The 144,089-nt window shown below is 40.6% G+C and overlaps 3 protein-coding genes across 6 annotated transcripts; 2 read left to right on the top strand and 1 right to left on the bottom strand.

The window, feature by feature from the left end:
• The first annotated feature begins 47,766 nt into the window (after positions 1-47,766).
• On the top strand, positions 47,767-48,558 carry LOC148369744 (uncharacterized). The gene has a single exon (XM_088329827.1). It carries the CDS (start codon positions 47,767-47,769, stop codon positions 48,556-48,558), a length of 792 nt encoding a protein of 263 aa, XP_088185953.1.
• A 36,351-nt stretch (positions 48,559-84,909) lies between these two features.
• On the top strand, positions 84,910-118,757 carry LOC148369743 (hyaluronidase-2). 3 transcript variants are annotated; one of them, XM_088330005.1, is made up of 7 exons: positions 84,910-85,277; positions 104,633-105,284; positions 106,361-106,609; positions 111,306-111,452; positions 114,039-114,125; positions 116,176-116,346; positions 118,106-118,757. In XM_088330005.1, the coding sequence occupies exons 2-7, from the start codon at positions 104,694-104,696 to the stop codon at positions 118,436-118,438; spliced, it is 1,578 nt and encodes a 525-aa protein (XP_088186131.1). In that variant the 5' UTR covers positions 84,910-85,277; positions 104,633-104,693; the 3' UTR covers positions 118,439-118,757. The 3 variants fall into 3 exon arrangements, with proteins under 3 accessions (XP_088186131.1, XP_088186128.1, XP_088186127.1); XM_088330002.1 differs by having other exon boundaries at positions 116,176-116,358; XM_088330001.1 differs by having other exon boundaries at positions 116,176-116,370.
• A 4,461-nt stretch (positions 118,758-123,218) lies between these two features.
• On the bottom strand, positions 123,219-142,959 carry borcs6 (BLOC-1 related complex subunit 6). Of its 2 annotated transcripts, none has more exons than XM_088331905.1 (8): positions 142,850-142,959; positions 142,354-142,416; positions 140,485-141,017; positions 139,909-140,092; positions 139,650-139,832; positions 131,109-131,272; positions 126,762-126,845; positions 123,219-125,069 (listed from the first exon to the last, which is right to left on the bottom strand). In XM_088331905.1, exons 3-8 carry the CDS (start codon positions 141,004-141,006, stop codon positions 124,944-124,946), a joined length of 1,263 nt encoding a protein of 420 aa, XP_088188031.1. In that variant the 5' UTR covers positions 141,007-141,017; positions 142,354-142,416; positions 142,850-142,959; the 3' UTR covers positions 123,219-124,943. The 2 variants fall into 2 exon arrangements, with proteins under 2 accessions (XP_088188031.1, XP_088188032.1); XM_088331906.1 differs by having other exon boundaries at positions 140,485-141,014.
• Between the last annotated feature and the right edge of the window lie 1,130 nt (positions 142,960-144,089).

Here is a 144,089-nt window from a genome sequence, read left to right as displayed (position 1 = left end):
TACCGCCATAATATTAAAGTTTTAATAATTAACGAATGGACTGTCTGTGTTTTTCGTATCAATATTGTGAAACATTGTGTGCAACAAAATTAGACCAGGGCTTACGTTCCAAAAAGAACCCGTGATAGGCTAAATCTGTGATATAGAAACCTTTTTTTTTGCAATCCTTATACAAGTAAAATGATCTATTATAGATTAAACCTAAAATCAAACCCTTTTTAAACGTCCAACAAATAAAGGTGTCAGGCACCAGAAACGTAGACAGAACCCAATTGCGTTTGTTTTTCAGTTTTATTTAGAATGAGGCGAAGGCTGGCACCCACAATCCAGTGATTGTTGGTTGCAGGGAGCAGATCGCTCGGAACGCGGAAGTGGCACTTCTGTGGCGAGCGATAGCGGTGTCGAAGACGGGAAAGCAGGTTGGGTTGTCGGGGCATAAGAGCACCGATGTGGTCGAACAGAAACAGGTTGAAGCCGGGAAACGTACAAGAGCCAAAAACAGGAGGGAGTCAGGGTCGGAAGGCTTGCCTTAGTGGGAGCTGAAGGTTCGCAGACGGTCTGACGCTGGCAACCGGGGACCGGGGGGTTTAAACAGTGGCAGGGATTCAATCAGCGCCCAGGGCTGTTGGCGCCAAGGAGCGGTCACAGGTGCCCTGAATTAGCAATCATGTCAAAAAGTACTGCACGCAGTACCTGTAAACACACTCTTTACCAAGAGTAGGGACTGTTTAGCCTGGGGGGTCAGTGTAGGGCTGTTCTGCGCTCCTTCGTGCTTTAAAAAAATGAAAAATAAATATATATATATATATATATATATATATATACAGGGTTGCTTTCTTTTGGATTACTCCAATACCAAATATTGACGTGTCCATCCGTGTAATTGAAAGTAATCAAGTTAAAATAACCCTACCCAACCCTGTAAATATACATGAGTGGCCTTCCTTCTAAGGCTTATATAAAGCTTTAGATTTTTTTGCAGCCTATCTATCTATCTACCTTGGTCAGATCCCTCAAGAGGGGTGACCGACAACAAGTCAAACATACAAAAACAAAGAAAATAAAGGGTAAAATAGCAAAAAAAAAATACACGCAAACATTTTTGGACCATGGCCAACCCAAATGCCCGAACACCCAAACAAGTTTAGCACCTCGGCACCCAAGTTGGTGATGCTTTCGTCCCTCCAGATGATACGGGACACAAGAAAGCGGCCGTGCCACTCGGGTCAGGGTGACACAACACACTCTTCTGTTCAACAGCAGGGCCCAAAAGCTTTCACTGGTTTACCCCTGCCGCATCTTAAGGGTGCCCAGCCCATCCTTTAGAACGGGTCCACAATCCCACTATCCTTTCACAACACCTCTCCACTCATTCATATCATCAACAAGAGCTCTAACTTCCATTATATTAAGACCTCTTTCCTGCAGTGCACTCAAAACACTATCCATCCACGATCCACGTCAATTGCGGCCTTCCTCTTGGTCTCCTTCCATTTCCTTCAGCTCTGTAGATCCTCTTCAACATTTGCTCGTCATCCATCCTGTCCATGTGTCCAAACCAACCGAGTACTCTCTTATCCACATGCTTGCTCAGTTCCACTACTATTCCAGTTTTGCAGCCTAAAGACGTTTTTGTTTGTGTGTGTGTGTGTGTGTCTCTCAACATTTTGGGTTCATACAGCTATTACATCTCTTTTACTGTGTATCTAAAGCAGAGGACTGTAAGGAAACCAATTGAAGGCCTTGGGAGAGAGTTATGTAGCATATCACTAAAAGAGTGACACTTAAAAACAGAAATATCATTAAGCTTCTGCCACGACCCACAAAGGAGCCAAAAGGATTGTGATTATTAACAACATTGAAAAAAATTAGTCCTGTGTTGACTATTATGTGTTTTAATTAAAATCATCCATCTTTTACTCACAGGACATCTTAAATCTATGCTAGCTTATCTCCTCTGCGTTCTTCTCATGCACTGATTTAAACAGCATTACCAGAGAATCTGCTAATTCGAAAAACATCATTGTTAGGAATTTGAGGGTGTAGCATAATGCAAGGAAGGATACTACGGAAGGGGTCCTCAAAATAAGGATGGTATTTGATAACAAAACCAGGAAAAAATGACAAACAAGGGTCACAAAACAAAACACATCTGCAAACAAAATCAAACCTGACAATGTTCGAACCAGAAACAAAGACCGAAAGGCAAAAGCAGGAACAAAGTAACAAACAAACAACGAGTCACAAAAATAACAAATTCTCCAAACAAGAAACCAGAGGGCAAAAAAACCTGGAGCGTTAGAGGAAATGCATTGACCAAAATAACAAGTCGCCAATAAGGGCCCGGTCACACAGCCGTTTGCGTCTGAATCACGGCCAGAAATTTCTGCCTGTGAAGCAGACGCTGTTGGACGCTTTGAGATCGGCATACAGACGAGATACAGCAGTGCTTTACACGCGGTCGGAAATTCACACGCGGTTGGCAGCGCGAAAAAGTTTTGCGCTGCTCAAAACTTTAGGGCCCGGTCATCAAGCCTTTCACGGTCGTATCGAGGCTGAATCACGGCCAGAAATTTCTGCCCGTGAGGCAAACGATGTTGGACGCTTTGAGATCGCCATATAGACGAGATACAGCAGTGCTTTACACGCGGTCGGAAATTCACACGCGGTTGGCCGCGCAAAAAAGTTTTGCGCTGCTCAAAACTTTAGACCACGTGTTAACCGCGGGCGGCACACAAAGTAATGACGTGAAAATGACGCGGAACGACGTGGTTACACATGGGTAGGACGCGAAATTTCAGCGGGTAATCGTGGGTGGAGCACGGTCATAGCATGTTCTGCGCCTGTATCGCGGTGTTATTACGTGAAATTAGCGTGTTACGCGTGTGACGGTCAAACGCCTTTCTCCGCGTATATACAGCGCGATTTGCCAAGCACACGTCAGTTGTACTCGAAACGTCAAGTGGTGGACATGGATCCCCGTCACCGTAGTGACCTCGTCTTAATCCATTTTTATTTCTTGACATTTATTTTCATTTTATAACAAGATAATAAAATAAAAATGAAAACTATTACAATAATAACATATTGGCTTCTTCGGTGCCATAGCTTGAAATCTTGATCTTCACGGGCCTGTGTCTTGAGCGGTTATGATTTCTACAGCCTGGTGTTATGCCGAGAAATGCATCCCTGCCGAGATTTGCACCCCCTCGCTACTACAACCACTTTAACCTCGTTTTATCTTACTTTTGGGGAATGTAATGGCGAACATATAACCAAATCCACTTCGTCTTGCATTTGTTGGGAATGTAATACAACATAAATCATTCCGTCTTTGTTTTTGTTGTGAACGTAATCGAACGGTAATGCACACCGTATATAAATCACTTTTGAGAACTGTTATACACTCTATCGTAAAGCTTATTATGCAGAAATAAGCTTTATGGTAGAGTACATAAGCTTTATGGTAGAGCGATTTGAATAGAAAAAGGCAAAATAAACATGTTACCTGCTCAGAAGTGATTTGTATATGGCGTGCATTACCGTTCGTTTACATTCACAACAAATACAAAGACGGAATAGTTTAAGTTGTATTACATTCCCAACAAATGCAAGACGAAGTGGTTTTGGTTACATATTCGCCATTAAATTCCCTAAAAGTGATATAAAAGTCAGATAAAACGAGGTAAAAGTGGTTGTAGTAGCGAGGGGATGCAAATCTCGGCAAGGATGCATTTCTCGGCATAACGCCGGCTCGGCAGCTTTTATACCCGTGGTCCACACGAGAAAATGACGTGGAAATGATGCGATGAGGAAGCGGAACAGTCGCCGGCGTCTGTTTTGCGGGCATACCACCGATGAACAGCGGGTTGGCCAATTTTGCGCATTTTCCATCGCGGGCAACCCGGGCAAAAAAAAAAAAACGCAAAATTTTACCCGCGATACAGACGCAAACGGCTGTGTGACCGGGCCCTAAGCTACCAACAAAATGTACAAACAAGAAACAAAGAAAAACAAATCAGGCATGGCAATGGTAATGAAAAAGACCCTAAATTGGTGCTGTCCAAAATGTCCTTATAAGAGGTCAAGATATTTAGGGACACATGTATGTTGATTGAACACACCTGTGCCTAGTTCCAAACCCGGTTGGCGCCCTCTGTGGAAAGTTATTGGACCAGATCCTAACATTCATTTTACTAACGTTGCGTGTTCTTGCTGTCCTGGAATTCCTATAGAGTTTAGAAATGTCTCTGATGTGACATGTAACACATATCAATCACTGCCATCACGTAATCGGACATTAACATTGCAGTCACTGCCCAACAACAAAGAGAATAGCGTTCTTCTGAAATTTGGACATGGTCGTGGCTTGAATGAATGGATATAAAAGGGTATGGTGCAGCACCTGTGTTGTGAGGCAGACGGAAGTAAAGCTGTTGGACTATTTCTCCATTACATTCTTCTTCTTCAATGCATTATTATTGTTGCCAGCACTATCTTGTAAAACATTTTATCGTTTTTCTCTTCAAAGTCTTTAGATTACATGTTTTACCCTGGAGTGCATGCAATGTTTCAAAACGTTCATATCAATGACAATAAAGACAATTCTAATTCTAAGGTATTGCCGCGGGGCTACACTTTAAAGCTTCCTGTTCCCATGTCTATCAAAGGCTAGCCGCTAGAGCATAATGTTTAGTTCCTTCCCTCGTCTACAATCATTAGCTCACCAATCTTTTTCCTTATACTTATCAGTTTGCTTCTATGCTTTTGATCTCCCTTTTACTTTATACAATCAGCTTTAGTCGTAGTTCTCCCCTCCATTGAATATCAATGACATCAATGACTATCTCTGCATCTCTCTTGCGGCCCTCTGGTTTGCATGTCTTGGTCATTTCACGTCTCCTTGCCTTCAAACCCTTCTGCACACATGCATACGCACAAACTTTCATCCCCCTTCATTCATTTTCTACCTGTGTCGATATCTGGACTCGCTCTAGGTTTGATGAGTGGTAAAATTAATAGAGGAAACAACAGAGTCAAAATGCATTTGAACAAAAGTGCCAATTTAATAAATACTAGAGAATATGTTCTGGGGTTTAGTGGACAACAATTAAAACAAAACAAAAACAAATTATCATGAAAGAACCTTATTTGGCTTAAGTTGTTGAATGTGAAGTTCTAAGTTTGGTCAATCTTGTTTTAGTAACACTGTTTAATGACTGGTTATCTAATTCTGGTCGATAAACCTATTATTGGGCTTTTTAACTCAACCTTAAGCTCTTTTCATGTCAGAATTAAAGTTGCACACCTTGTTGGATTCCTGCTGTGGCGTAGCTAGCCACCTGGATCACTGTCATTTCTATTTATCCAAGGAATCCAGGCACTTTTCCAGGAAGGGAAAAAGCTCGTCTTTAAAAAAGGCCAACAAAACAAATACATTTTGTTTTTTATTTTTTAAAGAATAAACCTTAACAACGTTGAGCTGTCTACGGTTATGTGTCAAGGAACATAAGAGGGAAGACTGCTTGTAGCCCGAGCCTTTTGCAACAACTTGTAAATGTACACAGAAAAAATGCAAGTCAAATAAGAATAAAAAATGTAATCAAGATCTTATATTGAAAAGGAGATTCAAATTCTATTGAAATGTTATCATCTGTTATTTTACCTAACCTGCATGGGCTCCCTGTTAGCTTAAAATGTTATTTTAAGGTTCTGTTGGTATTATACAAAATCATGCATGGACTTGCTCCCTCATATCATTCATATTTAATTTCCCCCTAAGTTTAGGTCCAGAGCCTCCGCTCTGAAAATGCTGGTCTACTAGAGATCCCAAGAAGAGATCCGCAGGTTCGAGAAAGTACTCCATTCGGGCCCCGGTGCTGTGGAATGCTCTTCCCCCTGAGATTCAATCTGTAACCTCAGTGGAACTGTTTAAATCTAGGCTTAAAACACACTTCTATTCTATAGCTTAAGAATGACCTATATTTCCCGTTGACAATATCTGTGTATTGTTTGGTATTGCAACACCCATTGCAGCTGGCCATCCTGGAAGGGGAATTACCTCATGTGTGGTCCCTTCTCAAAGTTTCTTCATTTTCCAAATGTTTAGGTTTTTAAGTTTTTCCTTGCCCTCATGTAGCTTTTAGATAAGGGGATGATGTAATAATAATCAGTATTTTGCAAGAATATGTGGTCTGTGGAGCCCTTGTGATTAAGGGCTACACAAATGAACATGACTTGACTTGACTTCATGCATCAAGGCAACCTTATAAAACTACAAAGAGAAACAGAAACAATACTCACCAAAGCTCATCTAAATCATCTTTTTTTCTCTTTTGAATCACATTGTCACCGGTTGAAGTCGAAAGGAAGAAATGGGGAAATTTGTTTTCCAATTTCAAGCAATGTCTTGCTATGATAATCTTAGGTATTGTCTGTCGTCTACACTGGCGTGCAAGTTCTCCCCCGACTGAGCAATGACAAAAGACTAGCTTTCAGCACTGGACATGATTTATTTTATTTTTATTCTTATTTATTCTTTTAACAGATGTTAAAATGGAAATTTATTCAAAACGCAGCAAAAAAAAAACCCTGACATTCTTTATTTCTCACATGTCGTGTATGACTGTGTAGCAATATAATAAAAGAACAACATGTTTACAAACATACCTTAGCTGTTGTAAAACATTTTTTTCAGAATACAGCTTTAATTTCACTTGCAGGGAAAAAAAGGGTAATTCTTTAAAGCAAAAGTAAATGTCCCCTAGTATAAAGAGAACAAAAATTTACCTCTGCATTGGTTTTCCGGGGGCTTTATACTCGGCTGAAAATGTAAACATTATTTAATTTTTTTTCTTTTATTATTTTGGATGAATGCACAGAAACATCTTAAGGCGACGACAGGGGCGAAGCGGGCGAAACAAATTAGTCACGTACAGTAGCTTGTTTCCTCATTTCGTTCTCAAGGGTAAACATCTAAGAAGACAATATGAGCGGCAAAATGACTTCTTTCTAGGGCAACGTGGAACGGGACCGAAAAGGATCTCATTTCACGTGTACTCGGACAACAAGCATTGTTCAAAGTAATTTCTTGAGACAAATGTGTCAGATTATCCTTTGTTGAAAGCATCATTATCTCGTATTTCCTCATTTGATTTCCTCATTGCAATTAAATCTCAGCTGGATGCAACTAGAGGTGACCGGAGACATACAATTTTTCCTGGAAAATAATACGACCTTGTACATGACCACTAAAAGAGTATTCATCCTCCGCTTTTAACATTTCAAACTCAAAAATGCTAAAGCCTAATGAGAGAACATTTGCAACATTTTAATTGGTTGTGTTGTAAAATAGAGATAAAGAGACCCCTCGCTACTTTGCGCTTCTGGTTAGCTGCTTCGCACATTTTGAAGGGAATTATCTTTAGGGTGGGGAGCACGACGGCAAAGTGCTTATCGCGTGTGCGGCACAGTTCTGATGTCATGAGATCGAACTTTGCATGTTTGCATGTTCTCCGCGTGCTTGCGTGGGTTTCCTCCGGGCACTCGGGTTTCCTCCCACGTTCCAAAAACATGCATATCAGTTTAATTGGCCGGTTCAAATTGTCCCTAGGTGTGAATGAGCGATTGAGTTGTTTATCTGTTTGTGCTGGCAACCAGTTCAGGGTGTCCCCTGCCCACTGCCCGAAGATAGCTGGGATGGGCTCCACTTCCCCTGCGACCCTAATGAGGATAAGCGATGCAGATAATGGATGGATGGATGTTTTTTTTGGTCATTGATTTCAACGTATTGTGCATTGTGTTCTGAAGCAGACAGCACACCCAAAAAAAACTATTACAAGGGCCGTTAAGGGTGGGCTTTGTGAGTTGGGTGGGTGTGACTGTGTGCGTGTGCAACTGTGATAGGCTGGTGTATGCTGTCCGTCAAACAGCCAGGGTGGGTGGGTGCAAAAGTCAATGTGTCCACCAAAAACAACTGTCAAGTCAAGTCAAGTCATGTTTATACAAATGTTATTTCTGATCCTGATGCAGTTATATTTGAGAACATTTGGGAGAAAGATAAAAAATGAAAGAAAGAAAAAGATAAAAAGAAAGACAGACACAGTGAGAAAGAGAGACACAGTGAGAAAGCGAGACAGAAGGAGAAAGAGACACAGTGAGAAAACGAGAAAGAAGGAGGAAGAGAAACAGAGCATGAACGAAAGACAAAAAGAGAAAATGAGGGGAAAAATAATGGAAAGAGAGAGTAGAAAAGAAAAACAGAAATAGAGATAAAAAGGAAGAGAGGGGAAGAGAGAGAAAGAAATAAGAAGAGAGGAAAAATGTGAAATAAAATAAAAGAGAAGAAAATAAACAGCTCCAGTTGTTTTGGGAGTGGCGCCAGGCTTTGGTGACATCAAGTGGACATATTTAAAACAGAAGCTCGATTTTTGAATTTTCCGCAGGTGGTTTAAATCTATCACGTGGGCTGTATGTTTGACACCTCTGTTTGAAAATAATGCCAACTTCTCACCATAGAAATTTTTGACCACCATAACATCACATAATGGCTGACACTCCCTTTTTACGTGTTAACAGTGGTGGGCCTCATCAGGGATGACAACGACCTGGCCTACAGAGAGGAGGTGGAGCAGTTGGTGGGCTGGTGCAGGGACAACAGCCTGGTCCTGAATGTCGACAAAACTAAAGAGATCATTGTCGACTTTAGGAAAAACCAGCCCAACCATGCCCCACTTTGCATCAACAACAAGGCTGTGGAGGTTGTCAGCAGTATCAAGTTCCTAGGGGTGCACATTACAAACAAACTCACCTGGTCCGTGAACACTGCATCACTGGTTAAGAGGGCACAGCAGCGCCTGTACTTCCTGCGGAGGATGAGGAGAGCCCACCTGCCCCCACCCTCCCTCATTACATTCTACAGGGGCACCATAGAGAGTATCCTGACCAGCTGTATCTCTGTGTGGTGTGGAGGCTGCAGCGCTACCGACTGGGGTAGTGTGAGGAGGATAACGAGGACAGCAGAGAAAATTATCGGGACTACACTTCCCTCCATTCAGGACATTGGCCAGAAGCACTGCCTATCCCATGCTAAAAACATTACCGGGGACCCCTCTCACCCCCATCATGGACTGTTCACTCTGCTAGCCTCTGGGAAGAGGTACTGCAGTGTGCGGTGCAGGACCACCAGGCTCCGCAATAGTCTAGTCCCCCTGGCCATTAGACTGTTAAATGGTCAATCTAACATATAGTTAACTTAAATCTAAACGGCTGCTAATCTGACTTTTTGCACTACTGGCAGCTTTTTTTATAGCTTGCCACTCCTTGCACATTGCTCTCTGCACTATTGTAATTACAGCGTTATTGTTACAGTGTTAATGTTACTGTGTACCTGACTTGTTAACCTGACTGCCCATTTTGCACATCTGGTTAGCTACTCTTCTTGCACTATCGGCACTATGGTAAAATACTATACGTAGCCAAAATACAATACAACATTATTTATATCTGTACATTCAAGGAAACTGGGGGTCAGATGCATCGACATTTCGTTCTGTATACACGTGTACTAGAATGACAATAAAGTAGATCTGAATCTGAATCTGAATCTTTAATCTTTTTAATCCAAATATCTAAAGCACAGGTGTCAAATTCATGGCTCACAGACCAAATGTGGCCTGCTGCGTCATTTTATGTGGCCCGCGAGAGCTTAAAATATCCTTGCGTGGAGAACTATACGGGTCGAAAAAATGCTTTGGCCAAAGATTACATTTCCCACAATGCATTTCGACTATGATCTCTGCCAAGTGACTCTCAGCGCTATTGCATAACAGAATATCTGTATCAATGGTGCAGAGGTTCAAATCAAGCTACAGCAGCCTCCCTGTGTGGAGTTTGCATGTTCTCCCTGTGCCTGAGTTGTCTGTCTATGTGTGCCCTGCGACCGGCTGGCAACCAGCTCGAGGGTGTCCCCAGCCCACTGGGTGCTGGGATGGCTTCCAGCACCCCGTGACCCTACTGAGGATAAGCGGTGCAGTAAACGGATGATGGATGGATGGTTGAATGAAACTGAGAAGTAAATAATCTGAAAAATTTTACTCTTATACGTTACATCCGGCCCTCTGAGAACGGCCATTATCCTTATGTGGCCCTCGGTGAGAATGAGTTTGACACCCTGTCGCTGGCGGGGATTGTGGCGCCCTGCCCTTAGTCCGACAGGGAGGTACCTAATGATGAAGCCTCTTCCTTACTCAATAGTTTGCACTCACACTTTGTACAGAGGGTTCCATTTGGCAGTCCACACACTCTGTTTTAATCGACTACACTCACACTCACTTCTGGGGACTTTGGAGGAGGGGTGGTTACGAGTGGATTGCTGGATCGGGAAGTAACCCACCCCCAACTCCCAATGACAACCCTTTCAACCCCCTCTTTTTAAATACATTACACATATTAAGGCACACATTTTGGGATGGGTTACTTCGTGTGCAGGGTAGGGCTCGCTAGCCTGGGAAGTGGTGAGGCTAGGAACAGGGTTAGTTTTTGGCCACGAGTTGTTGGCATGGCTAATGGATCTCTTCAGGTCGGGTTTGAGGTGCCTAAGGAGCTGCAGTCTCCCCAGTGTGTCTTTCTCCCCACCCTTTTCCTTCCCTCCTCTCCTGAGAGGGTAAACACCTCCGACAAGGCCAGAGGTGGGGCCCGGGTGTCTCTGGATCTCCCCGCTGGGCCAGGCTCTGTTGTGAATGGGGGTGGTGCGAGGTGTTGCGGGCAAATTGGAAGGGGGCATGGGTGGGGGACCGCGTGCCGGGTGCATGGGAGGGGTTGGGGTAGTGGTGGGTGGCCTGGGGTGAGATGGGACTGGGGCCGGAGGAGTAGCAGAAGAGGCGGTTGCTCTGAGGCCTGGGCCGGTTCTTCAGAAGGTGCTCCTGTCAAGGGTTGAGATTGGCATGGCCAGGAGCTACCGGTGCCTCAGGGAGTTAGTTGGGTAGGAGGAAGGGAGGGGATGCTGCCCTGTAACTACACTCTTTTTCATTATTTTTTTGCATGTCCAGCTCCACCCCACACAAGCATCTACCATAATTGGGAGAATAATCACGTTTAAGATCATTCAGATGATGAGTGCTGGTGTTTGTGGCTAACAGTCTGCCTTTGCAGGGCACTGGTCTCAGTGAAACTACATCTGGTGAAGGAAATTGAACTAGCAATGGAAAGCTCACATGATGGTCAAACCCATTACGTCCCCCCTCCACCCCCAACTCTAACAAAATACAATAATAATTATTTTGCGCTTTTAGTTTTGGAATGCTGAGTTGTTGCGGGTGAAGTCAGGTATCACACTGCTACATTTACTATTCTCCTCTGTGGGGTTCACTGTCTACTTGAATCAACTAGGAGTCAGGGATGCGCGAGATTGGCTGGCGTATATTGAGTAAATATACTGTATAGCACAAATACACACACACGCAGTGTGACACACTTGATAACTGATTAATGTACGAGGGTTTGAAACCTCCTCAAATTTTGTTTACTCATTCTATTTTGAAGGTTTGAATCCTGCAGAGTTCTGTGATTGTAGCACACTATGGGGCAGCAGCATTCTTTTTTCACTCGCTTAGACCTGAACGTTTGTCTTAAATTGGTGCCAGCTATTTCTTTGCCATTTTTGACTCATTTTTGAAGGCCTGCGGCAGATTGATTTCTGTAGCTATATAGATGACAGGCGGCATTAGCTCGAGAGGTAGAGCACTCGTCTTGGGATCAAGAGATCGCAGGTTCGATTCCTGGCCCCTTCGTGCTATGTCGAAGTGTCCTCGGGCAAGACACTGAATCCCTAATGTCCAAAATAAGCAGGTCGGCACCTTGCATGGTGAGTGAGTGTGTGTGTGAATGTGTAAGTGTGAAACACATTGTTAAGCCCTTTGGGAGGTCTTCATTGACTTGAAAAGCACTATATGAATGCAGACCACTTACCATTTACCATGACATATCAAAAGAAAGCTGGAACCATCATCTTCCATTAGAAAAAAAGTATGTTTCAAGCCTTTACTGTTGTTATTAAACAACAGTTGAACATTGTTAAGTTTCTTGGAAATACTTGTTTCGTTGAAAAAACGCTTTTTATGAACAGATAGATTTCAAGAAGAACGTTCACTGTTTGTTGTTGTTGTTTATTTTCCATTAGGTATACAACCAACATCAACAAGGGTCTCCAACCTTTTACAAACTAAGGGCTTTTTTTGTTACCAAATAGCGAAAAAGGCACCCAGTTTTAACATCTATGTTGTTACTCTGTTATTACAAGGTTAATTTTTGTAAGTCGGGTTAAATAGTCTCAGTCAACCACAGAAACCGTAATTTTACTAGAAAATCACAATGACCCAGCACTAGTGTGCTATTTGCTGAACAGGTCTGGAGGCATCTCAACTGTCCTTAGGAAGCACTTAGGTGCCAGCGGACACCACGTTTGAAACCCCTGATCCAAACAATGCTTTTCATAAGCACAAGGGGCCTTTTTTTCACTAACAACATTTTATTGCAAGAACACTGAAATGATCCATGAACTATGCATGAATGTTTCGTGAACTTTCGGTCACCATCGCGTTCCCTCGGGGGACCAAGAAACGTCATCCCTCTCTGACCAGACAATGAAGATAGGACTTCATCATCTTTTTTGAAAGGAATAATCTCTGTTGAGGGGTTAACTGCCTGTTACTATTTGTAAGTATTTCGCGACTTTCGCCACACTGCTTCTCTATGCCTACCCACCATATGGGGCTGCCTACACACACTTAGTGGCCAGATACAGGAAGCAACACTAGGTTGTTGGGCTTCCTCAATGTTTGGACAAAGAACTGATCAAAGCCCCTCCTGCCATCTAATTGTGATTTATCATTCTGAAATTATTCCCAGCAGCATCAAGCCCTGTATAATTTTTTTTTCAAAAGCTAACCAAGAAAAACAATGCTTCTAAAAACGTATTTATACGTCATAGCACTGAATGAGTTAAATATTAATGAATTTCCTTGGGATTAAGGTAAACTTTCTGGCCCTCTTGCCTGACATTCCTTAAGAAAAAAACTTTACAATTCACTTTTTTTTTTCTTAATTTGATATTTTGTGGCGGCAGTGGTTAAGAGGTGGGGGGAGGTGTATTTTACAGCTACAGCAGGTTTTGTACCCCTGGGTCCCCAGAATCCATTCGCTAACTTTAATGAGATTTCATAGATCCACGGCCATCAATCTTAAAACGAGCTTGCCTTTCTCCATTTCAGAAAAATTGACTTTTTGAAAGCACAGTGAACAGCAGGTGAGGAGAGAAGGTGTCCTCCTTTGCAGACACAAAGGAATAGCTCATCACTCTTCTCAACAATTCAATTTAGAAGACAGCTGATGAAAGATATCTCTTAGTGCCCAAGCATTTAACATTGGTGAGGCCTGTTAACTGTATGGCCGCATTCTTGATCACATGAGTTTCGCAGAGTTGTCCAATTTTCACTGTTATCCACCTTATGGACAATAATCTTGAAACCCATACTGAGACAAAAGCATGCTACAGGGCAGATAAGAGGCAGGACAGGAAAGTTCGGGAGCTGTAGCCTATTGCAAACATGGCTGAGGATTGACTACAGCAGGGGTGGGGAACCTTTTTGACTTAAAGAGCCATAAAAGCAAAATATTTAGATCTTTTGGGAGGGGAAAGAGCCACACCATATATTTTGAGACAGATTTCAACCAAACCGCTAATCCCGCTCCCCAGACAAAACTAATTCTTCACATTTTATTTCACTGTGTAGCCCGGTTGTTTAATATATTTGCAGTCATCACATTTCTGTAATCTAATCAAGTCAAGTCATATTTATCCTGACTAAGGACACACTTGTTCTGGAGCCTATCATGGCAAAGGTTGGAACAAGAAGCAATGTATATATATCCTGATCTGGTTGCAAGCCATAAACCAGAACTTGAACTTTCAACTTAATTGTAAAATATGCTAAATGCAAAACATACAGCACTGATGAAATTACTTCCTGTTCCTTGCATGCAAAGATGCAATAAATAAGAAAACAATACAAATTACAACCATACAAATGACAACTAGTAACAAGAACAAAAAAAGTATGCATATACAACATAGTAAAAAGTATAGCCAAAATCTAAATAGAGCCGTTTTGCATTAGTTTGGCAGAAAGGTGGAAGAGAGTAGGGCAGGGCGAGCGTTGAAAGTCCTGACAGCCTGTCCTTGAGCCTGCTGGTCCTGGCTCTGACACTATGCAGTCTTTTCCCTGATGGCTGCAAGTTGAGGAGGCTGTAAGATGGATAAGTGGGGTCACCTGCAATTCTTGTGGCCTTGCTCCTGAGGCAAGATTTGTAGATGTCCGTGAGGGGGACACCATGACCTATTCCATTGTTTCCACGATGAGTCTTTTGGTAGGACCTGAAAAATAAGACACACAAAGACAAATTAAATCCACATTCACTGCCTACGTTTAGAATTTTGCTTAAATACGTTTGTGGTTAGTAGAGAACTTTGACTATAAATAGAGCATTTGTCATCTTTCCCCCAAAAGATCTAAAATTAATGTCGCTGATTACCTGTCAGAAAAATTAAACCTTGGAATCAGTTTTCCCAAAGACAAAATTCATCAGCTCCATAAATCGAGAGCCGCGACACCATCCCGCTGATTAAAACACTTTGCAGTCACCTGCTTTCTCTGAGCTAGCAGAGAAACTTGTAGACTTACAAAACAAAGTTGTCGTTTCACTGGATTATTTTTAGGTAGATCAGTATTGCTGAGTTCAATGTTGATTTTAAGGTGCCTCGGGTAACAAAAATATGCAAATCATCCATATATATCTTTTCCATAACTCTGGAGTTATGCTTTAAATTAAGTACAATGATTTTACTTGTACAAGTGCTGTACGGAATTAGACATTTTTTGACTCTGTTGTGACATCTCTTGGCTTATACAGGGTGCCTGAAGCTTAAGGTAAGTTTAATTTAAGATGTTTTAAGACGTTTTTAAATGCCTTTTAACAACAAATTTAAGTCAACAAACAAACAAATGCCACATCAATTTGAGGCAAATTTTAACATTTTTTTTTTTTCAAATCACATTTTGGTCCAGTTGAAAACTTTCCATCTAAAAAACACGAAACACTTTAAATTTTTAGACATGGAAAACAATAAATAAAAGGGATGTTTACAGAACTTTATGGATGCTGAGTCAAAACTGGCAGATAACTATTATTATCAGAGAACTCTGCTGCTGCATTCATCGATAATTTTTACTGTGATGCATGAAAAAATTGCTTTTTGGTCAGTGTAAAACATTTTTAAAAAACATATTATTCACTATATTCGCTAAATTCATGGCCATTTTTGAGTATAGCATCATCAAAACACATGCTTGGAAAAAACACCAACCTTGTACTACCCAGATGTGTCCAATTGATAAATAATACTGAAACCCTTAACCCTAAATCTTTGTTTTCACATTTTTAAGACATTTGAAAAGTGGATTTAAGACATTTTAATGCCAATTAGGTCCTTATTTTTAGCCTTTTAAAACTTTTCAAGAATCCGCGAGAACCCTTCTTATAGTCATCATCACAGCCTCATTCAGCTCATTCATCAAGTATGTGTAATTCGCTAGACACGCTCGAATTCTCTTGTTTTTTATCTTTTTGGGGTTTGGGTGGGCGTTTGGACTATATCCGAAACAAGCGTTTTCTTACTTTTACCATGTTTCTGCTACACGAACAAAAACCTGCAACGATGAGCTTAAATCTATTTATCTATCTATCTATCTATCTATCTATCTATCTATCTATCTATCTATCTGTCTGTCTATCTATCTATCTATCTATCTATCTATCTATCTATCTATCTATCTATCTATCTATCTATCTATCTATCTATCTATCTATCTATCTATCTATCTATCTATCTGTCTGTCTGTCTGTCTGTCTGTCTGTCTGTCTGTCTGTCTGTCTGTCTGTCTGTCTGTCTGTCTGTCTATCTGTCTGTCTGTCTGTCTGTCTGTCTGTCTGTCACCTCCTCCACCTCATTCTCCTTGTTCTCAGAGTTGGCGGGTGGGCGCTCCTCGGTTTCATGGTTCTCTTCTGTGACGTTTGATTGGTCGAGTTCATTGAGTTCATCCTTGACGGTTCCCCAGTTGTGTGATCCGCTTCCACCTCGCTTGTCTTCACCTTTCAAACCAGATTGGTCGCTGCCACTGTGTCGGGATCTCGCCGGGGTGCAGGTCTGGCGAGGAACTGATGGAGTAGTATCAGGGCTGCAGCAGAGGCAGCTGGGTTAGAAGCAGCGTGGATGGAATCTGCACCGACGGGAACTCCTCCAGAACCTCACGACCAAATAAGATCATCGAGTGCTGGTGGAAAACATCGAAGCGCACAGGGAGCGCAGTTGCTGTGTTTTGTGGAAACGTGGCTCACGTTTAGCATTCCGGACGCTAACGTGTAGCCACCTGGAGCTACCCGGAGCTATCCGGCTTCAACGCCGCTAAACAGAGACACGAAAGCCGGGGGGAATCGGAGAGGAGGCGGACTTGCTAACACGAGGTGGTGTATCCCTGGATTTTCACAAAGTTTTCCATCTGCCGCAGAGATGTCGAACTTTTGGACTGGCGTGACGTCATCCACTCCGCTACAAGCACCCCTAGAGCATCATGTTAATCTGTTAATAAACAACGGGGTAGACTGCTGAAAGTGTGAATTTCCCTACGGGGATGAATAAAGTATCTATCTTTCTATCTATCTATCTATCTATCTATCTATCTATCTATCTATCTATCTATCTATCTATCTATCTATCTATCTATCTATCTATCTATCTATCTATCTATCTATCTATCTATCTATCTATCTATCTATCTATCTATCTATCTATCTATCTATCTATCTATCTATCTATCTATCTATCTATCTATCTATCTATCTATCTATCTATCTATCTATCTATCTATCTATCTATCTATCTATCTATCTATCTATCTATCTATCTATCTATCTATCTATCTATCTATCTATCTATATCTATCTATCTATCTATCTATCTGTAGCCTAGATGGTAAGGCGCCCGCTTTGAGACTGGGAGGTCGGTGGTTCGCGCCCCGGCCGAGTCATTCCTAAGACTTAAAAAGTGGTCGGCGGCGCCCTCTGTTGGCTGCGGCTGCATCGGCTCGCTACAACGGGTCAGGTGCAATCGACATTTCGTTCTGTGTACATTGTTACACAGAATGACAATACAAGGAAATTATTATTATTATTATATTATTATCTATCTATCTATCTATCTATCTATCTATCTATCTATCTATATCAAAATAGCAGGGTGTTCAAATACTTATTTTCTTTTGGCAAACATCTGAAAGTGAAGATGAGCATTATGACCAAAATAAAGCAAGATGTCGATTTCAAGATTTTTCCTAAAATGCATCCATAACATCCTCCATTTTGATCCCCATCAGCCCATGAATCAAATTGAAACGTAAATGTACCTAAATATATGTATCGTGAACAGTGCCTCTTTGACAACCCCATACCTGTCAACATGTACGGTTTTGCCGTACAAAGCACGTGTTTTTATGCATTTTAAGACGAGTACAATGTACAAGGAAATCTGTACGGAAAAACGCAAATTTGTCAATGATGGGTATCATCCGGTATACACCAACTATCACGAAACGGCAAATCAATGAAGTCAAAGGAGTTCGCCGCGGAAGCCTCCATCTCGGTATCGTTTTTTTCGTTGCAAACGAAGCGAGCGGTTTGATGCGACTGTGCGCATGCGTCTGCCGCCTGGGGATTTCCCATCATGCATCGTTCCGAAAAAATAAATAAATATGGTGAACGATTATTTTGTATTTTGTACAGGAAAATACAACAGTTTGTACGGGCATGGAGCCGTGGAGGTTGACAGGTATGCCAACCCTCATTTGGCAAAACTTAAAGAGCATGAATTCCCACAAAAGAGCATTCAAATTGCTCTATGCACATTTTTTGATGTGTAAAACTGTTTTTAAGGGCTATTATGTGAAGTGATATATCCCTGTAAAGGAATCAGAGTTGATCCCATTTACATGTACCAATAAACTGTCCACTGTTGATTAACCTGCAATCTAAATCAGGCTGACTGATTATGTGATTACATGGTGGAGATTTTAGACTTTGTAAGCAGCTGTGACCATGCTAACTGGCTCAGCAGCAAGCCAATCAGTGTCCATTTTTTTCTTCTGTGGAGTGTTACCTCTACATAAGAGCTTAATTAATTCCAGGATGGCATTCATAGCTCGAATTGCTTGTGTAAAGAGCGAAATATCTCCATATGAAGTAATTAAGAAGGAATTCCCCACATCCACAAAGGATCAACGTGAAACCTAAATAGTTTCAAAACACATCTTCCTGATCACTAAAAAAACGTTTTAATCAGTAATTAAACAATTATTAAAAAAAAAAAAAAAAACATAAATAAGATTATATTAACAAAATGTGAGTTTATTATGATTGGCCATAATGAAGGTGTGTGCATAAAGGCACCCTACTTTTGCTGGTATGTAAGTAAATGTAGACTTAAAATTAAAGGTACTGTAACTTTAGATGAACGGGCACCATTTTTTATTTTCCCGTACTCGCAACACTATCACTTTCCAAAGGTCTTTTAAAGAAAAACGTATCCAAGGGAATTTGTCTACCTCCACTTCAAAATATTACGGAAATGCGTAAGGCAATTGTCATCAAAGGAAGCTGTCAGAATACCAGCTGCCACTTTTTCCAGATGTCCTTTTCAACAAAAGCAGCAACTCCCTTCTACTTAGCCAGTACTTCACATCTCCTTTGTAAAAAAATGGGTTCTCTTGTTTGTCCTCCTCTTTGCTGTGGAGCACTGTCGCATGGACTGTAGTTCTTTTAATTCCTGTTGTCAGTTCCTGGGGTGGCGAACATGGCTCTTGGCCGATACGAATGCGGCTCTTGGCCGATACGAATGCGGCTCTTTGCCTCGTCATATTTTCTATATACTGTGGCTCTTTGCCTTGTTTCATGTTTAGTTTTTTTTGTGTGTGTTAAGGGTGGAAACTTTCCTTGAAATCAACACAAATACAATACTTGTTGTATTGTAAGGAGAGGAGTGTGTTATGGGAAATAATATGTTCTTAAATGTGTATGTTTGTGTGTGTCTGTCATGGCAGCGCGTCGTGTGGCTCTTTGACTCTCCCAGTTAAAAATTTCGGATCTTTGTGTCAAACTTGTTCGCCACCCCTGCTCTATGTGGTCCTGCGGGGCGGCAGTAGCTCAGGAGGTAGAGCGATTGTTTTTGGATGAAGGGATCCCAGTTCGAATCCTGGCTTGTCCGTGTTACATGTCGAAGTGTCCTTGGGTAAGACACTGAACCCCCAACACCCCTAATGAGCAGGTTAGCGCCTTACATGGCTGCACAGATCACGGCCGCTATTGGAAAAATGTGAGACACAATGTAAAGCGCTTTGGGAAGTCATTGACTTGAAAAGCGCTATATAAATGCAGATCATTTCATTTACAACAACACGTCAGACTTGTGTTGGCAATCGAACCCTTCCAAGTTACACGAACACTACACTCATGTTTTTCAATTATGTCTTGCTTCATTTCAGTTGGCATCATTCTCCTTTTTTTCTAAGACACCTCAATGTTCCCCTTTCCGGAACTTATGTTGAAGTCAGAAAAAGGAGATGCAATAAAATGTGATTAAAGAGATTCAATCAAAACAAACTTGCTGCCGAATACAGGTACTTAACAGTTTAAACCAAGGGCCTCGAATCAGGTGCCTGATGGCAGAAGGCACATGAGCAAACCGAAATGATCGGATGGCGGTGAAAAACTCATATATGGAATTTCTCATGTGTAGAGGTGCTCTTATAAAGAGGTACCAGTATGCTTCGGTTTGAACGGAAAGTTATACACAGTTTGCAAACAATTGTGATACCATGAGCTACATAACTAATATTGGGGCAAAAAAAACAGGAAAGACTGTTGAAGCCTGTGCGTAAATAGTAGGTAAATACGCACAAAAACCTACATAAACACTCACACAACAAAGTACTTACGAAAACATATGTAAAGAAAACGTACCACATTTGAACATCAGTAACGATAATGGTAAATCATGAGATTACCTTGCACTGGAAAAAATAACGCCATATAGGTAACAGCATTATTTAAAATGGCGTAATCTAGCTATCTATCTACTCTGGTCATATCCCTCGAGAGGGGTGACCGACAGCAAGACAAACCCATACCAAAAACAAAGACAATTTTAAAAAAAGGGAAAACGTTGCAAAAAACACACACAATTTTTTTCTTTTTTTGACCATGTCCAACCCAAATGCCGAAATACCCAAACATGTTAAGCACCTCGGCACCCAAATTGGTCATGCTCTCGTCCCTCCAGATGAAACGGGACACAAGAAAGCGACCATGTCACTCGGGTCAGGGTGACACAGGACATTCTTCTGTTCAACAGCAGGGCCCGACTGCTTTCACTGGTTGACCCCTGCCGCATCATACAGGTGCCCTGCCCGTCCCTTAGAACGCGTCCAAACATCCCGCTATCCAAAACACCTCTCCGCTCATTCCTGTCACCAACAAGAGCTCTAGCTTCCACTCTATTTGGACCTCTTTCCTGCAGAGCACTCATAACACCATCCATCCATGTAAATCGCGGCCTTCCTCTTGGTCTCCTTCCATTTACTTCTGCTCTGTAGATCCTCTTCAACATTGGCTCCTCATCCATCCTCTCCATGTGTCCAAACCAACCGAGCACAGAGGACACAGTGGAACCTCGGGTCTCGACCATAATCCGTTCAAGAACCCTGTTCGAAAACCGATTTGTTCGATCACCGAAATCATTTTTCCCATTAAAAATAATGTAAATCGTTTTAATCCGTTCCAACACCCTGATTGTTTAACGTAAACATGAAACTAACCCAGGCTAATCGTTTGTTCACGTTATTGTAATCTTCCGTACGAAAGATTAGGCTAACGTGAACGTGTAAAAATAAAAAAATCAGGTCGTTTACAAGTCATTTAGCACCCGGGTCTCCACAACAAGTGGTGAGCGGTTGATTGGAAAGGGGGCTCCGTTCCAACACCCCGAATGTTTAACGTAAACATGAAGCTAACCCAGGCTAATCGTCGGTTCGCGTTATCGTAATCTTCCTTACGAAAGATTACGCTAACATGAACGTGTAAAAATTTAAAAAAAGATAAAGAAAATAATTATGAATAGGATTTCTTACCTTTGTAGTGGTCAGCAGAAGGCGCAGGTGGACGGTGGAGCTATTATTTCTATCTTAATCGCAATAGTTGTACGCACTACCTTTCTTTTTTCACCTGTAGAAACTTTGCTGCTTACTCTGACTTTCTTCGGAGGCATAATTAGGGGCTAAAACACTTCGTACACCTACAGTATATGAAAAGCAAAACGAAGCACTTCCGCATGCGATAACAATTGGTCACGAAAGGAGCGATCTACACCTGTACGCCGCTCAGCAACGCACTCTAGCGTACGCACTAACGCATTACCGGCGTTCGAACTCCGATTTTTTTGACCGAACAAACGAAGCAAGAATTTCTCGAAATTTTTGGTCGGACTCCGATTTGTTCGAACTGAGAGGCGTTCGAAAACCGAGGTTCCACTGTACTCTCTTATCCACTTATCATTAATTCGCAAAAAGAAACAAACTATTTATACACAAACAGATGTGCAAGACAATAGTAAAATACCTTAGATGTGTTTGTTCTCGAGAATGCTTAGTCGCATAACGCAGTGGTTGGTACCCACTGGGCCACAGAACCAGGCCGCAGGGAACTAAATAAAAGTTGATTTATTTTAGAGGAAAATATTAATGCCTTATTTTGTGCTTATACCATATAGACCACTTTCCATGTTTGTTAACAACTGTGACATAGAAAAGCCTGCATACACACTGTTGAGGCAGAACGGTGGAATTATTTTGGTTTGTTTGTTTTTCTCTTTTTTTTTTAAACTTATTTCTTCTCCTATTTGCTTCCTTTCCTTTCACACATTATTTTGATCAGCACTACACGTAGATGGTGCAAACAGCTTTGTGGAACTTTTGCGCCTGGGACTACCACCAACGCTAAAACTTTGAATTATTGCAAACAGAACATTCACTGATTATATGAAAACAGGGGCTTGTTTCAAATAAAATATTTTATGTAATATAACAATTTCTTTAAGCAGATGCTCCCCTACTTACGAAAGAGATACATTCCGGACGATCGTTTGTAAGTTGAATTTGTTTTCGTAAGTTGCTTCAGTGTGGTATTTTGTATGGAATGTATGTATGAGGTTTTAAGGCTTGTATAAGTAACCTGTATTGTTTTGGACTAAAAAACAATCATTTAATAAAATAATATGTTCTATACAGATAAATAAAGTTGAGTTTAACTTACTTTGGAAGATAAGCTTCAAGAGGTCGAGAGTGGGTGAAAAAAAGGGAACCCATCACTTTCTCAACCGCATCAAGCTTCCTTATTTCACTTTCATTTTAAATGAAATGGCTCACCTCTTCTTGCACCTTACACCAACCAAATTGAATAGATGTTCGTAAGTATGTGTCTGTCTCAAATAACTGAAACTGAGCCTAAAAAATGAAATCAGTACAGTAATCTAACAATTTAATACTCATTTAAAGGATGACACAATGCTCTTAAATTGCTTTTGTCCACAAGCGATACACACTAAGGCTACAACTAACGACTATTTTAATAGTTGACTGCTCACAGACTATTGAAATGATTAGTCGAATGTTCAGATAATCATTCTTTTTTTTAATTTAGCATGCAGTCGATTTAATTATGTGGAAATTGAAATGACCGCCCACGGATTGCCTCAGACCATAAATTTAACAAGGTACTGTATCTTTACCAGATATTTAGCGAGTGCAGCAAAATCAAGCTTTCTGCCCACCCACGACATGCCATGAGGATGGTATTTTTTATGAGTTACCACAAGGAAAAGCTACCTTTGTGACGCAGACACTCATTGGAGAATTCCATCACATGAAACTGGTCGGTCTATATTGAGAGGTAAACATGCACCAACCTAAGAACGACCCAGGATTGCCGACAAATATGCACCTATATATCACTTTTCCAACCTGGCGTAACTCATTTGCGAGCCGACAGTCTCTTCTACCTGGCCAGTCCGCATGTGAGAGAAGCACCGTCCGAAGCCAATGGCTACCAAATATCAAAAAAATAACGCCCCGCCTCACCAGCGATCACTATTAATGACATTGTCTATTCTTGCACTGTCTACGTCAAATGACACATTGTAATGTGTTCCGACAAACTGCGGCCACAACAACCTCGCCTAAGTAGAATGCCCGCCCATAATTATCCATTACGTTGGTATTTATTGCGAGTGCCTTGACACGAAACCTACCTAAAGACACACGTGGAGGCCTAAATTTTGACGTAGTAATTTTTTACGAAAATCGGTTCAGCCGTTTTGAAGCCTATTAGTCACATACAAAGACACACACACACACATACCTACAGATAGGGATTTATAAAGTAGTTTAGCTTAGATTAGATAGAAGTAGTTAAGATAAATAGATACATTTATATAATCTAATAAATGTATAAATAGATACAGTAAATACCTACAAATGTATGCAATATAAATGAACGCATGAATAAATAAAGAAATTCATAAATGTAAAAGAATGTATTGTGTCATTTTTTTCATTTGTGTACTAATTTTTTCTTTCTTTCTATTTTGTAATGTATTTTGTTGTGTATTTTTTACATTTATTTTATTCAAACAAGAGGGCCGGTTAAACTGGCTGAACTTTTTGCCAAATGGTTGGAAATATCAAAATAAATGAATTACAAAATAAAAGACTCAAACCATAAATACAATAATACATTGTGTTTATGTCATAAATTTAGGTATTACGTAACATATGTATGTGTTCATTTATATATATATGACATATATTTTTATGTATTCCTTTATTTTTTCATTAACTTATCTCTTCATACGGCAGGATTCGTCCTCAATACTGTACCAACCATTTAGCTAAACGTATATATATATATATATATATATATATATATATATATACGAATATACCATTTTGCTAAACGTGTATATATATATATATATATATATATATATATATATATATATATATATCCCACCGTTATTGCGGTTAATGGGGACCAAGACCACCCGCAAAAAGAAAACTGAAAATCCGCGAAGTAGCGGCGCCCCTTCAAATATTCAAAAAACGTATACAGGTATACAGTATACCCCCCTGTATACAGTACACCTTATAGAATATGGGTAGAGAGAGAGAGAGTGAAATTCATGTTGTAACAAAAAAAACTGTAAAATATGTTGTATGTACATGGAATAGGACTGTAGCGAAACCACTACGAACCATTCAGTATGATTGTCTTAACCGCTCTCAACCACATGCAGCAATCGCAGTTTATTTCGCTTGTTAACACTACCGGTTACATATTGAAAATGAAAACAGTGAAGATGTGATATTTGATGAGTGTTTGTGAAGCGTTTTGGGAAACAACAGTTAAAAAAATCGTCTGTGTTCATTTTAATGAAAGTGAAAGAGCTACCTTCTGACGACAACATACTTTAGCTAGCGGCATCGAACGGCTTTTACAACAAATACACGAAACCACACACAATTAGCCGTGTTTGGGTAGTACAAACAACCGCTCGCTTTAGGTATAATAAAGTCAAACTTGGGATGAAACGTGACAGAAGAGAATATAAGAATGGGGTGAGGTGGGAGGAGTTAAAAGAGGGAGGGCTGAGCGAAGTGGTAACTCACCATGACTAAGCTTTGTGTCAGGGCCTGCCCCTCCCCTTCACAATAAGAGTGTCCACACCGTGTCCTCAGTTGACATATGCTCGCGCTCAGTGGCGTCAAGTCAATAAATGCTTTTATTGAGAAGCTAAAGTATATTTTTTAGACCCGCGAATCTCTGAACCCGCCAAAGTGGAACCGCGAACTAGCGAAGTTTCACTGTATATAGGTGAGAAAAAACACCAATTCCAATCCCTAATGCTAAATGCCAAGCAGGGAGGCAATGGGTACCAATGTTGCAAGTCTTTGCTATGACCCAGCTCATGCTTGAACAAGCAACCTCCCAGTCTCGGGGGTGCCGCCCTACCCCCAAGGCCACCGAGCTACTCTTGTTTTGTCTCGGGAATGCCCAATTCCTCCGCTTTAACTTCTGTTAATAACTGGAGTTAAATGAGTGCTCCCACATAACTACGGACTACTAGCAACACCATGGCAACAGCCCTTGACCATGCCTTCGGGACTGACATGCCACACTCTAAATAGGCTGTTCTTTTTAAGGCATGGTGCCTTAAAAAGGGTTAATGCTTGAAATTAAAATTGAGAAAATTGTTCACGTTCATTTCTTACACTTTCAGTTCTGAGAAAAAATGCAACTTTAAGTTACTTTATGTAATATTTGACCCCTAGGTGCCACTCTATCGTATAGTGCAACCGGAAACGAGTCCTACTAAACAAGAGGAAGAAGAACAAACCACAGATAGTCCAATGACCAAACTGTAGCCTTTTTCTTTAGTTTACCAGTCCGTTGTTAGCATAGCCTGGCCGGGATGCTCTTTAGTACGCTATCTTAATGTCATGGCACACGACTTCCAGTATTCCCCCAAGTATTGAAGTAAGTCAATCATATTTGTTAAACATGATGAAATGAAATGAAATGAAATGATCTGCATTTATATAGCGCTTTTCAAGTCAATGACTTCCCAAAGCGCTTTACAATGTGCTCCACATTTCCCAATAGCGGCCTTGCAGCCATGTAAGGCGCTAACCTGCTTATTGGGGGTATTAGGGGTTCAGTGTCTTACCCAAGGACACTTCGACAAGTAACACGGACAAGCTGGGATTCGAACTGGGATCCCTTGATCCCAAGACGAGCGCTCTACCTCCTGAGCTACTGCCATTCATTTAGTACTCATTTATTCCAAGAGAAAGTCAGTAATATACGACTAAATCAGTTAGATTTTTTTTTTTTTAAAGAAAAATGCTATCATTGTTAGCGACTACTTCCAGACAGTGGTGTAATTGTCCATCTATACATTCGAAAGCCTTTACTCTGATGAACTTGCCATCCTATTGAAGAATTTTATTTTCAGTGACCTCCAAATTAAAACACCAAGTTTACAACATTGTCAAATTTATCAGCAAATTTACAGTTTGGTTGAATGTGCAAAATCTTTACTCGGACATATTATATATCCCCCTAGTGGGAGGTGGCCAGAGTCCAGATCAAACTCACATTCTTGACTCTTTTTGGGATATTGAAACAGGGGGGGGGGATTCCAAGCCCCTTCGTTAAACTCAGACAATGTGTCACCACACCTGCCCTAATGCCAAGGGCCAAGCAGGTCAGCAACAGGTACCAATGTTGTAAGTCTTAGGTGTGACTCGGCAGAGGCTCGAACCAGCGACCTTCCAGTCTAAGGAGCCCTACCCTCAAGGCCATCAAACTGGTTTATTTGTGATTTATTTTATAGTGTTTATATATGGCTATTAAATATTTTGTTGTTCACCTCGTTAGAGGATTGGGTTTGTTTGCTTAATCTCCATACCTTAACCTCTTGGAAGACTCACCATGGAAATAACATCGATTGAAAACAAGACCAGCTCATCATGGAACCTGCGCGTTACTCCAAGCTGCTGTGTTGGATAAAATATACACTTATACAGTTTCCATTTTACCTGGGATTTAATTCCAAAGCAACAAGTAAATATCATAGTATTATTATGTATTCAGAATAAGCACTACTTTTGGGTCAACATTCAAGTGTGTCACTCAATGCCCTAACACAGATTTACTTGACTAGGTATTTAACATTGCAACATTTGTCTATCTCAACAGATTGAATTGAATGATTTAATAATGGTCTTTTAATGCCATTATACAAGTACAGCAAAGTGCAATAAAACAAATCAAAAAGGTACAAGTGTAAAAGAATTAAAAAAAACAAACTTAAAAACACAATATATTAAGGAAAATTATAATAATATGTGTATATTAAGAGTGGCAGTTATATAGTACATTAGAGTTAGAATGGTCTTTATTATCATTTAGATCAACGTTGTGAAACATTGTATGCAACAAAATTGGACATGGCACTCAAGGGTAAAACAGATGTATAACTGGTGGGTGGGTGGATCCCTTAAACACTAGAGTCATAGGGACACTACTTTCTTTGGTGTGTCTTGGGCAAGTACAGCCTGGTGGCGTCCATCCCTCTTCAGGCCAACAAATGTTACCTTTGTAGATTTATATGTACTCTAATTGATGTTTCATGTGTTTTTCATTGTTAACAGTGTTAATTTATCTTTTATGTTACCCCTTTTTAAATCATTCATAATAATAGCTGATAATGCTGTATATATGGATTAAACAACAACAACAAAACTAAAGAGACATTTGGGAGCTGGCTCTTTTAAGTAAGCCAAGCTGAAAAAGCGGGTTCTATAAAAAGAGTCGGAATTTCCGTCCCTTCAACGGACCATTCGAGTGAGAATAATGTGATTAAACTCTACATTGTTTACTGTTTATTTTTGTTGCACTTCAAGTGTAGAATAAATATGTTGCTGGTGGGGGGCAAAAAATATTTCATGGTTCAATCACTCAACGACCTGTCTGCTCAGAACATTTTAAAATTTCGACATAGAACAAATTGTTTTCAAAGTAACGGAAATAATTACCTTCCCTAGTAACTAGTAACTTTTACAATAGTCATTCAGTTACTAACTCCTCTTTGGAAGAAGTAGTGAGTAACTATAACTAATTATTGTTTTCAAGTAACGTGCATGCCCGTTCAGCTGATCCTGTGTACGACAAGTAATATTTGTTCATGTGTACATATCGAATATACTGGGTTTCCCACGTAATTTTGATCAATATCGTTAACAAACAAATTGTTCACAAAAGGTTATAGAGAAGAGCCGCAGTCTCGTTGATGGGTTTTTTTCTTCAAGTGTTGTGATGTACTTGTTTGATTTACATTCTTTTAACACATACTGAGTGTATATCCTAGCTAAAACTTAGAAGACAGTCCATTTCATCAATTGTACCCCTATCTCTCACATACAAAGTTAAATATGACTGGATTACATTGTCCAAGGTAAAATATTTATGTAAAGCAATATCAAGATCAAACGCCTTGGGTAAAGCCTACAATCAGCTCGAATAGTTTAGCTTTGGGAACAACAACTACAAAGAAAGAAAAAAAATTGACTAAATTGAATAAAATGGTATAATCTTTTCTTCCAAAACGCAAACAAAATATTTCTACCATTTGAGTTAAAATATCTGTCTATTGTTTATCAATGCAACATTTGTGCAGCCTGGTCATCATGGAAGGGGGATTACCTCATGTGCGGTCCCTTCACAAGGTTTCTACATTTTCTTCATGTTGAGGTTTTTGAGTTTTTCCTTGCCCTCATGTAGGTTTTAGATCAGGGGATGGTGTAATAATGGTCCGTACTATCCAATAGTCTGTTGTCTCCTTGTGATCAAGGGCTATACAAATAAACATGACTTGACTTAACTTAAACATATAAGTGTGGCTGTGGCTCCTATTTATCGGAAAGCACAAAGATAATAACATGGCTAGCAGTAGCAGTCGAAAAACAATGATTGAAACAAAGTGGCATCAGCTTTTCTCCAAAACAAACACACCATGCTTTGTTTGGCGACACAATGTTTTGAGTAAGGAACCCAAATATTTCTTGGTAGTAGTATTTCCATGTTGCAGACGAAACAGGAGCTTCGCCAAACATGTAGCAGTTTCTGTTGCTTGGGTGCCTGTAGACAACCATGGTGGCCACGTCTAGCGATTGATTCCACAAAGTAAAAGAAATACAAATTCTTTGATTTTTTTTTTAATGAAAATTAACATTGGTATGATAGCGTGTGTATTTTTTCTTAGAATTCAAATCATTTTTTTAAATTAATGAATTAAAGCTTTTCAGTATCACTAGAAGGCACTAAATATTACATAGCGTCCCTTAAAGTCAAGTTACATTTTTTGTATAGCCCTTTATCACGTTGAAATTCAAAGAGCTGTACGAACAACCACACAAAATCCAATGAGGACAAGAAAAAAAACATCACTCGAGGGATGGCCAGGCTGCAATAGATGTTGTATTTGGTAACAAAACACAAAACGTTGACAACATAAACTGTAAGTATAAGTATCAGGTGTCAGGTTGGAAAGAGCAAAGTGGAATGCATGTTTGGTGAATTCGAGAGTGTTCTTTAGCCTAGGAAGATATGGCATTGATAGATTGACAGACAGACAGACAGACCGATAGATGTAAATTGTCTGCATTTATATAGCGCTTTTCAAGTCAATAAAGACCTCCCAAAGCGCTTTACAATGTGCTTCACACTTTCATTTTTACACACACCAACTAACCGTTGGCAGCGTCAGCCATGCAAGGCAACTACCTGGTATCGGGGGCATTAGGGATTCAGTGTCTTGCCCAAGGACACTACAACATGTAACAGGGTTCCGGGAATCGAACCTTAATCCCAAGACGAACGCTTTACCTCTTGAGCAACTGCCGCCCCAATAGATAGATAAGGGTTTTTTTTCAATGTTCTCATGTTGATTAATGGTCCTCACCAAAGAAATGCAAGTCATTGTGTGACACTCAGCATTTCTTCGCTGTCCACAGGAAATAATGTGGCGCCACATTTGTCCTGCGGGCCATGAGTTTGAAACATGTAGATCAGTGTTTCTCAACTGGTGGATTGAGACCCACAATTTTGTTAAAAAACTGTTTTCAATGCGTCACAGGCCTTTACTTTGATATAATAATTTTAAGAATAGGGTCAATTATGATCCTTAACATTAGATGATGATAATACCCTGCTCCATCACTTCTGCCGGTTCAATCAGCGCGTTTGAGAGGGAGCGCATCTCATTTTCTCAGATTTTGTTGGTTATATTTCCTTTAACAGCCCATGACAGTGGCACCCATGAAAAATGGTAATAAGGAAAGGAAAAGCGTAAACAGTGACAAAAACGATTGAGTAGAAGAGGAAACAATTGGAAAACACGGACAATCCTACCAATGAAGAATTCCCAGAAGGCACGGTATTGGTTTGAAAATGTTATATTTTTAGCTTTTTCTCAGTTTTTTAATTAACTACGTAACTAAATAACTATTTGTCATGATTGCTGATTCGGGGCACCTGCGACTGCCCCGTTGGCGCCAACAGCCACGGGACCTGATTGGCTGTTGGACTCTTTTCAAACGCCCGTCTCTCAAAAATAACTTGTCAGACCGTCTGCGAACCTATGCTCTCAGCTAGGCAAGTTTTTATACTCTGCAAAATTATCCTGCCCTGTTTTACTGCCTGATACCTGTTGCCGACCTTTTTCCGGACCCGTTTCTGCTTGTGCTCCTCTGTCCCGGCCGTCGACCTGTTTTGCCCTGTTTCTTGCCTGATACCTGTTGCCGACCTCTTTTCTGGACCCGTTTCGGTTTTGCTCCCCCGTCCTGGCCATCAACCTGTTTTCTTGCTGTCAACAACTACCCTCACTCGACATGGAAGTGCGACTTCCACATTCCTGCCATCAGCTACCCGTGACCGACGAGCATCGGATCGTGGATGCAAACACTGCTCTCTTTCTTAATAAAAACTGAGTAAAACGGACGCGTCTCCAATCCTGGCTTGTGACACTATTGACATTTAGGTACACGCTTTATAAATATTTTGAATTTCTTTTAGTGTGTGGCTATTTTAAAGCAATTTTAGGGGGTCACTTTATTTAATTTAAGCTTAAATGCACGTATACTCGTTACTTGAATTGTTTTTATTTTTGAGGTCTTTTTTTATTTTTATTTTTTAAAGTTGACTATATTAAACTATCTCTGGTTTAGAATGCACTCTCTTTTTGTCAGATCCATTTGAGAAGTGGACATTTTTTCTTGACTTGGGCCCAGCTTGTAATTAGGGTGATGTCCAACCAGTTGAGAACCAGTGCTCGAGATGATGGCATGCATCAAGTCCAGGTACTGGTCTTTAAAAAGGAAGCAAACTACCACTTTATTATGTGTTCAGTATTTTGGAAAGCTTTCTCCCTTTTGATTTTAAATATTCACAGGATGTCCACACAAACAAACTCAACATTTTTTGCATAAAACAATAAAATGAAGGCATGTATTTGCCATAGTTTTACATTAGTACGTGAAGGGAAATGGACTACAGGAAAATGTGTGTATACGTCCACATATGTGTATGCGTGTAAGCGTTTAGGGGAGTGTTAAGGAGTAGGAGTGGGACCCCGGTAACCATGGTGAAGAAACAGTTGTCATGGTAACGCAGAGCCCGGGTCAATGGCTTAAGGAATGTGCATGTAGTTTGCGTGTGCACACACGCACACAAAAGTACACGCCATAGAGCGTACACGCACACGCACGACTTGATCATTATTTTCTATTCCTGTGTTGCGATTGCTCGGTGACAGATGAGTCCTGTTGCGAGTCACAGAGGGGATGGAGGGTCTGCACTTCAGGAGGTAAAATGCGTGTGTGTCACAAGGACCGTAGCTTCTTAAAGGCAGGGCCGTTGCCGGACATGAGTCTCAAGGGGAGGCGAGGATATCAAATGCATGGGGTGGCACGACTGCTATTACACCTCAAACGTTTTTGCACAGCACTGTTTGGAGTGTTTTTCAGGGATGTGTTTCACTATTAGCTTTGTTTTAAACGTATAGTTTATTCTTGTCTTTTGTAGTTTATTTGTTGTTGCACTGAAAAGTTGTTATTTTTAAGATGTATTTTGTAGGCTCATGCATGGATTCCAGTTTAAAGTTGCTTAGTATATTAAAAAAATGTTCAGGGCACTTTGAAAAAAATACATGTTTTTTTCATATAGTAGAGCGGCACAGCAGCTGGGTAGTTAGCGTGCAGCCCCACGGTGCTGGGGATCAGGGTTCAAGTCCAGTTACCACAGCCTCCCAGTGCGGAGTTTGCATGACCTCCCCGTGCCTGCGTGCATTTCCTCCGAGTGAGTTGTATGTCTCTATGTGCCCTGCGACTGGCTGGCAACCGGTTCAGGGTTCCCCTGCCCACTGCCCAAAGATAGCTGGGACGGGCTCCAGCACCCCGTGACCCTACTGTGGATAAGCGGTGCAGATAATGGATGGATGAATGAACCTCTCTTTTTCCTGCTTCTCTCCTTCTTCTTCTTTTCCTTTTTCTTTTGTTTCCCCCACAAGCTTTTTATTTTTTCTTGTTTTCTTCTTAATGTTACTGAATGTTTTATCTTATTGTTTTATTTGTTTTTTTCTCAAAGCTTTTAAATGATTTTTTTTTGCATTTGCCTCTTTGTTATTTTTGCAGCTTGTTTTCTTCCTTTTTGTTCTCTTCTTCATGTTAGTTTTTTTGCTCATGTTTCCTTTTTCCCTAGCTTTTTACTTTTTTTCTTGCTGTATAATGCTTTCTTTTTTCCTCTCTCTTTTTTTCCTTTTTCTTTGTTGTTGTTGCTTTTTCTTCCTTTTCTTCCTTTTCCTTTTATTATTTTGTTTCATTTTTCTCTATTTTACTTTTTTGTATTATTTATTATTTTGTTAGTATTTGTTCTCATGTTTAAGACTGCCCTCACCACAAAATCCAGTTTTCTTTGGGTGGGCAGAGTGTGTTGGTGGGTGGGCACTGCACCCCTGATAACACCCCTTCTTAAAAGGTATCCCCAAACAGATTTTTTTTTTGTTTCAACTAGGCACAGAACATGTAGTGTTCCTTCCCACAATAATGCAAACATGTTGCAAAATATTCCATGCATAGGACTTGAGAAATTTAGTCTTAATGTTGACCAATCTGGCTTGTTTGCTGTCGCGCTGTGGTGTCATAGAAGGAACAAAACACTTTCAAAACAGTGAATCCCATTAAGACAAACATGTGAGGCCAGCTCCGAAAGAGATGGCGATTGCATACTGCTCATTTCTGCTTGGTGGTAGGCGATTGTCGCTTTTCAATTGAGTTTAATGCCGCAAGTGTCGCAGTTGGTTTATTTTTGGCCGGTTAGCTCCCCGCTAGCGTCAGAGCCGCCAAGGGCATTCCTGTATTGTTTGCCCTCGGTTGACGCTCTTTGGCTGCCCACCGTGTGTTGTTTGGCTGTCTAGCCTGGCGTCAGAGCTGGTTTTGCCCTGTCCGTTTGTTTAATCTCGGCTGGCTCGGCGTTGGTCACTGTAGCTGTTGACACTTTTTGTTGTTGGTTCCAAGTTAGCCTGGCCACAATCGCCTACCACCAAGCAGAAATGCGTGTTTCGTTTTTGGCTACCCTGGCGTTAACGCCAGTTTTGCCATGTTCCTCGGCTTGCTTATTCTTGGCTGGTTTTGCATTTATTGCCATCTACGCTTGTCTTTATTGGTTTTCGGTTAGTCAGGCTGTTTACTGCGTGTTTTTCAAAAGGTTAGCCTGGCCTTACCGCCCGTTTTACCGTGTCTCTTAGTTTATTTATTCCCGACTGGCTTTGCGTTTAACGACTTTGTTGCTTTTTGCTGTTAGCCAGGCCGCTCACCGCGTGATTTTGATCAGTTTGCCTGACGTTAGCGCTGGTTTCGTCAAGTTCTTTGATTCATTTATACCCGGCCGGCTTCCTGTTTGTTGCCATAGCTGTTATACGTTGTTGGTTCCTCTTAAGCCTGGCTGCTCACTGCATGTTTTTGATCGGCCTGCCTGGCGTTTGCGCCGGTTCTGCTGTGTTCCTTGGTTTGTTTATTTCGCGTTTGTCTAGTTTTGCCTGGCTGCTAACCATGTGTTTTTAGATCATTTAGCCTGGCATTAGCTCTAGTTTTGCAGTGTTTATCGAGGTAGCCATTGACGCTTTCTGTTGTTTATTCCCAGTTAACCTTGCCGCTCACCCCATGTTTTTTATCAACTAGCCTGGTATTTGTGCCAGTTTTGCCGTGTTCCTATTTTTTTTTATTTCCGCCCGGCTTCACATGTTTCGCCTTTGCCGTGGCCGCTTTTCCTTGTTGGTTCCCAGTTAGCCGGGCTGCTCTCCGCGTGTTTTTTAGTTGGCCGCCTTTCATTGATCGGTCCCTGTTGGCAGATCTCCATGTGTTACCTTTTCCAGTTAGCCCCTTTTTGGCAGTCTGCCCTTTAGTAACATTACTGCATCCACCTGCAACACAATGCCTCGGTATTCTGTACAAAAAACGACCAAAATTTCACTTAAAGCACTTGTAACCTCTTTGACAAATTAAGACCTAAACAAATTAAATAACAGACTGGCTTGCAAGCGTGCTGTTGTTACTCTCATGATGTAACAGCTCACAATCTCTTCAAAATGCAGTTTCTCAGAAAATAATTGGAATTTGACAGATCAATAGATTTGATGATAAAACCATGTAGCGTTTTCTCTCATTTTGTTTGTTCAAGAATTTGGGATAACGTTTACCTGTTGTTGTTTTTTTTTTATTTAAACACATGTTAGCATGTGATATGTGACAATTTTCTTGTTTTATGTGACAGCGTGTGTTGCTGAGCCAAATAGCTACATATAAAGCAAGGAGGGGGTGACAAAGGCGTGACGAAACTGAAGTGGGAAACTGGATGCGCACTTGCGTGCATGTGCATACGAATGTGAGTTGATCACAGCTGCTCAGCATGGAGCACAAGTTACCAAACATCCACCGCTGTGCTGCCATTTCTTTCCCAAAGATCAACCGGATTTTCATGGAACTCTATATTAAAGTATTTTAGGGGGGTCTGTGTGTCTGCACATGTTCAAATGAGCACAAGAATCATTTGAAGATAGAAATTCCTGTGCAAAATCCTACTAAGGAGCTGTACTCCTTTTGGCAAAGTTGGGTGAATAAATACAATTCCAATAAACTGGTTATAGTATTGATGCATGGTAATCATTGGGCCAATGGTTCATATCTCTCAGCCAATTGCTCCCCTTTGATTAATTCCCTTTCCATCCATCTATCCATTATCTGCACTGCTTATCCTCAGTAGGGTCGCGGGGGTGGTAGAGCCCATCCCAGCTATCTTCAGGCAGTGGGCAGGGGACAGCCTGACCTGGTTGATTAATTCCCCTTATTAAGCGATAAAAACCTTTCAAACACTACACAACACCTATTGACCCACTTCCAGACTGACTATTTAGAATAAAAACATGGACAATTTGTGTTATCAAAATTATTTTATAGGGGCAACATGGCGGCACAGTGGTTAGCAAGTGTGCGGCACAGTTCTGAGGTCATGAGATCACACCCTTGGAGTTTGCATGTTCTCCCCTACTTGCGTGGATTTCCTCCGGGCACTCCAGTTTCCTCCCACATTCCAAAAACATGCATGTCAGGTTAATTGGCCGGTCAAAAAAAAATTGTCCCTACGTGTGAATGAGCGAGTGAGTTGTCTGTCTCTATGTGCCCTGCAACAGGCTGGTAACCAGTTCAGGGTGTCCCCTTCCCGCTGCCCGGAGATAGCTGTGATGGGCTCCAGCACCCCCGCGACCCTACTGAGGATAAGCGGTGCGGATAATGGATGGATGGATGGAAAATTATTTTATTTACCAGTGAAATGCTTTAACATTAAACATTTTGATAAAAAAATGTGTTCACAAAATAATATTACATTAACCTTGACCTTTAATTAAATCGTCTTGTTAAACTCCAGTTGAATTAATTCATGGATAATACAAACCTTGCAATGTTTATATTCTGAAGACCTTTCTTAGTCCCTCAGTAGCAAAAATTGCATTAACGTCTAAACTAACCAAGGAGCCAAGACCTTACTATAAAGCAGGGGTAGGGAACCTATGGCTCGGGAGACATATATGGCTCTTTTCATGAGTACTTATGGCTCCGACTATCTAACTATTGCACATCTCTCTGTGGCGTTCCAAAGTGAAGTGATTTCATCCCGATTTTGGTCCACATAGAGCCGAATCAACTTAATGCAGAAGTTCGATGAAAAACCATTTAAACTGATAAATGAAAACACTGGCAAACGACTTTTATTGGGTGAGTACAGGTGGGCGGATCCCTGCACACAGCGCAAGGCACTTCCTTCTCTCTTTCTCGCTTAGTGCAGTCTACACCGAAAGTGAATATGACAATATGCTTATCGTTTGCAATGATTTGTGACATTTTTACAAGCACATTGTTTTGAAAGCGTTATTAAGGACAAATTTCATGGAAGAAAATTGCCTCAACACTCTTAACTGAAGGTGGAAGAAAAATTGTAAAAAGCATATTTACATTGGGACACAGGATTTGGCATTATTATCATTTCATACATTTAATTAAATCATCAAATGACACACACTGAAATAAAATATGCTGAAGAATTAGCATTTGTCTAGAGAGTGTGTTTGGCATTTTTTTCAATTTTGTCTGAAAATATATGATGTGGCTCTTTCAATTTCTTTTTAAAAATGTTTTTGCTTTTATGGCTCATTGGGTCAAAAAGGTTCCTGACCCCTGCTATAAACTGACAAGGCTGTAATGGTCTCACAATACGAATATTGAATGTGTATGTAAGGGTTGCTTTACACAGCCAATGTTCGCATGGTAAATGGTCTGCATTTTTATGGCGCTTTTCAAGTCAATGAAGACCTCCCAAAATGTGCCCCACACTTACCCATTCACACACACACTCACACACCAATAGGGAGTCAGTCAGTCCGACCTGCTTATTGGGGGCATTAGGGATTCAGTGTCCAAGGACACTTCAATATATAACACGGAGAAGCCGAGAATCGAACCTGCGACTTCTTGATCCCAAGACTAGCGTTCTACCTCCTGAGCTAATGCCGAATTTATTGTGTCTTAACTGTTAGTTTAGAAGCTTTTAAGATTGCATAAGACAAGTAATATGAAGGCTCCATCATTCCACAGATTCAGCCACATATTTTTTGTACTATATATGGTAATCTGCAACCAGGCTGTTACTTTCAGAGTAACGCGCTACTCTAGAGTGTCAGTAATCTAGGGTGTAACATAATTACTTTTTAAAGAAAGTAATTAGTAACTGTTACTTAAGCCTGTTTTTACATCATTGCAACCAACACTGATAATGAGAACCCCATATTCCAGTTTTTTTTTTGTGCTTGTGTTTTATCAGAATTGGTCCTCCTAAGATATTGTTGTCTAATCTGAAGTTACTGAATGACATTTTAATCAATTTATTTTTGAATCATAGTCATTCCATAAAAGAAAAACTCATTTTTAATATTCACACAGCAGCAATAATCATCATGATAAATGTTCTCACGCTGTAATATCCCACTCAACAATTTGCAGCCGATTCAGCAGAGCGGCAAAAAGAAGATATGCTAATTCATGCAGATTTGCTAATGTCAGTTACCTTGGGTCTTTAGCAACACGAGGAAATTTGCATTTTAACCTTATACTAGTTTTCGCAGTTTAGTTGTGCTAACCCTCAAAGAAACATGAGACGTATTTTAATTCTAATATACAGCAATGTTGCAGATATCACATGATATTTAGTTGACCAGCAAAAATCCAGCTGTGTTTCAAAGGGTTAATCCAATGATTTGATGAATATTGAATGTGTATGTAAGGGTTGCTTACAATCATCTAAATGAATATTGAATGTTTATGTAAGTGTTGCTAACACAGAAACTGTACCAGGGCCGAAACTGCGCACAGCACCGGTGTTTCCAAGAGCTTTGAGTGGGTCATCAAAAAGTATGATCTCAAAAGGTTTGTAGCTTGTCAGTAAATTTTGTGAGACCCTTTCAACCTTGTCACTTTATAGTAAGGTCATAGCTCTTTGGTTGGTTTAGACGTTATTGTAGTTTTTGCTACTGAGGGACTAAGAAAGGTCTTCAGAATATAAACATTGCAAGGTTTGTATTATCCATGAATTAATTCAACTGGAGTTTAACAAGACGATTTAATTAAAGGTCAAGGTTAATGTAATATTATTTTGTGAACACATTTTTTAATAAAAACGTGTACTTAAAGCAAATAATTATATTTCTATACTCTTCATTAGATTTCAATTACTTTAATTGTTTTTGAGTATTTCTTTTTCTACCTTTAACTCTTGCTTCAAATAAATAGTATTTGTACAGCACTTTTCAAGCAAATACAATGTAATTCAAAGTGATATATATATATATAAACATGGATCTTAAACCTCTTCTCAAAAATATCAAGGGTCTCTGCAGTCCCGATGTCCTCCAGCAGACCGTTCCATAGGGGAGGACTGAGGACCAAAGTGGCTGAATGCTGCTTCACTTTAGGAAGTCAACAAACTGCTGCCTGAGGACTGATAATAAAAGCATATCAGACTGATTAGATGGCCCAAGACCGCTACTACATTTACATTTGGTAAAAGCACCTTAAAATTAATCTGGAAATGCATTGGAAATCAATTCAGTGATTTTAAAATTGTTGTAATGTGATCTCTCCCCACAGCGTTCGGAAGCACAAATGCTGCTGAATTTTGTAACAGCTGCAAGCGGGCAATGTTATTTTGGGGAAGACTGGAGAGCAGGGCATTACAATCATCTAAATGAGAAGATATAAAAGATGCATAAGCACCCCGGGTATGTCTGAGAGAGAAATGGGCAGACTCCAACAATATTCTCGAGATGATATAACCCAATTATAGTCATATCTTTGATACATAGAATAAAATCCAGCTGTGAGTAGAAAATAATGCCCACATTTTTAATGGAATTTGAAGGTGTAAAATCTTGTAGTCTTGGTAAAAGTTTATCTCTCTGACTTTCAAGGCCAATGACTGTTTTGTCCTGGTTTAGCTGTAGGAAGTTCTCGCTATCAATGACTTAATATATAAAATGCATTTTAAACTGGTATATATGGGCCTTATGTGATCAAGGGACATTCAATGTAGAGCTGGGTGTCATCAGCGTACCTACGGAAGTTAACTCCGTGTCTCCTGATAACATCTCCAAGGGCAACTATAAACAGATTAAAAAGTACCGGGCAAAAAATTGAACCTTGGAAAACCCCACATGTAAGTTCATGGGTTCAGAAGGATCATGCATCTACAGTTACTAAGAAATTTTGGTCTGTAGGAACAAAACCAATTCAAAACAGCACTAGAGATGCCCACCAGATTTCTGAGTCTAGTCAATAAAATGTGGTGATCTACTATGTCAAATGTCACACTGAGATCCATCAGCACCAGAAGTGTAAATTTATTAAAGTCCACATTATACCAGATATCATTTAAAATGTTTAAAACGACAGTCTTTGAACTAGAGTGAAATTTCTTCAAAATGCCATTTTCTTTTAAAGAAGAATTCAGCTGAATAGATATCATTTTTTTCTAAAACCTTGCTTAAAAATGGAAGGTTGGACACTGGACGGTAATTTTTAAAAATACTCTAGTGTAAACTGCTCTTCAGATTGGTCCTCACCACTTTCATTTTAAATGCCGCAGGGAAAAAGCCCTTCTTGCAATGGAATCATTTCCTCAAATAATCCATGAAATGTTCTTAAGATAAACGTCGGAATTGGGATCTAAAAGGCAGGTTGTTGGCTTGCATAAATTAAGGCACAACCTTCCAGTGTTTCCTCAGGTAAAATTGATTGTCCAGCTATTTAAGGTCGTAGCTTCTGACAGGCTGAAAGGCTTAACCTGATTCTAGTAATTTTACTGCTAAAGTGGTCAGCTTCAGTCAAATTGTTTAATATGGTTGGTTGGTTAGAACCCTTATCCACCAGGGTTGTAGGCACCATTTTTTGTGGTGTGTCTAATATAGAGATAGCATAGAAATATATCATTGGGATTTCCATTCAATACTTTTGGATGTGTGCCCGGACTATTGTAAAAACAGTTTGTGGTTAATGGTTACTATACTTTAGTAGAAGTTGAGCAAAATCAGTGGCTGTTTTGATACTCCTTGGAGCATAATGATGACATAAAAGTTGTCAGAGCTTTAGTTTTACCAAACATGGCAAAGTTGTGATTAGTCGTTCCCTTAGCTCTAATCTACATGGATCTAAATCTCAATTCAAAGTACTTTTTGAATTGATTTGTCTGTGTTGGTATGTGATTTATAGTCCCTAAAAAGCTGAACTGATTTAGGTGGAAATTTACAGAGTATTTTGGGCCTCCGCTAGTGTCTCTAGCTAGGTTTTGAGTCAAAGCACTCACAATAAATACCAACAAAATTTCTAAATGTCTGTTTTTTTTGTGGTCTGCTTTTGTGGAGTCTCTAACACCCCCTGGTGACTAAATTGGGTAATGAAGCTCTACCACACAGACCACTCCAAGCAGCTGAATCCAATTTTCTATTTAAAAAAAATGCTGCAAAATTGGTGCCCACTATGATATATAGAATAGATTTCCTTAGTGATATTGCTTTTTTTAAGGAATGCACCATAAATTCAACCCCAAACTGGCAAATATAATTATTATCATATAAATCCACAACCAGTTTTAAACTTATTGTCAGTACAACGGCTTGTTTATTTTTGATGACTCTTTGCTAAGTGCCCGATCAAAAAGATGATATTATACCTTAGGATTATGGTTGTGCTGACTAAGATTACACACGTCTTCTAACTAAACAGCATAGGCGTATCAATGGTTCTGATAAATCAGGGATGTCAAACTCATTTTGGCTCTGGGTCGGATCCAGACTTTCTGTTCTCAGACAGGTCTTATCAGCAAAATAATGTCAACTCCATATATTTAGCTTCACGGTCGACATAGGAGCACAACATATTTATTCATGGTAATTTTGTTTTTTCATGTTGTTGTAATAATGTTGTTGAATGTGTTAATTGGTTTAGTTAACATTTAAGGGAATGCAGTTTAACACCTGAACAAGCTCACCACGCTACACAAAGTCAAGTTTGTAATGTTTGCCTTAACTGTCATCCTGACTTGAAAAAATACATAAAAATAAAATTAACAGAGCAGGACGTGAGCTCTTTTACGAATGACGACTTATATTAGTCGAGATGGAGAACTTGGTTTTCATTCATTTCTAAACTCATAACTTTTGATATAAATGACCTAGAGACTTGCTTCTTTTTTGACAAACTCATGTCAAATTATTCATACCTGTGATAAACTGATTACTTAATTCAAGGTGTAATGATTAAAAAGTTTTGGAGTTACTTCAGTTGGTTACGTCGATGTCCTTGGTTCAAGATGGGTAACCAAGCTGCATGTCCTACACATGCTGAATCCCCCTAAGTGGTTTGGAGGTTAATGCTGCCTTTGTGGCAGTTAGGAACGTATCCTTGCAGAGCAGGGATGTGAAAAATACTCACCTTGATCCAGATCAGGCCCAAATCACATACTGCAGCTTTATTTGCTGATTAACACTTGAACATTTGAGGAACACATTAAGAATTGCGATATTCATCGAAAATTGTGGACTCAAGTAGGTAATATGATCCTGGCGTCATTCGACTTTAAATAGCAGTGATGAATGCGCTGTCTAAGGCAATAAAATTGCACTTTTCATGTTGCTAGGATAACACTCTAAACTGCAACATTTTCTACTAAACTGTTCTTGTTATACCGAGTGATTGGAAATAAAATGTTTGCACTTGGATTAAAATAAAAAGAATATATAAAAATACAAAATTAATACGTAGCACCTGCGTGTCTTTGCAGAAAAAAAGCTCTCACTCCATTCTGACATAGAAATGATTTCAAACAGTGAAATTCATGAAAACATTCTAATTAAAGAACAAATAAACAGAAGAAAAATATTTTTAGACTCTAACTACTGATTTCCGCATTTGCTCTTAAATGAGTGGTTGTGATTTTGTGATGCTCCAGTTTACCAGAGTAATATGAACAGAAGTGCGAATTAATTCAATTGTGGCATTGGTGTTTTGTTTTTGTTTTTTACAAATGCACAGTAAAAATACTTTATACGTTTAAATTTTAGTGAATGAAAAATATTGAGGAAAAAGCATCAATAATCGGTTTGTAATCAAACCTGGTTGGCACTGCAGCTGGGTGGTTAGCACACAGCCCCTTGTTGCAGCGGTTCTGGGTTCAATTCTGGCTGCCATAGCCTCCCTGTGTGGAGTTTGCATGTTCTCCCCGGGCCTTTGTGGGCTTCTTCCGGGCACCCAGGGACACCATTCCAAATTTAATGCACGTCAGGTTAATTGGCTGGCTCAAATTGTCCCTAAGTGTGAATGAGCCTGTAAGTTCAATCAATTTGGGGTGTTCCCTGCCCACTGCCCGGAGCTCCATCACCCCAGAAACCATTCTGAGGATAAGCAGTGCAGAAAATGGATTGATAATCAAACTTTTCACCCCTAAATCATAATTTGATGTAATTTTGAGCTTCTGAACAATCCCCAATCCTACACCTAAGGCATGCTTTTTATGCCAATAATTTACAAATACGGCCCCCATGAGGCTGTTTTTTATATCTTTAAAATGTGGCCCATGAACTAAAATGAGTTTGACTCGCCTATTTTAGAGGCAGACCATTGATCGTAAAATACATTTCCATTAAAGGTACATTGTGTAATATTTGAACACTAAATGACACTGTATTGGCTAACGCAAATAGAAACCAGTGCCAAATGAGCGATGCTGGCAGCAATAACAAAATTAAAATAAAAATTAAAATTGGTTTGATAGTTCATGTATTTTTGCCTGTTACTCAAATACTTGTTTTTTTCACTGAACAAAGTTTTTTTTTGTAGTCAAGTCAAGTCATCTTTATTTGTGAGGCCATTAATAACAAGGAATCTCAAAGGGCTGCACAGACCACATATTATTGCAAACTACAGACTATAATTACACTATTCCCTGATCTAAAACCTACATGAGGGCAAGGAAATTTTCAAAAATCCCAGCATGAGGAAAATGCAAAAATATTAATTATAATCCCCGCATCTGACTGGGACAGCATAGGCTGAATTTTGTGGTGAAGATGGAAAAAAGCTGTTCTAGTAATATTCTTAACGTGTGTTTGAAAGGACAGATTGGGGTCAAATGTGACACCTACATTTTTGACTGAGTCACTCTGGGTGATATTACATTTGTTAATATTCAGAGTAGTTTTTGAGATCATGCCACGGCATTTAGATGGAACAATAAATAACATTTCGGTCTTTTCAGAGTTGAGGCGCATGAAGTTGAGTGACATCCATCTTTTTATCTCAGTGAGGCAGCCCTACAAATTTCCACAGTTTAGTGTGGCAGATTCCTCCATCGGAAGATATAGTTGCGTGTCATCTTCGTAGCAATGGAAACTGATATTATACTTGCGAATAATATCACCTAATGTAAATGCTGAAAAGGGGGCCAAGTACTGAACGCTTCCGCAGCACATCAGATAACACTAAAGGGCTCAGATGTCATTTCACCATATTTAACACAAGGTGTTTCATCTGAAAGGTAGGCTCTAAGCCATTAGAGGACTGTTCCTGAGTTAACAATCCGTTTTTCCAATCGGTCTAGTACGTAAGATATCATGGTCCACAGTGCACCATTAGGATGCTCAACAACTTACACACTGTCTCTTTAAGTATTCAACTCTTCAGTCACAATGTGTTTTTATATTTATCTAAACCAAGTGACTTCTCATAACATTTTATATTATATATCGGATCTCAATCTTGATGTAAAGAGCATTACTCCTTTTGTATGCACGGTGTCAATGGAATTCTGCACTGCTGCCTGCCAGGAGTGGCACGTTACTTCCTTAGCCCAATTGTGCACTTTAATTTTCTTTTTGTTGAATTTAAGCATGTATTGCTTGCGAAAAACGTGTATAAGCTAAATTGAGAAAACAGCAAAGTCTCCAGTGTGAGGCTAAGCCAATAACTGCCTGTGTCAATTATTATGAGTGGTCCTTTGGGACAGAATTGTGGTGACTCCGTCTCCTCTTGTCTATAGCTTTTAACAGGAAATATATAAATTTGACAATTTTAATAATGTAATCATTGACTACACGGATATGGGGGAGGGGCAGGAATTCCCCATCTCCCCGAAATGCATGTCACATACTTGATTGTTACACTCATGACTTTGTCATTCTTTTTGTCCTAACTGTCCAAGGTTATCTTTCTACTGCATATGTTGAAGTTTGGCAAATTCGTATAAATGCATCCCTGGAGGCAAAAGACAATTTTGTGGTCCAGAGCAGTATTTCTCAACTGGTGAGTCAGGACCCAAAAGTGGGTAGCAGACCTGAATTCAACAGGTTGTGGTTCTGGCAAAGTAAAGCTAAGAAAAATAAAAAATAAAGGATCAGTAACACTTAACAGTAGATAGCGATAATGCCCTGCTCAATCTCTTTTACCTGTCCAGTCAATCCACACGTTAAAGAGGGAACACATCTTATTTCATTGTGATTTTTTGTTTTATTTCCTTTTTCTGCTTATAATAACGGGTATCCAGAAAGTTAGTGATAAAGGGAAGGAAAAGTGGAAACATTGACAACAAAAATTAAGTCAAAGAAGGAAACAATTGTGAAATAATAAAATGGTTACAAGTCTGCCATTGAAGCACCATAAGAAGGTACAGTAAATGGTTTAAACATGTTATTGTCATGGTTGCCATGGCAACCAATTGGTTGTGCCCGTGTTTGTCACAGTGTCCATGGTGCCCAATTGGCCCCGCTCGTGTAATGCCAGCTGCGGCTCGTTGAGAGATTGGCTGTCTTTCTATGTTAAGCTCAGCGCTCTCTTGCTTTTTTGTCAGCCCGTCAAACGAACATCTGCCCCACAAGACGTGGGTTCTGTCTCTGTCCTGATTTCTTGTTAATATCTTCAGTCCGGTATTGTTCCTGTTTATTTTTGTCCTGTTTTATTTCGGGTTCCAGTTTTGTTTCCGTCTATTTTGGTCCTGTTTATTTTCTCCAGTTTCCGTTCCTGTCAGTTTCTACTGTTAGTTATCGATTTCCTGATTTGTTTTCAATCCTGTCTGTCCCTTCCTGTCCGGTATCGACTCCATCTGTCCGATATCAACTTGGGCTATTGGAATCCGTCTCGTCCGTCTCTGGCTTACTGTCCTTCCACGCCAGAGTGGCTTCCTAACGTGCATGACTCCCCATTTCCCGTAAAATAAAGGCGATTGGGTCCTGATCCTTTTCTGGTTCCTGACAGTACGGGCTCACCACAAAATGGACCCAGCGAACGATCACACAAGCACAGATTGGGGAGAGTTGTCAAGTGAAGTCTCCGTCCTTCAGCTGCTGTTCCAGCAAATTGAACAGATCGTGCGGCGTCGGCAGGAGAAATTAGCTAAGCTTACTGAGCTCCTGTCGCGTCGGCTGTCCGCAACCGCCCCGCCTCTCGGGGGCTCTCCTCCTGCCGTGCTGTCATGTTTCCTGCCCATTCAGCCCACAGACTCGCCCGCCGCGGGAATTGCTGTGCCTCGAATGGGGTTTCTCTGTCCGAGGTCCCCGTTGGCCCGAATACAGACGACGAGACGGCTTACCCAAACCACACTACCGGGGGATGTGTTAGAAGCAAAGTGCCATTGCGAGAAAATCAGGAAAAACGCAAGATACCTCAAGATACATCAACCCAGGAGTATCTGTGGGATGCAGCGCGTGGTGGAAACTCTCAGTGAGACGTAGGAGGACTCCAGTCAGGAAGCACCCCACAGTACAGGAGACCTCTCTGCATCTGCCGCACCCCTCGACCAGAGTCCCCTGTTACACAACCCTGGTGGGGTAAGCCGGCTCTGGATTAGGAGGGAAAAGTTTAGCTGGGGACCCGCCAACTTGGCCCGCCAACTTGAGGGCGTTGTGGTTCAGGGTAGAAACGCCCAGTGAAAGTTGGACACCACCTGATGACATCTTCTCCTGGTTGAAAGCTACAGTCACTTTTTTTGGGTGACTGTTAAGAGTAGCACTATTTTTGTGTATGTTATAATTTGGTATATATAGTATCATTTGACAGCGGTATCATGTTTTGTTTTTCAGCAGCAGAGTCATCGAAAACCTTTCTGACAATGTTCATGGCTGCAGGTTAGGTGAAGTTCTTAGCAGTGATAGGAAGTTTTCATACTTTGCAATTCGATGTGCCGCCTGGTAAGACACATGCAGTGGGTGCTTCTTGCTTCAAGCGCAAACTGAAACACTTTCCCATCCTCAGGTCTTCAATATCTTTTGATGTACTCAAAAGTGCTGTAGTTTTCAAACGCCGCTTCGGTTTTGACAGTTTCAAGCTTTCATATGCTGGCACCCAGTAAAACACACTGAAGTCTTTCTTATTTTTCAAAATAAAAGAATCCATTTCTTATATATCCTTTGTTGTAGCTGTTTCGCCATGCTCAACCTGTGTAAACAAACTAGACCAGTCTGTTTACGGCACATTATAACTATCCTAAGGAGTGGACTTAACTCTCGGTTATCTCTTTCTGAGCATTGTTTTGCCAGGGCAAAGGATCGCGACCCACTAGATACGGCCCACTTTTGGGTCATGACCCCCAAGTTGAGAAACACTGATCAAGAGTGACATATGCAGGAACAATATAGAGACATATAAAGAGGTGCCTGATTATAGAAGTGCTGTGATGATGCAGCTGAAGAGGTCAGGTTTCTATGTAGTCATCTTGATGATGAGCTGTCAACAATGAAAGTGGAGAGAAGGAAATTTCCATGAAATAAATGTTCTCTCTATGTGTTTTTTGCACTATGAAAAATCAGCTCATCTAAACCAACATTGTAGCTTGGGGCAAAAGCAGTTATTGAAGTTTTTTTCCCCCTGAAATGTCATAAATTCATGGACATAACCAGGGGCTTGGGGCATGAGTGGATCAGTTTAGCCAAATGGTTGATGGACTCATAAAGGTCACTGACAACTCCACAACCAGTTATGGTAGGAACTTTCCCTTTATTTCCATTTCCATTTGGAACTGTTTTGTTTCAGTTTGGCATTGCAAATGTTCTGTGAGCATCGTTACAGAGAAACACAATTAATTTTTTCTCTGTAAGTACTGTCTCGCGTTATTGATCAAATTTAGTAAATCAACTTTTGTCACTGCAGCACGGTGGCGCAGTGGTTAGCGCGTGTGCGGCACAGTTCTGAGGTCATGAGAGCGAACCTCCTGTGTGGAGTTTGCATGTTCTCCCTGTGCTTGTGTGGGTTTTCTCCGGGCACTCCGGTTTCCTCCCACTTTCCAAAAACATGCATGTCAGGTTAATTGGCCGGTCCAAATTGTCTCTAGGTGTGAATGAGCGAGTGAATTGTCTGTCCCCGTGTGCCCTGCAATTGGCTGGCAACCAATTCAGGGTATCTCTGCCCAATGCCCTAAGATAACTGGGATGGGCTCCAGCACCCCCGCGACCCTACTGAGGATAAACGATGCAGATAATGCATGGATGGAAGAGCTTTTGTTTCCCGGATGACTGATGACTTGTTCTTCCTGTTCCGGTTTCCAACATGGCGGCGCGTGTTTACGTTGCGGCTAGTTGCTATCCGGCTATCCTACTATTTACCACTGTCCTCCTGCTTTCCTTTTTGGATACATGCGTGGCCAATAAGACCTACAGCCGGGAGGAGCTCATCCGACTGGGTGGGGGTCTAAATTTTGACTTTTCGGGCACTTTCTATACCACCCATGACATCCCGATCGAGCTCCAAAGGGACTCGGGTTGGCCCTGCTTTCTCGCTCCACCGAAGAAAAAGAAAATTAAGACGAAGACGGCGCAAAGACAGAAAACAGAAGCGGGGATGTCGTGCAGGGATGCGTATGAAGTTAAAGGAGCAAGGACGTGAAGATCTGTCGAATCCAACCATCATTTCTTCGTCGATTCTGCGAATCAACCGACGCCTGAAGCCCAACGCACACGAACGGCGACATCTTGTGACGATCTCTACAAAGACTACAGCTAAGTTAAATGATTCAAAGCTAAAATTTGGTCTTTTGAATGTTAGATCGCTTGCTCCTAAAGCTTTACTTGTAGATAATATTATTCGCGATTATAAACTTAACTGTTTCGGTCACTGTGAGACTTGGTTACGCCCTGATGAGTTTTTACCACTAAATAATGCTTCGCCACCAGACTACGTTAGCAGCCATTTAGCACGTTCTTTGAAAAAGGGTGGCGGTGTCGCGCTCATTTCTGAAAAAACGCTCAAATTTACTCCTCGTACCTCAAATAATCACAAGTCGTTCGAGGCTCTTGTTATGAGGTCCTCTCCATTATCAATTTATGTAATAACTATCTATCGCGCACCAGGACCATTCACAACTTTCTCAGACGAATTTGCTGAATTTTTGTCTGAATTAGTAACCTATGCAGACAAAATTATAATTATGGGGGACTTTAACATTCATATGAACTCCCCACTCAGTTCACTCACTGTTGCGTTTCAGTCTATAATTGATGCTTTTGGTTTTAATCAACTGGTTGATTTGCCAACCCATAAAGATGGAAACACGCTCGACTTGGTTCTGACTCGAGGAGTTTCAACCTCAAACATGACGGTGTTACCGTGTACTAGGTATCTCGGATCATTATTTAGTTACATTTGACATTAGCTAAATAGATAGATAGATAGATAGATAGATAGATAGATAGATAGATAGATAGATAGATAGATAGATAGATAGATAGATAGATAGATACTTTATTCATCCCCGTAGGGAAATTCATACTTCCAGCAGTCTACCCCGTTGTTTATTAACAGATGAACATGATACCCTAGGGGTGCTTGTAGCGGAGTGGATGACGTCACGCCAGTCCAAAAGTTGGACATCCCTGCGGCAGATGGAAAACTTTTCTTTGTGAAAATCCAGGGATACCCCACCTCGTGTTAGCAAGTCTGCCTCCTCTCCGATTCCCCCCGGCTTTCGTGTCTCTGTTTAGCGGCGTTGAAGCCGGATTACTCTGGGTAGCTCCGGGTGGCTACACGTTAGCGTCCGGAATGCTAAACGTGAGCCACGTTTCCGCAAAACACAGCAACTGCGCTCCCTGTGCGCTTCGATGTTTTCCACCAGCACTCGATGATCTTATTTGGTCGTGAGTTCGCATTTACCATGATTACGGATGGTACCGAAGACTTATAATGCCGCTAGCCGCTTCGCTAGCTCCGGCTCTTCCTCCACGATAGGCCCCTTTATCACGCCGGCACGAGAATTCTTCAGGGCAAGGAGTTGAAATTCCTTGAATACACGCATTTCTTGTGCGCTAAAACCCATGTCCATAGGATAGAAGTAATCCATAGTGTAGTTGTCAAAACGGGAAGAAAGCCGCTCGTGGCAATGTAGTACCAAAAAACTGAAGGATTCAATGGACGCAATATAAGCACGGGCACAGTTTCTGAGCGCTCCGATATTCTTCCAGGAGCAGTTGCGTCCTTTCTTTCCTACATAGACTCTATCGAATCACTCATAAATGAATTTAATGCTAACCTGGCTAGTGCCCTGGATTCAGTAGCGCCCATCCGGCTTAAATCACGACCTAAAAGACGCACGCCTTGGTTTAATGATGAAACTAGATCCCTCAAACGAGAATGCAGGAAATCGGAAAAAAAATGGCGCGCTACCAAGCTTGAGGTTTTCCATCAAATCTGGTGTGATAGTTTGTTGAAGTATAAAGCGGCCCTTGCCTCTGCAAAATCAGCCTACCTTTCGAAGGTGATTGCGTCACGAAAGGACAATCCCAAGGTCCTTTTCGACACTGTAGCATCACTTACAAGGCAGCAGACTATCCCAGATAGCTCCACTCATTCTGCCCACGACATAATGGTCTTCTTTACTAAGAAGATCCAAAGCATACAGGAAGAAATCGCTAAGGACAGTAATAATTCAACACATACTAAAGCACTCAAATCTATAGATGCACGATATGGTGGCTGTCCAGGGATTTTGTCCCGTTTTAGTGAACTGTCACTCGATAATCTTAAACAGATGGTGAATACGGCCAAACCGACGACTTGCCAGTTCGACCCGCTTCCAGGTTCACTTATTAAAGGTCTCTTTGGCGTTCTTGCACCTTCAGTTCTAAATATTTTAAACATATCACTCCCCTCAGGCGTAGTTCCAGCGGCTTTTAAGTCCGCCGTCATTAAACCCACACTGAAACGACCCAACCTTGATCCAGAAAACGTATGTAATTATAGACCTGTGTCAAACTTACCGTTTCTTTCTAAAATACTTGAAAAAGTAGTGGCACAGGAGCTGAATGATTTCATGTCCGAGAATAATCTCTTTGAATCAATGCAATAAGGCAGGGGTCGGGAACCTATGGCTCGCGAGCCATATATGGCTCTTTCTATGAGTATCTGTGGCTCAGAGACCAATTTGATTGCATGCAAAATTTCTCCATCTTGTTCAAAACCGGAGTTGTCTATCCTATTCAGGTACACGTAAAGCCAAACCAAGGCTGAAATTAAAGGTAACACTTCGCAGTATATATAGGGCACGTTTTTCACTACAATTTACAGTCAAGGTGTCACACAAAAAAAGGGGGGAAAAAAACTCGTTTTGGCTGTACAACGCTAAAGAATCCTTTATTTAAAAGTTCACTATATAATCTGTGTTCAGTGTTCAGATACCTTATGATGAATCCACAGAACTGTAAATACGCCAAAACACCGGAAGAGAACTTAGTCATTTGATTGGGTGAGTGGGAGGGATGGGTGGAGCTATGCAAAAAGTACAAGCATTCCCTCCCATCTCTCGCCAAAGGTAAGCACATAAGGCTCCCTATTCTCAGAATGTTGTGACGTTTTTACAAAATAAATGCTTGCATCTGGTTTTGAAACCAATATGTATGAAAAAAAGGGTCAAAAGGAGTTTAACCGATCTTGAGTAATTGCAAGAAAGAGACAAGTTTAAAGTGGTCTGTTTGTTGAATTTGGGACAGGGGCTCTGGCATTATTCTCTTTTCATAATTTTTATCAAATCATCAAAAATAAATGTGCTGAAGACTAAGCTTTTGTCTGGGGCGCCTGTTTAGCAATTTAGTAAATTTGTCTCATAATATATGGTGTGGCTCTTTCCCAAAATAAAATTAATATTTTTTGCTTTTATGGCTCTTTGAGTCAAAAAGGTTCCCAACCCCTGCAATAAGGATTCAGGGCTAACCACTCTACTGAGCCAGCTCTGATTAAGGTAACCAATGATCTCCTACGGGCAATGGAATCTGGCGCATCATCACTTTTGCTGCTGCTGGACCTTAGTGCTGCATTTGACACAGTGGACCATAATATCTTGCTAGAACTGTTGGAAAAATGGATTGGTCTCTCAGGAAACGTCCTCTTATGGTTCAGATCCTACCTCTCAGATAGGACACACTGCGTTAAATATGGCGAATTGACATCTGAGCCCTTTAGTGTTACCTGTGGTGTTCCGCAGGGTTCAGTGCTTGGCCCCCTTCTCTTCAGCATTTATATGCTTCCACTAGGTGATATTATTCGCAAGTATAATATCAGTTTCAATTGCTACGCAGATGACACTCAACTCTATCTCCCGATGGAAGAATCTGCCACACTAAACTGTGGAAATTTGGAGGCCTGCCTCACCGAGATAAAAGAGTGGATGTCACTCAATTTCCTGCGTCTTAACTCTGAAAAGACTGAAATAGTTATTGGTCCATCTAAGTCCCGCGACTTATTCTCTAAAACCGCTGTAAACATCGACAATTGCCACATCACACAGAGCGACTCACTTAAAAACTTAGGTGTCATATTTGACCCCGATCTGTCCTTTCAAACACATGTGAAGAAAATTACTAGAACCGCTTTCTTCCATCTCCGTAACATTGCTAATGTTCGTCCTATACTTTCTCAGTCGGATGCGGAAATCATAATTCACGCGTTTGTTACCTCCCGTCTCGATTACGGTAATGCACTACTTTCCGGTCTTCCGATGACCAGACTCAAGAGTCTTCAGCTGGTACAAAATGCTGCAGCGAGGCTTTTAACCAGGACAAAAAAGTACGATCACATCACCCCAATTTTGGCTAACCTGCATTGGCTCCCTGTTAGCCTGAGATGCGATTTTAAGGTTCTCCTATTGCTATACAAAATCCTACATGGACTCTCCCCCTCATATCTTTCAGATCTGATTTCCCCCTATGTCCCGGCCCGAAGCCTTTGCTCCGAGAGCGCCGGTCTCCTGGTGATCCAAAGAGCCAAGAAGTGTTCCGCTGGTTCGAGAGCGTTCTCCATCCGGGCACCGGTGTTGTGGAATGCTCTTCCCCTTGAGATCCGATCTGCTGCCTCAGTGGACATGTTTAAGTCTAAGCTTAAAACTCACTTCTACTCTATAGCATACGAATAACCTAAACTTCTTATATGTAATAACTTGTAAAGCCCTTTGAGACTATTTGTGATTAAGGGCTATACAAATAAAAATGACTTGACTTGACTTGACTTGACTGAGCTTCTCACCTTATCTCTAAGGGAAAACCCGGACACCCTACGGAGGAAACTCATTTCGGCCACTTGTATCAGGGATTGTGTTCTTTCGGTCATGACCCAAAGTTCATGACCATAGGTGAGGGTAGGAACGTAGATCGACCGGTAGATCAAGAGCCTTGCCTTTCGGCTCAGCTCCCTCTTCACCATGACGGACTGGTACAGGGTCCGAATGACGGCAGGTGCTGCAGCGACCCGTCTGTCGATCTCCCGTTCCATCCTACCCTCACTCGTGAACAAGACCCCAAGATACTTGAACTCCTCCACTTGGGGCAAGATCTCATTCCCATCGGCACTATGCCACCCTTTTACGACTGAGTACCATTATCTCGGACTTGGAGGTGCTGATCCTCATCCCGGCCACTTCACACTTGGCTGCGAATCGCTCCAGCAAGAGCTGAAGATCACGACTTGAGGAAGCCAACACCACCATGTCATTTGCAAGAAGTAGTGACGCAGTGTTGAGGCCCCCAAACCGGACTCCCTCCCCACCAAGGCAGCGCCTAGATATTCTGTCCATAAAAGTTATGAACAGAATCAGTGACAAAGGGCAGCCCTGGGGGAGTCCAACCCTCACCGGGAACGAATCCGACTTACTGGCAATGCGCACCAGACTCTGGCACCGGGCATACAGGGACCGCGCAGCCCGGACAAGACTGTGCGGTACCTCATACTCCTGAAGCACCCCCCACAGGGCCTCCCGAGGAACACGGTCGAATGCTTTCTCCAAGTCTACAAAACACATGTAGACCGGACAGGCAAACTCCCATGCACCCTCAAAGACGCTGCAGAGTGTGTAGAGCTGGTCAAGTGTTCCACGGCCAGGATGAAAACCACAGTTCCTCCTTATCCGAGATTTGACCTCCTCGCGGACCCTCCTCTCCAGTACCCCTTAATAGACCTTACCAGGGAGGCTGAGAAGTGTGATCCCCCCGTAGTTGGAACACACTCTCCAGTCCCCCATCTTAAAGAGGGGAACCACCACCCCAGTCTGCCAGTCCAGAGGCACTGTCCCCGATGTCCACGTGATGTTGCAGAGGCGTGTCAACTATGACACGCCCACAACATCCAGAGCCTTAATGAACTCCGGGCGGATCTCATCGACCCCCGGGGTCCTGCCGCCGAGGAGCTATTTGATCACCTCGGTGACTTCAACCCCAGGGAGCCCAACTCAGAGGAGGATGTGTCGGTGGGATTGAGGAGGACTTCGAAGTACTCCGCCCACCGATTCACAACGTCCCGGGTCGAGGTCAGCAGCGCCCCATCGGCACTATACACAGTGTTGATGGCACACCGCTTTCTCCCCCTAAGACGCCGGATGGTGGACCAGAATTTCCTCAAAGCCGTTCGGAAGTCAGCTTCCATGGCCTCGCCAAACTCTTCCCATGCCCGAGTTTTTGCCTCGGCAACCGCTGAAGCCGCATTCCGCTTGGCCAGCCGATACCTGCCAGCTGCTTCCAGAGTCCTACAGGCCAGGAAGGCCCGATAAGACTCTTTCTTCAGCTTGACGGCATCCCTCACCGCCAGTGACCACCAAAGGGTCTGAGGCTTGCCGCCGTGGCAGGCACCGACTACCTTACGGCCACAGCTCTGATCAGCCGCTTCGACAATGGAGGCGCGGAACATGGTCCACTCGGACTCAATGTCCCTCGCCTTCCCTCGGGACATGGACAAAGTTCTGCCGGAGGAGTGAATTGAAACCTTTTCTGATATGAGATTCTGCTAGCCGCTCCCAACAGACCCTCACAACACGCTTGGGTCTGCTGGGTTGGACCGGCATCTTCCCCCACCATCGAAGCCAACTCACCACCAATAGAATAGAATAGAATAGAATAGAATATACCTTTATTGTCGTTGTTACAAATGGGCTAACATATTGTGACAACGAAATTGGGCATGACACTCCAGTTTTACACATTCATAGTGAGGTATGAGCAAGAAGATAAAGGAACAGAGAAGATAATGTTATAAGACAAAGGGGATAAGGCTGTAGTTATAATTTACATGGTATTTACACAAGAAATGTCGGCATGTGGGATGTTACATACAGGGTTGTCGTGATAACGTTGGTATCGTAACGGTTGTGCAATATTGCATTTGGTGCAAAGTCATCATAGTGCAAAAATAGTCAGCATATGCATTGGTGCAAACATAGACATCATAGTGCAGAAACAGGAAATTGTCAGACATTGTGCAATTTGAGCATTAAACGTAGTGCAGTCGGCATGTGCAAGAACAAGACATGAGTAACATTATATTCGTATGAGGTAGTGTTGGCACGAGTTTTCAGTTTTTTTGTGCGGTGTCTGTTTGAGCAGTGAACAAACATAGTGCAGACAGCATGTACGTGAGTACCATTTTACATACGTGTGAGGTAGTTTTTTTGCAACAGTTTTCAGTTTTTTGTGCGGTGTCTGTTTAGGGTGGTAATGGCTGTGGGGAAGAAACTGTCTCTGAGTCTGTTCGTTTTTGCTTTGTGTGACCTGTAGCGCTTGCCGGAAGGCAGCAGGTCGAAGAGATGGTGGCCGGGGTGAGAAAAGTCCTTGATGATGTTTTCTGCTCTGCTGAGGTAGCGAGAGCAGGCAATGTCCTCCAGACTGGGCAGAGAGCAGCCGACGATTCTCTGGGCTGTTTTGATCCTCTGGAGCTTTTTCCTGTCTGCTGCTGTGCACCCAGCATACCACACCGTGATGCAGTATGTTAGGATGCTCTCCACTGTGGCTTTGTAGAAGGACACCTGCAGCTGCTGTTTTAGGTTATTTTTCCTGAGCAATCTCAGGAAGTGCAGTCGCTGCTGGGCCTTCCCTACCACCGCTCTGGTGTTTGCAGACCAGGAGAGGTCGTCGGAGATGTGCACGCCCAGGAATTTGAACGAGTGGACTCTCTCTACACAGTCTCCCTTTATGATGAGTGGTGCTGGATTCCTGCCATTCCTTCTGAAATCCAGAATCAGTTATTTTGTTTTTGTGGTGTTCAATATGAGGTGGTTTTCCGAACACCACGTTGAAAGTGACTCAACCTCATCCCTGTATGCCGCCTCGTCCCCTTCAGAGATGAGGCCGATCAAGGTGGTATCGTCAGCGAACTTAATGATAGTGTTTGTGGGGTGGGTCGGTAAGCAGTCGGAGCTGTAGAGGGTGAAAAGCAGGGGGCTCAGTGCACAACCTTGGGGGGAGCCAGTGTTCAGTGTTAGGGTGGGAGAGACGTGGGTACCGAGTTTCACCGACTGTGGGCGGTTGGAGAGGAAGTCCATTATCCAGTGGCAGATGGAGGGAGAGAGTCCTAGGTGTGCAAGTTTCTCCACCAGGATCTCCGGGATAATGGTGTTGAAGGCTGAGCTGAAGTCCAGGAAGAGCATTCTGGCGTAGCTCCCCCGGTGATCCAGGTGTTTCAGCACGCTGTGAAGTGCTGTGTTTATGGCGTCGTCAGTGGAGCGGTTTGCCCTGTAGGCAAACTGGTGGGGGTCCAGTGTGAGTGGCAGGGAGTTTTTGATGTGCCGGGACACTAACCTCTTGAAGCACTTCATGACCACAGGCGTAAGAGCTACAGGCCTGTAGTCGTTGAGGCTTTCCACTGCTGACTTTTTGGGGATGGGAATGATGGTGGAGGTTTTGAAGCAAGGTGGGACGGTCGCCTGTGACAGGGACCGGTTGAAGATGGGGGTGAAGACCCCAGCCAGCGGATTGGAACAGTCCCTGAGTACCCTCTCTGGTACTCCATCCGGGCCAGTTGCCTTCCTGGGGTTTATGGTATTCAGCGCACGCCTAACTTCGTGCTCCTGAAATGTGAGGGAGTTGTTGGTGGGTGTGATGTGGCTGTTTGTGGCTTACCAGCTTCAAAGCGAGCGAAGAACTGATTAAGGTCCTCAGCTAGTGAAGCCTCAGCCTCAACAGTTGCCAGGTTGTGGCCTCTGAAGTTGGTGATGTGTTGGAGGCCCTGCCACATCCTCCTCGGGTCATTTCCAGCGAAGAGGTGCTTGATCCTCCTTGTGTAGGCTGCTTTTGCTTCCTTGATGCCTCTCTTCAGGTCAGCCCTGGCCACCCCGTAAAGAGCCTTGTCTCCAGACCTGAAGGCGGTGTTGCGGTGTTTGAGGAGGGTGCGCACCTCGCTGGACATCCAGGGTTTTTGGTTTGGGTAGTTTTTGATTTTTTTATATACTGTGACTTCATCCGTGCAGTAACGGATGTAGGATAAAACAGTGTCAGGTGGTGATCAGGTGACAGCTCCGCCCCTCTCTTCACCCGAGTGTCCAGAATACACACACACACACACACATATATATATATATATATATATATATATATATATATATATATATATATATATGTTATTTTGTGGGTCTCTTATCTGTAGCAACACAATTTAAAACTATTATTTGTTGTGTGAGTTGATTGTGAACAGTAGAGCTTGTCTGTCTCATGGGGGTTGCAGGAAATTTGCTTTTGGTTTTGTGTGTATGAGGCATGGGATTCAATATATCTTTTTTGTCCTGCTGGCTTTCAGACATTCTGTTATGATTGAAGTTGTAATTGCATGTGTTCGCAAGGCATATACAGTAACTGCCTGAAATGATTAAATAAATAAATAAAACAAGAAAGGAGTTTTTAGGGGGTCAACCTCTATGCGGGTATAACTAAATAGTTACTTTCTGAGTTGGTTAACATCCTACATTTGGTTGTCAGTAATCTCGGGGGTAACTGTGTTACATTTTGAAGTTACTACTAACTGTAACCTATTACTGTTTTTCAGTATCGCACCCAACACTTGCTTCGCCACATATTTTGCCGTTGTACTGTGAGCTAGAAGCAAACACTACGCATTAAGGTTTCTAAAAATAGCTGACACTCATTGATGTCTGTGATTTGACAAGTAGTTCTGGACTTGTCTCACTGTCATGAAAACCAGTTTTTTTTTGGATTCCTCCTAATATACAAGTTTTGTGCTAAATGGTGCAAAAAAACAGTTGTCGGATAGTAATGTCAGCAAAAGCCCAACAAACCTACATAGAACATCCTTCTAATCCACCTGTGTTAAACTCATGGCCTGCAGGCCTAGTGTGCCAGCCACATCATTTTATGTGACCCATGATTTCACACACGTTCTGGCGGTTTTCAAGTAAAGTCAAATGTATTTGTGTATCACAAAATGTCTTAAAGGACTACACAGGTAAAATTACACCATCCCGTGATCCTAAACCGACATGCGGGCAAGAAAAAACTCAAAACTTCAGCACGAGGAAAATAAGAAAACTTGAGAAGGGGCCTCACAAGTGGTAATCTCCCTTCCAGGGTGCAATAAATTTAGCATTGGGTAAGATTACACAAAACATAGTAAACATCAATAATAGAAAACAATAGTTAATATGTTAAAAGTTGTCTAGAAAGAGCATGACAGCAACGAGGCAGCTTCCCATATCTGCCAAATGGTCGATGCAGGCGTTGACATGCTTCAGGTCCAGATGCTGGTCAGCTGACTCATCTCAAATCGTCTTTCTCCCTCATGTCACCACCAACCAGCCAATAGTTTTCTATTATTCCACCATGAAAATGGTGAAATAAAAAAGACTGATTCAAATACAGTCCAAATGCCACCTGAAAAACCCCTAAAAGATGAAAAAAAAGGAGTTTGTTTGAGTGTGTTTACAAATTTCACATTCTTGCACGTGCAACAAAAGGAGCTACAGTCAAGATTCCAGCCAGAAGATGATGTCAGCCAGCGAAAGAAGTTTTGAATCCTTTCTATAATATATATGAAATCTAACAGTAAAGTTCCCAGATTCAAGGAAACACGATTTTAGAATTAAAAACAACCTGAAAGACTTCAAATCAATCAACCATTTAAATTAGTGTTTGTATGCTCATTTTGTCACTTCCAAGTTAAATTAACTGTAGATAAAATAAGTTTGACAGCCCTGATGTAACCACTTGAGGTTATGAATGCATAAATCCCTATTCGTAATACTGATGACTTCTTTAACAGAGACATTCATGATAGTGCTTTGTGAGTTGCATTCAAATCTAAATTACAAAAATGTTAATCAGTATTGCTTTATTTTTTGCATTTGTTGTTAATTTGAATTTGAAATCGTATCCCCGCTGTTACACGCAGCCGGATCTGCAGAAGAACAGACGACCTTTGATCATGCTAAGGGCATTCAGCTTTTCAGGATGATACAAAAAGGCCCATTAATAGACCACCCACTTGAATTTTATTGTGAATCTTGGAAGTATGTCCGGCCCCTTTTGTGAAAGCCCAACGCCACGCTGTCCAACGGACCTTTTTATTATTATTACATCAACACAGACAACAACTGACTTTCTGGAGATACCACAATTGGTTTCTTACGTCACACGACATTGCTATTACTGTTATTGAACAATAGAAACGTTTTGTGTGTGTGTGTGTGTGTGTGTGTGTGTGTGTGTGTGTGTGTGTGTGTGTGTGTGTGTGTGTGTGTGTGTGTGTGTGTGTGTGTGGAGATTTTGTAAAGAAATATAACATCAAACAGTTCATCAATTGTTGAACAACTCATGTCATTCATGTGCTAATATGTTCATGTGGTCTAACGCAGGGATGTCAAACTCAGTTTGGCCCTGGGGCCATACCCAGACCTTCTGTTCTCGTTTGGGTCAGTCAACTCGAAAATTTTAGCTTTATTTTTCAGCATTATGCTTTGCTATTCAGAAAACTTTTCAAGCCTACTCTACATATTATAATCAAAGGACTTCTATAAACACAGTTGAGTGAATGCAGTTATACAACTGAACCAACTTACCACGCTATACAAACTCAACCCTGCCCTTTAGTGGCCAGAGAGAGCACTTGGTTTGCATTTAATAAAAATAGCATACCTATTGTTTAGGTATGATCAAGAAACTCGCCTCTTTTTTATTTTACAAACTCAGAAATTTATGGCAGGCCAGATTAAAGGCTGGATCCGGCCCACAGTCCCTATGTTTGACATTCCTGGTCTAAAGTATGTTGGCCAGACTAAGCGTAATCTAAAGCGAAGGAGGGCTGAGAATGAGGAAGCCGATAGAAATAACAACTCTTAATGCTATCACTAGGGGTGGGTGATACTGGGAATTTTAGTATAGAGCCGATCGAAGTAAATACATGGTAGTCCTGATTGATACCTACATGTTTTGCTTAGAAATGCCATGATCATTGAATTATTAAACCTTTCCCCTTGATTTAGTTTTTTTTCACGATAAACACAGCACAAAGATTTTACTTAAGCAGTGAGAACAAATAGAAATATTTGTATTACAGCGGTTTCAGAACAAAAGCCTAGCAAGTCAAACCAAAAAACAATGTAACTAAAATACTAATACTGTATAACAATGTCAACACGACAGCTCAAATAACTTCAATTGCACAATACTTTGAAAATAAAGTCAGTTATGCAAATTAATTTTCAGTTGTCTCTCATTGGCTGTGTTTTGTAATTTGTTTGATTTTTTTTCTCAAATATTTCAATACAAACTCACACAAATATTTGCATACTATTTTATCCAAGTGTGCCTAATTCCCAGCTTTTCAACATACTGTGACTTTAAGAGACAGTTTGATAATGTCACTCCTGTTCCTTAAGACATGCACATACAGTCTTTCAGAGGTCAGAACACAAGTGACACAGTATGTATCAGACTCTTCGCTTTAACTCCTTTGTTGTGCATAATTGTCTTTGAAAGTACGCCCTTATTCATCTCATAGTTCTGTGTTAATGATATTTTTGTCATTTCTGCCTTTTATTTTTACTGTGTCACTTTAGATTTGTTCATGTTTAGTGCATCCCTTTGGACGATCGGTGTAAAATATTTTATTTGGCCTCGGAGTTGAAAACCTGACTGGAACATATTTATCTTACAGGTTTGTTTTAAGTCAGTTGACTTAAAACGTATTACATTTTTGTTTCTATTCACGCTTTATTGTATCACATTGTTAATAATTTACATCTTTTTTTAATTCTTAAAAAATCAAACACACACATGCCTAGTTGATGTTGTGGTGTCTCATTACAAAAGTGAATATAGACGATCCCATAGACTTGAGAGGTAAAGGTGTAAATTCATTTTTTATATAATGTGTTGTGTGCAGTGTTTTTGCAGATGGGGATTCAAACACGAGATCTTTTGAGGTTCAATCATAATTGTTACATTTATTTAAATGCATGGCAGGTTTATTAGCAAGTCCAAGTCATATGAACAATTTGGAATTTTTTGCCTGACCGGGTTATTAGTGGAAATACGGTGCAAACCTTTAAGCAAAGGTTGGCAGAAATAGATTTGTCAAATTTTCTTAGGGGAGGGGGCGTAAGGTGACCATATTTGGCCATGCTCACTCTCAGCATTAGTTTTTTTTGTGTCATGTTTTGATTACTGTATCCAACAATACCTTCAATAAACATTTATTATTTATTTATTATTATTTATTATTATGATTGAGTGGGTAAATGGTTGTCCAGGATGTCCTCTGCCCACTGCCTGAATTCAGCCAGGATGGACTCCGGCATCCCCCACACATTGTGAGGATAAGTGATTAGAAATGAAACTGTAAGGCAAAAATTCTGTGATTTTTTTTTTCGCCATACATAAAGCGCACTGGACTATAAGGCGCATAGAATGAAAACTTTAGTCAGGGCAAGCGTTGCACTAAACATAAACAAATGCCATATTTATCCATTGATTAATTAGTTGAAGTATATTGCTGATCACAATTGCAAAAATTAGATTCAAGAGGAGTTGAACCCGAATCTCAGCAAAAGCACTGCGGATATTATCCAAAGGAATCCTAGCGATACAGATGGCACATAAAAAAGGCAATAGCTTTTATGTAATTATCAAACTATTTTAGTCACGTTGTTAGTGTTATTATTAGGCCAGGCCAAGAGACATTAAAAGAAGAAAAGATCCTAACCTGAGAAAAGGGTATTGTGGGAAGCAATTCAGTCATCCTGAAAGATACAAACAAATGCATGGCCGCACGTATTTACTTTTTTTTACCTACAATGCTAAGAAAAAGTGAAACAACATTTTATACAGATTTTAAATCTATTTTCTCATTTGTCTAACATTTGTATTAGTCACCGTGATTAAAAATAGTGTGATAGGACTCATTGCCTTTTCCCACGTCATCTATGTCCCCGATGGTTAGGATTCTGTGCTCTTAACGGTGTTGTCCAGGTTTGATCGCCATTGCCAACATTATTATGCAATTGTGTACGATTAAAAAAAAGACTGATCAGTAATTGCACAAATATGATAAAACTCTGGTATGCATTTACAACTTTTTCTGTACACAAGGCACCGCGGGTTATAAGGCACACATTCAAATTTATGGTCAATTTGGGGTTTCTTGTGGGCACCTTCTAGACTAGTAAGTACAGTATAGTAATATAAATCTGTGTTATATAAATATATGTAATCTAAATCTATCGAATCTAAATCTAATCTATAAATCTAAACTACTTTATAGATCCCGATTTGTGTGTATGTGTATTTGTATGTGACTTAGAGGCGGAACAATTTTCATGGTAATTTACAGTTGTAGTTTAGGTCTTTGCGAGCCCATTAGTCGGGTTTCGTGCCAAGGTACCTCCAATAAATACGAAGAAAAACGATAAACATTTGCTTCCGTGTTTAGGAGGCTCTGGAGTTGCATGCGGCTCTTTGGCACTCCCTGGTGGCTCCCTGTCGCTTTTTCAACAAACCACGGCCCCAACTACTTCGTCTAAGTAATATGCCCAGCGATGCCGAGCCCGGCCATTATGCTTGCAAGTAATAGTAATAAGGAAAACAAGATGAGGACATTTTGCTTCATACGATACTCGTGCTTGCTTTGCCAGTGTCACAACAAATATTAAAAAAAAAAAAAAAACCTTTGAAAAGTCATATTTTTGAAATGTCAAGACAATGATAAAAACTGAGATAATGTGGTTGCATAATCTTTACACAGCCTCCAATATCGAATACTCGATTTGGCCATTGAAACTCATGTTAAATAACAGTCAGCACACAAAAATGCAATAAGATTTTCACTTCCCCCTTGTAATTTTACACCTCTAATTTGCATCGCACTGTGTTGATTTATTAACCATCCACGCTTTATTTAGTGCCCATGCCGTTGCCATTTTCAACACCTCCACAGCATGCCCTCCATTATATCAGAATCTATTTTTGTTGCTGTCACACTTGGTCAGGTTATATTTATGTCAGTGCAAAAAATAAAGGATTTTTCATCAATGCAATGAGATTATTTCACCCCAGCGTGTCGAGCCCCTTGAAAAAAATTACCTGAATCCCAAAGGGCAGATTGTGTCTGTTTTTATCTGCCGCTCTTTGCGATGGCCCGCTGCGCTGGAGGTAAACAACATTCCCGTTCATTTCAGCCTTAGAGAGCGGAGCATAAACCATTAGCCTGCAGAAGCAGGCCGGCTTCTCCACTGCCTGTCAGTTAGAGAGAAAAAAGAAAACGCACAAAATGGGTGGCTTGCTGCTTTATTGGCTCAGTGGCCGGTCCACAACACTCTGGTGCATGCAAAACAGCAGGCGCGGAAAAAGCCACACAAAAAGAATTGATACAGAGGCAGCGTGTTACTATGTGAAAAGGTGACATTTGATTTTGTGCTTGCTGAGATGTTCTGCTCACAGGAGCAACAGAATGGGTGCGAGCTTCATGAGGTAATGAGACGTGTGCTACACATCTGAGCGTCATCAATCATTCGGATGCGAGCTTTGTGTAAAAGTTGACATGTACATCCCATTTGCTTGTTACAGACAATAAAAGAAAACATTACTTTTTGCTTCACGGACTGTTGGATTTATTTGTTACCATGTTGCATTGTGAAAACAGTTCCCCCTGTCTATAAAAAATATCTTTATCAATGGTTCTCAACTGCTCTGACTTCAGCACCCACCATTCCAACCTTATGACAAGCTGTGACCCAAACAAGATACAAATTCCACATTTCAAATGCCCATCCATCCATCCATTATCTGTACCGCTTATCCTCAGTACGCTCGCGGGGGTGCTGGAGCCCATCCCAGCCATCTTCAGGCAGTGGGCAGGGGACACCCTGAACTGGTTGCCAGCCAGTCGCAGGGCACACAGGGACAGACGACTCACTCGCTCATTCACACCTAGGGAGAATTTGGACCGGCCAATTAACCTGACATGTTTTTGGACTGTGGGAGAAAACCCACGCAAGCACGGGGAGAACATGCAAACTCTGCACAGGAAGGTTGGTAGCTAATGAGATGAGACATTTCAAATGTATCCAAAGAAATAATTTTACTGTTTGAAGCAGAGGTAGTAGAATATATTTGTCTTTTTAAAAGAACAAAATAAATGAGCGTCAAAACCAAAACGACGTCAATTACCATATATTCTCACATGAAAGCCTCCGGTACATGTAAACCAACCCCTTACATCCGCTTTAAAATAGCCACACACTCAAAGAAAGTTAGATTATTCATGAAGCTTGTTCCTAGTCATCCCTAACTATTTAATCATATTATTAATAAAGATGATTATACTAATAAAATCTTCCAGCAGCGTTTCAATGGCAGACACTTTAACACTATTTTCGTATTTTTCCTTATTAGATCATATTTGTCAGTTTTATACTTTTCCTTCCCCTTATCAATAGTTTCTTGTGAACCATTGTTATGGCCGAAATAGGAAATAAAGCCAACAAAATCAGAATAAAAGTAGATGTCCCTCTCATACGCACTGATTTACTGAACAGGAAGACATCAAGCACAGCGTTATCGCTATTTACTGTTAAGAAGTGTGATTGACCCTTCATTTATTTCTTCTTCTGAACATCGTTTTGCCCAGAAAAAGGCCCGTGACAAACTTAAAACTGGTCCGCGAACCACTTTTGAGTCCTGACCCTGGGTGTCCCCTGCCCACTGCCTGATGATAGCTGAGATGGGCTCCAGCACCCCTGTGAACCTACTGAGGAAGAGCGGTGCAAATAACGGATGGAAGTTTAAGACCTGAAGTTTAGCACTATGTCACAATTTCTTGGTAGTTCAATACTTTTGCTAGGCGCTGTATTTAAATCCAGGATGGAATCTCAGTGCTGTTGCGCTTCATATCCTTGAAGATGAAAAGACAAGTGTGACTGGTTTATCAAACTTCAAAGTCTGCAAGGAACGGCTTCAGCTTATCCATGACACGAATAGGAATAAGCAGCAAACAAAATGCAAGGATGGATGGAGGAAATCATATTGACATGATGCACACTGTTTTTCTCAGAAAATACCGAATGCTGCGGCTCATTTTATAGTTTAAGAATATGCTAACGTTATTTCTCCTGCTCACAGCATCAAGAGGTAAAACTTTGCTTTGAGTGCAGTTGTTTCGGTGGCAGAGATGCGAGCACGAGGGAGTAGACACGCTAACTCTTCCCAACAAAATCCACATTTGGCTGGCATCAAATACATGTTTTTTTTCTCCTCACACAGTTTCTGAACAACATCCAAAGAGCAGGACTTTGTTGCTAATACTTTGTAGCAGCTGCTCGCTGCTACAAAGGCCAAAGTGTGGGCGCTTACACTGATTAGCATGAAGAGTGCCAGAGCATTCTGGCACACCAAACTAGACTGTTTGTAATTAGAGGATTGCACCTCAGAGTGAAGACTGGGCACTCTGTAAAGAGCATCGAATATGTCGAAATACGCCAGAGCTGCTCTTTCTATCGACAACCAGATTGAATTCCCTCAGATGTGTCCCCTTGCAGAACGGAGTATGCGAGAGCGCTCGATTTGCATTGCGTCAACATTCGCTCATGTTAATGATGTAGGCTAGGCATGGCAAACATATCAACCCGGGGACCAGAAACGGCCCGGTGGATGATTGAATCAGGGTCGCCATGAATTTCTGCGCAACGTATTTTCTGGACGATAAATCCCTCCGAAGTATAGTCGTACAACCCCAAAAATGCGCAACCATGAAAAAAAAACATAATTCACACCATAAACACCATAATCATTCATGTCCTCTTGATTAGCAATTTAATATCAAAATAAATTAGAGACAAACAGGTTGAATAATTGTACAGTATAACTAACGACACATGATTAACATGCCTTGTAATGTCAGTAACGACGTAACATATTAAAGGTTAAATAGCAGGACTATGGGGCCGGTCACACAGACATTTACGGCTGAATCACGACCGGAAATTTCTGCCTTTGAGGCGGACGCTATTGGACGCATTGAGTTCGCCATTCAGACGAGATACAGCGTTGCTTAACACGAGGTCGGAAATTCGCGCGGGTACACAGCCTTTCACGAGCGTATTGAGGCTGAACCACGGCCAGAAATTTCTGACCGTGAAGCAGATGCTGTTGGGCGCTGTTGGACGTTTTGAGACCGCGATATAGACGAGATAGAGCAGTGCTTTACTCGCGGTCGGAAATTTTCACGTGGTTGGCCGCGTTCAAAACTTTTGAGCTGCTCAAAAGTTTGCGCACGTGTTAAACCGCGTGCCGCACACGTGGTCAACACGAGGAAATGACGCGGAAATGACGCGGAACGACGTGCTCTGGCCGCGGCCAGGGCGTGCTTACACATGGGTATGATGGGAAATTTCATCGGGTAATCGTGGGTGGAGCATGGTAATAGCATGTTCTGCGCCTGTATCGCGGTGTTATTACGTGAAATTAGCGTGTTACGCGTGTGACAGTCAAACGCCTTTCTCCGCGTATAAACAGCGCGAATGCCGAGCACACGTCAGTTGTGCTCGTGACGTCAAGGGGGTGAACATGGATCCCCGTCAGCGTAGTTTCTCTTCATTTCGAATAAATCTTTCGGTGCATTCGCAATGGTCACAGCAAGGCTTTAATGCTAGAACCTTAGCTTGGCCTCTATGGATATTGGACTGTTTCAGTATGGTAGTGTGTTGGCGGAGATGGATAAGAGCTTGCTCTGTCCACTCCACGCATCGGCCCGGTATTGCAGTACCTCCTGAGAACGGTGCATTCGCAATGATCGCAGCAAGGCTTTAGGGCTAGGACCTTAGCTTGGCCTTTTGGCTGAGAGTAAGTGTCCCGGCTCCTAGGCTTTGTAGCGTATTATGAACTGACCGATAACGGATAATGGATAATGAATAACGAAGATAGAACAATAACCCTTAAAAACCCCTTTTGGCTGAGAGTAAGAGTCCCGGCTCCTAAGCTTTGTAGCGTAATATGAACTGATCGATAATAATTAATGAATAAAGAAGATAGACCAATAACCCTGTGTGACCGGCCCCTACGCTAACCAGTTTCATTCCACACCACTTAATCCAATAAAATTTTCATCCTCTGTGTCACTTTTACCGTAATTTCTCTCCCCCAACTCGGGAGGAAAACGATAAGCTGATTCCTTCTTCCCCCTCTACATTGCTTATGTCAGACTTATTGTCACCTCTGCCTCTCGTAAACTACAAATTTGCTTTCTGCTGCTAAATTACCATTTTTGGCTGCATATTTCACTATTGGGAGCTTGTAATCTGCAGAATACAATTTTCTTTTCCAAGCCATTTTTGTTCAAATCTTCTCGGTTGTTTTTAGAGATTACAGGTGCTTAAAAATATCCGCCCCCGCCCCCACACACAGACCAGGACAAGGTTTAAGTGATCAGCACAGGCCTAAAGCACTCTCTTGCGGTTTTGAGTGAAAGTATCAAGTGAAATGATATACGAGTAATAAAAATGGTCACGCTCGCCCATTGCCCTCAATTGGCCCCGCCCATTTGGAACCAGCTGCGGCTCGTTGCCTTATTGGCTTCCCTCCTATTTAAGCTCAGTGCTCTCACTCACCCTTTGTCAGTCTGTCAACAAACCTCTGCACCCGCAAGACGTGTGTTTTGACTCTATCCGTACTCCAGTCTCAAGTGTCTGGTATCGATCCCGTCTGTCTCGTCCTGTCTGATACCTTGCTACAATCTCCAGTATCGGCTATCGTTCCCGTCTATCTCATTCTGTTTAATATCGGACTCCAGTCTCCAATGTCTGGTATCGATCCCGTCTGTCTCGTCCTGCCTGACACCTTGCTACAATCTCCGGCATCCGGTATCGATCCCGCCTGTCTCATCCTGTCCGATATCTTGCGCCAGTCTCCAGTTTCTGGTATTGATTCCGTCTGTCTCGTCCTCTCTGATATCTAACACCAGTCTCCTGTATCTGGTATCGGTCCTGTCTGTCCCATCCTGTGCAGTATTGATCCCATCTGTCCGGTATTGATCCCATCTGTCCGGTATCTGTTCATGTATCTGGTATCAATCCTGTCTGTCCCGTCCTGTCCGTTATCGACCCTGTCTGTCCGGAATCTGCTCGTGAATCTGGTATCGATCTCCGTCTAGCGATCGCCTAATCAGTGGCGTTTTTGTTAACGTGCATGACTGCCCCATTCCCGTAAAAATAAAGCTTGAGTGAGAAACGTTACGCATCTGGGTCATCCTCCTGTTCTGGTTCTGAAAAAATTGTTAAACTCAATGATATAACGTGTACATTATTTCACATTTAAGTCGCATCAGCAAAAAAGTCGTGCCCCCAGGAAAATTATGAAAAAAACTGCGTCTTACACTCAGAAAAATATGTCTCTTGGTAAGTTCAATCCAAAGTTATAACGATTTTGTATGGTTTATAAGGGTAATCTGAAGCGGTTACGTGTATTCAGGGGCGGCAGGGGAGGAAGCTGCTTTGTTTGTTATAATGCAAATAGGGATATTTTGAATGTTTATATTTATTCAGTGTTCTTTTTCATGTAACTTTAACCATTTTTGGACTTTCTACAGGCCCAAACAATTGGATTAGTCATGTTATTAGCAAGCTACCAATAAGTCAAGCTATCCGGTATATTTTTCATATAATGGAGATTTACCTATTTCTTATATCTTCAGTAATAATGATTTTATCCAAAAGGAGCATCGCTTTGACTTAATTCATGAGTTAAGGTAGGACAAAAAAAAACTTTTTTTTCTCATGTTACAGTTTTGTATTGCTTTCTTGCTCCACCAATCAAATGATGAATATGATGTAGTTTCATTTATTTGTAAGTCTGACTGCCCATCACAAGACATGAACCTGACTTCAGGTCACTGATCAGACGGAAACAGCTTTTGTTCCACTTTAGCTTCTCTGTAGGGGTGTGCTTAAGGGTGCTCCTAACATTGGACTTGATTGTATCTCTCCTTCACATGGACGACATTTGGGCTTGACTAAAAGATGTACGGGTGTTTTTGTTCTGACATGCTAGTGTAGAATGCAGCGTTGTAGTTTTGTTAACCTCTGCTGCACACCCTTCCACCCATTCCAAATCTAGTTTGTGGGCATAGAGTGCATGACGTGGACAGCTCACCTGCTTGCGCACTTTGAGGACCGAAATAATGTCTCGATAAGGTGAGCCACTGATCAAAGGTGAGGATGGGTAGCAACGGCACTCAATGTTAGAATCTCCATTCTCTTGTTATGAATATCCATGCATTCCAAGAGACTTGGTAAGGTGAGAATGACTTTACCGTCGAATTATTCAGCTCTTCTTACTGTATTTTTTCTCGATCCGGGGCAGGTTCAGAGAGAATATGAAGAAGCAGGGCCTTGAATATTGAAAACAGAACTTTGGGCAGTTTTTAAATCAAGGCTTAAGACACACTTCTATTCCAAAGCTTATGATTGATGCCCACCTCATATTTTGTGTCGTCCCGTCTTTTTCCGACTGCCTGCCTGGTGGTGATACGAAGGAGAAGGACAATTTGAGATGAGTCTGCGGACCAGCGTTTGACCTGAAGCATGTGAACGCCTGCATGGACCAGCTAGCAGAGATGGGAAGCTGCCATAGACTTTCTGGGCTAGTTTACAGGCTGGGGGCGTCGCTGCTGTCATGCACTTTCCGGACAAATTTTCAACATGTTATCTAGTGTTTACTATGTTTGTGTACTGTTATGCTAAATGTAATTCACCCTGGTCATCTTGAAAGGGGGATACCACTTGTGAGGTCCCTTCTCAAGGTTTCTCTTTTTCCTCACGCTGAGGTTTTGAGTTGTTCCTTGGTTGGTTTAAGATCGGGTACAGTGGAACCTCGGTTCTCGACCATAATCCGTTCCAGAACCCTGATCGGGAACCGATTTGTTCAATCACCGAAATCATTTTTCCCATTAAAAATAATGTAAATCGCTTTAATCCGTTTCAACACCCTGAATGTTTACCATGAATGTTTAACGTAAACATGAAGCTAACCCAGGCTAATCGTACATTCGCGTTATCGTAATCTTCCGTACGAAAGATAACGCTAACATGAACGTGTAAAAATAAAAAAATCAGGTCGTTTACAAGTCATTTAGCACCACAAGTGGCTGGCGCTTCATTGGAAAGGGGGCTCCGTTCCAACACCCTGAATTTTGGGCTCAGTTCCAACACCCTGAATGTTTACCTCGAATCATAAAGCTAACCCAGGCTAATCGTACATTCGCGTTATCGTAATCTTCTGTGCGAAAGATTACGCTAACATGAACGTGTAAAAATAAAAAAATCAGGTCGTTTACAAGTCATTTAGCACCACAAATGGCTGGCGCTTCATTGGAAAGGGGGCTCCGTTCCAACACCCTGAATTTTGGGCTCAGTTCCAACACCCTGAATGTTTACCTCGAATCATAAAGCTAACCCAGGCTAATCGTACATTCGCGTTATCGTAATCTTCCGTACGAAAGATTAAACTAACACGAACGTGCAAAAAAAAAAAAGATAAAGAAAAGAATAATGAATAGGATTTCTTACCTTTGTGGTGGTCAGCAGAAGGCGCATGCTGTATTCCCTAGTAAGATTGGAAACTCGCACACCTCTTTCATATTTAGCTATTATGTCTTTCTTAAAGGCAATAGTTGTACGAACAACTTTTCTTTTTTCACCTGTCCTGCTTGCACCTACCTTCCTTCGGAGTCATAGTTAGGGGCTAAAACACTCCGTTCACCGATATTAAAAGCGAAAGAAAAAAGAGGCAAGTGCGCACGTGATAACAGTTGGGCACGAGAGGTGGGGGCGATCTACACGATCTACACTTGTACGCCGCTCAGCATCGCACTCTAGCGTACGCACTCATGCATTAGCGGCGTTTGAACTCCGAATCTTTGACCGAACAAGCAAAGCAAGAATGTCTCGAAATTTTTGGTCGAACACCGATTTGTTCGAACTGAGAGGTGTTTGAAAATCGAGGTTCCACTGTAATTGTGTCATTGTAATCCTGTGCAGTCCTTTGAGACATTTTTGTGATTAAGGGCTATATAAATAAATTTGACTTGACTTGAACTTAGGGTGCGCTAAGGAATTATTACTGTGCTGATAGAGTATTGCGTACTTTTAACGCTCTGTTGCACTGGCCTACAGGATAAATGATGACGAGGCACATTTTAGAACACAATCTGTCATTCTGATCGCGACCACAGACTTTGGTGCAGCTGGCGTGGCGTTTTGCTCCCCGTCATGCTGGTCCAGGATGGAGGGCAGAGAATGCCTTTCACTCTAACACTATAGGAATATAGTTACAAATTTAGAATATTTCGCTAAATGTTGTATGGACGTGCAACATTTATAGCAGAACCCATTCTCCTCCAGGAATGCTTTTTGCTTCTCTACAGGCTTTTTACGAAAGGCCCGGAGAAGATGTGGCTTCTTTATGGTGATTTGGGCTTGCTCTACAGTAAGCCCTTCATTTTCCTCTCTGAAGGAATTTTGCAGTTGTGGTGCAAAATGTAATGCCTTTTCCTTTTTGGCATGTACAGCAACATAGTTTTTGGTGCGCTCCATAGGGTCAGGAGGAGCAGCAAGTGCTTGAGAGTGCGGCTCAAAGCTAATTTGATTGCTATACTCAGCAGCTGCCTTCAAGACCTTCGCTTGGGCCACAGCGGCATCTGTTTCCATTTCTAATGATAACGTACGTGTTCATCATTGCTTCTAGTTGTAATTTTTAAAGTTGATAGGCCATTCTTTGCAAATGATGAAAGTGCTTTGGCTTCATCTGCTTTCGCACGGGCCGTGGCAGCAGCATCTCCCGCTAAAGAGGCATTTGACCCTTTTAAGGAACCTGAGGTATAAGATCTAGTGCATAGTGAGTTCTCTTTTGTTTCCATTTTTTTTCAGCCGAATCTGCGTTATCTGTATCGCTGGAGGCGTCTTTTTAGACTCGGTGTAAGTTCGAATATACTTTAGAAGTACACTCAACTCCTTCGTCGTTGCAATGTTGTTCCACAGGTTTAATGATTTGAAAAAGGTGTAAAACTGAGAACAGAAAAGGAGCATTTTGCAAATATTTTCTTTGCTATCTATGTAAACATTGCAGTCTATCATACAGAAACCATGTTAGTGTGCTTGTGATCACATATTAATTGTCCATTTACGTCTTGATTGGTTCCTTTTAATATATAGTACTACATTGTCTTGAAAAGCTGTCATCTGTTTGCTTGAATTATCCCTTTATCAACAAGTTTGACAAACAGCTGCTTCACGCGCACAAAACGCATCGAAACATCAATTGCAAAACACCAAACGCAGCATCAACATTTACCAAATTAACATAGAAAGGGTTTACATGCAGACAATCATTTATATGGCAAAAGATGAGTGCAGATGGATATGCATTGAAACAGGCATTTGGACTATGTGTGCCTTATCATTTTATGCTCCTACTTCCTGGTTGAGTTAACATAGCTTCCTTAGTCTCCATTGCTATGCCATTGCTATGAAACACACTCCCAGAACATCTCAACTGAAAAAAATAACATAACAGCAGAACACTAGTGAATGTGGCTTTGCTTTGCCTTGCAAGTGTCCTTCAGCGCAAGTAACGGCAGCCATCCTTAGTTGGTATGCCATATGAAGCGTCATCGCCCCCTACAAGTCACCCCCAAAAGGACAGGTGTAAAGATGCTGGAGTCTGGGTAAAACGTAGAACTAATTCATATGTGAGGTAATTGAGTGAGATGACTAGCTAACTACATTTTTTTTGTTTTTTTGTTGAGTGTGACATGCTACGTGCTGTACCTAAACAGGACACTATAAAATGTTGAAATGAATGCAAGGATTGTGTACAATTATGGAAATTTTTTACGGACCATGTAAAAAATACGTGATTTTCTCTTCTCTTTTACCTGTTTACGGCCATACCTGTCATGACTACTGATTCGGGGCACCTGCGGCTGCCCTGTTGGCGCCAACAGCATTGGTCGCTGATTGGCTCCTTGCCACTTATTAAACCCCCCGGCTTTCTGTTACCGGCGTCAGACCGTCCTGCGAACCTACGCTTTTGCTAGGCAAGCACCGTACCCTCCGACAATCTCCTGCTCTGTTTTCTCCTGCCTGATTACCTGTTGCCGACAACAGTCTGTTTTGCCCTGTTTCCTGCCTGATACCTGTTGTGACAACGACCTGTTTTGCCCTGTTTCCTGCCTGATACTTGTTGCCGACCTTTTTTCTGGACTCGATTACCGCCCTTGCTCCCCTGTCCCGGTTACCGACCAGCTTTCCTGCCACCCACGACTATCCCCGCTCGACACGAAAGTGCCACTTCCGTGTTCCTGCCATCAGCTGCCCGTGTCTGATGATTACTGGATCGTGGAAGCAAGCACTGCTCTCTTTTTTCAATAAAACTGAGTTAAACGAACGGGACCTGTCCCCGTTTTTGGCTTGTGACAATACCGCCCTGAAAATGCTCTATCTCAGGAAGCTAAACTGTGCTTGAAAATCGTCCTTGAAAAGGTGTTTGAATCATGAAATCCCCACAATAATTGTGATGTTTCTCTTCTTCCCGATTAAAAACCCCAATAAAGTTGACGGGTAATTCATGAAAAATTGGCAGAAGCTGCAAAAGGCTGGCGAGGAGTGTCTAAACTCGCTCTTCCAAGCAAAGTGTTTTTTAGCTTTTTCTGCTGACCACCAAAAGTGGATTTTAATAAGGTTGGGAATGGAGAGCCGTGTTCCGTTCTTGAGCTCAAACTCTCGCGTCTACGCTGCTGCAAGCACATCACAGAAGGGAGGCTCTCATGCAGGGAGGGTGAAATGCTTCATTTAATAAGGAAAGATGACACCCGTGCTGAAAACCTGCCTCAGATTCACTTCTCACAAGCAAAAAACAAACCATGCTCCTCACTCATTACGCACGTCTCAAGGAATGACTGGCTGATTGAATTATTTACGCTTCGTGTTAGGTACTTCCTCGATGGCGTCGGGTATGCAGGAACTGTTTCGGAAAGATAGGCAGATCAACAGACCTTTTTAGTGAATACTACAGCTCAAGTGTGGGCGGATCGATACAAGTATCGATATTATCGATACTGAGAAAGAACTTTGATCGGATTGATACTTCTGTCTTGGGATCGATACTGCCTTCCCATTTTAACTAAAACTACAACAATGTTGTTAGGGGGGTTGCAAGTTTATTCGTTATACGTTATACCTTTCAAATTTGATCCAATTGTCTTTACACTTTATTCGCAATGCTGACTTTATTTCACAAATATTATTGTCCTGTTTGTTAGTTTCTCCAGTTTTTGTTCCCGTCTAGTTTCTCCTGTTTGTATTCGTTATCCTGATTCGTTAGAGATCTCGTCGGTCTCTGGCTTCCCGTCTTTCCACGCCAGACCGGCTGCCTAACGTGCATGACTCCCCATTTCCTGTTAAATAAAGGCTTGTGTGAGAACGTCACGCCATTGGGTCCTGTATCTGTTCTGGTTCTGACAACTTGAGCCTATAGATGGGGTTTGTTCTCGAGTAGTAAATCAAATCATATTTAAATAAATAAATAAAGGTTTCCACTTTGCGGAACTATCACGGAACATTTTTAGAACGCGACCCCCACGGAAAACGAGGGATTACTGTACTACCGTAAAATCTCTGTGTAACGCGCACCTTAACTTTGAGGTCTCTTGGGGTGAAAAAATATGTGTGTTTACGGATGAGACGAGTGTAAGCAAAAATTAAGGCACATTTTTTCTTTCTGTGCAACCAAGTACCAACCGAACCACGGCCTGGTGCTTGCCCACCAAATACTCTTGCTACTCTTCCACTGAAATGCCTGATAAAAAAAGTTGCAGCATGAAGGTATTTTACACTGTGCATTCTCTCACCTCCTCCGCCCCAATACAGTATTATACGCCCTCCTTTGCCCCCCCATTTTAAAGACAGTGTTGTGTTACCACTGTGTGCTCTGAAGGAGCTCAAACTGGCGGCTGAGGAAGCAGTGAAATGGAATAATTTAATCGCATTAAGAGAAAAACATTCTCTTTTCATTTGTAAATTCCACAGGCACGCTTTTTTCCCCTTAGACTCTTTTTTTCTGTTAAACCACTTTTACACATACATTTTTCTGTTCTTACAATGGCACAGCTTCTGGGCTCAGGGAACATCCACCAAGCTTGAGCTCAACACGCACATAAACAGACACACATTTTCAAAAGAGCTGTGAATTTGGGAGACTGCTAAATATACTATATAACTAGGATCACCAACCTTTTTGGAACTGAGAGTAACTTTTTAGTTACTGATTAGCCAGAACGTCTGCCAGTATGCGTTTCTATACTAACAAGTTAGCATGTTACTACTCTGCTCTTACCAGTGTTGGGCGCGGTAATGAAAAATGTACATTAGTTACAGTTGCTCGTTACCAAACTACTAGTTACATCCCCTAATTACTGAAAGTCAAAAAGTAGTGTGTTACTCCGAAAGTAACTATCTATTTCCAAATTACTGTATACTGTTGGGAATTAAATATTAGAATGTATCGTTTACCAAATTGTTGGAATTAGTTATCTGACTCCATTAACCAAACACAACAGCGCTTGTTTCTTAAAGGAAAGGATGAACAAGAAAAGCCGACATTTTCACACGGGGCAGATTTAATTTTATTAGCAATTTAACTAAGTGAACTCCATCGAACATGGCCGAATTAGTGTCGTCTGGGTCTTCTCTTAAATCCTCTCGTTTCTCCTCTCGGCCCGCGTATTTCCGCAAGATGGTGTGCCGGCTCCTCCCATGGGTGTGCCAATAGAGCCCAATGTGAGGCCCACCGCCTCGCCGCAATGTCTGGAAAACTCAAAACAGCGGAGAGCGTTTCTCCAAACAATGCCTGCCATCCTCCATCATCCTTTCTGCGTCGTCGGATGTGCTGACTATCTTATCAGCCTCACGTCCCGTTCCCGCCATTCCTGTAAACAATATTTTTTACCAGGGTGCCCTGAACTTTCACTGCTCATTGAACTTAAGCCTACTTGGTAAAAATCTTCATTGCACTCAATAAATGTAACTTGTATTCAATCGTGTAAAATCCTTCATAGTCAAATGTATAAAATCCTTCAATACACTTTCATCGAAGCAGAACGCCTAAAAGAAGAAACGGGAAAAAAATGTGTACACCAACCTGTGGTTGAGCAATCTTGAGAGCTTGCAAACAAACAGTTGAGCCAATCCATCTCCATTTTGTCCTTTGTTTTCAAACTAATCAAAGAGAACTGTCTCCATTTTTAGGTCATGTCCAAGACATTTTCTTTTTTTTTTGCAAGCATGGTGTATTGGAAAAATAATTTTACAAATAATAAGACCAAAAATCAGAAATCTTTTACTGTAAATTCTGCGCGCACGTTTGCCTCATTGATTTTGTTGTTCCTGTATAAGCCATGCCCCGTCCCCATGCTACTGGTGACACACAACCAAATGTGTCTATATAAACTGACCCCCTAATTTCAGTATTTTATTTTATTGTGGTAAATACAGCTTCGTTGTGAATATCTACGGTAGGGAGACTATCCGAATATCAGTAACCCTTACGCACCCTTGTACTCTGTGCGTGAGATGGCGCCACCATAGCTATTCAGTTGTATTTTGTAGGTAAATATAAACACCCCCCTTTTTTAGGTGTTATGTTCAGCAAACATGGAATGGAAAAAGAACAGAGGACATTTTAATTGTCATTATCTGTGAAGTAACGTACCTTTGCAATAACATTTGAGTTACAAAATTGTATAAATAACACGTTACAGTGTTCATTACAGAGAAAAGTACAGTCATTTTGTTCTAGGGACTGGCACCCAAAAGTAGCATGTTGCTCTAAAAGTAGCTAGTTACAAATTACCTTATATTCTCACATTGAAGCCAACACCCTTAAAATTGCTTGAAAATAGCCACATCATAAAGGAAATATAATAAAACGTGTACACCACCCTGTGGAAGCAGTGAGGCCTTCATATTTTTTGGCTTCTGCAATATTGAGAGCTTGGAAACAAACACTTATCCAAGACACTCCAAGTTTATTTTGTCTCTTGGCTTCAAACCTCTTGAAGATCTCCTTCTCCATTTCTGTTCCAAGACGTTTTCTTTTTTTCTCCAGGCATGGTCTATTGCAAAAAAAAAAAAAAACAATTTTACAAATAAAAAGACCACAGATTCACTTTTAGCATAAATTCCGTGCTTACGTTTGCCCATTTGAATTTTGGTAGGTTTGTTCTTCCCGGTTCTTGCCTTCCATTCTGGACTGTTGACACACAACCAAATATGTGCATATAAGCTGACCCCCTTATTTGAATAATTTATTTTATACTTTTATATTCGGCTTGGATGCGAGTATATACGGGGGGATTATCTCCATAGCAAGAAATTCCGCATTCTCATACTCTGCTTATGATTTTGCTAATGGATAGAGGTATGAATATGATCCAATTTCCTAGTAGGTCGGAACAACCCTTCACTTTTGATGTATCTTCAGAACCGGTCCTCGGGCTACTTAGATGTCCTTGAAAGAGATACCTAGTGTCCACGAGCACCAGATTGTTGACCACTGCTATACAATATGTGATGAGCAGGGGTGTCAAAACTTATTTCAACTCGGGGGCCACACGATAGAACAAACATTCTCTCAGGTGCCGGATTAGTAGACGAGAGAGAAAGAAAAATAGAGAGAAAGAAATAAGAGAAAGAGAGGGGGAGAAAAAAATAGAGGGTGGGGCAAAGAAAGCGAGGGAGAGAGAGAGAGATAAGAGAGAGAGAATGTGAGAAACAAAATAGATAGAAAGAAAATAGTGAGAGAGGGGGAAAGATATAAATCCAAAGAAAAATGGAAAGAGAGAAGAAGAGAAAAGGGATGAAGGTATGGAGAGAAGGGGTGGAACAGAAAAGGTCAAAGCAAGGGAGAGAAAGAGAAAAGGAAAAAAGGAAAAGATAGCAAAAGAAGGTAAAAAGACACAAAGAGAGAGAGAGAGAGAGAGAGAGAGAGAGAGAGAGAGAGAGAGAGAGAGAGAGAGAGAGAGAGAAATACAACTACATCGTCTTTGTGAGAGGCACCTGGCTTTGGCAACATCAAGTGGACATATTTTAAACTGCCGCTCGTTTTTCTCATGCGCTTCCCTCAGCGTTGTCTCAATCCTTTAGCGGGCCTAATGCGGCCCGCGGCCCGCCTTTTTGACTACCCTGCTCTAGAAGCTCAAAAAGCAGTGGTTGGACAGGTACCAGCTAAAAAGACGAGTTCTTTAGATATAGTTGGCAGAATGTTTGTTTAAAAATATACTTCCTGATTCAAGTCGGGTGCCGCTAAGGGGCTACATTAGGATAAACTAAAGTAACTACTTAAAACATGGATAGGTCATGGATAAGACTCTTCTGGTGAACTTCTGGCTAAAGCCAATCAGGCTGTGACAGTGGAGATGCTTAATCACAATTTTGATATTTTTTTCTTTTCTCTCCAAGTTTTTATTGATGTCAACGTAAAACAAACAATATCTGAGCTTGTCATATAATATAGTTGTTCTGTGAAATAAAAGCAATTTGTTTTAGCCATTAGAGAAGAACACCCTGACTCACATTTTCAGACAATTAAGAATGGATATCGGACAGATTGGCACCACCAGGTTGTACTTGCCCAAGACACACCACAGGAAACAGTGCCTCTAGGACCCAGATGGTTAATGGATCAGTGTATCAATTTGTAATTCAAAACTTGCTTGGTTTTTGCTTATACTTAAACTGGAATTTACACGTTTTTAAAAATGTGAAAACAAGGATTAGAGCAGATTGAAACACTTTCTTAGGAATTGTTGTTTCTTTTTTTCATAGTGAAAGTCTTCCAAGTTTGTAGTTGTGTCCGCTATATCAGCTTCCCTTGAAATCCATTGAGCCTCCAATTTGCTACACACACACACAGCTCCCTAGGGGTGCAAGCCACCTGAAGAGACCTGGGGATTATCAGACCAGCAAATCCTGTTCAAAGCTTTTGCTTCCTTGCTTAACAAGAAGCCCACATTGCAAACACACACACACAATTATTTTATGGTTTATCTTAGTAAATGTAACATTTGAACAAACAACTAGACAAACTGATGTATTGTTTCTGTACCACTTGGTTGAATAACTGTCCCTCACCATTAATTTTCACAATTTGTTTTCAAAACCAATTCATAACCGATGTTGGGCGCGTTACTGAAAAAGATAATCAGTTACAGTCACTAGTTACTTCATTTAGAAAGTTATTGCGTTACCCCCCAGAACACTGACACCCCAAAGTAGCGTGTTATTCTAAAAGTACCGTAAATTCCGCACTATAAGCCGCTACTTTTTTCCCAAATGTTCAGCCCGGCGGATTATTCGGTGAAGCGGCCAATTCATGTAATTTTTCCAACGGCCACCAGCGGCGCTGGAGTATAAAAGGTAAGATTAAGACCAGTAGAATTTGTGCGCCAAGAAAGACTGCAACCTCTAAGTTTATGCATACATTGTCTGTTAAGTAAAGTATGTTCCGATAATGAGGAAGACGCCCTTGATGGCGAAAGTTATGAGGAGGAAGTTGAGGACGATCAACCGTGAATTTCACAATAACGGGATGGGTTTTTTTTGACAGGCACGTTTGATGCATTGCGAGCATGATCCTACTAGTGTGTTGGTACCTTTCAAAGGCACGGTTTGGGATTAAAGTTATATTATTATTATTAAAGCTTTGAAAACTCTCTCGGTGTACGGTCTTTCTTCGTAAATATGTGTAACCAGGTATAATATGTATTTGCAACTGTATATTTTTGTAATGTATTTATTTTAGAGATTTATTCTGTTATGTGTTCTACGGGCGTATCAAAAAGAAGGGGCGGAGCAAACGCGGGCTCCTTGGATAACTTTCAACGGGACCCAGACTTTACAAGTCTGCATCATACGTTAATTGCGGGTATCATTTTACATTCATGATGCCGACTGTGGTTCTAGGATCGTGTACTATTGACTCTTGGATTGTGTCGGTAGGAGGCTAGGACTTTGACTCAGCCTCTTGACTGGGAGCAAGTGTCTCAGCCTATTGGCTTTATAATGTACTATAATTTGACGGATAATAGATAATTGATAAAGAATATAGAACAATAAATTTCTACAAAATCATAATCGTGGAACTTGCAGCCTGGACTGGGTTAAGCTTGTAATCGTGTCACAAGTTTTAACGCGGGCGCATGCGGCTTATGCACAGGTGCGGCTTGTGTAAGTACAAAAGTGGAAAATCACTTAAAAAGTGGTGGGTGCGGCTAATCAGGTGCGCTCTATTTTACTGTAACCATGTAGTTACAAATTACTGTACATAGTTACATTAAAGCCAGTTATCTAAAACGACAAAGCCACATAATAAAAAAAATACAAGAAAATGCATACATCAACCTGTGGAAGCGGTGACATCTGCATATTTCTTGGTTTGTGCAATCTTAAGTGCTTGCAATCTAACAACTGTTAAGGCCATACCACCCGGAGAACACCTGATTTCGATAAGCTAAGCAGGGTCGGGCCTGGTTAGTACTCAAATGGGAGACAACCTGGAAATACTAGGTGCTTTAAATCTGTCATTTGGTGTACACCCCTGTACAGTCAGTAAAAATGAATTTCCCTAAAGAGACCAAATAATTTAAATTGTTAACACAGCTGAAACATTCCAAACCCATTTTGCCTTTTGTCTTCAAATCACTAGAATATTTTTGGGTAATGTCCGAGAAGTTATTTTTTTTTCTCTGGGAATGGCTTATTGCAAACGTAAATTCAGAAATAAAAGGACAAAAATTCAGCTCTCTTTCGCCATACATTCCTTGTTCATTTTTGCCCTATTGCGTTTGCTGTTCCTGTATAAGCCACACACCCTCCCCAAAGTTGGCATTCCATTTGCTACCGGGGAATTACAATGAAATATGAGCATATAAACTGACCACCTGATATCAGTTTTTTTTGTCGTCGTAATACAGCTTGGATTTGGGTATATACGTTAGGGAGAATATCAGAATATCAGTAGGGTGATATTATATGCCCTTGTACTTTGTGTCTGTATTTGGTTGCATTTGTAGGTATTTATTAACACGCTCACCCAAAAACCAAGTTGCATTCAGCGTTGTGTTGTAGTCAGATTGAAGATTGTTTAAAACAAGGCCATAACAGAGGACATTGCTGTTCATGACCTGTTTTTTTTTAAAGTAGCACACAATATTAACAACCTGTAACATTACTGGCTTTCTTGTAACGCGGTACACCCAACACTACTCATGACACATGGTCAGAACTCTGGGCCACCTTAGCAAGAGCTCCACATTCCAGTTGGATACTGTAACGCTGGACACAAAAGAGTTGTTTTCACAAAGAAAATGTTTTCGCCGAGAGTCGCAGCATCAGCCAAACTGTAGTGCTTCTCACCCCAGGCTGTGTTCCTCTTTTTGCGCTTGATGCCATCACATAGCGCTCTCAGCCAGATAACACTTAAAATGATTAGTGGACTCTCAGAGGAATATGGCCCATTAATATCTCACTTGTGTGCTCTTATTGCAATCATTTGGAACATATCCATTAAAATAATATACACCTTGACCTAATGTCCATTTAATCTACATGATGGCCCTAATGCAATAATATCCGACAGAGAAATATTTTGAAATAGGGTCAAAGTCATACTGGAAAGCACACCAGTTAACATTGTAGCACGCTGGGAAATAATCAGGGAAATGTGTTGTTCTAATGTAGTGATGTCAAACATACAACGAGCTAAATTTAATTCGGCTCGCTGTAAAGTTCAGAGTATGTAAAAAAAAAAAGTCTGTAGCCAATTTCTACCAAAAGTTAGGATTTTTTCTAAATACATACAATTAAAACCTCCTTCCCACTGCTAGAGGGCAGTCGAGGTGTAAATGAGATGACAAAATTATGCAGTATTTTCTCAGTTTCAGTAGTTTATCTGATGTCATTTCTTGTTCACAGCATTTCATGTGTATTTATTTCAGAGCTCATCAGTTGTCTCCGGGTCAATGCTTTGCGGATTTTCATCATGCAATGTGTTTTGCAGTCTGTTTTGCTATACAGAGGTATATACTTTCAATCGTCAACAAAATTGGACCTCTCCACCTGCTAAACCCGCTCAGGAGCCACATGCAGGTCTTTGGCGCTCCCTAGTGACACCCTGGTTCTTTTTCAAAAAATATTTAATAACAGGACTGTGTATGGTTTCTGTAGGATAGAACCAGAAGGTAAATGCAGTTTTCTATAACGTCTACATGACGGCAGTATCAGGTTAGGTGAATTGGATCAGGTCACTAATTCATAAAGTTGTGCAATAAAAAACCCACATTATTCTTAAAATTTTAACATGACAGTACATAAGTTATTGGTTAAACATAGTTTATAAAGTACAAAATTGTATATGTCAATCAAATACTTGTAAATTGGGTTTGTTCTTGAGTCATGAAAAAATAAATAACAAATCAAATAACTAAAGGTTTCCTTTCACATTTTGTGGGGGGGGGGTGTTAGTGGCTGAGATTACTGTATGTTAATTGAGGCAGGCATATTTTTATCTATAGCTCCCACTTGAGTTTGTTAATGTTTGTAATGTTTATGGTGAGTTGGTTCAGATGTAAAGCTGCATTTACTCAAACGTTGAATAAACAAATTGTTAACGCATTCAATGTCTAACATTGAAATCAGTATTTCTGTTGTTTGTGAATGAATGTGTTGTGCTCATATAAGATCCCTTATCATCTCTGAATGTAATTTTCGAGTAAACTCCAAATTTTGCATGAATGATAAAGCATAGTGCTGAAAAACAAATCTAAATATTTGGCGATGACATTTTGACATTACAGATTCGGCCAACCTGAGAACATAAATTATAGATTCAGCCCCGGAGCCAGACTGAGTTTGACATGCTTGTTCTAATTCAAAGACTATTAGCATGCAGTACACTTTTTGTGGTGAACTTCCTGCAGTGCCATTGTGCACTTTAGCACACGAGGGAATAAACAAGAAAGCGAAACTACAACAGAACCAAAGCTCATCTCCTCATTTGTCAGTCTGATTGAAATAATCAGCATAGAATACGTACAAGGAATATGTTGATGTTTTCATTTAGCGCAGGACGTTCTTTGATTTTGAAATGAGGATCTAAAGTTGAACAGTGCCAACAGTCACAAAACGGTAAGTGTGATCCTGATGCTCATAAGTGACAGAAAGGAAAGAGATGAAATGAAAGTACTGGAGGAAAACAATTAAAATGAATCACAAACAAAGAACAAGAAATTTTAGGAACGAACAGATGAGAAATGAGAGGGAATCCATGCAGCAGATGGTGAAAATAATAACACATAATGGGAGTCTAACTGTTTTACTGTTAATTGTTTGACTCGAGAGAATACTTTACAACATACTTTTGTGTTTCCACATTAAAAAAAAAAGTTGTCAGCATTCAGTATTATTGAAAAATACGTGGACTTTTGATATGTAGTACTAAATTATATTAGTCAGTGATGTATACTATACAAATATATACAGTATGCACATGTACATTTAATGTAGTTCTATTGTTTTGATTTTAAAGCTAAAGCCTAAAGAGTATACTCAAATTTGCTGAAAATGTTGCTAATCTTAACTTTATAGTCATTTTTTTCTTTGATTGTATTAATTTTATTAGTATTAATTTAGTTCTCTGGTAAAAGAGTAATACATCAATTTTCTGTACCACTTATCCGCGCTAGGGTTGCGGGGAGTAAGAGTAATGATAGGTAATAATAACAAAATTATCTTGTAGACGACACAATCTTGATCCTTTAATAACTCTTACTTTTTCTTCCTATTTTTTTTTTAATATTGCTACTTTGCCATCGGCAAATTGAAGGATTAGTTTATATTACTTTTTACTTTTTAAGGAGTGTGTGTGTGGGGGGGTAGGTGTGAAGCACATTGTAAAGAGCTATATAAATGCAGACCATTTACAAATTACAATTGACCATTTTACTTCATAATAATGCTCAAATTGGGCAAAATGATTTTCCATTTTTTCCAGTGTACACTGTTAAGTAATGTCAAATTGTTTATTTTTGTTTTTAAAAAATCTAAAGCATAGAAATACGAGAAAATGACACTTAAAATATCTGATATCTTTGTGGAAATGAGTTTTACGATTAGGCTTATTTGAAACATTTCAACAAAGCACTCAAGAAAAAAGAGAAAAGAACACACAATATATATATATATATATATATATATATATATATATATATATATATATATATATTTAGATATATACACATATTTTTGAATTATATTGTTTTTTAATTGCTTCTGCCAAATGTTATTGCACTCATATTTATTGCACATTTGTTACAATGCACTGTTTTTCTTTATTATTACTATCATTATAACTTGTTTTTACAAGAACTATGTTGTAATTATTATGTTTTGCCTATTCATCCTGATTCTGAGTCTTAAATCATTTTTCTCTTCAAAGTATTTATATTACTGTACATGTTTTACCCTAGAGTGTCATGTCTAATCTCGTTGCATACAATGTTTTAAAAATGTTCAATGACAATAAAGACAAATTGTAATTGTACTTGATTTCAAACGGTTGAGAAGTAAAGTACTTTTGTTACAGACTTTGCAGTTGACCACTGAATGTGTTTCCTGGAATGCAAATACTATTTGTTTTATTTACTGTTCTACTGCTGCTAATGAGCCTGTTCTTGGTGTGAAGGGATACAAAAGTTTACTTGATTTTTATTTATTTGCCTGTCTCTCTAAAATGGACAGAGGCTTATCTATGGATTTATGTCCTAACAGAGCACTGCGCCTAATTGGTTTGGACAAATCCGCAGAATGTTAAATCAAAGACGCGTTTGTCATTCTACCCATGGTTCTTGTGTTTATTATTATTTTTCACTTCTTGTTAAATTTAAGAATTTTTAGATATTCAATTATTCGACTAAATGTTTCAACAGAGGGTGACTGAATGACTAATGAAATAGTTCTTGGTTGCACCCTTAATTACAAATCATGAAAATGGTAGAAGAACAGTTGGAGAGGTAAAAGAGGAAACGATACAGGTAGAGAAACTGAGGTGAGATAATCCAACACGTCAAGTGTTGGTTTAGACAAAGGTAACAGCAGTGAAGCAGAGGATTACGGGATTACAGCTGGTGTCAATGGTCATGTGAAGCAGAGTGGGCATTGCTAAACTCATTTAGCATCTTGCAAGAAGGAAATTTAGCCTGGCACGCCCACTCACTCTCACATATTCCAAACAACACATCTTTCCCTGGACTTTATCGCCCCTTCCGTCAATCTTGTTACGTCTTTTGTCTTTGTTTCATCAAGCTTCATCCCACTTGGCTATTCCTGACTCTTCATCCCTCAGCCTTCCTGCCCCTCGCGTTTCCGGGCGTTAGGCCGCTTCCGCTGTCTTTTTTCATGCCTTTGCTAATCCTGGAGATTGCTTTGATTTTTGTAAAGAGGAAAATGCTTGTGATTCAGGTGAAGACACGTTGACACGATGTCCAAACTGTGAGAAGAACCCAACCTTGGCTTTGGTAAGTATTGCTATCTCTTGAAATCAGTTAATAGGGTTTGTTTTTTACCTTTAGGAGAAAATACCTGTTTCGAAGTCAAATATGGTGACATAAGTGAATTGTATGGATCCGAATGTTTTGAGGTGGGGATTTGGGGATTGTGAGACTTCCCAGAGTGAAAAGGGCATTTAAGGTGGAGCGTTCGAATGAAAATCAGTGTAGTTTGGGCAGGCAACAGTACTATATTTATTCACGTGTAACACGTCTCCAATTTCATCTCTTGACTACACTATTTTTATTCACGGTACCAAAGACGAATGTTAGGGAATGGAGAAAACAGAAAGTCATCCTGAACGCAAAATGTACGACGAGAAAAAAAAAACTCTTTAGTGTATTTTATTATGAATCGGTCTTTAAAGGATATCAAATAGATATATTTTAAATTGTATGTTGAAATTGTGTTGATAGTTGTCAATAAATGATGTTACTTTCATTGCTTACTTTGTCGGATTTTAATAAAAAGTAAGGGATGCGTGTTATACACAAATAAATACAGTATTTCCCTTTACATCTTTCTCACCATCCAATGCCCTGACCCATTTTCATGCCTGAATTTTTAAGGGTGCTCTTAAGAAAAAAATGTTAAGTACACAATATTATTCTGGCCACCCAGCGAACAAAAAGTTTACAAGACCTAAGGCTGAACATCTTGTTAGATCTTAATACCTGATTTAAAAAAGATTCATATATACTATATTTATCACACCTATCCTGGACATCTAGATATTTGCGAGAAAGTTTGGACTTTGAGTAATGAAGTCTGTGCAGTACTCTAAATTGAAAAAGCCCCAGCCTAGTGCAAGACGTTGAGGATTTTCTAAGGATTGCTCTTCCCCAAAAAGCAGCATCAATTTGTAGACCGAGTTTTTTTCCCGACATCACCTTATTTAAAAAAAATGAAAATTACCTACTTAAAAACATTTTAAAATTTCTAAATTAAAAAACATGGTTTATTAAAAATAAAACAGTATTTATTCAAATAATAAGAAACAATACATGAACGAGCATACAAATTTGATTTTTTTAAAATACTCCTTGGAAATTGTATTTTATTATTATTTACTTCATTATTTTTTGTCTGCCATATTGGTGCTAAGGGTACCACCCCAAAAAAAATGTAAGAGAAGAAAAATATTCCAATTTGGTCACTTTCTCTAGTTTTTAATCTTCCTCCTGCTTCATAGCACTCGTCCATGGTGGTACAACAATATACAGCAACATTTAGTGGTCAAATATTACACAGTGTCCCTTAAATCATGCTAAACAGTGTTCAATTACCATTAATCTTTTTAAAACAGTAGTGTCCAACACACATCCCTGAGGCTATTTGAGGACCGTCAATAATTTTACAATAACCCTTAGCATAACAAAAATGGTCATTATCTTGTAAAAAACAAACAAATTATATCCAAAAATATGAATGACCAATTTAAAAGTCAAATTTGAATGGTCTTTACTGTTATTGATGACAACTTAGTGAACATTGTTTGCAATAAGACATTGCACAGGATCAACTCGTTGTAAGGACTTGAAGAAAGAATAAGATGAAAAGTATTTTAGGATAAATAGCCCAAAATATTTACAAGGCAGTGCATGGAGGCAGGCCTAAGTGCATCAAGTGGTTTTCCTTTATTCTTACCAGTGTTTTAAGATTTGTTCCATTCACAACAACATGTGCAAAGAGTAGTTGTTAGTGACGAGAACAAAAGCTTTCACTTCGGCAGGTCAAATGTTACAAATGCTACTGAACTTCTAGAATGCCAATGAAAAGAAAACCAAACTTATTTTGTTCTGCTGATATCTAACTTTTTATTTTGACATTTAAATTACCCGACAAGTTATAAAAGCACAATCACGTGGGCAGCGAAAACATATCTGTTAAAACAAAAACATCGCTTTTGTTCAGCCCTGAGGGGTTTTCTTGTGGAACACTGCAGAGGAAGAACTGTGATATTTTAGCTGCATGCCGGTTTGATTTAATATCTCCGATGACAACAAGTCACAACGGAGACACTGACAGATCACAGCAAATAAAGCATCAACACATTTTCTCCGTCTCTTTTTTTGTAAAACCTCCAACTAGTTTCATTCTCACCTCTACATTTCTTTGGGTTTGTTGTTTCATGGTTAAACGCTTGATTCTTTAAGTATACTTAGCATCGACTCGCTACAACGGGTCAGGTGTATCGACATTTCGTTCTGCGTACATTGTTACAAAGAATGACAATACAAAGGAAATTATTATTATTATTATCATTATTCTATGAGACCTGATGCCAGCCCAATATTACAGATGTATACTAAATCTGTGATACTGAGATTTGTGAGTCTTTCCTTGCCCATATGCTATATGTATATATTTCCAATCAGGGGATGTCTTAAATGTGATCTGTGAAGTACTTTGAGACTTTTGTGATAAAGGGCTGTATAAATAATTGTGGCTTGACATGATATTAACTTGAAAAATTAGTGCAGTCTTTTCCTTTTCCTTCATCTTTTTGCTCCTGCTCTTCTATTTAGCATCCACACTAAAAAATCAAAACAACTGTTAACCTGAAAGAATTACTTTTTTATGTTGTCTATGGATAATCCAATTTTAAAAAGTAGGATTCAAATTAAGGTTTAGAAAGATAACATCAATCAATTTGCGAAACGGAATCCTCCAGTTTTAAAATGCTTTTAGACAATTCTGGTTAAAACAGCAATAATATAAACGTTTTACGTGTAAACTGCGAATATTGGCTCAGATGATAAAGGTATTAACACATATGTGTAAAAGTCCGGCTCGCGGAAAGGTTTTCTTCAACACCTGCGATGATCTTGATTCATACACCAAAAATTGTTATGTACTGTATATGTTTTCACAATTAGTTATTTCTTCTTGGAGTTTTTTTTATTGTAGTTGAGTGCTAATATTAGTCCTTTTTTAAACGTTAACTTTGCTGAAATATAAACTATAAGCCACTAATGGCACCTGAATAATATCAGTTTCTTTCATTTGACGATGACGAAAAAGGGATGTTTAGATCAAGGAAATTTGTTTTTGTGCCTGTTGACTATTAATTATGACTGGGAGAGTTCAAAATAATTATTGCTTTATGAATTTGATCATATTGGAATATATTTGTTAGCTTTTTGGTTGGTTCAATTATGTTCCCGAGATTATACGCTTCATTTAGAAATATTCAACATTCGATCAGTCTGGCTCTCAGCTTGTAGTTTAACAAATATGCCAGGCTACAATATTGTACTGTAAAACAAAATGATTTATCAAAACACCCCATTTACTAGATAAGAGCACCAGTTGATAGTGACTCAAATTGAGGTGCAAAACTATAGTTAGCCTAGCATCCACTAGCTGCCATGACATAACACCCATGGATTTATAGGATAAACAAAGAAAGCATCGAAGGTTGTAATGGGAACCAGGATATGACAAGATATCTCTGAAGTTAAAGCGATTTTAAACTATAAAATCACAACTTTGATAGATTTAAAGTAGAGGGTGTGCTGTGCTTGATTCAAAACCTTCTAGATTTGCATTCAAATGAGTGAACAATGTTATGTAAAGTGCTTTGAGCATCATATGGTATAAAAGAATAACCTTAAAGGTAAACTGTATTTAACATTTTATTTTGGTTCGATAGCTCATAGAAAGTAACTTAAGTTTATATGTTGTTCCCTCAGAAACAAAAACCCACAATCGACTGCAGAGTTTGAGGTCTTCTATTAACTGTACTTGACCATTTTAAACGCTTTGACTAACAGAGCAGTCGAACAATCTCTAAAATCACATCCTCGCTTATGCTAAATTGGTTACAATCTCATAGATTGTGTAGTATACTCTAAATCAGGTGTTTCTAATCCTTATGCGTAGGAGCCAGGCAAAAGAGATCTTTACAATGGGTCTTTTGTTTGTATTGATTATATTAATCTAAATCTAAATCGAATCTATTCTATGTATTTTAGAATCTATCTAATTTATTTCTCTTTTAAACTACTTTAGAATTCCAGATTTGTGTGAATGTGATTTAAAGGCTCTCAAAGGGCTCCACCTGTCACGATTGCCCATTGCCCTTACCTGTGCCCGCTCGTTTGGCGCCAGCTACTGCTCGTTGCCTGATTGGCTCCCCTTCTATTCAAACTCAGTGCTCTCATTCACTCCTTGTCAGTCCGTCAATGAACCTCTGCACTTGCCAGGCTTGCACTTTGACTCTGTCCGGTATCCTGCTCGTGTATCCACTATCAGGCATCGATCCCGTCTGTCCGGTCCTGTTCGGTATCTTGCTCGTGCATCCTGTATCGATCCCGTCAGTCCCGTCCTGTCCAATATCCTGCTTGTGTATCTAGTATCCAGTATCGGTCGCGTCTACCCCGTCCTGTCCGGTATCTTGCCCGTGCACCCTGTTTCCAGTATCAATCCCGTCTGTTCCGTCCTGTCCGGTATCTTGCTTGTGCACCCTGTTTCGAGTATCGATCCAGTCTGTCCCGTCCTGTCCAATATCTTGCTCGTGCACCCTGTTTCAAGTATCGAACCCGTCTGTCCTGTCCTGTCCAATATCTTGCTCGTGCACCCTGTTTCAAGTATCGATCCCGTCTCTCCTGTCCTGTCCAGCATCTTGCTCGTTTATTCAGAATCCGCTATCGATCCCGTCTGTCCCGTCCTGTCCGGTATGTTGCTTCTGCATCCTGTATCAGGTATCGATCCCGTCTGTCCCGTCCTGTCTGGTATCTGCTCGTGTAACTGGTATCGATCCCATCCATCCTGTCCAGTTTCGATCTCGTCTTCCCCTGGCTTCCTGTTTTCCCGCGCCTGACTTCTCTGTCTCACTTCTCCTGCCCAGCAATCGCCGAATCGCTGGCATTTGTGTTCCCGCACATGACTGTCCCATTTTCGTGAAACAAAGCTTGGTGTGAAAATGTTTTGCGTTTGGGTCTACCGTCTGTTCGGGTTCTGACACCACCGATCTTTAGGGGAAGTTACGCAGTTGTATTTTAGGTCACCACAATCGTTTCGTTTTCATGTCCGAATAAATACCAACAAAATCAATAAACATGCGCGTTTTGTGTGGTCTGCTTTCATGGGATCTCCAACGGCCTCTGGCGGCTAAATTCTGTACTCCAAGCAGCCGAATCCAATTTTATATTGTTCAGTTATAAGAGCTAGCTTCGCTCGCAATATCAAGCATAGTAAATTAAAGAGATTTCATTGATTCATGTACGAAACAGGGCGTGATAAGTTTTCAACGAGGAAATGCCATATCAATAAGTACAAAAGTAAAGGGAAGCCTGGATCTATTGGGAAGATTTTGTCTCAGAGTATTCAGAAAACATTGTAATGTATTTTATAAAGAAATTTCACTTCCAGTTTGTCTTAAAACCTCTCTCCTCCTGTAAATGTGCAATCCCTTACACTTTGTGAGAGGTGAAAGGCCAACGTGATGCCGGCTTAATCTGTTGAGACAAAGCTCCTGGTCTGTGTTTACAAGTCTGTCTGGACAGAGGCTCACAGTGAGCCCAGCTCTCCCGCTATTTATAATGAATGCAGACACACACATATACTGCAAACCAACTGGAAATGTTTGTTGGTTTTACGTGTGAGATATTTTTCAATGTATTTAGCAGTAGTCAGTTTAGCATTGTTCTGGCCATGAGTGATCCAATCAAGAAGCGAGGTTAGTGCAGTAACCATGTCACGCGCATAAAATTCCTTGAAAAATGTCAATCCAGGCATTCATTTTGAGAATATTTCGTCTTATTTTAGGCCAGAGAGGAGTACATCCTGGAACAGTCACCAAACACATGCAGATTAGACAAAAAACAATTCATACTCAGAATCGTGTAATTTGACCATTTAGCATTTTCAAATAACAGTGGAAGAGGAGAAAGTCAGATTAGCTTGGAACTCCACAACCTCAGAGCTTGAATAAATTCTTACCGTATTGACAGAAATATTTCCCCATTTGATGTATATTTTACTTTAAAAAAAATATTTTATCCTGTTTTTCTTGGAAATTATTCTCAAAATAATCTTAGGTTTCACCTCTTCGTGGTGACAAAAAATGAAACTTTTATTCGTTAAGAAAATTCAATTAACATAAAATTTAAATAAACAAAATTACATATACTATCAGATAAACATGCATTAAAAAACTCGTTGGTCAATCATAAATGTACATAACATAAGCCTCACTTAAAGGGAGCGGACATAATTTTTCGTCATCTTGCTGCTACAGGTACTGAAATACTTAAAAAGGTTAGGCAAAAAAAAAAAAGGTGCGTTTCTGCCACTTTGAGAGTCCGCAGTTTGGACTCTGCCTTGTGATTTTTAGCACTTATTTTCGGTTGCACAACCCAATTCAACGACATCTACTGGTCAAAAAATACAGGATGTCCCTTCAAAAGAGAGTTGATCATTTTGCCCTCCACGAAATCTTTGCTACCAGGCTCAAAATATGTAAAACAAACAAGTTCAGCATCTGCTAAGTAGTTAAATTTGTGCATATTTTAAAAAAAAGTGTAAAGAGTAAAAAAGTTTGCAAATACAAACTCTGCCCTACTTACGAACGAGATCGTTATGAAGATTGTAAGTTGAATTTGTTTGTGAGTTGCTATATTTTGTATGTTTGAGGTTTATATAAGTATGTTCAAGGCTTGTATAAGTAACCTGTATTGTTTGTACTAAAAAAATAAACATTTCATCAAATAATATGGTCTATAAAGATAAATAAAGTGAAGTGTAACTTACTTTTGGAAGATGAGCTTCAAGAGGTCCTCCTCCGTGGTAAAATGTGGCTGAAAAAAGCAATCCAACCATTTTTTCATTTTATTCCAATTTCATTTCAAAAGAAACAGCTCTCCTCTTCTTTACACTTTTCACCAACCATATGGAATGGATTCACGAGATATTAAACAATAGAAATGTCAAAGTTGGAGATACAGTATACAATAGGATGTTTACACACGAGCTAGGAAGAGAAAGCCGGGTTTCTTCCTCGGCATGGATGCTGAGTGAGCTCTCACAGCGCCACACGCCGGTAGCGGTAGAAAGAAGCACTACAGTAATGTCCTGTACTCGGAAAAAGGTGCACAAAATACAAAATCTAACTTACAGTAATGTCCAAGTATATTTCGACATCCCGAATTTTTTTTTTTGTATCGACCGTTTTTTGTAAGTCAAATGGTCGTAAGTAGGGGAGCATCTGCACACATATTCCTTTTCTATAAGAAAAGCAAGCTAAACTATATTGAAATACAAACAAATTATACTTAAAATGGTCAACCCTTTGTTTTAAGCTTAGAGTTTCTTTTCTGCAGTGGTCCTGCATAACTTTAATGGACTATCCACCATGTATTGAAGCTTACTGGTGTATCTCACAAGGTTTTCCAGAAGCTCTGTTAAACATTTCATATAGAACCTAATGCACTCGGACTCTGACTACTAAGATTTAAGAACAGTTTTATTCCAGAGGTAACGATGGGATTTCAATTTTACAAGGCACATTCAGATAAACCTTCACACTCACGTTCACACTACCAATGGGTGCGAATTGGAAACTTAGGGGGAAAAAAGTAGATATGATAATTTGTAAATGAATTTTCACTGCACATCACTATTATTGGCATGGCTATATTTAAATCTAAAACGTTTAATCAAGCGTGGTAGGGGTTTGAAGAACAATAAAACAAAAACAAAAATACAAAACATAAAATACGACTGAGCCAGTCTTCGATTAAAAAAGAAGGGCATGCAATCAAATGTTCATAAGCACACCTCTCGAAACAGCCGAGACCAAAATGATCCATATTACACCCGAGTAGATGGCCATCAAAGCACAAAATGGCCCTAAATCTCAACTCATGCAAGATGATGAGAAACAAACTCCATTATTGGCAAAAAGCAAGTTGGGCGTCTGGAGTCATTTCTGCAGGTGTGATTTTAAGAGATAATGTCAGAAGCGTAATGGATTTCACTGGGGCAAATCATCTCCTCATAATCCACACCTTGGAACCAGAGTTCATCCAAATGTAGCAAAGTTGATTGCATGTGACACCACAAAACTCAAACACGACAATATGAATATTCCTCACTGGATTAGCATTGAATTTAAGTCATGGGGCAATGTTGTCAGTAATAGCACTATTTAACGAGAAAAAACAAATTGTTGCGAGAGTTGGCATCTATTTGCATATCTGTCAACCTCCAAGGCTTCATGGCCTTAAAAACCGTTGTATTTTTCCTTACAAAATGCCATGGTTTGTTGAAATGTGTGCATTATAAACAAATGTGTCAATCAAGGTGTTGTTTCCCATAGGAGATTGGATTCAGCTGCCTGGATTGTTCAGGAGGTGCAGTATCCAAATTGGCAGCCAAATGGCGTTAGAGACCTCACGAAAGCAGACCACACCAAAGCAGATATTTTTTCGATTTTATTGTTATCTTTTGGAGGAACTTTGACACCAAACTAACTAAAGGCACTCGCAAAGACCTAAAGTACATTTTTAAGTCACATATACATACACGCAAACATTGGGATTTATAGGGTAGTTCAGATACATTTTTGTCAAACGCAAAACAACTAAAAAAATATACAAATAGTAACTCCCCTTCATTAACAATCTAATTTAAACCAATTTAGACAGAGAACACATGAAAAACGTGGAGAAAATATTGAAAAAAATGTCCAAAGTAAAAAGAAAATGACTAGCAGTATTTACTATAAATTGGTATTTGGAAAACATTTCAGCTTTGAGGATGTGATTTGGCTTTGTCTGTCACTGACAGACAATGCACTCTGCTTTGTAGCCACCAATATCATTAAAATGACTCGGAATTTGACTCATTTCTTTGTTTTCCCCATACAGTATTTTCTTTTTGTCTTGCGTTTTCAAAAAGATGGTTTTTATTTTTGATACCATAAAATGCCATGGTTTTGTGTTGTATATGTGCATCATGGTAGTAAAATGTATTATGATGTATTGTGATTGTCCTACAGTTGAGAGGTGGTGAGGGAGTTTGATGGACTTGACAGCTCTGGAAAATAAACAACTGTCATTCAGTCTGTTAGTGGTGGCATAGATGTTCCTGTATCACTTTTCTGTTCGAAGCAGTACAGTTTGTGGCCTGGGTGGCTGGGATCCATGGTGATGGCCTTTGACCTCCTCTTGACTTGGCCCACATATGTGGATTCCAAGTCTGGGAGGGGGCGGCCCACAATGCCTTGTGCAGTCCTAACCACCTGCGCTAGTTGTATCCTCTTCTTTGCCTTGCAGCTGCTATACCACAAGATCACATTGAGGCAGAGAATGCTCTCGATTGTTGCTCTGTAAAACTTGAGGAGTGGTCGAGAGAAAAAGCCAGCCCATTCAAGTATCCCGAGGAAGAAGATTGTTTGCTGGGCTTCCTTCACCAGGCGGCAAGTGTTGGTAGATCAGGAGAGATTTGATGTGATGCAGAGACACAGGAACTTGATGTTGTCCACCCGCTCCACCACTTCTCTGAGGTCAGTCATTGCGGACTTCCCGAATTCCACAATGACATCGTTGGTCTTCTTGGTGTTCAGCACCAGGTTGTTGGTTGAACACCACCCTGGGAGCTGTTGTATCTCCTCTCTGTATTGCAACAAGGCTATAAATACTGGATGGCTTGACTTGCTGTTAGCTTTCTAATGCTAACACTATTGCTATTTTTGTGGCTTCACAGATTCATAATCTATGGTCTTCTATCGCCCTTAGCCATGAGACAAGAGAATTGTGTCCCTCACTCTGCATCTGTAGGCGCTCAGCAAATAAAAACAAAAACTAAACAAAAATAAAATATATATATATTTTTTTTGAACAGTACTGCAGTGATGGAGAATATCTTCCAAGTTCAAGACATTCTTCAAAGTCCAGGCTTCGTGTTCATAAGTGGCGGTCCTATACGAAATGTGGTCCTCTCCATTGGAAATATTTCCTCCACAGTGCACACCCACTGATCCTCGGTGGGGATATCTTGTTTGTGCCATAATCTTGTTTTTACTTTTTACTAGCTGTCAGTAAATGTTTAACCAGATACGTATCCTTTCTCTGTAATAGTTCTTCTTTTAGCTGGCCTAAATAGATAACTTTGAATGTTTTAGGTATTCCATATCCCAATATTTTCTTTAAAACAAACCATAATTTGTCCCACTAGTCTTGTATTCCTGGGCAAAGCCAAAATATATGTAAGTGCTCAACATTTACTTCTCCACATCTTCTCCGGCATGGTTTTTGAACCTCCTAAAAACCTCTCTCCTCATTTTGGGGGTAGATGATCTGATCTGAGCTAGTGCATGTGCACTGCGTTTTACATGAATTCTACCAGTTATCTTCTGGTATTATTGAATCTGTTCTTTCCCCATTTTTGTTAATATAGAGTGATGAATGCCCACTACATGCCATCAAACATTCATACATATAAGAATTAGCTTTAAAAATGTTACCTTTATCGGCTCTTTCACAACGGTTCATGGCATTATGACTAGCCCCCGTTTTTGTTTCTCTGTGATAGTCGTCTTTTAATTGAAGGTACCAAAAACAGTCACTTTCCATATTGCTGTACAGTGGAACCTCGGTTCTCGACCATAATCCGTTCCAAAACCCTGTTCAAAAACCGATTTGCTCGATCACCGAAATCATTTTTCCTATTAAAAATAATGTAAATCGTTTTAATCCATTCTAACACCTTGAATGTTTACCTTGAATGTTAAACGTAAACATAAAGCTAACACCAGGCTAATCGTACGTTCGCGTTATCGTAATCTTCCGTACGAAAGATTACGCTAACTTGAACGTGTAAAAATAAAAAAATCAGGTCGTTTACAAGTCATTTAGCACCCGGGTCTCCACAACAAGTGGTGAGTGGTTCATTAGAAAGGGGGCTCCGTTACAACACCCTACGCTAACATGAACGTGTATAAATAAAAAAAAAAAGGATAAAGAAAATACTCATGAATAGGATTTTTTACCTATGTGGTGATCAGCAGAAGGCGCAGGCAAGATCAGACACACCTTCTTCATATTTTGCTATTATTTCTTTCTTAAATGCAATAGTTGTACGCATTACTTTTCTTTTTTCACCTGAAGCAACTTTGCTGCTTGCACGGACTTTCTTCTGAGGCATAATTAGGGGCTAAAACACTTCGTACACCTATATTAAAAGCGAAAGCAAAACGAAGCACGTCCGCACGCGCTAACAGTTGTTCACGAAAAGAGCGATCTACACCCGTACGCCACTCAGCATCGCACCCTAGCGTATGCACTCACGCATTTCCGGCGTTCAAACTCCGATTTTTTTTGACCGAACAGCGAAGCAAGAGTTTCTCGAAAATTTTGGTCGGACTCCGATTTGTTCGAACTGAGAGGCGTTCGAAAACCGAGGTTCCACTGTAATACATTTGAATGCCCATTGTTGGTACCCTTTAATATTTTGTCAGGGAAATTTTGCCAGGAAATCAATTTTGCTTGAGATAACACCGCAAGTAGAAGATTATTTACTGACGTATGTGACAAAAAACCTGATTGTAGAATTTCCTAATGAATTACTCAAAAGATTCAAAATTAACTTACATCAATCAAGCTTTGATCTTGATTATGTGCTATGAATCTGTACCATACATAATGGAGTGCATCCTTATTGGAGAAGTCTTTTCGTAATAGCTACTAAGGCGTGTTTTCTCGGAGTTCACAGTATTATTTAGTTGTATAAATCAAGTCTTTTTTAGGCTGACAACTTTCTGGCTAAGGATCGATTGACCTAAAGCTTGTTGTCAATGGATATAAAAGAAAGCTCCTGTTGTTTTCGGACTGTTAAAGGTTGTCTTAAATTATTCTCAAAGTGCTCGATCTTAAAGTGCAATGAATCAGTGCTGATCAATTATTTAGCATTAGAATTTCTTAATTAACAACTCACCCCCTTCAACACGTATATAGGAAAAAAATCTAAAGAACCTGAGGCAAAGCATTTTTGTTTTTTTAAGTCATCAGATAAATGCAAAATTATGTTTTTTTTTTTCCCTTACAATCCCCAACTGTAAATACAGGTCCATGACATATATTCATGCTAATGAGACGACAAGAGACACTTGCACAAGACACGTGCGACTGCAAGAGCTGATTGGACGTCACAGGGGACCACAGGGGATGTGAAGAGAAAGTGGACATAATATGACTTGACGAGACAGAAAATGACAATAGGGACACAAGGAACACATGATAACAAATGATGCATTAGGTTGAAGACAATCTTAACAGACGATGCCACCATATCAAAAATAGTCACATTTAATTGTTAGCCCTTAATCATACCGAGTCTTAAAAAGAGGCCCAAATTCTATACCTGCTTTTGCATAGAGTCTCTCTCTCTCTCTCTCTCTCTCTCTCTCTCTCTCCCTCTCTCTCTCTCTCTCTCTCTCTCTCTCTCTCTCTCTCTCTCTCTCTCTCTCTCTCTCTCTCTCTCTCTCTCTCTCTCTCTCTCTCTCTCTCTCTCTCTCTCTCTATGTGTATGTGTATGTGTAGATATATCCAGTATCTGCACCGCTTATCCTCAGTAGGGTCACGGGGGTGCTGGAGCTCATTCACACCTAGGTACAATTTGGACCAGCCAATTAACCCAGCATGTTTTTGGAATGTGGGAGGAAACCGGAGTACCCGGAGAAAACCCACGCAAGCACGGGGAGAACATGCATACTCCACACAGGAGGTTTGATCTTATATATATATATATATGCATACTTACATATATGTGTATATGTATATACATAAAAAATACATTCACTCTGCTGGTCTAAAATGGTTCGTTCCCAACAGCATGTACAAGACTAACAGGCGATCTGCGCTTCATCACGAAAATTTACCTCTATGAAAAAGGGAAAGAAACTGGTACAGACGATGCCCCATTTATGAAAAAGATCCGGACGACCGTTCGTAAGTTGAATTTGTTTGTAAGTTGCTTCAGTGCTATATTTTCTATGTTTAAGGTTTAAAGACGTATGTTAAGGGTTGTACAAGTAACCTGTATGGTTTTGTACTAAAATAAATAAATAAATAAAAATTTCATAAAATAATATGCTCTATAAGATGAATAAAGATAAGTTTAATTTATTTTTGGAAGATGAGCTTCAAGAGGTCCTTCTCCGTGATAGAGTGGCCAAAAAAAAAGCGATCCAACAATTTTCTCAACCGCATCAAGCTTTCTTATTCCACTTTTATTTCAAATGAAACGGCTCGCCTCTTTTTTACACTTTACACCAACCGTATTGAATGGATGCAAGAGATATTGAACAATAAAAATGCCAAAGTTCTTGGGAAGGTGCAAACAATACAAACTCTAACTTAGAGTAATGTCCGGATATTTTTCGACATCCCGAACAAAATGTTCGTATGTACTGTTTTTCGTCAGTCGAACGGTCATAAGTTGGGGAGCAACTGTATTATATTGAACACTACCTCAGATGAAGGGTTTTAAACACAACCTACCAATCTGTGTGCAGAAAAAGAGCACTCCTCTCCTCTTCATCATAAATATCAAGTTCACCCTTGTCACTTGCCTAGGCCACTGTCTCAAATTGAAATGCTTGTATATCTAATTTTCTGGCACTGTGACCCGACATAATTGTTTTTTATACGCATCTGTCAGACACATTCTTTTGTCATAATTGCCCATAAAATCTGGGTCAGAGAGCCTTTGTTCACTGGAATCACTGTCGGTTTCGGAGCTTCCCTCAAATGTTGTCTTTTTGGGATTTGCCAATTTGAATGTGTGTGCTCCTTCTATGACCTCACAACTGTACAGAAGACAAGCCAGATGGGTCAACTTTGAGACTACATTTCTCGAGTCCCACTGCGCGCGGAATAGGGAGGGGTCCTTGGCGCGACGATCCCCAGCTACAGAAACTGGCTTTTGGGACATGGAACGTCACCTCTCTGGCAGGGAAGGAGCCCGAGTTGGTGCGTGAGGTTGAGTAATTCCGACTAGATATAGTCGGACTCACCTCTACGCACGGCTTGGGCTCTGGTACCAGTCCTCTCGAGAGGGGTTGGACTCTCTTCCACTCTGGAGTTGCCCGTGGTGAGAGGCGCAGAGCCGGTATGGGCATACTAATTGCTCCACGGCTCGGCGCCTGTACGTTGGGGTTCACCCCGGTAGACGAGAGGGTAGCCTCCCTCTGCCTTCGGGTGGGGGGACGGGCCCTGACTGTTGTTTGTGCTTATGCACCAAATAGCAGTTCGGAGTACCCAACCTTCTTGGAGTCCTTAGAGGGTGTGCTTGAGAGCGCGCCCCCTGGGGACTCCCTCGTACTGCTGGGAGACTTCAACGCTCACGTGGGCAATGACAGTGAGACCTGGAGGGGCGTGATTGGGAAGAACGGATCCCCGGACCTGAACCCGAGTGGTGTTTTGTTATTGGACTTCTGTGCTCGTCATGGTTTGTCCATAATGAACACCATGTTCAGACATAAGGGTGTCCATATGTGCACTTGGCACCAGGACACCCTAGGCCGTAGTTCGATGATCGACTTTGTCATCGTTTCGTCGGACCTGCGGCCGCATGTTCTGGACACTCGGGTGAAGAGAGGGGCGGAGCTGTCAACTGATCACCACCTGGTGGTGAGTTGGCTTCGATGGTGGGGGAGGTGCCGGCCCAACCCGGCAGACCCAAGCGTGTTGTGAGGGTCTGTTGGGAACGGCTGGCAGAATCTCCTGTCAGAAGAAGTTTCAATTCACACCTCCGGCAGAACTTCGCCCATGTCCCGAGGGAGGCGGGGGACATTGAGTCTTAGTGGACCACGTTCCGCGCCTCCATTGTCGAGGCGGCTGATCGGAGCTGTGGCCGTAAGGTAGTCGGTGCCTGCCGCGGCGGTAACCCCCAGACCTGTTGGTGGTCACCGGCGGTGAGGGATGCCGTCAAGCTGAAGAAGGAGTCTTATCGGGCCTTCCTGGCCTGTGGGACTCTGGAAGCAGCTGGCAGGTATCAGCTGGCCAAGCGGAATGCGGCTTCGGCGGTTGCCGAGGCAAAAACTCGGGCATGGGATGAGTTTGGCGAGGCCATGGAAGCCGACTTCCGAACGGCTTTGAGGAAATTCTGGTCCACCATCCGGCGTCTTAGGGGGGGAAAGCGGTGTGCCATCGACACTGTGTATAGTGCCGATGGGGCGCTGCTGACCTCGACCCGGGACGTTGTGAATCGGTGGGCGGAGTACTTCGAAGACCTCCTCAATCCCACCGGCACGTCTTCCTCTGGGGAAGCAGAGCCTGAGGACTCTGGGTTGGGCTCTCGTATCACTGGGGTTAAAGTCACCGAGGTTGTCAAAAAACTCCTCGGTGGCAGGGCCCCGGGGGTCGATGAGATCCGCCCGGACTTCATTAAGGCTCTGGATGTTGTGGGCGTGTCATGGTTGACGCGCCTCTGCAACATCGCGTGGACATCGGGGACAGTGCCTCTGGACTGGCAGACTGGGGTAGTGGTTCCCGTCTTTAAGAAAGGGGACCGGAGAGTGTGTTCCAACTACAGGGGAATCACACTTCTCAGCCTACCTGGTAAGGTCTATTCAGGGGTACTGGAGAGGAGGGTCCGCCAGGAAGTCGAATCTCGGATTCAGGAGGAACAGTGTGGTTTTCGTCCTGGCCGTGGAACACTGGACCAGCTCTATACACTCTTCAGGGTCTTTGAGGGTGCATGGGAGTTTGCCTGTCCGGTCTACAAGTGTTTTGTGGACTTGGAGAAGGCATTCGACCGTGTTCCTCGGGAGGCCCTGTGGGGGGTGCTTCGGGAGTATGGGGTACCGCACAGTCTTATCCGGGCTGTGCGGTCCCTGTATGCCCGGTGCCAGAGTCTGGTCCGCATTGCCGGCAGTAAGTCAGATTCGTTCCCGGTGAGGGTTGGGCTCCGCCAGGGCTGCCCTTTGTCACGGATTCTGTTCATAACTTTTATGGACAGAATTTCTAGGCGCAGCCTTGTCGGGGATGGAGTCCGGTTTGGTGGCCTCAGCATTGCGTCACTGCTTTTTGCAGATGACGTGGTGCTGTTGGCTTCCTCAGGCCGTGATCTTCAGCTCTCGCTGGAGCGATTCGCAGCCGAGTGTGAAGCGGCCGGGATGGGGATCAGCACCTCCAAGTCCGAGGCCATGGTTCTCAGTCGGAAAAGGGTGGTATGCTCCCTCCGGGTCGGGGAGGAGGTCTTGCCCCAAGTGGAGGAGTTCAAGTATCTTGGGGTCTTGTTCACGAGTGAGGGTAGGATGGAGAGGGAGATCGACAGACGGGTCGGTGCAGCGTCTGCAGTCATTCGGACCCTGTACCGGTCCGTCGTGGTAAAGAGGGAGCTGAGCCGAAAGGCAAAGCTCTCGATCTACCGGTCGATCTACGTTCCTACCCTCACCTATGGTCATGAACTTTGGGTCATGACCGAAAGAACTCGATCCCGGATATAAGTGGCCAAAATTAGTTTCCTCCGCAGGGTGGCTGGGTTCTCCCTTAGAGATAGGGTGAGAAGCTCAGTCATCCGGGAGGGACTCGGTGTAGAGCCACTGCTCCTCCGCATTGAGAGGAGCCTGTTGAGGTGGCTCGGGCATCTAATAAGGATGCCTCCTGGACGCCTCCCTCGGGAGGTGTTCCGGGCATGTCCCACCGGCAGGAGGCCCAGGACGCGTTGGAGAGACTATGTCTCTCGGCTGGCTTGGGAACGCCTCGGGGTCCCGTCGGATGAGCTGGAGGAGGTGGCTTGGGATATGGACGTCTGGGCTTCCCTTTTAACGCTGCTGCCCCCGCGACCCGACTCCGGATAAGCGGTAGACAATGGATGGATGGATGGACATATCTGTCAGGGACATTCTTTTGTCATAATTGCCCATAAAATCTGGGTCAGAGAGCCTTTGTTCACTGGAATCACTGTCGGTTTCGGAGCTTCCCTCACATGTTGTCGTTTTGGGATTCGCTAATTTGAATGTGTGTGCTCCTTCTATGACCTCACAACTGTACAGAAGACAAGCCAGATGGGTCAACTTTGAGACTACATTTCTCGAGTCCCACTGCGCGCGGAATATTTTGCAACATATTTGCAAATTTGTGTGGAGGAACACCACACGTTCTGTGCCTGATTGAAAAAAAAAATCTGGAAATACTTTTAAGGGACTACACAAGCCAACAATTATTGTAGTTATAACATGCCCTGATCTTAAACATACTTCGGTTCAGAGAAAAGCAAAACAAATAAATAAACAAATACATATTAAAAAACAACACCCCCTGATCTTAAACATACTTGATTGCAGGGAAAAACGAATAATGATAAATGATCGTAATAATACTAACAATAAAAAAGCAAATTCTATCTCCCCCTGATCTTAAACCTCCCTGAGTGCAGTGAAAAACTTTAACAATAATAATAATCATAAAAATAATACAGCATGAGGAAAAAAATAACAACAAATTGGAACGTACATAACGTGGCCCTTATTGGAGCAACAAAGAGAGTGCAATAAAATACAAAATGCGGTTATAAAAAAAAAAATCAGCCTTTTTAAAAGGTGAAGGAAATAAAGTCACAGAAATACATTTTAACTTTGATTTCTAAGCAGTTATTTTTCTCTTCTAACCTTTGGGGTCCGTGGCTGATCACATACTTGCCAGTTTGTTTGCTTGTGACCCTGCCCCTTGAAATGCTTGGGCCCGCAGAGCTCATCTAAGATGGGTCAGAGGGAGAAAGAGGGGAAAACAAGTGGTGGAGAGCAGCCCCGGTGTTTTGCATTGCACATAAGTTCTCCAGACAAAAATTCAAGTCTGAGAGCCATGACTTCACAAAACAATATATGACTGTCCGGCGTTTGAGGCAATAACCTGAATCCCCGTGTTTTTCAGAACCTGATACCAGTCAAACTCGTCACTTCGCACTATACAAAATAATGTATTCATTTGAAATAATCCATTATTAGTATTTAGATAGATAGATAGATAGATAGATAGATAGATAGATAGATAGATAGATAGATAGATAGATAGATAGATAGATAGATAGATAGATAGATAGATAGATAGATAGATAGATAGATAGATAGATAGATAGATAGATAGATAGATAGATAGATAGATAGATAGATAGATAGATAGATAGATAGATAGATAGATAGATAGATAGATAGATAGATAGATAGATAGATAGATAGATAGATAGATAGATAGATAGATAGATACTTCATTCACATTTCCAGCAGCGTCCCTGTGCTGAGAACAATGCAATAATAAAGCAAAAAGAATAAAATATACAAATACCCAATGTGACGTGCTAATACCCACTGTAGCGTGTTATATAGAGTATCTAGATAGTGCTACACAGAATGCACATTGCAATAAAATACAGTAATATGCAATAAAGGGGGTGTGGTTTAATGTTGGCGTTTACTCTGCCGGGTGGAGTTAAAGAGCCTCATGGCATGAGGAAGAAAAGATCTCTTCAGTCTGTCTGTGGTACAGGACTGTGACAGCAGAAATGGTAAAGTAATCCCTTTTTTTCACTGGGTTGCGTTCTAAAAATGACTCCTGATAGTCAAAACTCACAAAACATTAATTTATTTATGTATTACTCTATGATACATTAAAACAAATAAGAATCCCTATTTACAGGCTCCAGCATGGTTTTTTTTTAACAAGTACTTAAACCTTTATTTTTACTTCTGTACTGGCAAATTGCTATACAGTACTGTATTACACTACAGTATTATCCCTAGTTCAGATTATATTTTGTCACCATCATGTGGACGTTTTTTGGAAAACAAAAATGTGCCATAAAAATGCTTTTACTCTCCTCTAGCATGTCAAGAAGTCTAAATTTGATGTCAATAGAAAGCATTTTTTTCTGCCTTCTCTTTTGTCAGTCCAAAGTATTTTGTTGAAATTAAAAAAAAACTCAAAAGAATTTGTGCGTACATGATGCGGGTGCATTGAACTGTTGCACATTTTAGGCCACGACATTATTGACGCACAGGCAGGCACAAGTAGAAATAGGGGCGAGGCTAATGTTTAACCAATCAGAATGCAGAACACAATTCAAGATGAAAATTTGCAGAGCAGTGAAACCGTGAAAAGTAAACCGCATTACAGAGAGGGATTACTGTACTCCATTTTCGCTTTTCAATCAGCTTAACATGTTACTGTCAAAAAAAGGAAGATATGAATGTTAAATGATTTTGTTTGTTGGTGAGAAATTCTGCAAAAGAAATTCAATTCCAGCAGGTCACAGGGCTTATCTATCCTCACTCCCTTGACCATAACTTCAATGTATTTGTCTGATAACTGTTTTTCAGAGGTTGGCATGGTTGGCTGCTAGAGCCATAGGGACTGAAAGCCTGAGAGGGAGCAGCTCCAATGGCATGGAACAAGCCGCCAGTCAATCTGAAGCCAAAATGCCTACTCTTTCCACACAGGACTAAGCCATCTGTCCCCTCTGGAACTAGACTCCGAGGTACAATCTTAATTCCACAGGCCTTCCTTGTCCTACTGCTTGCCGGCCTCAGTAGAGGCGGGCGCCTGCGGCCGGCTCGTCCCCCTCTCCTATCTGGGCAGCCTTTTATCATTTTCTGGGGCATTCCTGATAGCTTCTGCTCCGAGAGGACGGATCCAGCCTCCTTCGGGATGGAGCGGGAGGGCCGTGTAGCCGTCTTTTACGAGGACACGCTAGGAAGCTATCCCTTTTTCATAGACAGAGACACAAGGGTCAACGGGGGTTTGCCGCAGCACACACGGCTGGATAGCCATCTGCAGAAAACCCAGTTGGATTTGGACGCCGCTTTGCCCATGCCTCGGTTTTTGGGTCTAGGGGTTCTGCGCTGGGCTGAGTGGCTGCCGCAGTGGTTGAGAAATGGAGAGAAGAAGGCCGTGTATCAGGAAGCCTCCAGGGACTTGCTCAGAGCCTTCTTCCCTAACTGGACGCCGGAGGAGGTGGAGAAATGGTCACGGGTAAGGATAGGGGGGTCGGTGGGAGCGGCGAAACAATCCAAGGGGAGGGTTGGAGCAGGAAGCACAGCGGCAGAAGGAGAAAATTATGAAAAATTTGATACAGTGAAGCCACCTCTGCAAAATGATTTCATAGTTCAGCAACTCACCAAAATATCAAAGCAAATAAATGACAGAGAAGAGCTAATATTTCAGGTGTGTGTATTCCACTCGCCAGAAAATGTGCTGCTGCAAGAAAATCAAATAAAGATATGAATTTAGACAAAACAGTTACAATTGCAACTGTTAACCTGAGTAGACACTCAAAATTCTGCGAGAAAACATCTATGCGTTTTGAACCCGCAAGAAGAAACAGGGAGAGGATTCTTCAGATAAGAGAACTCCATTCCTCGTTCTGATAACCCCCCCTGGCAGGGGAGCCTTTTTTTGGGTGTGGATATCAAAGAACATCAACATGATATGCCGAGAGCAACTATGATGTCAAAACAATAAACAACAGAGAGCAAATAAAAGTTAAAATAAGTAACTGTCACCCTATTTGATTTGCTTTACATTTATCCTATATTAAAAAAAGAGAGAATAAACTTATCAGTTGCTATTTAAGGGTCTTGATGCCCTCTTATGTTCTTCATATAATTGCTATATTGAGTGATACTTTTTAGATTAGGAGTCAAAATGTACCTGCTAACTATGATTAGTGGTGCCAATTCCTAACACAACATCAGGGTTAAACTTTATAGAAACGAAACTTGGGGATTGCATCATTGTAAAAATAAACTTAGGGTTTTTCTGATGACTCAGAAGATTTTTGTGGGCCTCCCTCAGAGTCGAGATGCGACTGACAGATCGTTTGGAGCATGCTTTGTGTTTGAATCACTTTTATAAGGCCTCTTTGGAACAACATGTTCCAGCGTGCTCAAGTCTGGACAAAATTCTGTTTAATGTGAGAAAACTGTCAATCTGTGATGGCCAACCCCCCTTTTAGCTGCTGACCCGTACAATTAAAGACACAGAATTCACTTAAGCTGTTCTAAAAAGCAAACTTCCGAAAACCAAAACATCATCTGCTTTGGATCTAGGTGGATTTTGAGGCAGCAGCACAGTCAGTAATGTTGGAGACACTGCGAGAGATCCGACAAATGCGCCCAAAAGCATTATGGGGTGTTTCGCCTTACCCCAACTGCTACAACGGAGATTCTGTGCAAACTACATCAGCTAATGACAGCGGCCGGTGCTCTCCGACTGAGAAGGCCCTCAACGATGAGCTCCTTTGGCTGTGGAAGCGATGCTCAGCTCTTTATCCTCTTCTGAACCTGGAGAAGATACAGGTGGGTGATGCCTTTTGTGGTCTTCATGTACCTTGCATTTCTGTTTTTTACTCGGTAAAGGGAAATTTTTCATCCAAAACATGCCTTTACTGTTGGAATTTGAGATGTAAGACGAGTGCAAATAAGTCTGGAGAAAGAAATGAATGGGTAGTCCAAAGCTAATTTATTATTATTTAACTTATTTTATTTTACAACTGTAAATTAAAAAAAATAATAACTTCTTTCAGCACCTGTCCATTCAACCTTATTTCTCATGCCACGCTCACTCCAACCCGTAAATGTGATGAAGTGTTCACGGGATGGAGTGGGCATGGCAATAGAAGTCAGGTTGAATAGACAGGTGCTGGAGGAAGTTGAAAGCTTTAGATACTTGGGATGTGATGTGGCTGCAGTTGGTGGAATGAAGTGCGAGCAAGGTGTTGGGTGTTCTGAGGAGAGTGATGAGCAACGAGAGTATGAGTATGAATGTTAAGAGGGGACTGTATAAGAGTGTGATTGTGCTGACTGTGTTGTATGGTGCAGAGACTTGGAGCCTGAAACCAGATTTGAGAAGGACATAAAATGTTATTGAGATGATGTTTGAGGAGTATGTTAAGAGTGACAATATTGGATAGATTGAGAAATGAAATTGTGAGAGACAGAACTGGAGTAGTAGTGGAACTGAGCAAGCGTGTGGATAAGAGACTACTCGGTTGGTTTGGACACATGGAAAGGATTGTTGAGGAGCGAAAGTTGAAGAGGATCTTCAGAGCAGAAGTAAATGGAAGGAGACCAAGTGGAAGGCCGCTATTGACGTGGATGGATAGTGTTATGAGTGCACTGCAGGAAAGAGGTCTAAATATAATGGAAGCTAGAGCTCTTGTTGATGATACGAATGAGTGGAGAGGTTTTGTGAAAGGATTGTGGGATGTTTGGACGCGTTCTATGGGATGGGCAGGGCACCTGTATGATACGGCAGGGGTAAACCAGTGAAAGCTGTCGGGCCCTGATGTTGAAAAGAGTGTGTTGTGTCACCCTGACCCGAGTGACATGGCCGCTTTCTTTTGTCCCGTTTCATCTGGAGGGACGAAAGCATGACCAACTTGGGTGATGAGGTGTCACGTCGGGCGCGGTTGCCATGCCGCCCAGTCGGTCCCAGCCGGGTGGCTATGGATTCTGGCGCGGTTGCCGCGGCGCCCAATTGGCCCCACCCATGGACACCGGCTGAGGCGCATTGACTGATTGCTTTTTGGAGTACTTAAACGCGTTTCTTCTAACTGTGCTTTGCCTGAGCGTTTGTTAATCTTTGTTAAACTTTGTGAACCTTCTGTGAGATTTCTGCAAGTTCTGTTTGACTCTGAGAAATGCCTAGTCTGTAAATTTGCCAGCGTTTGATCCTGTTTTGTCTTTGGTCTGATCCGTTTGTTTTTGGGCATTCTTTTCTTTTAAGTGGATTTCTAATCCACTCCGCGACCATCGATCCTCGGATCGAGTGTGCGCACTCTCCTCATCCTCCCCCAATAAACTGTGAGTACGTCTACGCGAATGGGTCCTTATTTCCTGTTTCCCGCTCCGCTTCGTGAGATGAGGTGCTTAACTTGTTTGGGTGTTTGGGCATTTGGGTTGGACATGGTCAATTTTTTTGTGTTTTTTGCCTTTTTTTTCCTTTTTTCTTCTCTTTATTTTTGTGTATGTGTTTGTCTCACTGTCGGTCACCCCTGTCGAGGGACATGACCAGGGTAGATCGATAGATAAAGTTTTGTTAAGTACAGATAAATCTCAAGGCCTTCTCCTTATTGCAAAGGAAAAACATTACTTAAAACATTGTAAGGACTGGAAAACCAATGAATGAATTGATAAATAAGGAAGTCGAAAAATTATAGAAACAAATAATTACAGTCAAACAAATAAATAATCATATAGTTAATTGTTAAAATTATGACTTAGTAATGCAATTTTTAAAGAGGTTTAAATCAAGGTATCAGACATTATGACCAAAAATCAAAACGGTATCAAAGGATTGAGAAATGATGCCTCTTTAGCATGCCAAAATGTACCTCAATTCTTCAGTCAGATTCGGATTTAAAAGAGGAGGAGAAAATCATTTCAAATGTTTATTTCACACGAAGCAAGCTGAAAGCGATGATGTCTCATGCCGCCGTGGCAACTATCCACCCCTAATAGTGAAAGATTTTTTATCCATTTCTGAGTCCCAATTAAAAGTGGTTATCATATAAAAGCACATCTTGAAACTTGATGTTTGGCACCCTGGGCATAGCTTTAACATTAAGATGGATCTAGAAGAGAAGTGGCTTGCAGATTGCAATTGTCAAAGGGGGCTGGTCCAAGAGCAAAATTGATTAACCGACTGATTTGATCCTTTGTATCTACCGATTCCGATAAGGATCCAATACCTTAGTGAAACAGTAAATGAGGAAAACAAGATACCTTAGAGCGGGGGTCGCAAACACAATGGACTCCGGGACCTACAGGCAAAGTGGGGCTGCGTCACGCATTCCACTATTCTCAAATACATTATATATATATATATATATATATATATATATATATATATATATATATATATATATATATATATATATATATATATATATATATATATATATATATATATATATATATATATATATATATATATATATATATATATATATATATGGGCAGCACGGCGGCGCAGTGGTTAGCGCATGTGCGGCACAGTTCTGAGGTCATGTGATCGAACCCCCTGTGTGGAGTTTGCATGTTCTCCCCGTGCTTGCGTGGGTTTCCTCCGGGCACTTCGGTTTCCTCCCACATTCTAAAAACATTCATGTCAGGCTAATTGGCCGGTCCAAATTTTCATTAGGTGTGAATGAGCGAGTAAGTTGTCGAATCTGTGTACCCTGCGACTGGCTGGCAACCAGTTCAGGGTGTCCCCTGCCCACTGCCCGGAGATGGCTGGGATGGGCTCCAGCCCCCCCGCGACCCTAATGAGGATAAGCGGTACGGCTGATGAGATGAGATGATATATATATATATATATATATATATATATATATATATATATATATATATTCCTCTCCCCCTGTCTCTCTTACTGTCTCTCTTCCTCTCTCTTCCTCTGTCTTTGTCTCTCTCTCCCTCTTTCACCCATATCCCCCCCTTTCTCCCTCTCCCTTGTTTCCCTGTCTCTCTCTATGCCCCCCCCCCCCCTTGTCTCAGTCTCCCTCTCTTTGTCTCTCCGTTTACGTATCTCTTTCTCTGACTTTCTCCCTCAGCCTCTTTCATTTTCTCCCGCTCTCTTTCTGTGTTCGTATATCTCTCGGTGTATCCGTCTATCCCTTTCCCTTTACCTTTGTTTTTCTCTCGTTGTCTCTCCCTCTCTTTCTGTGTCCATGTCTGTCTTTTTTTCATTTGCTGTGTCTGTCTCTCTGTTTTTCTCTCTCCTTCTATTTCTCTCTCTAGCTCTCTGTCTCTTTTTGTGCCTGTCTCTGTCTTTCACTCTCTCCCTCTGTCTATTTCTCTATCTTCCACTCTCTCTCTATTGGTCTCCATCCATCTCTGTTTTCTCTATCTCTGACTCATCCTCTTTCTTTCTCTTTGTCTCTTTCTCTCTTGCTATTTCTGTTCCTCCCTCTCTCTCTCTGACCATCTCTGTCTTTTATGCCTCTCTCTGTCCATCTGTCTCTCCGTCTCTGTCTCTGTCAGCCCAAGCACACTGACTTTCAAATACTGCATTTAAAACACACTTCGGACGCAGCTCGCTTTTTTTCAAGCTAATGTTTTTGTTTTTACCCCTCACACGATGTAATTGCGGCTGCATTTGTGAACGAATTGTTCCCAGTTTTGAGCCCTACCTAACCTAATAGCGTGCAGATAGCATCGATATCAAACTAATATTTGGCCGCCATGACTTTAAACTTTGATATTAAGGCAGGGGCCTCAAACTGTGGTCATGAGGGCTGCAAATTTTTGTCCTACAAGCAATTTAAGATTTTTTGTTTGCATGCTTGTTTATGTATGTTTGCTTTTTATTCAACTCAATGGTTTTCAATGAATACCATTTTATCACTCGGCGCTAAATAATAAAATGTCTCTTTACTTATTTCATTATTTTTGAAACATACGTCCGTCATGAATTAGTGCGTAGGCAATGCAGACTTTATAAATGATGACAAACTGCAAGTATTGCCATCCGTTCATGCAAAAAGTGTCTCCGTTTTGTTATGTCCTAAATTATGAAACGTAAAATTATATAAAATGTAACATTAGCCAGGCAGTACAGAGTAAATGTTGCATGTTAGCGCTGTGACTGAGTGGGTTTTCTCCTGAGATTCTGGTTCCTCCCACATGCCCAAAACATGTACGGCAGGTTGATTGGCAGGTCCAAATTGTCCCTTGGTATGAATTGAGTATGTGAATAGTTAACTGTCTGTGTGTCTTGGGATTGGCTGGAAATCAGTCCCGAGCCTACTGCCCGAAAACAGCTGGGATGGGCTCGAGCGACCCTTGTGAGAAAAATAATGAATAACGTTGGCCTAATTACATTACATTAACTGACATTACCTAGTTTCATTTTATAGCACATGTAAAGGTTTGCATTCAAGCTGTTTTTATCGACTTCTGTTTTTCTGTACCCGTGACTCTTGTTCTTAAGGTTTATTGGTTATCTCTCCTGGTCTGGAAGCAAAATTAAACCTGTCTATTTTTCACACAGGGGGGAACCTCAAGAGGCAAACTTTATTTGTCAAGTCAAATCCAAGAGGCAATGCGAGTTTCCTCTCTGCCTGAAGGCTCCTTCGATCTTCCTGTTTTTCCTATTGTCAACAGCGTCTATGCCTCCACCAACACCTTCTTGTCTCAGGTGGGTTAAAGGTTCGGTGCGTCGTTTGAGCTGTCCTTAAATGGTTAAAAGTTGAAAAAATTCAATATTTAGTATGTGTTAACGATGCCCAACTGCGTTCAAAGAGCCATCTTACATTCAGCAAAGCTGTTCGGGACAGAAGTCAAGTCAAGTTTATTTTTTTATAGTCCTTATTCACAAGAAGTCTCAAAGGGCTGCACAGACCATAGACTATTAGGTATGAGGATTAGGAGTAGGGGAAGGTGGCGTAGAGTGACTTTGTACCCGTACCCACAAGTTTTTTTTTTGTTTATATTCATTAATGTAGCATGAAAATAGTGAAAGTAAGAAAATGCCTGTTTCAAGTACAGTCCAAACACAAACCTAGATTAAAAAAAGAAAAGTTTATTTGAGTGCAGCTAAAAGTACGTGTACTTGCATGCATATTAAGGAGCTTGGTTTTTGAAGGAGCTTGGCAGAGGCTGGAAAGATGGTATGAGCTAGGAGACGGCGGTAGCAAAGAAAAAAAAATCCAAATTCTGTACAGCTTCTTCATAATGAGATATGGTCTTGCATGATGAGCTGAAATATTCAGTTTCTAAATTTAGAAACAAACATTTAAAAGCAGGAGGTGATACGTGAGGTCCGCCTATAAATACTTTAAAAACTTGAGTATGCAATGCAGAAAAAATGAATTCTTACCCCATTGACAGAAAATGTTAATTTTGAGTATCATTTTGCTTGCTTTACAATATTTTATGTTGTTTTCTATTTAGCGCCTCCTAGTGTTAAAGATGTCATTTATTCCCAAAAAATGTTTAGATCCATTCTAATAGTAAGCAAAAATAAATCAACTGTCGTATGAACTTGCTTTAAAAAGAGTAAAATAAAATAAAATACTCGTCAGTCGAGGTGTTTATATTTTTTACTACACAACAAAAAGGCCTGGCCAAAAGAATTGAAAAAAAATTGAGAGATTTGGTCACTTTGAGTCTCTGTAGTTTGTATTCTTCCTGGTGCCATTAGCACTCCTTTACAAAATACAGCGACATCTAGGGCTCAAATATTACAAGGACCCTTTTAAAGAAATATACAAAAAACTTCAGAGGACACACCACACCTTTGAGTATAATTCGTCTTGTTTTAAGATATTCAATTTTTACAAAACAAACTACTTAAAATAAGCAAAATTGTTTTCTCTAGCATATGGAAGATAATAATAATATTCTTAAAGACATGTCTTCAAAGTTTGGAAGTAGAATCCGTACAATGCTTATTTTAAGTATTTTGTTATAATTTTGGCAACAAAAAACAATGTTAAAAGAGGCAAAATGGTTGTGGTTTTGCTAGACGGAACAATTTAGCTTACTGTATTTTTAGCAGGTTGTTTTGTATCTTTCAAAATAAAATATCTTAAAACGAGACAAATTATACTTAAAGATGGGGGGTCTCCTTGAAAATACGTAGAATATTTCTCTATTGCGTATATGTTAACAGTGCTTGAATTAGCTATCTGGTTTTAGCTTACTTCTAGCAAAGCTGTTCAGGGAGGAACACATTAGCTAGGAGGAATTGGGGAGGGAGAGGTCGAATTTATTCTCTTCCCTGCGTTTTTTGTTTGTTTGTTTTTTGTTTTTCTATTTTTTTTAGAGTAGCATAGAAATGGTGAACGTGAGAAAATGTTTCTGGAACAGCCCAAACGTCAACCCAAATCCCAAGAAAGATGAAAAAAACAGTTTATACCAGCGCATCTAAAAAATGCACATGTACTATTGGGGAGCTCGACAGGCTGCAATGATGACACAAGCCAGGGGATGGCAGCAGCGGGGAAAGAAGTCCTAAGTTCCGTACAGTGCCTTTAAATGAACCAAATGTTCGGCAAAGGGAGTAAGAATGAGTTTTTCTGCAGTGCACAATGTTGCTGTTTTTAAACTATTAATAAACTGACCTCGTATATTAATTTTCTTATTTATGATAAAAGTTATAACATCTTGAACTTAGGAGTTTGGTAAGAGTTTGATTTCGGGGAATTGAGATCGTAACACATTTCCAAAAGATGGCAGATGATGGTTGATGATGTTCAACTTCCCTATTAGCTATTACCATAACCCAGGGGTGTCCAACCTGGTGCCCACAGGCACCAAAAAGCTCCCTGAGAACAGTAAGGTGCCTGTGGACATGTTCTCAAAATAGCTCACCCACCAGTGCAGGGCCATTGTGATTTTTTTAGTTAAAAAAAAAAAGGTTTTAGTGGGTAATTTAACTATTTAACTCTATTTCCGACAATTAACCGAGAAGAAAACAGAATAATTTAGTATTTTAGTAATGCACATCAAACCGGGTACTCTTTAAAAGTGGCTCTCAGCTTGAAAAGGGTTGCAGACCCCTGCCATAGCCTATTTGAAAGAAGCTCCTCTCCTCTCTTTGACTTAATATTTGGTGGCAAAAAACAAAGCAGGATTTTCCCATAGGACAAAGCTTTGCAGCCATCTAGTGGTAAGTTTTAGCATTTTAGAAGGAGCACATCAAGTCTCAATGGGAAGATTGTCTGTGCAGCTTCAAATGAGAGGCAATTTCACAGTGTCTTGGCATCTTATTGTTCTCCAGGGAGATTTGGTCAGCAGCATTGGCGAAAGCGCTGCTATGGGAACGGCCGGAGTGGTCATCTGGCAGAGGAGCGAAATCAAGACAGAGGTGAGGTTTTGATTAGCACCCACCAGATAGTCTTGTGATTTATATAATATATAATTTTGGGTGGACTTTCCTTTTTTTGGTCCTGAGCGCACAGGTTAAAGGTTCTGCCTTACCCGAGTTCTCCCTTTAAAGAATGCGGATTCATCTTACGTTGAAGGGCTTTTAAAACGAGACAGTCTTTGCCTGCCTGCTGGACTAAATGCGGTATTTTGCAGTCGAACAAAGTTTAGCTCACGACAATGGAAAACTCAAAGATTAAAGATCTCATCTCATCTCATCAGCCGTACCGCTAATCCTCATTAGGGTCGCGGGGGGGCTGGAGCCCATCCCAGCCATCTCTGGGCAGTGGGCAGGGGACACCCTGAACTGGTTGCCAGCCAATCGCAGGGCACACAGGGACAGACAACTCATTCGCTCATTCACACCTAGGGACAATTTGGACCGGCCAATTCACCTGAAATGCATGTTTTTGGAACGTGGGAGGAAACCGGAGTGCCCGGAGGAAACCCACGCAAGCACGGGGAGAACATACAAACTCCGCACAGGAAGTCTGGAGCTGGATTTGAACCCACGACAGGTTCCCATGACATGAACTGTGCCGCACAAGCGCTAACCACTGCGCCGCCGTGCTGCCCAAGATTAAAGATGAAGACTAAAATTCTGATATAGGGGTACGAATAGCCCAGATAAGTTATGGTGAAAAGCTTTCTCGTTTTTAGCTGATTGCTGAATTTTAGCAAAATGCTGAGTCACCTAAACTTAAAGTTCTGAGTCAGCTTTTTCTGAAGATTTCACATCTAGGGTAACCTAGCTGACTGCTACTACAAAAATACTACTACGGAATTACTACGAGAACCTACAAGAGAAATACTATAAAAAATACCACTACAAAAATACGACTGCAGTAATACAATGAAAAAGAAACAACAGAAATACTGCAAAAAATCCTAAAGTAATACTACAACAGTTCTACAAAAATAACAGAAAATCCTACTACAAAAAAAGTATTAACAATACTACAAGAGAAGTGATACTAAAATTAAAGAAAAGAAAAGATATAGCTACGGTATTACTACAAAACTAAATATCCAAATAAATGTTTAAAACAGGAACGTCATACATTGTTTTTGCTTTAACTGGACATTTCAAGACCAATTTAATGAACCTAACTCGATTAAAAACAAATATAAAAAGAACTGTAATGTGTAGATGTCTGCATATATATTTAATTATAAAAAAATATATATTAGATAGGTCTCCAGGACCAGCCCCATGGCCAAGTTGATTAAGACAATGCGACCCATGACCCAAAAAGTTTGCCCACTCCTGACTTATGGTAAACATTAGTGCAATGATGGATCAGATGATAAGTGTCGCTGACCCTAAACGCAAATCATTCTATGCAACGGGAATCGAACCAGGGTCGCGGCGACAAGAGCACCGAAACCTGATCACTACTGATACCTATAACATACCGAAAGGCACTCGATTTGATTTCATCATAACACTACTTTTGATGCCTGAAATTAATGTTAGAGAACGAAGGGAACAGAAAATCGTCCTAAAAGATATAAATAAACGCAAACAAAGCACAAAAAGGGGAAACAACTCTTTGGTGATTACGAATCCGACCTCCCATTTATTGATGTCCTTCAGGACGACTTTCTGTTTTCTCCATTCTCGAACATTTTTTGCACTGTGAGCAATAATGAGATAAAGTGCCTTTTTATACCTTATCTGTGTCATCGTTAATCAACCGATTAAGGTCTTGTTTGCATACATTGTTTTGTGTTTGTGATGTTTTTCGATTGATCAACCTTTGCACAAAAACGAAGGTACGCTGTAGAACTTCATCTCTGAATACTAGACGCATTCCTTATCTTATCCATTGTGTTTTACGATATAAGGTTCACTTTCAAATTTCTGGCCAAGTTGAAATTTTTAGATCTATATTTCGGATAATATGGTTTGTTGTTGGTGATAAATCCCAGAAAACTAGATAATCAAATAAAGCTGGACCTACTGAAAAATATTGTGTTTTATTTGGCAGAGAGAATGTCAGGACTTGGCAGAGTTTGTCGGCAAAGTCTTGGGGCCGTACTCCATGAACGTAACCACGGCAACCGGGCAGTGCTCAGCATCCCTTTGTGAGGGAAAAGGCAGATGTGTCCGTCAAAATCCGGACAGCTCGGCCTTCCTACACCTTCCGCCGGCCCCTGAGGTGATGGAGAAGGTGACACAAACGGTGATTGATTATCCTTGTGCAGGTGGCACGTCTGATAAAACGTTTATGAAGGATGAATGATAATAATAATCTTTTTTCTTGCCTCGTCAAGCTAACGTATTATTCGCGCTATAAGGCGCCCCCCACCAAAATAGTCTCATGGGTTTTTTCATACATGACGCACACTGGACTTTTATGCTCATGAAATAAAAAAATTTTTGAAGGACTATGGTGGAAGTGGCAAGCCTTTCTCAAAACAGAATTTGAATGTGATGGTTTTAGCGGTATTTGAAAATTTTAAAAATTTGTAGATTCCTTAAAACTTGTTAGGCATTTTTAAAGGGAGAAAAACGGTAGTCTGATGCAGGAGTCAGGAACCAATGGCTTGTGAGCCAGATATGGCTCTTTTCATGAATACATATGGCTCGGAGAAAATGTTACCTACTTGTGTCTATTTCCTTTGGTGTGTTCCGATACTTATAAACTCATGTCGAGTTTGATAGGTGCATCGCAATCCAATGCTGATATCACAAACTGTTCGGTGCAGTATAGAAAGGACACAGTCTTGACTACAGTTTAGGTTCTAAACTGTCATACCAACAGACCCTGTTTTGGCTTACGTCTTAAGGAATCCTTTATATGGAAGCTCATTGTCTAATGTATGTTTACTGTTGAGACGCTTATTGATGAAAACCCACAGAACAAACTGTGAACACCCCAAAACGCCAGCCAAGTGACTTGACTTGATAAACATCTGCTTGTGTGCCATCCAACTCCAAGCAGCCCAATCCAAACTTCTATCCGCCTGGTAACATTGGGCCATTTTACTTATACTAAATGAAAAATAGCAGCTAGTTGCCCTTGCAGATGTTCAAAGAAGTTTTAGGTCTTTTCTGTAATGGATATGAAATCTTAAAGGCAAAGTCCCCAAATTCAAGTAAACATTTTCATTGAACAAAAAGAAAAAAATGAAAACAAGTTTTAAATCAGAAAATCAAACATTTAAATCCATATTTTTGTGATATATTAAGAACACTTCAGTTTCCCTGTGTAAAAAAACAGCAATGAAAATAAATTCAATGCTTTTGTTTAGAAACAGTAAATACATTAAATCTTTGTAAAAGAAACATTATTTAGGGGTAAAAAAAAAAAACATTGGATAATTCAGATTCAGATTCAGATCTACTTTATTGTCATTCTAGTACACGTGTATACAGAACGAAATGTCGATACATCTGACCCGCACAGTTTCCTTGAATGTACAGATATAAATAAAATGTTGTATTGAGTTGGAGTATTGAGTTCTAATAATATACTAAATAATTATGGCTATGTATAGTATTTTACAGTAGTGCAAATAGTGCAAGAGGAGCAGCTAACCAGATGTGCAAAATGGGCAGTCAGGTAAACAAGTCAGGTAAACAGTAACAATAACACTGTAACAATAACACTGTAAGTACAATAGTGCAGAGAAACAGAGATAATGGTTTTGTAATCAAGTTTCTTCTTGTCATTGTCGCAATTTAATTGTGAACCGCTAAGAATCCCCAGCCCTACTGCTAAGCCACACCTTTTATGCTATTAATTTACTGAGAGGGGTTTTTCTACCATGTGGCTCCTGAGCTAAAAGTAGTTCCACACCCTGATCTACCCTGTCCTGTCCAGTTGTCCATCCTTGGCTTTTTCCTATTTTCCCGCAACGGATGTCCCGGTTGACTTTATTGAAACATCACCCCTTATTATTTTCTCACGGCAGGCGGAAGCAACCAAAGCCACAGTCGATCCAGTTTCGAAGGCAGCTGAACCGGACCAGGCTGAAATCTGGAAAAAAGACTTCCAGTGTCAATGGTACAAGAACGCAGATTCGGAAGTGTCCGATCAGCAGTCCCCAAAAGACGGAGCTTCTGTTAGCGGGCCCCTCGGGCAAATATCTCAAGATCTTGGGGGGACTTCAGTGACAGTTACAACAGAACCCACTCCAAAAGGTGCCTGGACCATGGAACCCGGAGAAAGCGCTTCGGCGCCGAGGCTTTCGAACCCTTGCATTGTTTTTTTGTTGCTGTTGACTTCGTGTTTGTGTGTGAACTGAAGCAACTCACCTGAAGTGCCTTTGAGCAACACATCACACAGAACTCATTGAACTTTCCCGGGATGTGCCAATGCACAGTGCTAATGTAACATACGGTCTCTTGTAAAAGTGTTTTTTTTTTTTTGGGTTCAAGTCAAATTATGTTTATTTGTATAGCTCTTAATCACAAGGAGTCTCAAAGGGCTTCACAGATCACAGACTATTGCAAACTTACAGACTATTATTACACCATCATCTGATCTAAAACCTACATGAGGGCAAGGAAAAGCTCCAAACCCTCAACATGAGGAAAATAAAGAACGCTTGTGAAGGGACTTTATATTGCTGTCTGTTCTCCAGTGTCTACTTTCACAGACCTCTGAGCCCATCACAGAGCATGTGCATTTAAACGGAGTCTTGATTCTCTCTGTTGGTCATTGGTAGTCATTTAAGTCGACGTCGGATTGTAAGGTGTTTTGCTTTCATTTTAATGTATCTCGTGTTTGAAACAAATTCTTGTTTCTAAAAGGCTGTTGTCAAATCTGCCAGCAAAGGACGCCAGCAGTTTACCATAAAGTTTAGATCAATCTTAAGTCTTAAAGAGAAAACTCTCCTTAAGATTTAAATTTTCATTTTCAAGTTAACAAACTTGCAGATCATTAAGTCTGATGAGAAGTATTAATCTGAAGGAAATGTAAACAATCCAAATTCACACACTCCTAATCTAACACGACCTAAGATTTATTTATACATTGAATCAAAATGGAACAAGAAATCAGACAAATTCAGGACGTTCTTAAATCAACCCATCTCATATGTAAAAGAAAAAAGGGGGCGGAGGAAGTAATCAATGGGGAGTGGCTTGCAGGTGAGTTGTACTCGAGTGAAGTTGGTTGGTTGGATCCCTCAACTACTAGGATTGCAGGGGGCCCATTTCTTGTGATGTGTCTTGGGCAAGTACAGCCTGGTGGCGCCGATCCCTCTCCAGACCAACAAATGTTTTTGCCCGATGTTTCTTTTACTTTAAAAGGAACAGGATTCCCTATTTGATTATATTAATTTGGGAGATTCATTCATACAGGAGTATTCCGCTGACTTAACCACCCTAAAACCAAAATAGCATTTGTCTAATTTGAGACCGACCGTTACCTTGGGACGCAGTATTTGGGGTAAAACCCATGTAAAGTGAGAGGACTGTAACAATTGATTGGTCATACAATCAGGAAAGACACGCTGTTGAAGTGCCCATTAGAGCAATTGATGCAGTGGGTGACCACTTAGTCCAGCAGGCAGGCAAAGAGACTGTCCCGTTTTAAAAGCCCTTCAACGTAAGATGAATCCGCATTCTTTAAAGGGAGAACTCGGGTAAGGCAGAACCTTTAACCTGTGCGCTCAGGACCAAACTGGTTTGTAGATTGGAGTGGCAGGTAAGAAACCTACCTTAAGATTGTTTCAATGCCAACGGGGCAGGTCTTTAAGACAGAGTAAACCTGTACGTATGAATGACTCAATATAGATACATTTTGTAATCACGGAGCATCATTTTATTATGATCAATACATAACCATAAATGTTTTAATTACAATCACAAACTTCGTGCGATCAAATTTTATTGAAATCCGCTGAAGATTTGTGGTCTCTGTGATGAGACCTGAGTACGTCCGGGAGCTGTCCATCAGGGATTGCAGTCATTCCGTCCATCCCCAAGGCTGGAGGGTTTTTTGTTTTTCCAGTTTTTTCATTGTAAATATAATATGTTGAAATGCTTTGACTCTACTTTGCGATTGGGTCTCACATGCTGTTCTTAGAAAATAGTTTCAGTTTTTTAGATCCAAGCTTGAAGCCTGAAGTGTGGCAAAATGACAAAAAGGCTTTGAAGGCCAATAATTTCCCTAAGCATTGTATACAGTTAGGATGGGGAAGAGTTTGTTAGTGGGCAATCTTAAGAATAATAAAAAGTTCCTTACCACTGCTAACGAAATGGATTCCAAACCCAACTCTGCCAATTAAAGCAGTTTGTGCTTGTGTTGCTTTGAGTGTAACAAGGGGTTCCATCCAGATGGATTTTTAAGAATTATCTGGCTTTTGAAATGTGCCTGATGGCATTATTTTATGTTTTTCCTTTTAATATTAGCCTTGAATGGACACTGTGTATTATTTGACAACTAGATATCACTGTATTGTTCAGTGTAACCGAAAACAAGTCCTAAAAGCGAGCAAGCAGTAATCGAAACTATGGAGACTAAGAGTGGCCAAAAAGCACCATTCTTTTGCTCAGTCTTTCAGAATGTTTATGGGTTCCCTGTCGTAAAAAAATGTTTACGTGCAATTATGTCCGCTCCCTCCAGGTCACATGAGTCAAACTCCTGGCCCGCCAGCCAAATGTGGCCCGCCACATCATTTTATATCGCGACCGAGACAATTCAGAGAGGCACAGAAGCTGCATTGTGTCAAACCATAACTTACAGTTTTGAATATGTCCATTGGATGTCGCCAAGTCCTGGCACCACTTGCAAAGCTCCCACTTTAGCTGTATTTGCTGACTATCATTAATCAACCAGAGAACGTTGAGGAACCATATCCCGATCAGTGTTCCCTCTAAACTGCCCGCGTGCGCAATTGCGCACTGCTCGTACATTCTCAGGGCACAGGAAAATCTAGCCAGCGCACAAAAATGAGGGCTCAAAATTACTTATTAAGAAGCGACTTAAGTCAAAGTTACAGTGCATGAAGGTAAAAATACACGGGTTCCCCTGACATTGTGTCCTAAATGCGGTATTTTGCAGTCGAACAAAGTTGAGTGAAGTTAGTAGAGTATGTCGAGAACCGGCTTCTTCGGCTCGGCTCACTAAAAAAAGAATAAAAAGTTTGTGCTGCATTCAAATAATTTCCAATTATATCAAGTGAATCGTGTTGCCAATGTTCCACTTCCACTAAAAAATGTGATTAAGTACAGCTCTGTATCTTACAACCGACGAAATAAGCCCCCCAAAATGTTAATATTATGCGACAAAATATATCAGGAAATAAAAAGAAATGGATATCTTGTGAAAGAATTGTAAGAACAAACGACATTTGTAGGCCGTACAACCTTTGCAATCGTTCATGAGTCAATTCATTCAGAAGAGAAAAATAATTTTGCATTGCCGTAAACTCAGCAAAATGTAACTTGATGTCAAGTTTTGGACATGTTTGATAATTATCTTGCCACACTTGGGATTATGGTGGCTCACTGTTGTTTCAAGCGTTGCTCACCGACTTTGTGTGAACGCTCAGACCCGTAGACAATTAGAGGGAACATTGATCCCGATGTTATTTTACCTAAAATAGGTCATGGACGAGCTGTCTGAGGTAATGCAAACCGCGCCACCTCATTATGAAAAATAAAAAGTCTCACACACACTAATATAATTTATATAAACATAAATTGTCCCTAGGTATGAATGAGTGAGTGAGTTGTCTGTCTCTGTGTGCCCTGTGACTGACTGGAAACCAGTTCAGGGTGTCCCCTGCACGAAGATAGCTGGGATAAGCTCCAGCACACCCGCGACCCTACTGAGGGTAAGCGGTGCAGATAATGGATGGATATAGATATATATATATATATATATATATATATATATATATATATATATATATATATATAATGGGTAGTGACACTGTAACAGTCTGTGGAGTTTGCATGTTCTCTTCGTGCTTGTATGAGTTCCTTCTGGGCACTCCAGTTTCCTCCCACATTCCAAAAACATGCATATGCTAGGTTAATAGGCCGGTCCAAATTATCCCTAGGTGTGAATGAGTGAGTTGTCAGTCTCTGTGTGCCCTGCATCTGCCTGGCAACTAGTTAGTGGGGTGTTCCCCACGACCATAATTTTATATAGATATATTACCTCAACGCATTTAACGCAAATTAAACCATTAAACCTCCGTTGAAATAATGTAGTCACCCAACACATGTACCTAAAAAAAAGCAACAAAAGTCGTCCTGATAAATACAAATCTCGTATATGTGAATGCATAACCCCAATTAAACCACTAAACTTTCGAAATAACGATAAATCAAAAATCCACAAACATAACACTAAACGTCTTGGGCGACCCCTCGTGGTTACTAACATGTATTTTGGCTCACAAATAATGTTTTTTTTCCGTTTACCGGGGCTTGGACATAAAAGTGAAAAGACGTGCGACACAAAATTCGCGATAAATGAATCCCGAAAAGCCATCACCATTTTAACGAATTGGGGAAGAATTTCACATTTTCAATGAATTTTAATGAATGCGCCAGCTTGATGACAATACTTTCTCTGAATGCAACATTTATAAGAGACGGAACTACAGTTCAGTATAACATCGAATTCAATTTCAATAGATCATGAAAACAGAAAGGACGGCCAACTGAATTGCACTGAAAGTAGTTCAAATGCTGTACGCTGAATCTCGAAAATAAAATGTAAATGTATTAATAAAAATGAGACCGAGACATCTTGCGTAGCTGTAAGCAGTCTCCTAATAACTAACGAGGAAATATGTTGGCTTGTTTATCCCACAATCTTTTTTTTCCTTGAAATTCTTTTTCACGATTCTCCCGGTGTGCCACTTCTAATCTCATTGAAAATACTGGTGACTACGTTGGACAATGAAGATCATTTTTATTGAATACATACCTATTGTGGTGCCATAAAAATATTGCTTGAAAGTGTAATTTAAAAAAAAAGTATCGATGTAATTTTGGTGGTTTACAAGGTGTGGACTGCAATGGATAAGTCTATGTTAAAACTTGTTAATCATCACAAAAATGTCTCTCATGTGAGCTTTTATTGACATCCACTATAAAAGGTTTCCATGGCTGTCCAGGGACGCAACTGTGCTATTAGTAGAGGAAAACTCCAACATTGTGAGACATCAGCAATTAGCTTAAAAGGTATTTCCAAACATATATAGTTTTTTCAATTAGGCACAGAACATATAGTGTGCTTACCCACAATTCTGCAAATATGTTGAGAAATATTCCACACGCCACGGGACTTGAGAAATTTCGTTTCAAAGATGACCCATCTGTCTTGTTAGCAGTAGAGCTGTGACGTCAGTGAAGGAACACAACACTTTCAAAATGGTGATTGTAGTGAACAGCAATTGCATATGGTTTATTTCAGCTTGGAGGTCAACAATTGTGGCTTTTCGTTTGTGTTTTGCACGTTAGCGTCTGGGCTGTTGTGGGCTTTCTCGTTTTGTAGTCTCCCAGACAGCCCTCATTGGCCGTCTACTGTGTGTTGCTTGATTTGCTAGCCTGGCATTAGCACGGTTTGTTTATTCCTGGCTGGCTTTGTATTAAAAGCCATAACCGTTGGCACTTTTCGTCATTGGTTGCCGGTTAGCCTGGCTTCTAACCGCATTTTTGGGGGGGAATCGGCTAACCCGGTGTTAGGGTTGATTTTTGCAGTGTTCATTGGTTTGTTTTTTTCTGTGCCTGCTTCACAAATTTTCATAGCTGTTGACATTTTTTGGTCGGCTAGTCTGGCGATAGCACAGGTTTTTCCGTGTCCCATGCATTCATTGCTGCGGCTATTGACACTTTTTGTTTAGTTCTCGGTTAGCCTGGTTGCTCACCGCATGTCGTTTGACCGGCCGACTTGGTGTTAGTGCAGGTTTTGCCGTGTTGCTCTTTTAGGTGATTCACCGCCAGCTTGACATTTGTCGCCGGTATCACATTTATTGTTGGTTCCCGGTTAGCCTGGCTGTACACTGTATGTTTTTAGGTCGGCCAGCCCTGCACCCTCCTCCCAAGGCTGCGGCCGCCTTCTGTTAATCTGTTCTCCTTGGGGTTTGTTTTTTGCCGGTTAGCCCCTTTTTGGCTGCTCGCACCTTGTTGTCCCATTACTGCATCCACCTGCCACACAATGACTAGGCATTCTCCACATCAACTACCAAAACTTTGCTTAAACTCATTGACACGTAAAACAATTTAGCAATTGGCTTGTTCGGTTGCTGGCTTTCCACTGACATCGTCACAGCTCAGAGGATGACAAAGACTGGACATGCTTTCTCCAAAATGCATTACCTTGGAAAATAATTTGAACATACCAATGAAGTACACACATTTTCTATGCAAAAACCATGTACTAGTTCCTCACTTTTTGCATGTTGAGGAATTTGAGATTCTCTTTAAGGAGAGGAATACTCCGACTGTCTCTCGGGAAGTGAAACATGGCCGGTCTCCTCGCGGTCACAATAAATAGGAGAAGTACCGTCCCGCGTTTTGCCTGCAGTGAAGGATGAATATCCCTTTATTGCATTTTACTGAAAATAGACTCTGTTCAAGACCCCGAAAAAATCTGCGATTTGGGAAGGATCAATCAGTGCTACCTGAACAGTCGACACCCGCAACTTTGAACCAATCAACGACAACACTTAAAAAAAAAATCATCGTTAAATAACAAACGAGGGCCAAATGATCCAGCATGCTCGGCACTGCGAAAAAACCACCCCCTGAAAAAACGGGAGCTCTGCGAAATAGCCCTAGCAGTTATTTACAGACGGCCTCCAGCGCATCGAGCGTTCGCTTGATGTCTCGGATCTGTGCCGCCAAGATGTTGATGGGCTGCATGGAGCGGTCCAACTCCTCACAACGCGCCATCAGCGTGTACATGCCCTGCATGAAGGGGTTGACATCAAGAGAACGAAAATCAATGACAATAAAGACATTTCAATTCAAAATCAATGAGGCAGTGAACCAGTGATAACTGAAGTGCTAAGTAGCGAGGGGTTTCTGTAGTGCAATGAAAAACTGGGATCAGTCTAATAACAGTCAGCACGATAATTATTGTGTACCCTACTTTAGTTAGTAACTTGTATTAGAATGTGTAATGATTTTTTGTAACAAGAGTAGTTTATCTCCTCTCTAGCACTTGTCATGTGTGCAAGTGATGGGAGAGCTTAAGATCAGACTCATGGCAAAGCAAAAGCACAGGCTGTTGATTGTACGGGCTTCTGAACCTTCGTCAGTACATAGAATTGTTTGTTTTTGTTGTACTCCAGCGTATATGTGAACGCCAATTGAATAATATTGACTGTTGCTCTAGTTGATTGACAGCCGCGGACAAAGTCTGCAAACAAGTGTCTTGATCAAGGTACAATGTGTTACTTTTCTTAGACATTTCTTTGCTGATTTTGCAGAGATAGCAATCTTACTCCACTCTTCATCATTCCTAGAGGAATAAAAGAACTTAACAACTGGAAAATGACTGATACGAAAAGGGAACTGAAACATAATTAACATATAGCTTCCCCTGCTGTTTAATTCGGTTGTACAAGTCGAGGACTTTGCTTGCTTTTCGGGCGAAAAATAAATATTGCGAATATGTTGTTGATATTGTAAATATTGAATACAGTACAGTCAAACATCCCATTATAAATTATAAGAATAATGTTGGCAAAAACAAAACTTATTCATCTTATTTTAAGATGCCACATTTAAATGGTATCCAGTGAGGTGGGGCTGTAATAGGGAAGTTGATTCTATGTTTTTTCTTATTAAAGAAAAACTGACAAATTACGGTATTTTCCAGACTATAATGCGCACCTGAAAACCTGCTGTGCCTTATGTACGCAAAAAATTGGAAATTGCATACTGGTGTATTATTATATTTTTGCAATTATTAATCAGTAAATATTTATCGCTGACCACAATTGCATAACAATGGTGGCAACAGGAAACATAGCTGATGTGGCAGGCCATTTGGGACACAGATGAAGTGGGGAAAAGCGACAAGGCTCCTCTCATTATTACACTATTTTTGAGAAACAGGAAGTGATTAATAATTAATATAACATTTTGTTTCATTTTTTTCTCAGCCTAAACAAAGCTTTGTGACAAACCTTGTTGGATACATGCAGCCATCCAATTATTTCAGGATGAGCAAATTACTTCCCACAATCTCTTTCTCTTCCTTCACTTCAGAATCACTACTTAGCGATTTAATACTGTATTTTAGTGGTCCCTAAACCTTTACTGTACCATTGACTGGTTAAATGTCGACAATGTTCTCAAGGCCCAGCCTTGTAACTAAACTAAAAATGTTGTACCATGAGTAAAAATTGGATGATGACGACGAAACATTGTGATCAGGGATATATTTTGACTGATCAATCGATGCACATATATGAGACATGTATTTTAGTGCAACCCTAATGTAGTTTTATTTTTCTGCAGCTCGTACATGAAAAAAAAAATACAAAAATTTCTTGCGTGTGCCTCTTAATAGTGAGTAAAATACGGTATGATTTCTCCACCCTATGTTCATTTGCCAATATCAGTTGGTCAAGCGGGATTATGGTCGCATACCTTGATACTCATGTCCACAGACTCTCCCAGGCTGTCCACTGAGTCTCTGTAGGTCTGAATGTAGCCCACACTCAGAGCAGTCATCTACTCAGGGGGCAAAAAGAGGTAAGGCGGTTCATGTGACTGGGCAGGAAAGTGAACAACGCTTAGTTCAGGGTTCGTATACCTTTTTCATGGTCAAATTCAAGCCTTTTTTAAGGACTTTCAAAGCTACTTTTCCAGCCCCAATTATCAGAAGGAATTCCAGTGTGAATTTTGTAGAGCAACAAACATACAATGCCATGAAAAAATATTTGCCCACTTCCTGAATTCTGTTTTTCTGGTATCATGTTTATTACTCACAAAAAGTTTTAGATCATAACATTGACCCTAACTGTGGCCAGCGAGGCCTGCTGTTCCTGAGGTTCTTTTGTAACCACCTGGATGAGCCATCGTCGCACTCTTGGAATAATCTTAGTTGGTCGACCACCCCTTAGAAGGTTTACCACATTTTTCAGTTTTTCTTCAGTGGTTCGCTGAAGCGCTAGAGCCTTGAAAATGGCATTGTGACCTCTCCATGGTTAATAAGAAAACTAAAATGAAAGTTCTGGAGTCTGGCCAAGTCAAAGTTCAGATTTAAATCCCATTAAGATGCTGTAGTGTGACCTTTAATGGGCAATTCATGCCAGAATGCCCTCCATTATGGCAGATTTGTAACAATTTTGCAAAGAGTGGGCAAAAATTCCTCCACAGGGATGTAAAAGAATCACTTTAATCCTAATTATCGTAAACGTTTTATTTCTGTTATCACTGCCAAAGGTGGCCCAGTTCGCTACTAGGTTCAAGGGGCACCTAATTTTTCACACAGGGCCAGATAGGTTGATTTTTTTGTACCTTAGTAAATGGAATCAACATTTAAAAACTGCATCTTGCATTTCCTTGGGTCGTCTCTGTGTGATATTAGAATTGGTTTGATGATCTGAAACCTTTGTGAGTGATAGATATGCAAAAAACACAGAAATCAGGGATCAGAATGGAGATTTTCATTTTCAGCTGAAATAGCCAGGGTCCAGGGCGGAGCCCGGTGGGGGGCTCAGGGGGGCGAAGCCCCCCTGAAGTCAACAGCATTTATCTTATTTGCTATGTGAAAATTGCACTAGAATGAATTAAATGCAACAAAACAGAAACCATGTATTATATATATATATATATATATATATATATATATATATAAATTAAAAAAATAATAATATATTGACATTAAAAGCATTCGTAATATTGAACATGATCATGATGATACAAAATAATCTATTTTAATCATGTTTATAACAAATTTTAAATTTTGTTTATCCTGTTCTAAATATTGTATAAACACAAAAGATAAAATCATTTCATAAATAAATAGATTTATAAATACCTCAGATTGGGATTTTCTGTCACACAGGGGAACCAGTGGTTGACTGCTGCTAGTATTTGAAGTGGAAGGATTGGAAACGGCCAATAATGTTGAACCGGTGGCTGCCGATTTTAAATGCGGATCCGAGTGCATAATTTGATCGCCGGCAAGCTATTTTTGCTTTGTGCTTGTTCATTTTAGCATGATCGATCAGTGCCACACAACCTCGCGTACCATAATTGATCAGATCGACACAGTATAGACACTTTGCTTTCCCTGAAACATCACACTTTGCGATGAACTGGCTCAAAGTTTCTGTAACTTCCTCGATCTTTGCGCCGATTTTAACGTTTACTGTGACAGTCTTCTCCAGCCATGACCACTTAAATTTATTCTTGATTCCTTTATCAATCTCGGAGACAAAAGCCTCGTCTTCTTTTCTTAGTATTTTCATATTTACTTTTTCAAACACTCATTTCACCGTTTGAAAAGACCGGAAGGAGCGCCATGTTTGAGAAAGCCAATGCTCTGAACAAAAGCTTCGCTGATTGGTTATCAGCGAACCTATCGACCAATGGTCTAAATGCTAACGTGGGGTGATGAAACAGTCACGTATCATACCTCACCCCCCCAAAATATTTTCTCATCGAATTTAGACGGGAATGACCTTTGGGGTTCAAAAACAGCGGAAATCCGCGGATCCGCGGAAAATTCTGATCCCTGAGAAATAGGGAAGGGGGCAAATACTTTTTCACGGCATCGTATCTGCGATTCACAAATGCGATTTTCAATCTAGCGCGTGCATTTATCAAGACATGAGTTTTAGATCTTGAGTAAATCACAAATATGTTTCTCTCCCCAAATATTTACCCAGGTTTTTTTGTAACAATGACGGTAATAAGTACCGTATTTTCCGCACTATAAGGCGCACCTAAAAGTCTTGTTTTTTTTCAAAAGCTGACCATGCGCCTTATAACACAGTGCGCCTTATATATGGCTCAATATTAAATTCGCAAGGTCTCGCAACTACGAGAAACAGCCGCCGACTCCATTTTTCGCGCTGTGCATACTGGGAAATATTAAACGATTGGTAGTTGCCGGGGCTCGTGTTGTATTTGTTTACTAAGTGGCAAAATGGCTACCCCATTAAACTGCTTAATTCATATTCAACAAATACAGTATTTGTCTTAATCCAGGGTTATGACTGGTGAAGATGTAAAGCACAATTTACCTTAAACAAACGCAGAATTATTCAGAATGTCACGTTTGAGAGAGAGAGAGAGAGAGAGAGAGAGCGAGAGAGAGAGCGAGATTCTCTTTCATACGTGCATTTGTATAAGAAAATGGCTCCTGTTAAGAGACACGCGTACAACGCCGAGTTTAAACTCAAAGCGATCAGTCACGCAGCACAACACGGCAATAGAGCGGCAGCGAGAGAGTTAAACTTAAATGAATCGATGGTACGGAAGTGGAGAAAGGATGAAGATAAGCTCCGCCAAGTAAGGAAAACTCAACAAAGTTTCCGTGGCAATAAAGCAAGATGGCCAGAGTTAGAGGAGACACTTGAACAGTGGGTTGTTCAACAAAGAGCGGCAAGCAGAAGTGTCAGTACGATAACTATACGTATGAAGGCAACAGCGCTGGCACAAAAACACCGGACGTGTTGGATGGCCCATTCACTGAGATATGGTCAATTCGAACACAGCAGAAGAAGAATTCGAGGGATTCGTCGATGAGGAGCTTATAGAGTGATCTTTGTTTTTCTTTTGTGTGTGTACGTTTTACATTTTACAGTTATTATGTTATTGCTTTGCACTCGTTGTTTTTGCACATTACGAGTGTCACTTTATTGCGATTGCACTAACGTTTCATTTAAAATAACAGTATCAGACGTTTTTTTCTTTGCGTGTTGACTAAATGGACAAAAAATAAAATGATATGTCGATGTTGTTCAAAGATGTCAAAGATGTGTCACGAAAATGCTTTACCTCAGAGAAAATAATAAAACGGCTGTTTATTTATTTTGGGAGTGAATGGAGTTGTGGAAAGCTTGTTTGTTAATAAAGTTTGACCTTTTTGAATATTTTGTTGACATTCCCTTGAGCGTGGCAACATCTAGAGGTTGCATAAAGTAACTACATTCTCTACTGTAGTCAAGTCGTCACATTTATTTACCGTAAATAGCCCTTAATCCCAAAAATGTCTCGAAGGACTGCACAGGATTACAATTACAAAATTGCACAATTACCTGATCTTAAACCAGCATGCACTTATAGCGCCTTATAATGGGGTGTGTCTTATGTATGGCATAAGTTTTAAAATATATCATTCATTGAAGGTGCGCCTTATAACATGGTGCGCCATATAGTGCGGAAAAACGGTATCTTACATTTTCAATTACGGCAAGTTCTTCCCATTACAATTTACCACTAGAAAACGCTACCTTAATATTTTGCATTGCCCATAATAAATATCCATAGATAATAGGTAATCCTTGCACTAATCAAGTCAAGTCACATGTATTTGTATAGCCCTTAATCACAAAAATGTCTCAAACGACTGCACAGGATTACAATTACACCATCGCCTGATCTTAAACCAAAACCTTAGCGTGAGTAAAAAAACAAACCTTGAGACGCGGGCTCACAAGTGGTAAACCCCCTTCCAGTGCCCTGTTTAGACATAGCCTGCACTTTTACTCTTGGGTACGAGCCATCGGGAGCACAAACTCATGCCAGCTGCTTTTAATCACGAAGGAAGAAATGCAATGGCAACACCAAGCCACCAGAGAAAAGTGTCTGCCTTATTATAAGCAGACTTGATAAGAAACATGGCAACAATTCTAAGCATTTACAAAAAAATCAACCACAATACAAGCAATTTTCAATCCTTAAAAATACTACGTTAAAATAATTTTCAAGGATTTCAAGCACCAGTACAAACCCCGTCAGTTATAGAAGGTCAATACTTACATTCTGAATAGTCCCATTGAGGCTGCGCATCATCATCTCCACACTTTGCGCCACTTCCCCAGTATGCTTCTGCAAGTCCACTAGGACAGTAGGGTCGATGGGTGGGATATCTGCAGGGTGGCGGGACAACCCTCGGCTACGGGAGATGGGGCCGGAACAGTCCGCTGTGGGCAAGTTCACATTTTGGACTTTTATAAAGATTGGATTCCAAACACATGCAGTCAAATCTACTGTGGTTTCCAGACTATGAGGCGCAACAGAAAACCCCAAGTTGGTCAGAAATCTGAACATGCACCTTATAATCCGGTGCAACTTAGATGTGGCTGAAATCGAAAAATTTTATTTCTGACAAAATCTCATAACAATGTTGGCAACGGATAGCAATGGTAAGAGCACCGCTTCCTAACCAGCAGGCCGCTAAGCACATCGATCGTTATTCACAATTGCACCTGATTAAATACAATAGGAATTGGACCCAGATCGCGACAGGGAGAGTGCAGACTCTTGTTCACTAGACCCTGGGGATACAGACGACACATGAAAAGGTATAGGGTCGTATGTAATTGTCACACTATTTTAGTAAGGGTACTAGATATGTTAGAGAGAATGTTCACTTTTTTCTCAGCTCAAAATAAGCATTGTGACAAACATATTGTACACATACAGCCATGCCTTCAATCATATTTTTCAAGGCAACTGAATTACTTCCCACATTGCCTTTCTTGACCTTAGGATCAGAATCTCATGCGCTTTGTAAAGACTTGCGAGTCGGTTGTACCACAGACTGGTGTTTGACGATATTCTCGCAGCCCGACCCAGTTATAACAGTAACAGATTAGTACCGTGACTAAGAATTGTGAGATCATACCTAGTGATTTACCATGTGTCGTCTGTATCCCTATCGGATAGGATTTGGCACACTCCATGCAATGTTATGCAATTGTGATCAGTGATATATTCTGACTGGTCAGTTGATGCGCAAATTAAATTTGTATGCGTCCCTAACCCTTACATCGTTTTGATTTCATGCACCTTAGTCCAGTGTGCCGTATATATAAAAAATATACCAAAAACAACTATTTTTTGGGGGGCGCTCTTCATAATCCCAGGTGCCTTATAGTGCGGAAAATACAGTGCATATGTGTTCATATAGTTCTTCTCTAGTAAATAGTGTGAGTCGGCAGTCCAAATTGCACCAGCCGGTAAAAAACTTCCAATTTATTTGTGTTTCAAGTAGGAGGCCTGTTAAATCCAGCGGGAAGAGAAAAAGGCCAGCTGCTGGTTTAATGAGGCACAAATGTGAGGAGGGTAGAGGGGGTGTGATGCGTCAACACATTTAATTATTTGGCTATGACTCATACTGACAAGGACCAAGTCGCAGAAGCAGATGGGGTCCATTTCGGGGTTTTTTTTAATCAATCTCAAATCATAATTTAGATTTTTCGGCAATTAAATGTTAATAAATGATGACATCGTTTAAATTCATTACAATTTTGATTCGTCTTAATGGTTAGGAAACGTTAGGAAATAAATCTCAATTTTGCTAATTAGTATTTTACACAAACCATTAAAATTCACCCCAAAATCCTTTATCAAAATGGTAAATGGTCTGCATTTAAATAGCGCTTTTCAATTCAATGAAGACCTCCCAAAGCGCATTACAATGTGCTTCACACTTACCCATTCACACACACCCTCACACACCAATAGCGGTCATGCAAGGCGCCGACCTGCTTATTGGGGACATTAGGGATTCAGTGTCTTGCCCAAGGAGTTTGATTACTGTATTTTCCGCACCATAGGAAACACCAGATTATAAGGCAGACCCCCAAAAATGGGTTTTTATCAAATATTTTTCATGCATAAAGCACAGTGTACTATAAGGCACATGGAATTATAGCTACAGTAAGAGCTAACATATTTATTTGTGTAGCCTAGATGGTAGTGTGCCCGCTTTGAGACTGGGAGGTCGCTGGTTCGCGCCTCGGCCGAGTCATACCTAATTGGTATAATGGCGGCGCCCTCTGTTGGCTGCGGCTGCATCGGCTCGCTACAACGGGTCAGGTGTATCGACATTTCGTTCTGTGTACATTGTTACAAAGAATGACAATACAAAGGAAATTATTATTATTATTATTATTATAACCGGTTCACATTTTATATACTCGTGGTATATATTGGTGGAATGATTGAATGAAAAATCTTGCTAACCAAAATCACAAAACACTGTATGCAACAGGACTCGAAGCCATTTTGTGGCGGTAAGAGCCTTTGTCTATTATCTCATTTTTGTCTCTGGTATTGTGCATAAAAAAAGTGTGATAAAGAGATAAAAGTTAATGCCTTTTTGTGTATTAGCTGCATCACTAGTGGTCCAGTGTTTAGGAATTGGCGCTCTTATTGCCCCAACCTGGGTTCAATTCCTACTGCCAAAAATATTTTGCAATCTTAGCCAGCGGTGCTTTTTGATTGATCAATCGTTGCATTAATTCACACACTAATAAATACTGTATGCATTTTTAATTTTATCCACCAATACTTTCCAGTATATAGGGAGCACAGGGTTATATGGCACACTTTTAAATGTCTGGACGATTTGGGGTTTTTAGGTGCGCCTCATAGTCCAAAAATATAGTATATAACACATTCCATAAAACGTTCACAGAAACCAAACTGAATTTTAATCACATTAAACACAAAGTCGACATTCAGACCTTGCACAGGAAAACAACTACCCATAGATGCATAAGCAAAATAGTATGAAGTAACTATTGAATGTTTCATAAACTACCACATCAAACATTCTGCAACATGTGCAAAAGTTTTTAATGATAGGCACCAGCTTTAAGTGGATCAAATTAGTTTGTAATTAAAATCAAGCACATTTTAAAAAGTAACTGATTGAATGTAAATTATTACCCAGCCTTATAAAACACTTGAACACTAAATTCCCTTGCTCAAATACTGAAAAGTAATACTACCGTATATACTCACGTACTCGAGAAATTACAAAATACAATACCAAATACAATATTGCAATCAAGGTATCTGCTTATATGCACATAAAAACAAAATGAACGCACGACTGAGGAAGACTGACAGAGACAAAAAAGTCTGATTCTCTGTTGTGTTAGTTTTGCTGAGCTCAATCCTCATGCTCCTTTCTAAACCGATCTCTTCTTCCTGTTCAGCTAATTGATTCTGTCCCGATTGTCATTAAGGGACAATATTTTATTTTATTGCGATTCAGTTTGTTTTATTGGTTTAAATTTCTCTTGCTTTTACATTATTATTGGAATATGAATCTTTATTATATGAACACTTAAAAAAGATAGATAGATAGATAGATAGATAGATAGATAGATAGATAGATAGATAGATAGATAGATAGCTACTTTATTCATCCCCAAAGGGAAATTCACATTTCCAGCAGCATCCTTTCACTGAGAACAATACAATAATAAAACAAAAAGAATACAATATACAAATACCCAGTGTGACGTGCAAATGCCCACTGTAGCGTGTTATATAGAATAACTAAATAGTGCTACACAGAATACATATTGCAATAGGATTCGGTAATATGCAATGTAGGTGGTGTGGTTTACTGTGGGCTTTTACTCTGCCGGGTAGAGTTAAAGAGCCTCATGGCATGAGGAAGAAAAGATCTCTTCAGTCTGTCCGTAGTACAAGACAGTGACAGCAGTCTGTCGCTGAAACTGCTCTTCTGTCTGGAGATAATGCTGTGTAGTGGATGCGATGGATTGTCCATGATTGACCGCAGCTTTTCCAGTGCCCGTCTCTCAGCTACTGTTGTTAGGCTGTCCAGCTCTTTGCCCACAACAGAGCTCGCTTTCCTAGCCAGTTTATTGAGACGAGAGGCATCCTTTTTCTTGACGCTGCCTCCCCAACACGCTGTCGCATAGAAGAGGGCGCTTGCCACAACTGTCTCATAGAATATTTTCAGGAGCTTTTTGCAGATTTTGAAGGGGCCAGCCTTCTGAGGAAGTAAAGTCGGCTTAAAAAAATAATCATTCTTTAGGTCATTAATATTTTAGGTACGTATTTCATTTGGTGTGTGGCTATTTTAAAGCAGTTTAAGGAATATATGTGATGCAGGCTTATATGCTTGTAAATATACGATATGTGATAATAAACAAATCACTATGAGATTAGCTTTGAGACAACATGCTCATGAATTAGAATGAGACGAGAGAGCATCGACTCAACAGTGCAGCGGCGCCAAGAGCATGGCCGACTGAGCAGTGCCAACAGACATCTGTCAAGTCTCCAAACGACAGGTCAATGGCACCATCACTGCGCAGCCTAAATGCTAATTCTAATAATGTGGACGATTGGAGTTGCAAGTTTGGAGCATTGTTGTTATGGTACTTTTAAAATGATTGAAGTTACTTTCATTCATTTAACAGGGCTTTGGAAGGGTGGGAGCTATTTGGGAAGGTTTAAACGCAAGGCATAATTAACATACCGTATTTTCCACACTATAAGGCGCACCTAAAAGCCTTTATTTTTTTCAAAAGCTGACCATGCCCCCTATAATACAGTACACCGTATATATGGATCAATGTTGAGTCGCAAGGTCTCGCAACTAAGGCAAGCAACCACAGACTAGATTTGCCCCTCGTAGGCAAAGTAGTCAGCAGTGTATGCTGGGATATATATATATATATATACACCGGTGTTTCATTTCCTAACCAATGTGTCAAGCATCATTTGAATTGGTCACTATTGGCTAAAGTTATTCGGAGGTAAAGGAGGCGGGTCAGTTTTATCATTTACAGGTTTGAGCTAAAACGGCGTAAAACAAAGCCCAAAATAGGACGAAAAAGATGTGAATCACAAGTTAGGCTGATCTACAGCCTGGAGAAAAAAAATTCTTACTAGTCTGTATTTGTAAACAGGAATTATGGTGCTAAAAAGACACCTAGGAACAAGCAACGTCCATTGATGCAGAGATGCTTTTCTGTTGATTTTTTTTTTTACTTGTCAGCATTATCATGTGTTTTGAGTACGTAAATATTTTACACGGTTGGACTTAGGACACTCACGGATGTAAGAGGACCGTGGTTGCATATTATTGAATGTAAAGGCTGCAAGACATCTTTGGTATATTTTCCTGGTATCTTGTTTCAGACTGATCTATTAAATTCAATTGCATTTATTGTCATATGCACAGTAAAGATCCACATTTCCCTGCACAATGAAATTCTTACTTTGCTGTCCACACAGTTGCCAGCAAACAAGAAAATAGAAACTAAGAAATGGTTAGCATTTCATGAATCCCAAGAGTCTAACCTTCATAAAAATATGTGGAAAAACGCATTTGATTGATTGGTGACATCGTACAGACTTTGCGAGCCGTTGGAATGTCAAGGGGTTAATAAGTTTGACTAAACTATCGGACTGTTTTGTTGACGTTCCCACTGTAGCATTTTATAGTCCGGTGCACCTTATGTATGGAAAATATATGACAAAAAAAAAATATTTTTGAGGGGTGCGCCTTATAAACCAGTGCGCCTTATAGTGCAGAAAATACAGTACATAAAACCACCAAATTGATAGGATGTTGCCAAGAAAGTGAACTCATATATATATATATATATATATATATATATATATATGTATATATATATAATATTAAAAACCAATTTTTGTGGATAAGTTGATTGTATTCACACAGAGAAATCTTTTGTTCACTGAATAAAAAATAAAATTGATCTTAAAACTCATTCCTCAATGTATGGGGTATTATTGTATTATAATTCATAACCCTATTACTTGAAGGGTTATCCCTTAAAAGGGTACAATTTTCACCTGAATGCCTACAAAGGTGCACTCAAAGTAAAACTGAAGCTGTACTTGAACTATTTGCAGTATTACCAAGGTGTTGGTGTCTTTTTGAAGATAACACCTTGAGGTTTTCTCCTCTACAATCAAAATCCGTTAATACTAGCCCTTGATTATGTTTGAATGCACGCACACAAAAACAGATTTTTTTTTGTCCGCCTTTTTTTCTAACCAAAAATCTGAATGCTAAGTCATGTTTATTTGTATTGTGTGCGTATGAGAGTGTGTGAATGGGTAAGTGTGAAGCACATTGTAAAGCGCTTTGGGAAGTCTTCATTGACTTGAAAAGCGCTATATAAATGCAGACCATTTACCATTTTACCCCCTAATCATGGAATATTGATGTAGTCGGGTGCTGGGACTGAATAATAGGATTACAGCTGAAAGGCTTCCCCAGCTTCACTTTAAATGTTACAAGAATAAAATAGCATTTTATAGGGGTTTTTCTAAGGAGAGGTCCGGGTAAAAGAAAAGTGTGCCATTTGGGTGACCCTTTGGACCCAATGGTAACAATGGGAAAAAAGGCTGCTATTATGGAATGCGTCAACAAACAAAAATGATCTTGGGCTCTAACGAAAGGTATGACTTGGAGCTCTCTTATCCCGTACCCATCATGTAGAATCGAAAAATAAGAAACTTAGAGTGAGATACGGCAGTGCTGTTGTTCCGCGGAAAACCCCTACCACCCTTGTAAACACGTTGGGAAACATGGTAAATACACACCCAACCGTAAACACGCGGGAAAACAAAGGTAATCGCACAATTATGCTGAACAAGAGCATATTCATGTACATGAAAAGCAGTTATGATTTGAATAATAGGTAAGGTATGTAAAAACGGTAGAATAAATTTTGCCCTTATGTGTTTGGAGATGTTGTCAATAAAGCTACGAAATAAACTGCAAACATACAAAGTATGGAGTGGCTACGCCGTGCCTTGTGTTGATGGAAGTGTTGATGGAAGTGTTGATGGAAAAATGTCAGACTTTTTCAGATAGAAATTTCAAAATTCAGGGGAAAGCACTAAAAATAAAAGCCATGAATAGCCCAGCATGAATAGCCCAATTGATTTCAAATTTGATCATGTGCACTAAAACTGTGGCAATATCCAACTTGAACTAAGCAAGAGTTGCATTTGAATGGGAATAAGTTTTTTAAGTTTCTTATTTTACTCCATCTATCAAAGTCATTTGCACAAATCATATTCCAGAAACATTAAATATTTATGCACAGAGCCAGAAGTCAAGATAAAAAAACTTTGGTAAGAATTCAAAAAGTTCACAAGTCACATGTCAAATTATCATGTTTTAAAATAACGACAATTCTTGTTGTCCTCAAAATTTATTTTGCAAACTTTTAAATATATTTTCTTCTTTTAATATCTATTTAAAAGATGTTTAAAATATAATTGTCTTTATTTGTATTGATTACAATGTGGTGTACATTGTTTACAATGAGATTTGACATGGTGCCCCAGTACAAACATTTGAAAATATTAGGATTACAGTGTAGGTAATATGTAAACGAGAAGGATTGTAGACTGCCCTAAATTGTATGTGCATCACAAAATGTTGCAATAACATTAGCTGCAACATTGAGCACAATTTAAAAAAAGGACATTTGAATATACAGTACATTTTTCTATATCTACTCTATAATTTGTGTGGGACACACATATCACACTCATCCCTAATCTTTGATTAAAAATCAGTATAAAATTTAGTTTCGTTCTTTTCTTAGTTCTAACTTTATGATTCGATGCAACTGGATTCAAACCCAGGTCGTGAGATGGCCAAATCCTAACCACTGTACTACCAGGTACATTGATGACATAATTAATTTTTAATATTTTAAGACACAATGTCATGATTCCAGAAACGAATGTTAATTTCGTGGTGCAATTCACATGATACAAGGAAAATAAATTTGATTCTATTCTTCAATTTTGTTCTAAATAATTCAAGTGAAAAATGTATTGACACTGTAACATGTGAAATGCACCACGTAATTAACATTAGTGTCTGGTTCCATAAGTTAAAAACGTGTGCTAAAGAGATAAAAGCCATGCATTCTATATCTGTATTCAATATCACTGGAAAATGAATGAATGATGCATCCAAATAATTTTGTTAAGTCAAAGTGATGTATTTACTTTTCTTAAAAAAGTGAAAATAAGGAAAAAAAAAAAAACGTCATAAATACCATTTAAACAAGCATGGTCATCCAGTAGTAAAACAATTACTTTTTTTTTGCACTGTAAACTATAGTTACAATTCATCTGGATAGCTTTTTGAACCTGTGGATCTCAACTGGTGAGTCGGCACCAAACAGTGGGTCGCCGGGCTTTTCCTTGGCAAAATAATGCCTTTTTTTTAAATAGAAAACTAAAGCCCAGTGGACACCCACCTTTTCAACACCACAAAAAGACTGGTGGTTTGTTTTCACATGTCGATCATGGCCAAAGACAGATGCAACGGAGAATATATGAAATATGGAATACATTATGTGATGTAAGACAAAAGCCAAAATTGGCAAGTGGAATAGTTTTCTTGATTTGGGTCATGGCTTGTGATTACGCTGAGATGGTGGGGGTCATCAAGTCAGACCAGTTGAGAACCAGTTTTAACTAGTTTCCACCTGAACGGTGAGTGTGAGACAAATTTGTCGTACTTACAATCGCTGCAGTCCAGGCTAGGCTTTGAACTCATCTTGATCTTCTGCTCCAAATTCTTGGTGGTGAAGTTGGTGAGGTCTCCTTCATGGCTGACTGTACCCTCCAGCTCTAGGGCCGAGGAGATGGTCGCCCGCCGACCCTCGGATTGGCCCCCTCGCCCTGCCCCCCGGGCTCCGGCTCCACCTATGGAGGCGATGGGTCAACACATTAAGTTAAAAGGTGAAATTCCAAAGTGCTTGTGAGAAAATCCCGATTCTACCTCCACACGCTTGACTGATCTCGTCCAGGCTCTTGCTGTCTTGCATCCCTCTGACGTTTCGGACCCACACCTGAGCCATGACATGAGGAGGGCAGGGGGAGACGTCAGAGGGGAGAAATTGAGGTGGCTTTGGGTGGGAAGATGCGGAGGGACTTGGTGCCGAGGAGGAGTAGTGACGTAGAGACTGGAATGTAAGGGGGAGTGAGTCGGACAAATAACAGAAAGAAACACAATGAGCAAATCACAAATGAAAACATTTACCATATTTTCTGCACTATAAGAAAAAAAAAAACAACTGAAAGATTATAATTCAGAAGTAGTGCCTGAGAGGCTTGGTGGTGAAGAATCAGCGCTTTTAATGCTGCATTCCAAGCCACCATTGTTATGGACAGTTATATTTTGACTGATCAATAATTGAACAAATTTCTTAATACATTGGTACGCAATTCCATGTTTTTCTTTACAGAAACACTACATAATAAAGGTGCACATTCAAATTTCTGGCCAATTTGGGATTTTTGCGTGCGCATAATGGTCCGAAAAATACGGTAGATGAACTTGGAAAAAAAAAATCACCTCCACTTCATTTCTGTCGCCTACAGACTCACTCCGCCAATTGTTTTCAATCTTCTCATCCTCCTCTTCGTCTTGCTTGTCTTTGTCCTCCTCTCCACTGTCCATGTCTGCTGCGACAGAATGCCCTCTCCAAGAAAATTGCTCCGACGGTGCTTTCCCTGACCAGTCTTGCTGTTGCACAGTGCCCGAACCAGCAGGACAAACTGCAGTGTAGTCAGTGTATGCGTCCTCAAACGAGGAATAGTCCTTCTCACGAGTTGGGCATGGAGAAAAAGCATTTGTTTTTTTACCATCACCCGTTTCAGTCTTGAGGCAACGTCCATCAGGAACTCTGTTTACGTTACCAACGTGTTTGTCAGTGTGTCTGAGATGGGCATCCTCTGACGCATCCTCCGAAAAGTCCTCTTTATGCCCCACACAATTCAACAAGTCTGCAATATGAGGACTGTTTTCCGAAGATGGAAGTGCAATCCCGTTTGCCATTTCTGGCACATCGGTTTCAATTACAGGGGAGCGACTCATCCCTCCACCTGCTGGAGAAGGCAGAAAGTTACATTCAATTGTGTTTTTAACCAAATGCCAATTTTTCGTTTTTGAGACCAAGCAGTCACAGTTGGTACTACAGCAAGAACAGAATAATATGTTCAGAATCTGCATCAGTTCTTGTAAGTATTACAACATTTCATTCCAATAGTACGCAGGACATTTTACTTGAGGTTCTGAACACAGCCACAAGAATACACAGAAAGGAGGAGCAGGTCCCATTCTGTTAGGTGCCAGCACATGTAGGGGTGCAACGGAAAGACAGAGCAGACAAGTTAGCAGCTCAAATGGTTGAGTTCATGTCATGGGAACCTGTCGTGGGTTCAAATCCAGCTCCAGACTTCCTGTGCGGAGTTTGTATGTTCTCCCCGTGCTTGCGTGGGTTTCCTCCGGGCACTCCGGTTTCTTCCCACGTTCCAAAAACATGCATTTCAGGTGAATTGGCCGGTCCAAATTGTCCCTAGGTCTGAATGAGCGAATGAGTTGTCTGTCCCTGTGTGCCCTGTGATTGGCTGGCAACCAGTTCAGGGGGTCCCCTGCCCACTGCCCGGAGATGGCTGGGATGGGCTCCAGCCCCCCCGCGACCCTAATGAGGATAAGCGGTACGGCTGATGAGATGAGATTAATCAGACAGAAACAACACTGGATTGTGTAAAGAGTGTTAGAAGCAAAATCAGCGGAGCATCTATTAATAGAATGCAGGAGGTACACTATGCAAAGGGAGAAGATAATGAAGGGACTGGTGGAAGAAGGAATAAAGGGAATGTTACAGTTGTACTGAACTAATGGGTCTAAATAAAGAATAAATATTTTTATTAAGATCTATCTTTATGAGGAGTGGAACAGTGACTAAAATCCGTAATGGTGGATGCCAACCGCTGTAAGAAGAACCTTAAGATAGATAGATAGATAGATAGATAGATAGATAGATAGATAGATAGATAGATAGATAGATAGATAGATAGATAGATAGATACTTTATTCATCCCCGAAGGGAAATTCACAAGGATTAAGGATGACTAGGAAGAAGAATAAGGAGAACAAGAAAAGGAAGAAGAGGGGAAGAAGAGGGGAAAAAGAGGGGAAGAAGAGGAAGAAAGACGAAAAAGAAGAAGAGAAAAGAGAAGAGGGAGAAAGAGGGAAGAAATAAGTAAGAAGAAAAAGAAGAGGTACGACAACAAAAACAATGTTTCACCAAGAAAAAGCGTAATTGCATGATACGATTCATAACACAATTCTAAAGACTTACATTTGAGATTCTTTATTTTTTATGTGATGCAAGAAGCATGTAGACAAAAAGACATGCTTTATAGTCAAAGCACTTACGTTCAACTCTGGATACGTTGGTCCTCTGGGTAGATAACTTGATCAAAAACCCCGCACTGAAGCCTAGATCACAAATTTAAAATTGACAAAGAGGAATTTAACTGCAATTTAACTTGATGGATAAACATTCCATTAATGATCATCAGCCAATTGTAGAGATTTAAGATACGACCGTTTTGGATTAGTATGGACCAAGTTGAACTTAAAATCACGTGGCATCACATCATAATTATGTTACACAACATTGAACACCCATTTTCGAAAATCTACTGTCAATAAAGTAAACGAGAAGTTGACTTTATAAGAACGAATCTTAGTCCGTATATAGCCCCCCAGCTACCCTCTGGGTGTTGCTTAATGCTAAATAATTTTAACATTCCGTGGTTAACAACAACTGCATAGCGACAACAGCTGCATGCCATCATGTGAATGCAAATGTCTCCATAACTTTCATAAAAAATATTTTAATTCGTTGGTAGACAAACCAGAAGCTTACTTTGACGATGTAAACGATTCCGTTTGTAGTTTAGCCTGTCATGAAAACAGCTCCAATGCAACGTCCGTTGGCAAAACCCTTCCCCGCGAGGAGCAACAATTTAGTATCCGTCTGAAAAAAAGTGTAGCGTGTAATGGTTCCGCTCTAAGTTTTTTTTCTGTGTAAATACTATAAACAATTAATATGCTGTTCCCATTTGTGTTTCTTATGACTTGTGTATTTTTAAATTCACTCTGTATGTGTGTATGTGTGAAAATTGAGCAGTAGTTAAGGAATTGTTTTTACGGTTTGACCACTGTGTGGCAGTATTAACACAGTTACCAAACACATCAAGCCTCCCGAGATACCATTGAGACAGTTGTTTATTAACCCTATGTTTTTTTTAACCTTTTTTGAGCCAAGTCACACATTATAAATTAAAAAAAGCTCGCAGCACACCTAAAATTAATTGCCAGCACCAGGTTCATGTTTTTTTAAAACATGAATTGTCAATATAAAGCTTTTCTTATCGTTTGTGGTCACCGTGGCTCAGGAAGCAAGTTTGGTTGATATTTTTTGCCATAACCTGTTTTTTCAAGTCCATTATACTTCTACCTTGTTTTTCCAAATAACAAATACTTAAAATGGGCGAAAGATATATTCTAGTGGAATTAAACAGGCCGGCACAGACGCTGAGTGGTTAGCGAGTCGGTGGCACAGGTCTGAGGTCATGGGTCCCTTCCTGTGCGGATTTTGCATGTTCACCCCGTGCTCGCATGGCTGTTCTTCGGGCACTCCAGTTCCCTCCAACTTTCCAAAAATATGTATGTAAGGTCAATTGGCCTGTCCAAATAGTCCCCAGGTGTCAATGAGCAAGTTAAATGTATGTGTTTGTGTGCCCTGTAACTGGCTGGCGTCTAGTTCAGGATGTAATTTTTTCCATTATAAATTAAGAAAATAAAAATTATAATTATTTGTAAGATGTTTACTTTCTCCACCAATTTTATCATCTCATCTCATCTCATCTCATTAGCCGTACCGCTTATCCGCATTAGGGTCGCGGGGTGGCTGGAGCCCATCCCAGCCATCTCCGGGCAGAGGGCATCTATTGATAGGGAATCATAAACATATTCATCACCCAAGTAAGTTATTACAATCTTATACAGTCCCATCAGCAAAAAAAAGGGCAAATGGTAATCTGCTGCACTTACTGGTATGGATGAATGTTAGAGGCTGATCACTGGAAGATATTAAAGCTACA

This window comes from Urocampus carinirostris, chromosome 3 (assembly GCF_059441175.1).
Source record: "Urocampus carinirostris isolate Australia breed hairy pipefish chromosome 3, RoL_Ucar_1.0, whole genome shotgun sequence".
NCBI lineage: Eukaryota > Metazoa > Chordata > Actinopteri > Syngnathiformes > Syngnathidae > Urocampus > Urocampus carinirostris.
This window is presented reverse-complemented; position numbering and strand designations above follow the sequence as displayed.

What these genes read in the sequence shown, in the direction of transcription:
- LOC148369744 (XM_088329827.1), top strand. Translation starts at nt 47,767, where the DNA reads ATGCGTATGAAGTTAAAGGAGCAAGGACGTGAAGATCTGTCGAATCCA.
- LOC148369743 (XM_088330001.1), top strand. Translation starts at nt 104,694, where the DNA reads ATGGCATGGAACAAGCCGCCAGTCAATCTGAAGCCAAAATGCCTACTC. An exon ending in AGGTGGAGAAATGGTCACGG is followed by an intron (nt 105,285 to 106,360) that starts GTAAGGATAGGG and finishes CTTTGGATCTAG; the next exon opens with GTGGATTTTGAGGCAGCAGC. An exon ending in CCAACACCTTCTTGTCTCAG is followed by an intron (nt 111,453 to 114,038) that starts GTGGGTTAAAGG and finishes ATTGTTCTCCAG; the next exon opens with GGAGATTTGGTCAGCAGCAT.
- borcs6 (XM_088331905.1), bottom strand. Translation starts at nt 141,006, where the DNA reads ATGAGTCGCTCCCCTGTAATTGAAACCGATGTGCCAGAAATGGCAAAC. An exon ending in TCAATGGGACTATTCAGAAT is followed by an intron (nt 126,846 to 131,108) that starts GTAAGTATTGAC and finishes CCCCCTGAGTAG; the next exon opens with ATGACTGCTCTGAGTGTGGG. An exon ending in CTGTGGACATGAGTATCAAG is followed by an intron (nt 125,070 to 126,761) that starts GTATGCGACCAT and finishes CCCTTCATGCAG; the next exon opens with GGCATGTACACGCTGATGGC.